Here is a 127,914-nt window from a genome sequence, read left to right on the forward strand (position 1 = left end):
GAATGAACCCGGACTGGTCCGGATGTACCAGGTCCTCGATCACGCCCACCAGCCGGTTGGCTAACAGTTTTGCTAAGATCTTGGGTTCAGCGTTTAACAGTGAAATGGGTCTATAAGACCGGGGGAGGTCCCGCGGCTTCCCTTCTTTGTGGATCACCACTATGGTGGCGAGTCTCTGGTCTGGGGGGAGTTCCCCCCGCTCGCGGGCCTCGAGGAACATTTTGCGCAACGGTGCAGCTAGCGCGTCGGCCCGTAGCTTGTACAATTCCACCGGGATTCCATTCGGTCCCGGCGCTTTACCAGATCGTAACGAGCGAATCGCCAAGGCAACCTCGTCATCAGACAGGTCCCGGTCCATGTCCTCCCGGTCAAGATCAGATAGGCAGGGGAGGTCAATATCTTCCAGATAAGAGGCCGAAGCGGATTCCGGGAGAGAGGTAGCGGAGGTGTACACCCCTTCGAAATATTCCGCGAAGGACCCGGCTATAGCCGCCGGGTCCGTCAAGGTTAAGCCGTCCTCTCCCACCAATTCCGGGACCACCCGGGACGCCAATTCCCGCTTATCCAACCAGGCCAAGAGCTTCCCAGCTTTATCACCGGAATCGTAGATCCTTCCCTGCTGTTCCCTGCTTAAGGCCTTCGCTGCATCAGTAGCGGTGGCCCGGAGTTCGGACTGCTTAAGCGAGAGGGCATGGACCAATTCGGGTGACGGGCCCAGCTCCAGCTGAGCGTTTAGGTCTGCAAGGTCAGACTCCAACCGCACCACGTTTTCATCGCGGCGGCGGCGTGCCTCCGCAATCAGGGAGAAGGCCTCGCCACGAAGAACGGCTTTAAAGGCCTCCCATAAGGAGATGGCCGAGTCCACGGAGCCAGTATTCTCAACAAAGTACCTGTCTATAGCCTTGACCAGGAGAGATCGGGTTTTCGGATCGCGAAAATACCATGGGTTAATGGGGGCTACCCGCGAGGATGCCGGGACCTGGAAGTCAAACAAGATCCAGACCGGAGAGTGATCCGAGATACCTCGGGCCAGGAGGCGCGCGGTGGAAACGGACTGCGCCTGGGCCGCTGGGGCCAGGACGTAGTCCAGCCTGGAGAAGCTACCGTGAGCACCCGAGAGAAAGGAATACTGTCGCTGCGTAGGGTGGAGCAAACGCCAACAATCAACCATCCCCATAGAACATACAAAGTCAGGCATCCAAGATTGGGAAGAGCGAAGGTCCCTGGGAGGAAAACGGTCCAGTTCCCCTGAGACAACTGAATTGAAGTCCCCACCCACCAGTAACAATCCCTCGGGAAGACCTAAAATGGCGCCCCCCAAGTCCCTAAATGTGGTCTCCTGCAGCCCCGGGGGTACATAAACCGAAACCAAAACTAGCGTACGGCCCTCCCATCTACCCACCAAAGCCACATATCTGCCCCTATCATCAGCCAGCACAGACTCCACCTCCAACGGAAGGGACGCGCGCACCATTATGCCCACCCCCCTAGAGCCCGAGGAGAAACCTGCGTGAGCCACCATTTTGTAACCCCGTCTATTCAAGGCCTTACATGCATGACCCACCAAGTGGGTCTCCTGTAGAAATACGATGTCTGGAGAGCACCGTTTAATCATTTGTAACACTACACCTCTCTTGATACGATCACCCAACCCGTTGACATTCCAGCTCAGCAAATGAAGTAGCTTACCCCCCATCGTCAAGGACTCTCCGCGTACCCCCCCCACCCCCCACATCAGCGCCCAGTGCAGCGACACAACGTAACAAGAGTTCCTCAGCCAGGAGAAAAGACTAGAGAAAGAGAAAGTACAAAACCACACGCCCCAACTACCCCCCTCCCTGCACCCCTGCATCAGACTAAAATCCACCCCAACTAGCAGTGTGCCTGTCGCCCCTAAACTAACCTACAAAAAGTCCACGAAGGAGAAAGGAGGCATCCCATCCCCTCCCGTCATCCCCCATATCAATAACAAAATGAGTCAATATATACATCAATTTCCAAAGTCGGAGCACCTCACGGCTTCCCAGTTCTCGGAAGATAGATAGTCAAGAAATCACTCCTGTGCAGCCGCTCCTCCGGTGGCTTCCTCCGTCCGGTCGGTTGATTCAGGTCGTTCCTGGGGTAGGGTGTCGAGCCAGTGTCCCGCGTCGTCAGGAAAGTCGAAGAAGAAAGTCCGGTGGTCGCGCTCGATGCGAAGCTTAGCAGGATACAGCATCGAGTACCGCAGGCCCATTTCCCTGAGTCTCCGCTTCACCCCGGCGAAGCTCTGCCGCTGTTTCTGAACGGCCTGGGTGAAGTCCGGGAAAAAGTTTACTTCCGAGTTCTGAAAGTGGAGAGGGCCCGCGGTCCTCGAAGCCTGTAGGATAGCATCTCTGTCCCTATAGTTGAACAGCCTCGCAATGATGGGGCGCGGGGTTGCGCCCGACTTGGGTGGCCCACCAGGAATCCTGTGGGCCCTCTCTACCGAGAAGAACTTGCTCAGGCCCCCCGGTTGTAAGTTCTTGACCACCAGTTCTTCCACAAAGAGTTCTGCAGAGTCCTCCTCGGCCTTTTCCGGTACCCCGGTGATGCGGACATTCTGGCGACGCGCGCGGCCTTCGAACTCGTCCAGCCGACGCGCCAGTACGCCATTAGCCTGTTTCAAAGTGCGCACCTCCGCCTGGATGTCCGAAACATCTGTGACCAGGCTGGATGTCTTAAGGTCCAAAGATTTCACCCGGTCGTTAGTTTTCCCAAGGTCCGTCCTGATGAGATTGAGTTCGATTTTCAAGGAGTCGACCTTGCTGGATAGCTCCTCGCGAAGTGTGTGCACCTCCGTCCTCACCCCCGATATCGCACCCATGACGTCCCTGAGTGTTATTTCGGAATCGTCCGGCGACTCATCTCTCCTCGGGTCTTTTGTTCGAACTACCTGCACCGGCGATCCCTTAGACTGGGAAAAGCGCTCGGGAATAGTAGACTGGGATTGGGACGGCTTCCGATTGATCCGTTGAGTCTTACCCACATCCGAGCCACCCTTGCCCGCCATGTTGGCATCCACGGGACAGGGGGGGGGGGGACACCGGGGGCGAGAGAGTCCAGCGGGGTAGTACAGTGCACACAATACGGACTGCAGGGTCCAAAATCAGGATCGGCCAGCAAGGCGATCGGAGCTCAGGTGCACCCCTCGGGCAGGAGAAGCACTGGCAGGGAGGAACTCCGTCTGGACACCGCTACGATCCACCCTGGCACAAGCGGTGCGGGAGGAGCCTCCGGAATCGTCGACACAACTGGGGCTAGGAATGTCCGATTTTCATTCCGAGAGCGGGAGCCGCATCAGGCCCGGCTTAGCAACCGATTTCCACCATCGTGGGACAGGATAGACAGCAGGATTAATACGGGAGATCGGGAGGTCTTCGGAGCTCCGAGCTCACGCGGCTATCTTGGTTGGCAGCGAAGCTCCTCCCCCCCAGATTGTTATTTTTAATTGCAGCTCCTAGTTTCGATCTTGCTCTCCTGCAATCTTGGTTATACCACTTTACTGTTTTAAATGGACAAGCCTTGATGTTTCGTGCGGGCTTTAAAAAGATTTTTTTAACTTCGTCAAAAAGAGACGTATGAACATTTTTAACCTCATCTTGTCCATTTGCTAAATCAGTGATATTTTCCAGTGCCCGAATGGCCTTGTCTGCAGCTGCACCTATCTTTTCCAGGGCCTGCTGGTCCGTCTTAACACCAGACCATCTTAGCCTACGCATGTTATTGGATTGCGTGATCGTTGGCGGCACAAGTAAATGACAATTAGTTGAGGGGTTTACATTAGATGTCCACCAGTTATGTGAGACGCATAGCGGGTCATGGTCACTTTCTATTCTGGCAGTGACTACCATATCAATAAGGGATGGCCATAGCGATGTACTACAAATAACGTAGTCAATACGACTTTTGCTTCGACCATTATTAAATGTCATGGCGGGTACACGGTCTGATTGGGTTCGGCCGTTCAGGGCACGTAACCCATGCTCCAAGCACATGGCATTTAGACCTAAGATGTCAGCTGTCCATCTGGTTATCGGGGGGGACTCAAGTGTGGGAATGTCCCAAAGTTTGTCTTCCTCTGATCCCAGGGGAGAATCACCAGTGATCAGAGGTTCAAATGTCCGATTCAAATCACCTGCAATTAAGATGTTTTTTCCTGCAGATTCAATCTCAAGAATATTAGAAAGGCTCATAAGAACCTCGGATCTACCTTTACTACCACCTCTGGCATAGATATTATATACATCCATGGAGAGGGGTAGATCACTGGACAGTCGTATAAGCTGAATATCTTTTTGGTCAAGTTCCACACTTTTTACAGCAATCTTTAAGGACTGCCTAATCCATATGGTAAGGCCCCCCATAGGCCGCCCTTTGGGACCCTTGGTGGCCGGAACATGAAAGTTTAGATACCCCAAAGCAAAAGTAGGCTCACACGCCCAAGTCTCTTGGAAAATACAGAGGTCGTACCTATTTATGAATTCAAACCATTCTGCGCTTTCCATTTTAGAAGATATACCTGCTACATTCCATGACAGGATATTCCCTGAAGTTGGTGTCGTAGGAATACCATTGGTTGTAGAATGCATGTTTAACACCTTACCCCCTGTACCCTGGTCTACAATCGTAACATTCGGTGCCCCAGCTAAATCAGCAATCAAAGGCCCCAACGGGCTAGTTGTTATAGGGTAATAAGCTAAACCTGATAAACTTATGGCATGAGCAGGTGCAGACACAGCATTACAAATAGGTGGTTGTCAGTCACAGTCACTTAAATTGGATAATGAAGAAAATCGATTTTCTAGCCCCAGACCCCAGTCAACTGAGGCAACATCCTTCCTCCCCCTCTTAGTCACAATGTTCCATTTAGTTCTTAAAATACTTGAATTTGGTCCGCTTCCCTTTCTTGGGTAAAAGAAGTCCAAAGTCAAAGGAACAATTGAAGTTGTTCGCCTTTGCGGTGGTAGGATATTTGGTAGGATGTTGGGCAAGACCCCAGGGTCAGAGAAGTGGAGAACGACACACTCCCCTTTAAACTTTTTTACCCTATCCCCTATCCACTGAACCCTTCGTGCTTTGACAAGCTCTTCAGAAAGTTGCTGCTTTCCCCAAGGAGTAATTACCATGTTGGTGGTTAACCATGATAAAGATTTGTTTCGTAGAGAGGATGCTGTTTCCCTCTCACCTTGAGCCAGAGCTGGAACATTGGCAAGGACAAGTACCAGTGGGGAAGCTTCAACCACAAGTTCAAAAGTCCCGTTTTCAATAAACGGGTCTTCAACAGCAGGAGCAGGGATCGAGGCAGTATGAGAATCACCTGGGAGAGTGTTATTCCTTGCCGTTAGGGTGTTCGTTACCGGGGCAGTGACAGGGTTGAGACCACCAACGGCTGCAATTACAGATTTGTTGACAGATTCCTCTATCTTTGCAAGGACACTTTCTGGAGGTTTCCCAGTCTCGTCTATTGATTTTTGTAGTAGACCTTCCAAACGGTTGACCTCAGAAGTTAGCTTGTCTATTTTGCTAACCAAGGGCTTCATCGCACCTTTGATTTTTGAGTCCATTAAGGTTATCAATTTATTAAATTGAGCGTTCGAAAGTGTAATATACGCTTCACTAGTCAAATCATGCTCCTCTTCCTCAGAGTATTTCCTCGGGGGGTTTGCTACTCTATTCTTGGCTGACCTAAGGCATTCCCGTTTACCCAGAACCGGTGCTGGAGGAGAAATAGATTGATCCTGGCTAATAGTAATATCAGCCAGTACCTCGTTGGCACTCAGATCTTCAACTCCAGCAACAGTACCACTTGGCTGTATAGTAATAGTATCTGGGAACAAATCAGGAGTGGCACTATTAGTGCTGTTAAAAAGGCCAAAAGGGTCATCAGCCTCGATATCGATAAATGGAGATTGAGCAGATGAGTCTATTCCCAGAGAGGCTCTTCTATCAAGGTTGATTTTTTCTACTACCTGCACCAGATAATTTTCCATAGTGTTAGTAGACGTGGTTAACTTTTTAGGGGGCATGATGAACTATATGAGCAACCAGAGTCAATGTAACTTACGTAACAGGCTGATCGACAGTATTCGCAGCTCAGCAACGGCAGCTCCAGGGCAGCGAGCCAAGAGACCAGGCCCAACCCAACCTTGGACAACCTCGGACGGCCTCAGACGGCCCGCCCTTTGCCCGGGCTTCGCCCAGCGTCCCGCTCGCGTCCCGCGAGACGGGGGTGATGCGCAATTTGAGCGCATCCTGGCGCGCTGGTGACGCTGGTGACGCGGCGTGCGCCGCTTGGCCTCCTGGGAAGAGTAGTTCCCTCGACCGCGCTCCTCTCGGCCACCTCGTACTCCCGGATGGCAATGGAGTCGGGCAACGCGAGGCGGGAGGCGGGAGGGCTAAGCAGCAGGAGATAAGGTATTTCTGACAAGTATCCGACTTCTCTGTGCACAACAGCGTTTCTCCTGGAAAGGTTCCCCCCCTCGACCGGGGTGATGCGCAATTTGAGCGCCTCCTGGCGCGCTGGTGACGCTGGTGACGCGGCGTGCGCCGCTTGGCCTCCTGGGAAGAGTAGTTCCCTCGACCGCGCTCCTCTCGGCCACCTCGTACTCCCGGATGGCAATGGAGTCGGGCAACGCGAGGCGGGAGGCGGGAGGGCTAAGCAGCAGGAGATAAGGTATTTCTGACAAGTATCCGACTTCTCTGTGCACAACAGCGTTTCTCCTGGAAAGGTTCCCCCCCTCGACCGGGGTGATGCGCAATTTGAGCGCCTCCTGGCGCGCTGGTGACGCGGCGTGCGCCGCTTGGCCTCCTGGGAAGAGTAGTTCCCTCGACCGCGCTCCTCTCGGCCACCTCGTACTCCCGGATGGCAATGGAGTCGGGCAACGCGAGGCGGGAGGCGGGAGGGCTAAGCAGCAGGAGATAAGGTATTTCTGACAAGTATCCGACTTCTCTGTGCACAACAGCGTTTCTCCTGGAAAGGTTCCCCTAGGGAATCGCTGGGAGCAGTCGGGACAAGCAATGCTGAAGTAGGGAAAAGCCCGCGGGATTCGGGTGCAGCGCTGAAAGCTTGCACCAATGCAATGTCAATGGTGCGTAAAAGTTACACAAATTGAGTTTAAGGATACTTCCGCTGAACCTAGAAGGACAAAACTTTAGACAGACCCTAGAGGTGTGTACCAGTGTGGGAACACCGGCGTTGCAATGTTACCTCACTCACAGGAAGCGGGTGCATAGAGTCGAAGTGGTGTCGGGTTTAGTCACGCAGGTTGTTGGTGCTTGAAGCTGAAGATGCTGCAGGCGATGTGAAGGAGAAGTGTCCGTTGTGATCCAAGGGTGGATCAGAGTCGTAAAGTACCTGAAAGCAGAGGGGACAGAGTCTGGGTCACTCAGCAGTGACCAGGGTGTAACCAGGATGGAACCAGGCAATGTCGGGCGCAATCAGGTGGTTGTCGAGGAGCTTCTCTCCGCTGCCACGTAGGCTCTGGGGCATCTGCGACGTCCAGGAGCGGGTCACGAGCTGTCCCACGCAGGCTCTCACCGTCGGCGCTGTCGGCTTCAAGATCGGAGCAAACAACACTTGGCAAGAGCAATCCACGCAGGACTGGAAGATTGCTTCTCACTCGGACCAGGGGGGTCAAAGCGGGTGCTCCTTTTCAGAGGAGCTGGTGCAAGTCTGGAGCAACCAGAGTCTCAAGTCGGTTTTAGGTTTTCGCCGGCACAGGGGCCACAAGCCAGCTGGCAAGTGACCGGGCCAACTCGTCGAGCCAAAGAAAGCAGAAGGGCCCCACACAGCACTCGTCGAGTGTAGAGGGGTGAGCTTCTGTGCAAGAGTGGCTCAGGGTTGGGGCTTCTCAGACCCCGGTGTACAGCTTCGAGGGTCACTGGTGGGCTGCACGGCTAGCTTCTCGTGGCCTTTTCAAGATGGCGTGCCCCACGCTTCCGGTCGCCTCCACGGGTCTCAGCTCTGCAGGGACTGTGGATCGGGCAGTAAGTAGGCAGGCAAGCTTGATCTCGTCGATCTCTGTCGCTCGAGTTCCGGCAGGAACTGCAACAAAGCAAGGGTCGAGGTGCTGGATGGTGCCTGTTTGCAAAGGGTGGTCACTCCATGACCACAAGGGAGATTCTTCAGTCTTCTACGTTGAGTAGGATGTCGAAGGGTCCAGAGTTTCGTTTCTAATGTTTCGTCAGGATAATCTGAGTGCTTTGGCACTGCTCCCGTTCTTATACCAATCTAGGGGGCTGGATTACCTGCTAGGTCCCCTCCTATGGGTGGGACCCAGGAAGGGGGTGGATACACCCCTTTCCTTTGATCCAGGCCGCGCTGGGACAGGGGCTGGTGTGCTCCAGAACCGGTTTGGCCGGATTATGCATGGGGAAGCCTTGTGCTCCCCAGGCAGTGTCTGGATTCTTTCAAACCTCCCTGCTACAATCCACTATCTCCTGTCTGGGGTGGTGTAACACCGCCCTGCGCCATGAAACCCTTTGTCCAGGCCTCCTCTGCTGAGTTTCAGTCAGCAGCAGGAGGTCAGACCCGTGTCTGTGGCAGAGGCATCCATTTTGTGGATCTGAGGCTCTTTTAAAAATCAACCTCGTTTCAGTAAAGTAACATGTCTTCTCCCTCTAGAGGGGTGGAATGCTATCCCCGTCGACAGGACTGTAGAGGGGATAGTATTCCAAATCGTATGACACCTTACACGACATGTTTTGATAAAGCCAAAACAAAGTTACAATATAACCGCGAGGATTATAATGCACTTAATAGTATATGGTATGGCATTATCGCGGAACAGCTTAGGGAGTTGTTCCCGACAGCTGTAGACAGGCTCAGCTCATGCTAGAGCTCCATCTCACATTAACCCACGCACTCTGCCTTCAGGATTGATAAGGCCTTCCATAGGAGTGGCTCACAGGTTTATATGTGCCAAGATATAGGTTTAGATATTGGTATACTATATCTAAGCAAGGGGTGATTACACCAACTTGCCCCAGCTGAGTGATCAGCCAGTTGTGTCAATTTAATAACCAGCCAGGGGTGGCAAAAGCTATGCTTCAGCCCCTGGTAGGCCTTAGCACCTATGCCCTGAGCACCTATAGTGCATGGTACAGGGGCTGACAAGGAGTCCATTTCCAATTGGGTTATGTACCTATAGTACATGTGTATGAATTTAGAGAGAGAACAGCAGGCTGGGTGCCTGATTAGCAGGCCCACAGCCTCATTAAGTCGAAAACCAGTGAAGCAAAAAGCAAAAGTTGGGGTGACCATAGGATAGCAGACCCTACTCTCCTACAATGATTCAGCAGGGGACAGGTCAGGGTGGCCCATATTTTCTATTTGTTCTCCATTTATCTAAGCCCTTTGGCAGACATTGTCAAGTAATTTGGAGTGTCAATCGTATCTCACACGGACAACACAGTAAACATCCTTTACCACGAAGTTTTTACCACGCGGTACCTTTACCACGCGGCCGTTACAACGCAAGTCGTTACCACGACTTGCGCTGGAGGGCGCTAAAGGATTAAAAATAGTAAATTTACTATCCCAACACCTTCCCTAGGGTCCACGGGGACTGGTGTTAGAATAGTAAATTATACTATTCGAAATCCGCGCCCCCAACGCAAGTCGTGGTAACGACTTGCGTTGTAAGGGATGCGGTATAAAGGGATGCGTTGTGACGGTACGCGTTGTACCGTCATACATCCGGACAACACTCAACTTGTCTCACTCTTCCCGGAGACGGACCTAGTCCAACAACATCTAGCCCCTTTCCTAGAGAAACTTGCATGGTGGACAGGGTCGGACTGGGAACCAAAACCGGCCCTGGCAAATTGCTCAGGCGGCCGCCCCCCCCCCCCCGGCGGAGGCGGCCCGTGGACTGTCAGCGGAGAGCGCCTGTCACGAGGGACTGGGCCGCTGCTGCGGGGGACGCTGCTGCCTGGGGACGCCTGGGGAGGTATCAGCTGCCAAGGTAGGCCCACCAGATCTAACTGCACCATTTTCTCGGCCATGGGGGTCGGTCGGACCTAGGGGCCCCCACCTGGATACGGCACAGTAATAGCCGCATGGCCACTGGGGGTGAGCTCCTGGGCAGCTGCAGCAATATATACTCCTACGGTGGGCGGCCACGGAGGTCAGTCGGGCTAGGGTCCCAAATGGAGCGCAGCGCGTGGGGTGGCAGACCAGACGGGCAGAGTCATCTCTCCTGTGGTGGGGGGCCACGGGGTTGGTTGGGCCTATGGCCCCCACTGGAGTGCACTATGTGAGCTAGTGGTCCAGACATGCCGGTGGGATTGGTCGTCTCTCCCGGAGGACGGGGGTGGGGGGGGGGGGGGAAATCGGGGTCGTCGGGGCCAGGGCCCTACATAAACTCTGCCTGCTGATATGCCTGGGAGGGTGACGGCGGCTGCCATGAGGAGGATGGCCACGGGGGTCGATCGGGCCTAGGGTCCTTCACCTGCAGCAGCTGCAGAGGTCGCGGGGTGATCCAGCTCTCTACCCACCGGTACTGAAGAACTGCTAAGGCTATACACCTGGCAGGAATCTAGGAGGCAGTTGGGCCGAACACGCGCCATTCCCATCGGACCCTCACATTCTCCTGCTCCCACTCCTGACGGAGTGATTGCTGTGGCCGAGGGTTGTGTGGTGCTGGCTGCGAGGCCCGCCCTGTAGGTGGGGGTCACAGGGGTTGGCCGGGCCTAGGCCCCCTTACTTAATCACACTTTGCGGGCTATCGACCGGGACATCGCCTGGCAGATTATGTGCCCTGCGCATAACAGCCTTAGGAGTTTCTCAGCCGAGGCAGCGGTGGACGGCCCTCTGTGATCCCTTCTGAAGCCAGAGCCTGAGCTGAGGTGCCACATACCTGCGGGGCGGGGTGCTTTCTTCACTTTCCCCGTCTGTTGAATCTTCTGTGGCCACTGTGGGGGGAGTCTTGTCGCCCAGAGGGACCCTGTGGTCACTGTTGTGAGAAGTTGGCCCGATATGCAACGTTCGCTATTCTAGCGACCGCTATGTATCGTTCCAACGACCCTTATGGTGTTTGGTTGTAAGTCAACCTATAGACCAGCTATCCTAGTAGCGTGGATACGAGCAGTCTAAGGCTAAAGACTCTAGAGGGCGCGTTAAGCCAGCTGTTTACCACACATGTACCCCTTGAACACCCAGTGAAAGGACACCACACAAGTGTTATGAAAATAAACAGGATATTTATTAAGATTCACAACAGCCCTGGACTCTTTATGAGGACAGGGTACTAAGCACAAACCAAATCTCTTAGGAAAATACTTCAAGTGCACAATTAAAACAAGTGTCCGAGGACACGGAAAGTTTAAGGTCTCGGGCGGACCCGATAAGGCAAGTCGGAAGCGAGGGACTCGGGACCCTAGAGTAAAGAGGCTATGCAGGCACCGAAATGCCGAGTTACCTAGCCACGAGGGCTGCGGCTGCACAAGTCTTACAGGCGTCGGGGTCTTCGCTGACGAGCCAGGAGCCGGAAGAAAAGGAGTTGCTGGCCGGCGACCAGTGATGAATAGTTCGTAGAGATCCAAGCCTGGATCAGAGATTGTTGATACCTGAAAGCAGAGGGGACCAAGTTCGTACTACTAGCCAGTAGTCAGAGGGTACCAGGAGGGCACCGGTTGGCCGTCACCTCGACCAGGTGAGTGGGCGACGCTAGGCTCTGCAGTCTCACGGACCAGGAGGCGTTGTCGGCGACCACGGTGGAGGTGCGAGCTGTCCCACGAAGGATGATGCTGTCGGCGTCGCTGGGCCCAGGATGGGGCAACAAGCCTTGGCAGATCTCAGGGCCACGTGGTGGGCCTAAGATGGCGTCTTGAGTGGACCAGGAGGGTCCGGGGTGCTTCTCGCAAAGATGGAAGCAAGGGCCAGTCTGGAGCAACCAGACCAGCAGAGTTGTTTGTCGGTCGTCGTCAAGGAAGGGCACAAGCCAGCGGCTAGTGACCAGCCAACGTGCTGAGCAGCGAGCAGAAGGGCCCCACGCAGATCGTGGAGATGCTGGGGGACTGCACTTCGGTGCTGGAGCGGCTCAGGGTCGGGGCTTCTCGGACCCCAGAGCACTCACCAGGGAATTGCTTCGAAGGTCGTGCTGGTTAAGAGCGTGCAGGTTCTGATGATGGCCGGTCCCTCGAGGTCTCGTCGCACCCACAGATCACAGCTGAGCTGATGACGTGGGTAGAGGTCAGAGGTGCCAGGGAAGCCGGTTCTCGTCGAGCTGGGCCGTCGGATTCCTTGAGGAAGGACTTACAGCAAACCGCAGAGTTCTTAGATGGTGCCCGCTGATGCAGGGTGACTACTCCTTAGTCACAAGGGAGAAATCTTGAGAAGAGTCTTGAGTGTCCTTTCGTAGAAAGTAGTTCTTGATTCAAAGATGATCTAATTTGGAAGGGTCCCCGCTCCGGCCTTTATTCTAAAGAAAGGGGTGGGTACATGACTAGGTCCTGCCCTAAGGGTGGGACCAGGAAGGGGGGTAGTTACACCACTCTCCCCTGCCGGACTTTCCCCAGGCCAGGGCTGGCGCCCCTGGAACTGGTTCTGACCGGCAGATGCGTAGTGAGCACCGGGGTGCCACTCCGCAGTCACCTTCTCGCAAAAGCCCTACCTACCCAGAATACACAAACCCTGTCTGGGACGGTGCGAACACCGCCCTCGACAGGAAACCCTTTGTCCAAGCGCTCCTCGCTGGAAGGACTCCCAGCAGCAGGAGGTCAGACTCGTGTCTGTGGTGGCAGCATCCATTTTGTGGAGCTGAGGCTTTAGTTAACTTTAACCGGGGTTCACAGTTACGTACATGTCGTGTCCCTCTAGAAGGGCGGAATGCTAACCTCGTCGCCAGAGTTGGTGAGAGGGCAGCATCCCGATTCGTATGACACCTTACTCGACATGTCTTGATAACGCGACACCGAAGTTACCGATGTGGTACGCGTTATCATGGAACAGCCATTGGGTCTTGATTCCGCAAGCTGCAACCGGGCTCGGCTCGGGCCAGAACCTAGTTCACACGAGCCCATGCACTCTGCCTTCAGGATTGTCAAGGCCTGCCATAGGAGTGACTGATAGGAACTCGAGTGTCCATTGTATGGTTAGATATAGGGCTACTATATCTAAAGCAAAGTGTGATTACACGACTTCGCCCCAGCTGTCATGCAGCCAGTTGTGTCAAATTTAGGAGGCCAGCCAGGGGTGGCATAATACATGCTGCAGCCCCTGACGGCCCTGGGTACACCTATGCCCTGAGTTACAGGGTCTGATAAGGTGGCCCAGTACCAATTGGTAAATGCACCTAGGGTACATATTGTAATTTAGAAAGAGAACAGCCAGGCTGTGGGTCTGATTAGCAGGCCCACAGCCAGAGAAAGTCGTAAACCAGTGAAACAAAAGCAAAAAATCTGGGTGATCATGGGATTGCAGACCCTACTCTCCTACATGACCCCCCCCCCAAACGTCGGAACAATAAGCTAACCTTGACCAGGTGAGTCTTCTTGTTCTAAGTGGAAATATCTGGAGAGCCCATCGGCATTGCCATGATCAGTACCAGGTCTATGTTCCACTGTAAAGTCCATCCCCTGTAGGGAAATGGACCACCTTAGCAGTTTGGGGTTTTCACCCTTCATCTGATTTAGCCACAAGAGGGGCTTATGGTCGGTCTGAATCTTGAAGTGAGTGCCAAACAAGTATGGCCTCAGCTTCTTCAGGGCCCAAACCACAGCAAAGGCCTCCCTCTCAATAGCTGACCAATTCTTCTCTCTAGGGGTCAGCGTTCTGCTTATAAAAGCAATGGGCTGGTCTTGACCATCAAAATTCAGTTGAGAAAGAACAGCTCCCACACCCAACTCAGAAGCATCTGTTTGGACAATGAATGGTTTGGAGTAGTCCGGACTCTTGAGGATAGGCGCCGTGCACATGGCCTGCTTTAGGTCATCGAATGCTTTTTGACAGCTCGCTGTCCACTGAACCTTTTTTGGCATTTTCTTGCTTGTCAGTTCATTTAATGGTGTCACGATGGAACCATAGTTCCTGACAAACTTCCGGTAGTATCCAGTCAGGCCCAAGAAAGCTCGAACCTGAGTCTGGGTGGTTGGAGGAGCCCAGTCCCTGATTGACTGTATCTTGCTCTCCAGTGGCTGAACCTGGCCTCCACCTACAAGGTGGCCCAGGTATACAACCTGTGTCTGCCCTATCTGGCACTTGGTGGCCTTGATAGTGAGGCCTGCTGCTTGCAGAGCCTCTAACGCTTTCCGCAGGTGGACCAGGTGATCCTCCCAGGTGGAGCTAAAGACAGCAATATCGTCAAGATACGCCGCACAGAAGTCATCCAGCCCAGTAAGGACTTGATTCACCAACCTTTGGAAGGTGGCAGGTGCATTTTTCAGACCAAAGGGCATCACCACGAACTGATAATGCCCACCAGGGGTTGAAAATGCGGTTTTAGGCTTGGCGTCCTCAGCTAACCTGATTTGCCAATACCCAGCTGTCAGGTCAAACGTACTTAAGTAGTTGGCCGAAGCCAATCTATCGATAAGCTCGTCTGCCCTTGGTATTGGGTGGGCGTCAGTCTTAGTGACTGCATTGAGACCCCTGTAGTCTACGCAAAACCTCATCTCTCTCTTACCACCCTGGGTGTGAGGTTTCGGCACTAGAACTACGGGACTAGCCCAAGGGCTATCCGAGGGTTCAATGACTCCCAGCTCCAACATTTTCTGCACTTCACTCTTGATGCAGTCTCTAACGTGATCAGGCTGCCGGTAGATTTTACTCTTAACGGGCAAGCTGTCACCAGTGTCAACCTCATGGGTGCACCAATCGGTCTGACTGGGTGTTAGAGAAAACATATGTCTGAACGACTGAAGAACCTGTTTACAGTCGCTCTGTTGATGTTCGGAGAGGCTGCCACAAAAGACAACACCATCTACCGATCCATCGTCAGGATTCTGAGTGAGCAGGTCGGGGAGAGGGTCACTCTCTTCTTCCTGTCCCTCATCTAGGGCCATGAGCAAACTCATGTCCTTCCTGTCGACATATGCCTTGAGCCTGTTGACATGAAGCACCCTGTGGGGGCTCCGGGGAGTTCCCAGGTCGACCAGGTAGGTGACCTCTCCCTTTTTCTCCAGGATGGTGTAGGGCCCGGACCATTTGTCCTTGAGTGCTGCTGGGGCCACCGGCTCCAACACCCACACCTTCTGTCCGGGCTGGTAAACAGTCAAGACAGCCTTTTGGTCATGCCAAGCTTTTTGGAGTTCTTGGCTGGCCTTAAGGTTTTCAGATGCCTTCTCCATGTACTCAGCCATCCGCGAGCGGAGGCCAAGCACATAGTCCACTATGTTGGCTGCAGGCTTTTTGAGAGGTCTCTCCCATCCTTCCTTCACCAAACACAGGGGTCCTCTTACAGGATGCCCGTACAAAAGTTCAAAAGGGCTGTAGCCAACCCCCTTCTGTGGGACTTCTCTGTAGGCGAACAAGAGGCAGGGGATCAGGACGTCCCATCTACGCCGAAGCTTTTCAGGTAGTCCGTGAATCATCCCTTTAAGGGTCCTGTTGAATCTCTCAACAAGCCCATTGCATTGTGGATGATAGGGTGTAGTGAACTTGTAGTTGACACCACATTCCTTCCACATAGCAGTTAAGTAGCTCGACATAAAGTTTGCACCTCTGTCGGAGACGACCTCCTTAGGGAAGCCCACTCTGGAGAATACTCCAACTAGGGCTCTTGCCACAACAGGTGCTGTAGTGGTCCTAAGGGGAATAGCTTCAGGATACCTGGTGGCATGATCCACTACCACCAGTATAAACTTGTGCCCTGATGCTGTTGGTGGTTCCATGGGACCGACGATGTCGATCCCCACCCGTTCAAAGGGCACCCCCACCACAGGCATTGGTATAAGGGGGGCCTTTGTCGTGCCACCTGACTTACCACTGGCTTGGCAAGTGACACAGGAGCGGCAAAACTCCTTGGTATCTTCGTTCATATGAGGCCAGTGAAAGTGTGAGACAAGCCTGTCCCACGTTTTCGTCTGGCCCAAGTGACCTGCTAAGGGAATCTCGTGGGCCAAGGTAAGTAGGAAACCACGCTGAGACAAGGGTACAACCAGCCTCCTGGTCATGCCAGGCTTGGGGTCTCTTGACTCAGTGTACAGGAGTCCATCTTCCCAGTATACCTTGTGGGTACCTGTGGCGTTCCCAGCAGCCTCAGCAGCAGCCTGCTGTCTGAGGGGTTCAAGAGAAGGGCAGTCTAACTGGTCCTTCCCCAGGTCCTCCCTTGAGGGTCCCCCTGAACCCAAGAATTCCACTTGATCAAGTTCGAACTCCCTAGGCTCAGTTTCCCTCAATTCCTGTAGGTCAGCCTCCTCTGAGACTTGATCCACGACCTGGGGCAAGGGGGAAGGCGCAGCCTTAACCCTACCGCTCTTTTTCTTGGGAGGTGTCTGGTCCGTTGTTCCAGGATCCAGCACCTGTTCAGTGGGGCATTTCCTGACCTGTGACCTGGTCACAGCGAACACATGTGCTGGCAAACCTAACATTTCCATGTGAGTCCGGTGCTCCACTTCTGACCATTGTGATGACTCCAAATCATTGCCCAACAAACAATCAACTGGGAGGTCTGGACTAACTACAACCTTCTTTTGGCCAGTTACCCCTCCCCAGGAGAAAGCTACAATTGCCATACTGTGATTGGTAGTGACATTGCTTGCATTGGTCACCAGGAATTCTGTACCTGGCATGATCTGTCCAGGGTCCACAAAGTTAGGCGTCACCATGGTGACGCTGGCACAAGTGTCCCTATAGGCCTGAGCCATCTTTCCATTTATGAAAGGCGTCTGTCTGTATTTGCCCAAGGTATTGGGACTTATGTCAGGGGACACGTCCGCGTCCCCTGTACTGACAAGGACAGCCTGAGTGAGTGTGCCAACTAAGTTGTCACGCCCCTCAGAACCCAGGGTTAACCCTACTAAACCCTTGGGAGGCGCACTACCACTGCTGACTGTACTAGGGGGCACAGGTGCCTTAGGGGCTGCAGTGGCAGGAGTCTGCCCTCCTCCTTTCTTGGTGCACTCACTAAACCAGTGAGATTTACTTTTACAGTACTGGCACCATCTTTTGGATTGGCCTTCTTTCTTCTTTTGGGGAGCCTGACCCCCACCCTCTTTGGGTTGTTGGGGACTTGTCGAAGACTTCTGGTCATTTTGTTCCCCCTTAGAATCTTTACCCTTCTGGTCTGCTTTCTTCTGACCACCTTGATTCTGGCCCTGGTTCTGTTTAACTCTCGTACGAACCCATCTGTCTGCCTTCTTTCCCAATTCTTGGGGAGAGGTCAGATCCGAGTCGACAAGATGCTGATGCAACAACTGGTTCTGACAATTGTTTAAAATTTGTTCTCTCATCATCAAATTATACAATCCTTTGTAATCAGTAACCTTACTGCCCAGCAACCAGCCCTCAAAAGCCTTAGTGGCACAATCGACAAAGTCAGACCAATCTTGAGACTGCGTTTTCTGGGTATCCCTGAACAGCACCCTGTACTGCTCAGTGGTTAGGCCGAACCCTTCAACGAGTGTATTTTTCAAGACTTGGTAATCGTTCGCATCCTCCACCCTTGTGGTGAGGAGCTTGTCTCTTCCTTTACCTTCAAAGGAGAGCCACAAGATAGCTGCCCACTGACTCTGGGGAACACCTTGCACCGTGCAGGCCCTCTCCAAAGCAGTAATCCATTTGTGGATGTCGTCCCCTTGTTTAAAGGGGGGCACTATCTTACCAAGGTGTTTCGTATCGAAACTCTTTTCCCTATTGCTAGGTACATTGCTGCCACCAGTGGGGACTACCCCACTTAACTGTTGCTCTCTCGCAAAGGCAAGCCTTTCTTTGGCCAGGGCAAGTTCTTCCCTTCCGATCCTCAGATTAGCTGCCCTTTCCTTAGCTTCGTACACTCTCCGCTGAGGGGACGTCATCCCTCTTTGCGAAGAGTTGCGAGAGCCATTGGTTTGAAGGGATCTGCCAGAGTCTCTTGACAGAGATCGGGCTCGTCCATTCCCAATGTTAAGCGGACCTGACAGTAGCGCCGGGGGTCCCCCAGTACCACTATCATATGTCCCTTATCTGCCTCATCCCCAGAGGGATCCTCATCCTCATCATCCTCCACATCTTCGTTCTCAGTTGCGAGGTGGATGAGGTCAGGATCGTCTCTGGTTCCCTCGAGGGGAGGCATGTCTCCTTCTGGATTAGAAGAGCTAAGACGGGTCTCAGCTTTTCTGGCATCATAAGTCTCCAAGAGACCAATCAGAAAGGACGTGGTGGGGTTAGACCCCTGCTTGATCTTCCGGGAGTGACACACCTGTCTTAACTCCTTGAAGCTCAGCACAGTATATCTTGAAGGGATGACCTGTGGAGGGTCAACTGACACAAGGGGAGACTCAGAGTTTCCTCCTTTGTCCGACATACTGTTTCTAGTGTGGTGTAAGTGATGCACCTACCTACACTACGTGTTTACCTACTGTTCCCTTGCTAAGAGTTGCAGCCAAGGTGTGCTAAGCCTTGAGGAGCTACAACAGCTGGTTCAGTAGAACTCAGAGTATTCTAAGCTTTAGTTATATGTACTAACAGTACTTGTGTGATCTTTCAACAAGATATTCTTAGGATACGTGTGGTAAAACAACAGCAAGCTCAAATCCCAACCGCTGCTCACCAATGTGAGAAGTTGGCCCGATATGCAACGTTCGCTATTCTAGCGACCGCTATGTATCGTTCCAACGACCCTTATGGTGTTTGGTTGTAAGTCAACCTATAGACCAGCTATCCTAGTAGCGTGGATACGAGCAGTCTAAGGCTAAAGACTCTAGAGGGCGCGTTAAGCCAGCTGTTTACCACACATGTACCCCTTGAACACCCAGTGAAAGGACACCACACAAGTGTTATGAAAATAAACAGGATATTTATTAAGATTCACAACAGCCCTGGACTCTTTATGAGGACAGGGTACTAAGCACAAACCAAATCTCTTAGGAAAATACTTCAAGTGCACAATTAAAACAAGTGTCCGAGGACACGGAAAGTTTAAGGTCTCGGGCGGACCTGATAAGGCAAGTCGGAAGCGAGGGGCTCGGGACCCTAGAGTAAAGAGGCTATGCAGGCACCGAAATGCCGAGTTACCTAGCCACGAGGGCTGCGGCTGCACAAGTCTTACAGGCGTCGGGGTCTTCGCTGACGAGCCAGGAGCCGGAAGAAAAGGAGTTGCTGGCCGGCGACCAGTGATGAATAGTTCGTAGAGATCCAAGCCTGGATCAGAGATTGTTGATACCTGAAAGCAGAGGGGACCAAGTTCGTACTACTAGCCAGTAGTCAGAGGGTACCAGGAGGGCACCGGTTGGCCGTCACCTCGACCAGGTGAGTGGGCAGCGCTAGGCTCTGCAGTCTCACGGACCAGGAGGCGTTGTCGACGACCACGGTGGAGGTGCGAGCTGTCCCACGAAGGATGATGCTGTCGGCGTCGCTGGGCCCAGGATGGGGCAACAAGCCTTGGCAGATCTCAGGGCCACGTGGTGGGCCTAAGATGGCGTCTTGAGTGGACCAGGAGGGTCCGGGGTGCTTCTCGCAAAGATGGAAGCAAGGGCCAGTCTGGAGCAACCAGACCAGCAGAGTTGTTTGTCGGTCGTCGTCAAGGAAGGGCACAAGCCAGCGGCTAGTGACCAGACAACGTGCTGAGCAGCGAGCAGAAGGGCCCCACGCAGATCGTGGAGATGCTGGGGGACTGCACTTCGGTGCTGGAGCGGCTCAGGGTCGGGGCTTCTCGGACCCCAGAGCACTCACCAGGGAATTGCTTCGAAGGTCGTGCTGGTTAAGAGCGTGCAGGTTCTGATGATGGCCGGTCCCTCGAGGTCTCGTCGCACCCACAGATCACAGCTGAGCTGATGACGTGGGTAGAGGTCAGAGGTGCCAGGGAAGCCGGTTCTCGTCGAGCTGGGCCGTCGGATTCCTTGAGGAAGGACTTACAGCAAACCGCAGAGTTCTTAGATGGTGCCCGCTGATGCAGGGTGACTACTCCTTAGTCACAAGGGAGAAATCTTGAGAAGAGTCTTGAGTGTCCTTTTGTAGAAAGTAGTTCTTGATTCAAAGATGATCTAATTTGGAAGGGTCCCCGCTCCGGCCTTTATTCTAAAGAAAGGGGTGGGTACATGACTAGGTCCTGCCCTAAGGGTGGGACCAGGAAGGGGGGTAGTTACACCACTCTCCCCTGCCGGACTTTCCCCAGGCCAGGGCTGGCGCCCCTGGAACTGGTTCTGACCGGCAGATGCGTAGTGAGCACCGGGGTGCCACTCCGCAGTCACCTTCTCGCAAAAGCCCTACCTACCCAGAATACACAAACCCTGTCTGGGACGGTGCGAACACCGCCCTCGACAGGAAACCCTTTGTCCAAGCGCTCCTCGCTGGAAGGACTCCCAGCAGCAGGAGGTCAGACTCGTGTCTGTGGTGGCAGCATCCATTTTGTGGAGCTGAGGCTTTAGTTAACTTTAACCGGGGTTCACAGTTACGTACATGTCGTGTCCCTCTAGAAGGGCGGAATGCTAACCTCGTCGCCAGAGTTGGTGAGAGGGCAGCATCCCGATTCGTATGACACCTTACTCGACATGTCTTGATAACGCGACACCGAAGTTACCGATGTGGTACGCGTTATCATGGAACAGCCATTGGGTCTTGATTCCGCAAGCTGCAACCGGGCTCGGCTCGGGCCAGAACCTAGTTCACACGAGCCCATGCACTCTGCCTTCAGGATTGTCAAGGCCTGCCATAGGAGTGACTGATAGGAACTCGAGTGTCCATTGTATGGTTAGATATAGGGCTACTATATCTAAAGCAAAGTGTGATTACACGACTTCGCCCCAGCTGTCATGCAGCCAGTTGTGTCAAATTTAGGAGGCCAGCCAGGGGTGGCATAATACATGCTGCAGCCCCTGACGGCCCTGGGTACACCTATGCCCTGAGTTACAGGGTCTGATAAGGTGGCCCAGTACCAATTGGTAAATGCACCTAGGGTACATATTGTAATTTAGAAAGAGAACAGCCAGGCTGTGGGTCTGATTAGCAGGCCCACAGCCAGAGAAAGTCGTAAACCAGTGAAACAAAAGCAAAAAATCTGGGTGATCATGGGATTGCAGACCCTACTCTCCTACAACTGTAATCACAGAGAGTGACATCATTGGTTGGAGCGGGAACACCTTGCAGAGACTGAGCCGGACTACAGACGAAACCACTAAACTGGGGAGGCCGCAAAGGTTTGACATCCTAGCCTCCCTCCCTATGAGAAGCGCTCAGCAAATTGTCATGGGCCGCCTATGTACCAACACCCCTCGTTATGTGCCCCCTGGGGGCCAGGCTGGTACACCACTCATGATTCACGGATCTGCGGCTGAGATGAGTCTGCCTGACATTGCAACCAAACTGGACTCTGTACTGGCAGGGGTTGAATGGATTGGCAACGCCTTCGACCTGACCCGCAGCTCCCTGGAAGGCTGGATGGATACTATCACCTCGGATTTCACGCTCCTCCGGGCTGACCAACAGAAACTCTCAGACCGGATTCGCGACGCAGAGGCCACACTAGCAGATCTTGAATCCCGATCTCAGAATTGCTCCTTCGCGCTTCAAGATCTACTGGAAGGGCTTGCACCCTGCAGGAGAAGGTGGATGACGCCGGGGGCGTTCACGCCAGAATAATGTACGCGTGGTGCCAGATCAGTGTACCCTACCCGTAAACTATGGCACCTCCTGTGTGATAAACCCACTCTGAGGGGAAAGGCGTAGAGGCAGTAGGTCTGTAGGTATGGCGACTCGTGTCTGGGGAAAAAAATTATAATGTATGACTATGTACGCGTGGTAGGTCTCCCTGAAGGGGTGCAGGGACGGGCTCCGTAGACCATCACGGAAGCCTGGATGAAAGAGCTCATGCCCCCCGGATCGCTCTCCCCACAATTCGTAGTGGAACGGGCCCACCAAATACCTGCTTGCAGGCCCCCTCCTGGGGCTCGTCCCCTCCTATTTAAAGTTATGAACTTCAGGGACAGAGATGCTATTCTGCGAGAGCTGGGCAAACACCCCGGCCCTAAGGTACAAAACGTCACCGTCTCCCTCTTTCCCGATTACATGGCTCAGGTACAAAGGAGTCGAGCCACCTTCACCTTAGTAAAGAAACAACTATGTGATCTGGACCTCCACTACTCCTTACTCTTTCCGACCCGCCTACGAGTTATTAGAGATGTAACAAAGTATTTTTACTCCCCCCCCCACAGAGACCTGGGACTGGCTCGAGGAACTGGGGCTGGTGGCAGCATCCAAATCATCTGATGAGTCCCAGTTTCCTGGGCGCCCTCACAGAGGCAGACACAGGGTGAAAAAGAACAAGGACATGGGACCTAAGGTACCCATCCCGACCAAATCAGACTGGAGCGCCAGGGGACCTGCAGACGATGGTGGCCCTTCAGTCTACCAGATCTCCATCCCCGGCTGACTCCACTGCCTCTATGCCAAAATCAGGAGCCCCCGAATCCACTCTTGAATGGTCCTTAGACGCAGATTTCCCCCCACCCCAGGGCGCCAACCTGCAAACTGCAGATGGCATTATCTGACTTTAGTTTATGCCAGAACGCGGTGACACTCCAGGCCATGCCATTCTTAGTAATTCCTTGATGCTCGATCTCCTGTCTCTTGGGGTATCTGTAGGGGACATTCTTTCCATCGGCTTTTCCCTTTCACTGGTCTACCTCCCCCCGAAATCGTACAACGACACTAGTTCTGTAGCCATGACTTGGCATGATTGTTTCGGCAGTTCCTCATGTTGGAGTCTGTGCTCTTTTCCTGTTTCAAGGTTTTTTACAGTCATACATTATTATTTTTTTCCCCAGACACGAGTCGCCATACCTACAGACCTACTGCCTCTACGCCTTTCCCCTCAGAGTGGGTTTATCACACAGGAGGTGCCATAGTTTACGGGTAGGGTACACTGATCTCCGTTGTATAGATGACAGATCTTAATATAATAACCTGGAATGTCAGGGGCATTCATACACCCTCCAAGCGATACGCCGTCTATGCCTATTTGTAATGCCTTAAGACGAGTGTAGCACTTTTGCAGGAGACACACCTGATGACTATTGAAGCTACCTGCTTGCGCCGTCGCTGGCTGGGCCAAGTATACAGTACCAACTATTCGTCCATGGCTAGAGGGGTGGTGATATGGGTGAAGGAGGGGGTTCAATGGGAGGAGAGGGAGGTCCTGTCAGACCCAATGGGGCACTACATCTTAGTGAGTGGCAAGCTGAACGGCCAACCAATCCTGTTGGGCGCATTATATGCCCAGAATGTCACGCAGGGTCCCTTTCTTAGCTATCTATTGGAGATACTGATCCCGTGGAGGGATATCTCGTGGCTCCTAGGGGGAGACTTCACTGCAGTGCTTGATGTCTCTCTTGACCACTCCCTTTCTCCTCTCACTAGTACTACGGCCTCTTCCTATGTACAGCTTTTAAAATCCTGGATGGACAATTGGGCTCTTTCGGACATCTGGCCGGAACGCCATCTACACTCCAGAATATACTCCTTTTATTCCCCAGTCCATAAGTTGCATGTGAGTCTTGATCGTATACTCGTGTCCTCGGCCCTCCTTCCTTTGACACAGACGATTGATTATCTCGGTCAGACACATTCCAATCACAACCCCATGGTGATGCTCCTGGCCTGAGAGGCGCAACCTCCTCCGGTTCCGACCTGGCGCCTGCAGACCATGGCTCTGGAGGACCCCCTTTTCCGGAGTTCACTGGAATCAGCGATAGCTAGTTATTTCGCACTCAATACAGGTTCCACGGACTCGGGTCTCACCGAATGGGAGGCCTTGAAAGGAGTAATTAGGGGACATTGTCCGAGACAAACTTGGAACATCCGCAGACAGCTCGACACCTCCCATCCCACATTGAGGGGCAGCTGCTCCTACTCGAGACACAGGCCGTAAACAGCCCGGATCAACAGCAGTGCCTGGACGCTGCCCATGCCAAATCGGATATTTACAACAAGGGGTGGTGAGGGACAGAGTCTCTGAATTAAGCAGAAAGCTCTCACCCAGTCAAGAGATCAGGGCTAGATCCAACACCGTTTTTTTAGCTCACTGCACCATCCCAGTTTCAGAACCTGGCTGTATGCAAATTAGTCTGTTCCTGTCCCAGTGCATGATGGGAACAGGGCAAACCAAACTACAAAAGCCAATTCTTACACTGGGAAAGGGGTGGTGAGGGACAGAGTCTCTGAATTAAGCAGAAAGCTCTCACCCAGTCAAGAGATCAGGGCTAGATCCAACACCGTTTCATCACCACCCCCTTTTCTGAATCGTTTTTGGCCACTATAGGTGTGGCAGGGTATACTCAGACATGAGTCCCTTTCTCACTGCTCCATCAGGATTCAAGCAAGCCGGGCCGAAGACGGCTGAAATGCCAGAAACCGGTCCCCGGTAGCTTGTCTCCTTTCTGGTGAAGAATTGGCTTGGTAGTTTAGTCTGCCCTGTTCCCATGATGCACTGGGCCAGGGACAGACTGATTTGCATATAGCCAGGTTCTGAGCTGGGATGGGGCAGTGAGATAAATAACGGTGATGGATCAAGCCCTGATCTTTGGACTGGGTAAGAGTGGTCTGCTTAATTCAGACACTCTGTTCATCACCACCCCCTTTTCTGAATCGTTTTTGGCCACTATAGGTGTGGCAGGGTATACTTAGACATGAGTCCCTTTCTCACTGCTCCATCGGGATTCAAGCAAGCCGGGCCGAAGACGGCTGAAATGCCAGAAACCGGTCCCCGGTAGCTTGTCTCCTTTCTGGTGAAGAATTGGCTTGGTAGTTTAGTCTGCCCTGTTCCCATGATGCACTGGGCCAGGGACAGACTGATTTGCATATAGCCAGGTTCTGAGCTGGGATGGGGCAGTGAGATAAATAACGGTGATGGATCAAGCCCTGATCTTAGGACTGGGTAAGAGTGGTCTGCTTAATTCAGACACTCTGTTCATCACCACCCCCTTTTCTGAATCATGCCAAATCGGAGGCACTCCTGGACCGACTGCAGTGTCATAATTATTTGGCGCATTCGGCTTGTTCTCACTCTGCAGTGGACAAAGGCTGGGAGATTGTTGGCTTATTTGATCAGGCAGGAGCACCCCCAGCGCCCCATACAGTTGCTACTTGATGATCTAGGCCGGGAACGAAGAACCCAGAGGGACATTCACAAACTGAAGACTGAACACTACACTCAAGTATATGAGACCCGTCTGACGGGCAACGCCCAGGACGTGCTGTCCTTCCTGGATATTGTGGAATTGCCCACTCTTACAGTGGACCAGCCTCTGGAGCTGGAATCCCCCCTAACAGAAGACAAAATACGAGACTTATTACGATCCTTGTCCACCTGTAAAACATCGGTTACAGATGGTCTCCCATTTGAGTTCTTCAAAACCAATGCAGAACATTTGGTGCCACACCTCCATTCAATGTACACAGAGGCAATTTCGGATGGGACTCTACCCCCCACAAATGCATACCTCTAATGTGGTATCCCTATTGAAACCTGGTGGGGACTCCATGTCTCCCAGTTCCGATCGGCTGATTGCAATATTGAATACGGATTATAAGATCCTGGCAAAAGCCCTGGCCAATCGACTGGCCCGCTAATCCCTGCCCTAGTCCATTCTGACCAGAATGGCTATGTTCCACAGGATAATACAGCCCTGAACCTACGTCGCTAATTTCGGGTGGCGGAATATGGGGAATTTCCTTTTTGCCGTTCTGGCTCGTTTTTGAATTAGTCCCTATTTCCTTAGTTTGGTACAACTGCTGTATCGTAATCCATCGGTCCGGATTCTGATGGGGCCCTATGTTTCAGACCCAATTCGGGTGCGGCGTGGAACCAGGCAGGGATGCCCGTTGTCCCAGCTTTTGTTCCGGTTGTAATGGTATCCAGGCAGGTTCCGCAGGAGCGTCAGGAATCCGATGATAATTCCACAGCCTTCCCCTACGGCCTTCCGACTCTATCAAACACTAGAGTATCGAGAGGCTCGCCAGGGGGAAACAGGGAGACAAAACAAGGAAAGGCAGGGAAGAAACAAAAGAAGACTTGACTGTAATCTTCTGCGATGATTGGACACCCTTCCGTGCGGAATTCAGGACGACGTCTGGCTGAAAGAAATATACATATATAACAACAGTTTCCACTATACATAAACCTCTATGTTATTTATATCAATATAACATACCACCAATGTTTTGTCTGATGTTCAGAATTGATGTACAGGATGGGGAGGATTTCGTCTTGTGCTATAACTAGAATAATGGAACAGGAGTGAGTAACAACTCTCTTTCCACCATGGACATACACTGTAAAGTCCTAAAGAACAAACTCTCTCACTTGTCTTGATGCACAAGGCTGCCCAACGGAAGTGGTATTCAATAGTACACTTGACAAGCATTCAATGCCAACACCAGTACAGGGCAATGGATCTCTAAAGAACAAAACACATGAATGAAAACCAATAAACAACAAAAACCTTGAATAAACAATTAGGCAGCGCACAGCGCTGTTACCGTGCTTCTTAGACGAGTCTGTTATGTCTTGCACCTCCAATTGAATCCACGCAAGTGTCCCCAAGCACAGAAGATAGCTGACCCAGATAATGGATGAGGAGGGGCCAGCAGTAATGCAGTCAAGTAAGGAAAGGGACAAATAAAGTGGACTCGCCAAATGGCAAAGGAAACCCCGGCCAGCAGGCGTGCGTGGTGCACAAATGACCTAAATACCTAAATAAGGAGAAACACTCATGCCACCCGGCTGGACGACGGAGACCAAGCTCAGCAGTCAGGCGGAGTAGCCAACAAATAGATAATTAAGGGTAGGGAAGTGTAGCCCGGCCGTACGGCGGAGTCCAAGCCCGGCCGTCGGGCGGAGCAACAAACGGGAGTGGGAGTAGAGCACAAAGTGCCCGGCCGGACGGCGGAGACCAAGCCCGGCCGTCGGACAGAGCAGCAAACGGGAGTGGGAGTAGAGCACAGAGTGCCCGGCCGGATGGCGGAGAACAAGCCAGGCCGTCGGGCGGAGCAAAGGGAAAAGGGGGAAGAGTAAACGAGCTCCAGCAGAGAATGGAAGCGGGAGCCTCGAAAACTATCAAAATGCGAAGGACAGAGACTTCCTTCGGGTAGCACTTGAAGCGAAGAAACCGGATGTCAGGCACAGGAAACAGGACGGAACAGGAACACGGAGCTAGACGCAAGAACGTAAAGCGCCGCTCCCAGGGCTCATGTCTGATTTATAGGGGCTTGTTCTTAAAGGGACAGTACGTGTCCTCTTCGGGGCGATTCTCGGGGCATGACACCGGTTGGCAGTGGAGCCGTTGGTGGTCCATATCTGCTCTCACATTGACATGGGGACTGAGCTAGGAGACGGCACTAACATTTCACTATACGCAGATAACCTGCCGTTATATGCTCGGGACCTCCATAATATCCCCCCTCACTTCATCGAGACCTGTGGCCTGGTGTGTTGACCCTTTTCGCTACTTAGGTGTCCGAGTTTATTGTACCAAGGTCGATCTTTTCGATGGAAACGTGCTCCGGGCTACTACGGCGATCCGGTTGCAGATACATTTCTGGAGGACTCTCCCATTGGCAATCTCTGGGAGAATTGCCCTTGTCAAAATGGTTGTTCTTCCCCGGCTTCTCTACTACTTCGCCACTTTACCTCGTATCTCTCCCCCTTTCTTTAGACAGTGGGAAAAGGTTGTACGAGACTTCATATGGGGGACATCACGCCACAGAGTGTCCATGGAAAAGCTTTATCTGCCTACTGAGCTGGGTGGCCTAGCGGTACCCATTTTCGAGAATTACTACCTGGCCTCCCAACTACAATGGATCGTCAGGTGGATCTCCTCCCGTTATTTGCCAGACTCGGCTACTTTGCAACCTTCGCTAATACAGAGCAGCCTTTCACAAATTTTCCATCCTTGCTCCAAGTCCAAACCCCCAATACTCTCCTACTCAATGTAGCGTACAAGTGCTTCCATAGGTGTCTCTTTCTCACTAGAACCACCATTCCGTATGCACCCGCTATCCCACTGCTGGGAACTCCAAGAGGGGACACCTACACAATGGCGACTGAGTTGTATCACTGGGCCTTGGAAGGGATATAGGACGCGGGAGACCTTTTTCAAGACTGCACTCTTATCCCATACCAGGAACTCATGGCAGAGAAGAACCTGCGCCCTGGGCAGTTTCTACAACATAGAACAATCATAGCCTTGTTAACGTCTAAATGGGGTACACTCACTCAGGAACCTCCCACACATCACACTTTGCAATACCTTCATGTGATGGGGACAGGACACCTCACACGCTGATTCGCATCTTCTCTTCGACAACACACCGAGGTGGACCTCACTCGAATTCAACTTCACTGGGAGGGGGCACTGGTTAGGGAGTTTACAGATAGAGAATGGGTGATTGTCCGAGGCAGCCCGACCTACGTCCCCCGTAACCATCAATTCAAACAAATTCAATCCTTTGTACTACACCGGGCCTACCTTACTCCAGCTCAAATCAACAGGTACTTCCTTAGCACTGATGCGGCTTGTCCCCGCTGCCAGCAGTTAGATGCAGACATTCTCCATATGCTTTGGTGTTGCCCGGTCCTGACTGACTATTGGAATAATTGTGTCAGTCAACCTCACAACTTGCACCTCCTGCACCATTCCGCCTAACTGGGAGGCCCATGTGTTGCACCTCTTCAGCAGAAACAAAAAATATAGAGCTGCCATACGAATTCTAGACCTGGGTTTAATAACAGACAAACATTTGATCACCAGGCGATGGAAATCTTCTCTGTCGCCCCACCCACTTGCCTGGCGCCGATCCCTGCTTAATTGGGCTACGGCAGAGAGTGTGGTGCTGCTTAGAGAGGACCTGCTTGCCGTTCGTACATTCCCCCTAGCGCCTCAGTGGGAGACAATGGTTTCCAAGGTCCAGGAGATGGACACTGGCACAGGGGACCCCAATATGTTACATGGGGTCGTTACTCCGGATACATCCCCGCCGGCGGGAGTGTAGGGTAGTGCTAACACCCGAGCTGCCTTGGCCTTTCTGTTTCAGAGCCTCATTGTCACCAGGTCCTGGCAGTTTTTTGGCCCCCCAGCTATGCTAGATGCGGCAGCAGGTCTTAAGCGACTCCCCCCCCCCCCCCCCCCTTTCCCCTCCTTGACTTATGTTGCCCTAAAGGATATGAAAGGCTTTTGGAAGGCCGTAAATGCCCCATTCTTGGCCTCCAAAAATGTACCAGGCCTTGAAAACGCGATCGGGGAGGATAAATGGGTGTCCAACTTTTCAAATGTATATTGTAACGCTACCCCCAATATTTGTGAGGATTCTAGTCCAGGTTCCGGTGGTTATCTACCAATTTGCATTGATTTAAACACAGATAAGGCGATCCTGGCCATTAATGCTAGTGTGGGAGGGAAAGCCCCGGGACCAGACAGTATACCAGTGGACCTCTATAAATCCTGTCCCTTGCTTTGGGGTCCATTTCTAAGCCTGGTACTAAGGTTCTGCTGCACTCCAGGCTTCACTCCGACCTGGACAGAGTCCACACTCATCCCTATTTTTGAGAAAGGCGACCGCAACGACCTGGCCGATTATAGACCAATTTCACTGCTGGATTCCTTAGTGAAAGTAGCCAGGTGTGTAGTTTTAAGTAGACTCCAGTCATGGGTCGAGGCTGTAGGCATTATTGCAGAGGTCCAGTATGGATTACGCAAAGGCCTTGGTACAGTGGAACAGAGCTTGAATCGGAGTCTTATAATGGGGAAATATACTCGGGCAAAAAAAGGGAGCTTTTTCTTGTGCTTTGTCGACCTAAGCCCAGCTTTTGATTGCGTCAACCACAAGAAACTTTGGCGTATCTTAGAGGACATGGGGGTGGAAATTGATTAAAAAAAAAAAAAATTAAACAGTCCTACTTAGAGGCCGGGCCAGGGTTCGCTATGTAGAACCGGTGAGCTTACTGGTAGCTTACCTGTTAGTAAGGGCGTAAGATAGGGATGTGTTTTGGCCCCCCTTCTCTTTACCCTCTATATTAATAGTATGGGAGACACCTTATCCAGGGAAAGTTCAGACCTACCAAGGATGGGCAAATTGTCAATTGGAACATTGCTATATGCTGATGATGCAGTTTTGTTAACCCGTACCCTAGTATCTTTCATGTCAGATCTTGATCTCAAAGTTAATATTTCTAAAACTTTCATCATGCAATGCAGTAAGCCCATTGTTAAGTGTTGTGACATTCACATTAAAAACGAAAAACGTAATTTTACTGATCACTTTTCATATTTGGGAATTATTTTTGATAACAAGGGTTCCTGGGCAATAGCTGCTAACTGCAGAAAATTGATGTTTGCCAAAGCCATTGGCGCTCTGATTAATTTCACCAGGAAACTGGGAAAGCGCCCTATTCAGGCTATTCCAAAGGATACTGGAGTCAAAAAGTAATCTTTTCATCTTTGCTCTTCATTTGTGCCCACATTTTACTTTACCCTCCTGATGCTTGGATGGACTGGGGTCAAGGATTTCTGTTTTTCTATGACTTGCAGAAATCAAAGACCCTTTTTAAGGGGCCGCTCAGGGGCTTAAGTGGAAATAAGTTGCTAGATGTGTATCCAACACCAATTTATTTATATTTTACACGCAATCACTGAAAGAAATGCATGCACTCTTTTTTTAAATATGGGAAAATACTAGTTTACCATGACATTTCAGTTAATTCATGTTTTTGTTGTCCTGTCACTTTTTTTGAGAGATTGATTCAGCTACAGTGTCAAATAATTATTTGGCTAGACATATTATCAGGGTTTAAGCACAGTTGTTCTTGCTTGGATATAGATGTATTACAACAGCCTGTCCACAGATATTGAAGTCTGCAAGTTAGTGCATCCAATTCAGCTGCTCATAGTAAGAACTGCTTGTATTCCACTTTACCTGAGGTTGTCCATGGCTTCACAATCTCCACAAAAACTTTCCTCTAGTTTTAAGTCTGTCATGACACTCTCAACCTATAATAATGAAGGAGCTCTCTTTAGATACCTAGTACTCATTCCACATGTAACCACTGTCACAGGTCCCAGAACGTGGGCCACCAACTTGAGTCTTCTCTAACAGTTCAAGCAGCTGGATAATCGGCCCAGGTAAAGGTGGTATTCCATGGAGCAACCCCTCCCGGTCATCGGTCAAAAAATATTGTCACTCCCACCTTATGTTATAACAATTTATATAGCGCACTAATACCATTAGGTGTCTAGGTGCTTACGGTCCGATGCTGTAAGAGGGAAGCTCATTTTTAAAAAGCCAGCTTTAAGTTGTTTACTAAATTCAAACAGGGATGAAATCTTCCTGAGCGAAAGTGGAAGAGAGTTCCATATCCTGATAGTACTGTGTCAACCCCCACCCCCCTCCAGTTCGTTTTTTTGACTCTGGAGGGGGTATTAGGAAAGCATTGGACGACCGTAGTGATCTGCTAGGAGGGTACCAGCTAAAAGCGTGCCAAAGAAATTGTGGGCCTTCTCTGTAAAGTGCCTTGTGTGCGATACAAAGTGCCTTGAATTTCACGCGCTGGCGACTGGAAGCCAGTGTAACTCTTGAATCCCAGCCCTAATGGACTGGTGTTTGAGAATGTCCAGCACCAATCTGGAGGCTGCATTTGTACCGATTGTAGTCTTCGGAGCCGATTGGACTGCACGTTAATATACAAGGCATTACAAAAGTCAAATTTTAATAAAACCAGGGAAGTTAAAACTGCTTTCTGGTCTTTTCAGGGATAAATGGAAGAATTTTAAGCACGGTTTGATGATAAAAAAATGCAGAAGACACCACCTTTGAAATCTGAGATTTAAAATTAAGCTTTTCATCTATTATGACCCCCAAATATTTAGCCTTTGTTACCAGTGTAGTCAGGGGGCCCAGAGTACTTGGCCACCAAACTGGTGACCATAGAGGAAAAAGCTTTCCAAATAGCACCACCTCAGTTTTACTTGAATTTAACTTCAAGCAATGCCTACTCATCCAATTGCTTAAGGAGACCATACAATCATGAAGTTCGATAGTAGTTAAAATCCTTGTCTATTGTTGAAATAACCAATTAGGTGTCGTCGGCATATGAGGTTGGGATTAGAACAAAACTTCTGATCAAAGGTGCTAGTTCAGACACAAATATTAAAAAGCGTAGGGCTCAAAGAAGAGCCCTGTGGTACCCCACAAGGCAGAATAAAAGGTGCAGATTTAGAATCACCTAGTTGCACTGTCCGAGTTCTATCTGCCTAAAACGAAGTTAAAAGCGAGAGGGCTTTTCCTCCCAACCCTATGGTCTTTAGACGTTCTATCAACAAGGCAGGGTCCACGGTATCAAATGCCACAGACAGGTCAAGGAGGAGAGCCGCCGACCCTCCGCCATCTAATGCGGTGCAAATTTCCTCCGTGGTCTTTATCAGAGATGTCTCAGTGCTATAACATGCCCTATAACCGAACTGACAGTGGTCTAAAATGTAGTTTTCTAGGATGTAAGTAGAAAGTTCTACATTTACAACTTTCTTCAACATTTTCGCAGGAAGTGGAAGCCTCGAAATGGGTCGATAGTTGACCGGATCCGATGTATCTAGATTCGTTTTTTTAATAATGGTAAAATGCAGGCCTGTTTCCACATTGTTAGAAATATTCCTTGCAAGAGCATCTGATTGTAGATGCCAGATAGCGGAGGACTAATAATATGGCTAATATTATGTAGAATCCTCTGAGGATGGGGATCATCCGGAGAGCCAGATTTTGTCCTTAACAGAAGGGCGGCAATTTGCACTGGGGAGGTAGGGGTAAAATTTAAGAGTGGTGTTATGGTCTTAGCTTCCTGTTCTGTAACATTAGTGCTAAGTGTATACAAGGCAAATTGATCATAAATTAGATCAACCTTTGATTTAAACGCCTGCGCCAGTGTGTTACAGAAATCTTGAGTGCAGTTGGCAGAATCATCCTTTTTAACAGTTGTCAGGCTGTTTACTCCTTACTTGAGTTATCCGCCATTTCTATCTTCAACGTAAAATATTGGCTTTTCTCAGTGATTATTATTTTTTTTTATTATTATCAGCTAACATTAGTTTATGCTCTTTCACAACTGCATCGTAATTTTTACGCCAGGCTCTTTCTTGCCTCCTACAGGCTTGTTTACCTGATCTAAGAGCTTCAGAAAACCATGGTGCAGATGGAGTCTTTCTAATTTTGTTAGCCACTATGACAGGTGCTAATTGAGCAAAATTGGATTCCAGCCAAGAAGTATAACTTCTAGCTGAAACCTCTACTTCCAAATCCGGGAGACTATGCACTAGCTGGCTTTCTAGTACGCCTAAATCCATATTGTGCCAAGCTCTCCTGCTAAGCTTGGTACTTGTCGCATTAGTTGCTTTGAATCCAGGCAAGTCATATCGAAATAGAACAGCGTGGTGATCAGACTACGTGAGAGGAAGGACAGATGTGATAGATAGCTGGATTATTAGTAAACACTCCATCCAGGGAATGTCGTGTTTGATGTGTAGGGCCTTGGACTAGCAGTTGTAGTCCTAAATCAGATGTAATGTCGAGAAGCTCCTGAGTCTCTTTATCAGCTAGTATTTCCAAGTGAAAATTTATATCGCCCAACAAGGTGAAATATCTAGATTGGATACACAGTTCAAGCAAAGGAGATAAGTTGTTCAAAAATCCACTTCTTGCACCTGGTGGGCAATAAATGAATAATCCTTTAAATGTTTCTTTATCAGATACACCAATATTGAAAAGCAGAGCTTTGCAATCCGAAGCAGGTAGAATTGAATAGTGGAATTTAATTTCTCCGCCTTTTTTATAGGTCTATCATGCCAGAAGACTTTATACCCACAGGGTACAGCAATATTAAAATCTGGGTCGGATGATTCTTCGCCCCAGGTTTCCGTAACAAACATAATATCCAACTTGTTGTCAGTAATAAAATCTGCTATCTCATATCTATGTTTAATCAATGACCTGGCATTGATAAGCGATAGCTGAAGTTCTGTGTTCCGTGTGCTAACACTATTCAGGTTTCTATCAAATTTCATCTTCTCCCTACAACTCTTGTGAATTTTGAGAAGGCACTCTGGACATTGGTGGCTTTCTAGTCCCAACAGCTCTTCACATGTAAATTGATGGCATCTCGTGCCCCTAGGAAAACCAAGCGAAAAGACGCTCTCCCTAGAATAGGTTGTACTAGGTTTGCATTTAGTATTTGGGCCAGGGATCCTGTCCCTAGGCCCAGGCCAGGCGCAGACGGGCTTGCCGCTAGCTACGCGCCAGTGGCGCACCCGCACCCTCCAACTTGCACCTAAATAGGTGCTCCTGGAGCCTAGAGCGCTGACCGGGCGGAAATAATGCCCCGGCAGTGTAGCAACTGTGGTCTTCCCTCCGCATCAATCGTCTGACGCAGTGGCGGACCAGGGAAGACCAGAACTACTGTGCAAGAAGCAGGTAAGGGAAAGTGCAAAAGCGTAATTCAATTCAGACACACAAAATTAAAATTAAGCGAAAAACATCCCATTTAAAATGTACAGACTCCCAAAAGTGGCAATAATGCGGGCGGAAACGCAGCAGTACACCTACTGGCTAAAACAAACACTTAGAGTCCCAACAGCATGGACCGCTGCGCATATGCTCCAGCTCGCACCTAAATAGGTGTTCCTGGAGCCTAGAGCGCTGACCGGGCAGAAATGACACCCCGAAAGTGTAGCAACCTCAAATACTATTTCAAAACCAACTGAATATAGACTCAAAAACAAAGAATAAATACATTAAGCCAGTCCTACTATAGGTGGCAAGTGGGTTTGGCTGGATTTAGGAATTTAAAGCAGTTTTTGTAGACTGATACTTATTGGTATTTATGTAAGGTAAATATTTTAGCAGTAGTTGTTCAAGCCTTTTTTTGTATAATTACTCACAAGGAGCCTTTAAGAAACGGACACGGGCTCTACATTCGAGCATGCATTAAATACAAAACTTACAGTTTCGGGTATAAGAAGACCAACAGAGAGTAGCCAAACTGTAGCCAAGAAGTGAATGATCTCTGGACACACCCACATCTTTTGGAGCCAACACTCTACGAGACTCTGACCTCACAGATCCCACTAATAATCAGAAATCAAAATCTCCAGATGTAAAGACTAGTACAATCTCTACTCAAAACTAACCTCTATCCAACAGTTTAGAAAGGAGCACGGAAAACCCTTTAACCCACTATTCTTTCCACAAGATAACTGATTACCTCTAAAACCCCCTAAGGTTCACCTTAAGTATATCAACGTACATGTGGGAGAGATAGATAAATATCCAATGCATTCTTTAGCTAGGTCGGTCCATAAAGCACCCCCAGAAAGGATTGTAGTGCTGCTCAAAACCTTAGGGTATTCTCAGGTCATGCCTTACATTGCACATGGCTGGAGCAGATCGTTTCCCATGGATCGTTCTACATTTGCACAAAGCTGAAGCTGGGTTGAACACCGGGGGTCTGCCTACAGCTAGGTAGTGTTAGCTGAATGGCCTGTCAACATTTGCTTAGAGATGTCTAAGACTAAAATTGGGCCTTATCCTGGGATCTGTCTGCAGTTCTTGAGGTTTTAGAGCCGTACATTACCATGGTTAGCTGCAAGCTTCCCATCCCATGGTCAGAGTAGGGTTTATTTTTCCAGGGTTTACTCACAGTTGGCCACGGTTGGTTACATTTCCAGGATGGTGCTGCAGTTCCTAGTTGCTTTAGCTCCATGGTTTCCAGGAGTTTGATCTAAGAGTCCATCGTTGTAGATGGGGTAAATTCCCATTGTTAGCTTGCAGCCGATTGTGGCAGGAAGTAGGTTAATGGGTTTTCTCGCAGTATGCATAGTTGTGTAGTCTCCCCTAACATTGTGCCAATAAGGCATTCAAGCATTTTCGGCCCATTATTAATATAAGGTTTACCAATAGACTGGCTACGTCTATTCCTACTTTCTGGAAGTTTGTCATATCACATTAACATTGAAATAGCAAAAATATACTTTTATTTGGATATGTTGAGTCATTATCAAGAGCAGGAGAGCGGCTGGAGCATGGAGACCTTTTGCCATCAGGACATACACCTAAAAACCGATTTAAATAACAGTGTCACAGTATGTAGCATGCTCTCAATTGATAGCCAGATCAAGCCGCTTTACTTCAAGAAATACCCAGAGCAGGCAGAGTGCCCTCGTCCAGTGTGTAGAGAAGCCACTGTACTCCAGCATCCGCAGCAGGCAGTGTCCGCCCCAAAGTCTTCAGTAGACAATGTGTAATCACAGCTTCCACTCCATTATAGGTCGGGGAAAGAATCAGCCTGATTAAATGTGCTCTTATCCAAAGACATCTCAGAGATGACAGGTGGAAAGCTGTTTTGGGTACACATGCAAGGCCCCTTCAATTCGGCACAAGGAGAGATTCTCACAGCAGACAGTTTATTTCAGGGTTGGTAGAAGAAGGGCCTCTTAGGGTAGACTGACACTTGTTTGAGACCATAGGCTTTCAGATGAGCTGCACAGCCCCGGAGGCCACCAGAGGAGCAATGGTTCTGTAGCGGATCAGGTGCTGGGATCCCTCTTCCAGGTCGATAACATATTCTCTGGAAAGACAAAAAAAAAATCAGCTTTTCCAAAATGTTCCAGGAGCCACTGACTTGGGGTTAGCCCTGATAATGAAGAGGGAGACAGAGGTTTAAAGACCCTACCACTAAGACCTCCACGATTCATTAAAATATGGCTAATTGCCACCATTAAGACCAATCCAGACAAGTCCGGACCAGTGGCGGCCAGCACGGATCAGGGTTCAGGAGTATAGGGGGGTTTAAAAATCATTTACCTGATGCCATGTTTCTCCTCCGTCTGTCACCGTACCTCCCCTGGGGCCGGAACAGGAAGCACCCCTGAGTCAATCAGAAAGCTGCAATGCAGGGTTGTGATTGGTCGGAGCGCCGTGGTTAGTAGTCAGCCAGGGAATGGGAGCCTGGGCATGTTGTCCACGCAGGCTGCAATGCAGCCAGAGTGGAGAACATGCAAAGTGCGCATGAATGTTTGGTTGGCCCGAGATGCTCTGCCAAACATTCATGCACACTTTGAGTGGGAAAACCACTCCTCTCCCTGCTCCTCTGTCATTGCAGCAGCCCGCCCGCGAACCTACCGCAGCAAGAAAACATAAAATAACCACCTTGAGTTATCTCCTCCGCCTTAGCGGAGGAGCCACCACTGGTCCGGACTCCACTGAGTATTTGCTTATACAGCGCCAGGCAGCTTCAGGCATGCGAGGCTGTGTCAAGGAGTAATGTACTCGTAGTCAGCCCTCCGCATGGATGAGCAGCTATGCCCGGAACACTTCAGATGGGCTCAAAAGTCATGCAGAAGTCCCACCCTCATTTCACTTTTTTTTCAACCTCCTGCTGATGAATTGACATTCTCCTAAGCCCCACTTCCGTCTCAGTTTTAAAAAAAAGTTGCCTGCCCGCCCTCCCATCAAGCCTCTCACCTCCCACTTGGTGCTTCTGCAAAAGAGCTAGATGAGAAAATTCAGGTAAGGCGAAGCAAGCATGGGGAGAGGTTTGCACACAGCAGGCTGGTCACTGTTCTGAGGTAATCAACCAAGGGCTGACCTGTGCACAGTAAAGAGCCCTCCAGGAAGATCAAAGTCAGTAGGGAGGCTAACAGGAATGATCATCACAATGCAAGGGAGGAGAAGGCCATAGTAAGGAGAGAACGCTCCACCCCAACGCAGCAGCTTTGCTAATTTTTGTCCTCCATACCAGCCACAGACCAGGTCAGTGAGGTTGATGTGGTCTTGTCCCAGTACGAAAGTAACTGTATGTTCAGTGTATGTATTTATTATGTAATGTGCTTTCTCTTTGCATTCTGGAACTGACAATTTTGTCAGATAAATGCAGAGCAAAACATACCAGAAAACATACTGCATTCTAAACAAGGAAGTCATATGCTACTACATATAATTTTAGTTGAACAGTATGGACGTCTCATAGTAGGTGTACTTAAAACTAGAAAGAAACAATAGATGATGGGAGGATGCTTGCAATAAATCTAACCCATGACAAACGCTATGGGTAGCACTCCAACCCATCATTCTTTTGCCCACCATGTCACCTAAGATTAGACCCAGCCATATGCAAATCAGTCTTGATCCTTCTCCAATAAGAACAGTCCACACCGAACTTCCCAGCCAGGTCCTCTCTGAACCGGAACACAAACAACCCATAACTGATGGGGCTCTTCAGTCGGGTGTAGCTTGGTTCCAGTGGCAGAGAACAAAGGACCCACGTCTGGGCACAGCCAATTAGGGTGTTACATCAAACACACAAACAATGATGGGAGGAATGCTTGCAATAATATGATCTGGTTTTCAGGTTGGATTGCTCCTACTGGAGTAGGGTCAAGACCGATTTCCATATGGCTGGGTCTAATCTGAGATGACATGATGGTCATAAGAACGATGGGTTATAACACTAACTCAAAGATTGTCAGCGGTTAGACTTATTGCAAGCACCCTGCCATCACCTGATGCTTCAGAATACCATCCTGCTGGTCTCCTTCCAAACTCCCCACGGCTCACCAGAAAGGACCTCTGCATTTAAACAGAGGGCAGGGTATGTGGTGACAGAGGTGCCTATGCTTTTTAAATTTAAATAGAGGGCCCTATGCTTAGAAATAACTTATTAGTTTAAAAGCACCTGCTGCAGAGTTCCTTGTGGGGCAGCAGTTTTCAGGCAGCAATAACAATGTAAAGATAACTTGGTGACTAATGTTCTTGCTAGAGAGAGATTGGAGTTTCTTGTCATGGCGGTTTTGACTAATCAAAGTAATCAGAGAGTTAATGAGGCTTCTGCAAAGAAAGTGTACCAAGCAGATCACTAAATTATATTTTATGTGGAAAGCTAAGTGATTTACTGCTTTTGTCACAGAGATCCTTTAGTTACTTGCAGTTCATATGTTATAGTGCTTATATACCTAATAGTGACCTATGAATTGTCAAAAAGCTGCATACAAACTGTGTGATATATCCTAATGTCCCTAAATGGCTCTTTGGGTCAGAAATACATTCTCACCAGTAAAGCAACCCCAACTTCTGTGGTATGTCATAAATCCTGAGTTTGTGTTTTTCCAGACCAAACACTCTTATAATATACTACCTACTAGTAAGGATGACAAGTTATTTCTACCCTTTGTAATCCTAATTGTTGTATGTAACATTTCCTATAGATTGATTTAATATGATTAATTGCCTCTGTAAAGTGCTCTGACACCCTACACTGGTATGAGTAGCGATATCAAAAAATGCATTACAGAGAAAGGATATGGAGATGTGAGGGCATTGTTTGAGCTTGGTAGTGATGGAATCCTGGCGCTGCATACAGCGCCAGGATTGGCTGGTCAATACATAGCTGACTTTGGTGCTGGGAAACCAGGTTTGAGCCTCTTATCGAGCCATAAAAATGTATACATTACTTACTTTTGTGTTAAATAGATATTTTAAAAAACAAATAAAAATGATGTTCCAACTAAGGTGTGAAATTGGTGTCGAATAAATACAGGTTTTAAAAACATTTTTTTTTTTTTTCTTCAATTTGTAAAGCTTTATTCGACATTTGTCATAAAAGCATCCTTCCTATCCCTAATACAATAAATACTATATTTAAAAATAATTTTAAAACACATATTAAACATTTTGACAGCCGAATATTACATGATAAATACAATACGGTTAAAATTCAGATCATTTCTATAAAAAGAGACAATTCATACAATGCAATAGGAAAATTTAAGACAACACTATTTCATAATACATTAACATTTGTCTTTAAAGTGCGTGTGCGTATTGACCATGCCCAGGCAAGAAATTTAGCTACGGCAACTACAAAAAGTGTGGAGCAATCCGATTCAAGTATTCTCAAGGCTGTTGATTGACTACGTGTGCCAATAATTTGGCACACTGGCTTCAGCCATTTACGTCTGGGGGTAGCATATTGTGGACAACAAAACAGCAGGTGGGAAATATGTTCAATTTGGTCCTTACAAGAATAGCAATGATCATCCCACATGGGGGACCAATGCTTTTTAAAAGCATTTACCGGTAAGGTTCCAATGCGGAATTGGAAATACAATTTCCTATCGTAAGGGCGTTCTATTATATCCCAATATATTTCACACGACGGATACATTTTAATATCCCAGAAGCGAGTTGCCAGTGCTGATTGGGAACCTTTACGGAACATTACTGTGTACACCATTTCCCAGTACAGTTCTTTCAATTTTGCTTTCGATGGAAAGTTAGCCACATCATAATTTCCCCATAGATGATCCAGTTTTAACAATACAAGAAGCCCCTTGAGTTCTTTTAACCATTTGATACAGTGGAATCGGTCAAACTCAATGACATCCTTCAAAGCTTCAGCATAATGGCCCAGCTCTGGGGTCACCATCAAGCGCCTCCAATATAGGAGTGGCCGTAGTCTGGCTATATCCTCAATATTTTTCTTGCCAAGGTCCAATTTCAGAGTGAGCATGGGTGTGCTTTGTGGGACCATAACTAGCCCTCGCAAAAACCTGTTCTCTGCACAACTCAATTCTCTCAGATTTGAGAACCCCCACAGTTCAGACCCATACAAGCAGGCACCTAATACTTTCATATTGTATATCTCTAGTGCAGATTTAACCGGCTTTGTTAATGATTTACGATGTTTCAGTGCTACTGCACCAGCGAGCTGGTTAAACTTTAATAGAGTATTATCAATATGCGATTGCCAGTTCATGTTTCCTTGCATGGTGATGCCTAAATAGGTAAAAGCGTCCACTTTCTCTAGAGGGATGCCTTTGTATTTAATTACTCCTTTGAAAGAGGACTGATAGTTTAGGCACATGAATTTAGTTTTAGTAGTATTCAATTCAAGTCCTCTACTATCACAGAATTCCCCAAAGGCGTCAACCACTTTCTGGAGACCGCTCGGAGTGCGTGAGAGTAGGAGCGTGTCGTCCGCGAACATTAGAACTGGGACATGGCGACCTGCTATAATTGGGGCGTCACTTGGGGATTTCATTAGGTGGTCAACAATTCCGTTAATATAAATTGAAAATAGTGTTGGCGCTAGCACACAGCCTTGCCTAACTCCTCGTTCTACTGGGAAGGAATCTGTGGTTTCACCTTGCTTGCCCCATCTAATTTTGGCAAAGTTATTGTCATGGAGGCGGACAAGGAGGGTAATGAGTTCCTGGCTTAGACCTACATCAGCCAGGGTCTGCCACAATTTTTCCCTGGGGACTAGGTCGAAGGCTGCTTTTAGGTCTACAAAGACTGCGTACAGCGATCCCTTTTTGAGTGTGACATTTCTCCAATAAATTGTTAAGAAATAGAGAACTTGGTCAACACTGCTAGTCAGTGGGCGAAACCCTGCCTGATAAGGGGATAGTATATTTTTGTCGTCAATCCATTGTTGTAACTTATTCTGAACTAGGCGACCCATCACTTTTTGCGCTGTGTCTATGAGACTTATTGGTCTGTAGTTTTGAGCTAGTGTTTTGTCTCCTTTTTTAAATATGGGGATTATTTCTGCTCCCTTCCATGAGTGGGGCACTTCCCCTCCCATTGCCACAGCATTAGCCAGCATTTTAAAATATGAGCACCACGTATTCCGGTCCGACAAAAATACGTCGGCCGGGATGCCATCCATGCCTGGCGCTTTTCCTCCTGCTATGCAATCCAATGCTTTAGTTACATCATTCTCATCAAATATTTGATTTTTGAAGAAAATAGATGGCGGATGTTGGGCACAAGCATGGACCGGATTGCGGGCATACTGTGGCCTAAAAAACTCCGTCCATTTGTTAATAGGGACATTATTTTGTGGCTGGGCAGCTATTCCTCCCCTCTCCCATTTTACAATAGCCCAAAAGCGCTTGGAGTCCTTGGCAGCGCAAGCTTCCTTCAATTCCTGCCACCCTTCTTCATCCCAGCGTTTCTTGGCCTTTTTTTGGGCTTGTCTGTATGCATCTCTCGCTCTCCTAATTCCTATTGCATTGCCGATTTTTAGTTCTGAACTCAAATTAAGTCGTGCCAATCTGCAACTTTTGTCGTACCAGCCTTGTCTCTGTAGGGTTTTACCCTCTTTACCGGAATCTACTCTTTTGATAAAAAAACTTTGCAATTCAGTAAAAAGTTTTTCGTGGGCCTCCATCATATAATCTTGGAAGCTTGACATCCCTTGTTTAGACTTGATATTGTTTACTTCATTTACCACTAACATTTTAAGTGCCTCTAATTTTATATTATCTTTTATCATCATTCCCCATTTAAGGTGGCGCTGGTTGTTGGAACATACTACATCCTGCGTCACCATTCCATTATCCTTAGGGTGCGATGAAGGCTTGCGGTGGAAAATGAAGGTTAATTTTAAGGGATTATGGTCACTTTCTAGTCTAGGTTCTACAACCATGTCTAGCATTTTGCTCCAAAATTTTACATCTATTAATATATAATCGATTCTGCTAGATGAGCGCCCATTGTCGAACGTGTTATTACCTACTAGATCGGAAGGCGAGCGCCCGTTTGCCGCTCTCAACCCTCTGGCTAAACAGAGGCTTTTTAACTGGATTGCCACATTAGTCCATTTTTTAATGGCAGGCAAGTCCAACTGTGGGATTCCCCACTTGGCATCCTCTTCCTCGGACAGAATCCTGTCCTCTTCCCCCAGGGGCTCATAGGTTACATTGAAGTCACCACCTACTATTAATTGATTTTGTGGTGGTAATAATTCTATGTTTTGTTCTAAGACTGATAAAGTGTTAGAAGCTTGTCCCCTAGACACTCCCCTAGCATAAACGTTAAAGATGCTGAGCTCTTGGCCATTTTCCCATCTGACAGTAAGGGCCATAATGTCATTTGATGGTATTGATAGTTGTGTTATGATGACATTTAGAGATTGTCGTACCCAAATTAACAAGCCTCCGGAGGGGCGTCCGAGGCGGTTTCTAATTGCCGGGATATAATAATTTAAATATCCCACTTTAAATGTTGGGGTAAGTGACCAGGTTTCTTGCAGCATAATGATATCGTGCTGATTAATATATTCAGCCCATTCCAGTGTGTTTATCTTACTTGCTATGCCTGCAATGTTCCATGATACAAGGGATAGTATATTAGTTTTAGATTGATCTAGTAGCTGATCTTCCTTCTGATCGCTTGCATTAATTGACACTTCTAATAAAGATTTTTTTCCATCCCTTGAACTAATCTCAGACTCTCCAACCCCAGTAGCACATGTATGAACTTCAGTTGCTATCTTTAACGCTTTTAGAACGGGGTTGTTACATGTCAAGTGCGATGATTTATTTTTCTCTATATTCAAGTTACCCAGATTAGAGCTATTTATGTTTCCTTCTCCTGTGTGTTTTTGCTGCAACGGCCCAATGTGAGAGGCTAGATCGTGGCTTTCGAGTCAATCGCATTCGTTTAAATCAGATAGAGCCGAAAAGCAGTTATCCAAATTTAACCCCCAGTCACCGCTAGTACCACCCCTATCCCTTCTAGATCCAACCACTGACCACTTGGTTCTAAGGATAGTTGGTTTTGCTAGTAGACCTCTTCTACTATAGAAGAAGTCTAACGTTAGCGGGACTATTTCTGCCGTTCTTCGTTGGGGTGGGAGAATATTTTGTAGGATGTCTGGCAATACATCTGGACCCTTCAAATTTAATACCACACAATCCCCGGCAAATTTCTTGGGTTTAGACCCTATCCACTTAACTCTTCTTGCTGATAGCAAGTCCTCGGACAACTTTTCTTTACCCCAAGGAGTTGCTTGGATATTATTACCTAGCCACTGCAATGATTTGTTTAGGAGGGAGTCTGGGGTCTCAATCTGATCTTTTTTCAATATTGGGACATTAGCAAGTACTAACACTAGAGGTGACGCTTCCACTATCAGCTCGACAGGATTTAGATCAAGGTGGGAGTCAGATATAAAACCATTCTCTTTTGTTGGGGGGGGAACTACAACAGTGGGGTTGGTAAGGTCACTTGTGGCACTAAGAGCACCAGACTGCACTGGTGCAGGTGTAGCTTTTACGTTCTCAATCATATTTTCCTGAAGCTCATCTATTTTATTTATGATTGAGTTAGGGATGTCCCCCATGTTGTCGTTTGTTGTTTTTAGTAAGGACTCTAGTTTGTGTACTTTATCGGACAAGTGATCTATTTTCGATATGAGTGGTTTAATTATTCGTACAATCCTAGATTCTAACATGCCCATAAATTTGTTCGACAACAAGTCATCCCAATCTATAGTGCAACTCTCTTCCTCTACTATGTCGTCAATTACATTTTTGTGTTTAGAGTTAGGCGGAGTTGATGGTTTTTTACTATTTGATCGTAGTCCTGGCCTTTTAGTGGGAACTTTAGTGGACCTCTTAACTGCTCTTGGGGCAGGGACTGGTGTTGGCGGAGTGATACTGCCATCAACTAACACTAAGTCATTACAGTGCAGGTTGGGTTCATCAACCACTAGTGATTCAGTATTCATAACAGATTGTGGAACATTTATGGAAGTGTTTAGTGCAGATGAAACAACAATTTCCACGTTTTCAGCGTCACTTAGATTCATGGCTTCTATGTCCAGATCGATTAAGCAAGACACTTCTGTTTGAGCACAGGGAGGGGAATCATTAAGCCCTAGGGAGGACCGCCGATCATTGATTATTTTAGTCACTCTGTGTACTAAATAGTTCTCCATAGTATTGGCAGGGGTAACAGGTGTTTTCCGCTTTGACATGGTTAATCAAAGGGGCAGGGTAGGATAGCAAAACAGCCCCGTACGTATACACAGTCAAAAGCAAGTAAACACTACGACAAGTAACTCACGGTGCGACTGAGGTTAGTGTCCCGGTCCAGTCCAGTCGTGGCCAGTCTTGGACTGTCTTAGACTGTCCGCCCTTTGTCCGGGCTTAGTCCGGGCGTCCCGCTCGCGTCCCGCGACGCGGAGGACGGCGGGAATTTCAAGCGCCTCCGGGCGCGGTGACCCCAGGGAAGGTGTTCCGGGTCAGATAGCAGGCAGGCTGGGAGTTGTGGTTCCCTTCAACCAGCGGCCGCGAGGGAGACTCGAGCGGCGGCAGGGAGGAAACCAGAATGCGGCGAAACAGGTAGGCGTAGAAGGCACTCGCACCCCCAGGCAGGTTGCAGCAGTTTGTTGGTAAGACACCCGCTCCACCGAGGACGGCGGGAATTTCAAGCGCCTCCGGGCGCGGTGACCCCAGGGAAGGTGTTCCGGGTCAGATAGCAGGCAGGCTGGGAGTTGTGGTTCCCTTCAACCAGCGGCCGCGAGGGAGACTCGAGCGGCGGCAGGGAGGAAACCAGAATGCGGCGAAACAGGTAGGCGTAGAAGGCACTCGCACCCCCAGGCAGGTTGCAGCAGTTTGTTGGTAAGACACCCGCTCCACCGAGGACGGCGGGAATTTCAAGCGCCTCCGGGCGCGGTGACCCCAGGGAAGGTGTTCCGGGTCAGATAGCAGGCAGGCTGGGAGTTGTGGTTCCCTTCAACCAGCGGCCGCGAGGGAGACTCGAGCGGCGGCAGGGAGGAAACCAGAATGCGGCGAAACAGGTAGGCGTAGAAGGCACTCGCACCCCCAGGCAGGTTGCAGCAGTTTGTTGGTAAGACACCCGCTCCACCGAGGACGGCGGGAATTTCAAGCGCCTCCGGGCGCGGTGACCCCAGGGAAGGTGTTCCGGGTCAGATAGCAGGCAGGCTGGGAGTTGTGGTTCCCTTCAACCAGCGGCCGCGAGGGAGACTCGAGCGGCGGCAGGGAGGAAACCAGAATGCGGCGAAACAGGTAGGCGTAGAAGGCACTCGCACCCCCAGGCAGGTTGCAGCAGTTTGTTGGTAAGACACCCGCTCCACCGAGGACGGCGGGAATTTCAAGCGCCTCCGGGCGCGGTGACCCCAGGGAAGGTGTTCCGGGTCAGATAGCAGGCAGGCTGGGAGTTGTGGTTCCCTTCAACCAGCGGCCGCGAGGGAGACTCGAGCGGCGGCAGGGAGGAAACCAGAATGCGGCGAAACAGGTAGGCGTAGAAGGCACTCGCACCCCCAGGCAGGTTGCAGCAGTTTGTTGGTAAGACACCCGCTCCACCGAGGACGGCGGGAATTTCAAGCGCCTCCGGGCGCGGTGACCCCAGGGAAGGTGTTCCGGGTCAGATAGCAGGCAGGCTGGGAGTTGTGGTTCCCTTCAACCAGCGGCCGCGAGGGAGACTCGAGTGGCGGCAGGGAGGAAACCAGAATGCGGCGAAACAGGTAGGCGTAGAAGGCACTCGCACCCCCAGGCAGGTTGCAGCAGTTTGTTGGTAAGACACCCGCTCCACCGAGGACGGCGGGAATTTCAAGCGCCTCCGGGCGCGGTGACCCCAGGGAAGGTGTTCCGGGTCAGATAGCAGGCAGGCTGGGAGTTGTGGTTCCCTTCAACCAGCGGCCGCGAGGGAGACTCGAGCGGCGGCAGGGAGGAAACCAGAATGCGGTGAAACAGGTAGGCGTAGAAGGCACTCGCACCCCCAGGCAGGTTGCAGCAGTTTGTTGGTAAGACACTTAATATTAATCATGTATCATTGGCGCTGGAGTACAAGGTTCGATACTGGTATTGAACACTGACAAGCTGTGTGCAAGTTATATGGTCATAAAAATACATGAATGATGGATGGATGCCGGATGGATGATGGGTGGGAGGGTGGGTGGGTGGATGGGTGGATGGATGGATGCATGAATGGATGCAGGATGGGTGGATGGGTGGATGCATGAATGAATGATGGATGCAGGATGGATGGCTGGGTGGATGGGTGGATGCATGAATGATGGATGCAGGATGGGTGGGTGGATGCATGTATGAATGATGGATGCAGGATGGATGGATGGACGAATGGATGCAGGATGGATGACGGATGAATGGATGGATGATGGATGAATGGATGGATGCGTGGATGGATGGGTGGGTGGATGGATGCATGAATGCATGATGGGTGCAGGATGGATGCAGGATGGGTGAATGCATGAATGCATGATGGGTGCAGGATGAATGCATGATGGGTGCAGGATGGATGCAGGATGGGTGAATGCATGAATGCATGATGGGTGCAGGATGAATGCATGATGGGTGCAGATTAATGCAGGATGGATGGTGGATGGATGGCTGGATGGATGGGTGCATGAATGAATGATGGATGCAGGATGGATGGGTGGGTGGATGCATGAATGGATGCAGGATGGATGGATGAATGGATGCAGGATGGATGAATGGATGCGTGGATGGATGGGTGGATGGATGCGTGAATGCATGATGGGTGCAGGATGGATGCAGGATGGGTGGATGGATGGATGCATGAATGCATGATGGGTGCAGGATGGATGCAGGATGGATGGGTGGATGGATGGGTGCATGAATGAATGATGGATGCAGGATGGATGGGTGGGTGGATGCATGAATGAATGAATGATGGATGCAGGATGGATGGATGGGTGGATGAATGATGGATGGATGCAGGATGGATGGGTGGGTGGATGCATGAATGAATGATGGATGGATGCAGGATGGATGCAGAATTGGTGGGTGGATGGGTGGATGCATGAATGAATGAATGAATGATGGATGCAGGGTGGATGGATGGGTGGATGCATGAATGAATGATGTATGGATGCAGGATGGTGGGTGGATGGATGGGTGGGTGGGTGGGTGGGTGGATGCATGAATGATGTATGGATAGATGCAAGGTGGTTCGGGCTCGCTCGCTCGCTGCGGTGCAATATGCAAATTAGTTTACGCCTCACCACTTTCTAATGTCACCAGCCGCCCCTGGCTTCATGATGACATATGTATTCTTTGTGAGAGATAATGTAAGAGTGTTGAGTTCTGGAAAACGTTTCATTAATAGGACTTTTAAATAGGTTTTCAATAGGTACAGTCAAATTATTTATTACTGATATGTGTTCTGTGAAGGCACTTGGTTTATCTTAAACTAATAAAATAATTTTGTGGTAGCCTGTCTTATGCTGTGTGTAGTACAATTTTTAAACAATGACTTACATATTCACAGTACTTTTGTTACAGGCTAGGACTTCATAGCACTATACATTCCCATATTTATTATGGGTTTTTTGTACAAAGTAAAGCTGAAACTGGTGTATTTCCACATTTATTAAACCAATAAATATGCAATCATGCTTGAATGCCTGCCAGGTTTCAGTGATATGAACACCTCCAGAAGATAAATCAACACACTTATATGAAAAGATGCACATTTCAGTATCAGCCTCATGCCTAGCTACTGCTGTTTAAGCCCCTTTACTAAAATGCCTTTCTTTTTTTAAACACCTTGTGAGAAGGTGGCCTGATATGCAGTGCTCACTATTCTAGTGAACACTATGTATCAGTCCAGCAACCCTTATTGATGATTGGTTGTAAGTCAACCTTATAGACCAGCTATCCTAGTAACGTGGATACGAGCAGTCTAAGGCTAAAGACTCGAGAGGGCGTGTTAAGCCAGCTGTTATACCACATATACCCCTTGAACACCAAGTGAAAGGACACCACACAAGTGTTATGAAAATAAACAGTTATTTATTAAGAATCACAACAGCCCTGTACTCTTTATGAGGACAGGGTACTAAGCACAAACCAAAACTCTTACAAAAATACTTAAGTTAGCACAGTATATACAAATGCCCGAGGGGCACGGAAAACCATATACTTCAAAAGTGGAATGCGAAATTACTAGGAGGTAAGTACAGTACTAATAGCCTTTGGAATCGCTAGGGCTTGACTATAGAATTGTTAGATTACTTCTAGGAGACCCAGGGGACTCGGGTGCAGTGTGTGTACTCTCACGCGAGATGCGGGACAAAGTCTATGGTAGCTAGATTTCACAAAGTTAGTGTTCTCGGGCGAACCCGACCTGGTAGGGAGAAAACGAAAGTAGATTCTGACCCTTGGATACTGAGGCTATGCTGGGGCACCGAAATGCCGAAGTTACCTAGCCCAGGGGCTGCAGCTGCATAGGACTCAAAGGACGTCGGGAATCCTCGTTGACGGACCAGGAGCCTGGAAGAAAGAAGTTGCTGGCAGGCGACCAGTGAAGAAAGTTCGGTGGATCCAAGCCTGGATCGATGGAAGATGACACCTGAAAGCAGAGGGGACCAAGTTCGAGACTACTAGCCAGTAGTCAGTGGGCACCAGGAGGGCACCGGATGGTAGCCACCTCGACAAGGCGTGTGGGTGACGCTGTGCTCAGAGATCACACGGACCAGGAGGCGTTGTCGGCGACCAGGAAGGAGGATCGAGCTGTCCCACGAAGATAGAAGCTGTCGGCGTCGCTGGACCCAGGATTGGGCAACAAAGCCTTGGCAAATTCAAGCCCACGCGGTGGACCTAAAATGGCGTCTGGAGTGGACCAGGAGGGTCCGGGGTGCCTCTCTTCAAGAAGGAAGCAAGGGCCAGTCTGGAGCAACCCGACCAGCAGCAGTGATGTCGTCGGGCGTCGTTCGGAAGGCCACAAGCCAGCCGGCTAGTAGCCAAACAACGCGGTGCACAGCAAACAGCAGAAGGGCCCCACGCAGATCGTGGAGATGCTGGGAGGCTGATCTTGGGTGCTGGAGCTGCGCAGGGTCGGGGCTTCTCGGACCCCAAAGCACTCACCCGTGGAGGACACGGTGGGCTTGCAGTAAAGATGTCGTGCAGTCTTGGCGATCGTCGGTCCCTCGAGGTCTCGTAGCACTCACGGTTCTCAGCTTGGCTGTAGAGGTGAGTAGAGGTCAGAGGTGCCAGGGAAGCCGGGTCTCGTCGAGCTGGGTCGTCGGATTCGTGATGAAGGACTTGCAGCAGACCGCAGTGTTCTTTAGGATGGTGCCCGCTTGATGCAGGGTGACTACTCCTTAGCCACAAGGGAGAATCTTGAAGAAGAAATCGTGAAGTCCTTTCGAAGAAAGTCGTGTCTTGATTCCAAAGATGATCTAATTTGAACAGGGGGCCCGCTCCCATCTTTATACTAAAAAAGGGGCTGACCCGGTGACTAGGTCCTGCCTATGGGTGGGACTAGGTGGGGGGTGGTTACACCCCTCAGCCAGGCCGGACTTCCCCAGGCCAGGGGCTGGTGTGCCCCTGGAACTGGTTCAGACCGGCCTATGCGTAGTGAGCACCGGGGTGCCACTTCAGCAGTCACCTTCCTGTAAAGCCCTGCCTACCCAGGATACACAAAACCATGTCTGGGACGGTGCTAGCACCGCCCCTGACAGGAAACCCTTTGTCCAGGCTCCCCTCGCTGGAAGGACTCCCAGCTGCAGGGGGTCAGACTCGTGTCTGTGGTGGCAGCATCCATTTTGTGGAGCTGAGGCTTCAGTTAACTTTAACCGGGGTTCACAGTTACATACATGTCGTGTCCCTCTAGAAGGGTGGAATGCTAACCCCGTCGCCAGAATTGGCGAGGGGTTAGTATTCCAATTCGTATGACACCTTACTCGACATGTTTTGATAAAGCAATACCAAAGTTAGCATTTAACCGCGAGGATTATAATGCACTTAAGAGTATATGGTATGCGATATCATGGAACAGCTATTAGGACTTGGTTCCGCAAGCTGCAAACAGGCTCAGCTCATGCCAGAGCACCATCTCACACGATTCCAAGCACTCTGCCTTCAGGATTGTCAAGGCCTGCTATAGGAGTGACTGATAGGAATCGGTGTGTCCATTTTAGGGTTAGGTATAGGTATACTACACCTACAGCAAAGCGTGATTACACGACTTTGCCCCAGCTGTCATGCAGCCAGTTGTGTCAAATTTAAGAGGCCAGCCAGGGGTGGCATAATACATGCTGCAGCCCCTGGCAGCCCTGGGTACACCTATGCCCTGAGTTACAGGGTCTGATAAGGTGGCCCAGTACCAATTGGTAAATGCACCTAGGGTACATGTCGTAATTTAGAAAGAGAACAGCCAGGCTGTGGGTCTGATTGGCAGGCCCACAGCCAGAGAAAGTCGTAAACCAGTGAAACAAAAGCAAAAAATCTGGGTGATCATAGGATTGCAGACCCTACTCTCCTACATGACCCCCCCCCAAACTTTGGGACAATAAGCTAACCTTGACCAGGTGAGTCTTCTTGTTCTAAGTGGAAATATCTGGAGAGCCCATCGGCATTGCCATGATCAGTACCAGGCCTATGTTCCACTGCAAAGTCCATCCCCTGTAGGGAAATGGACCACCTAAGCAGTTTGGGGTTTTCACCCTTCATCTGATTTAGCCACAAGAGGGGCTTATGGTCGGTCTGAATCTTGAAGTGAGTGCCAAACAAGTATGGCCTCAGCTTCTTCAGGGCCCAAACCACAGCAAAGGCCTCCCTCTCAATAGCTGACCAATTCTTCTCTCTGGGGGTCAGCCTTCTGCTTATAAAAGCAATGGGCTGGTCTTGACCATCAAAATTCAGTTGAGAAAGAACAGCTCCCACACCCAACTCAGAAGCATCTGTTTGGACAATGAATGGTTTGGAGTAGTCTGGACTCTTAAGGATAGGTGCTGTGCACATGGCCTGCTTTAGGTCATCGAATGCTTTTTGACAGCCTGCTGTCCACTGAACCTTTTTTGGCATTTTCTTACTTGTCAGTTCATTTAATGGTGTCACAATTGAACCATAGTTCCTGACAAACTTCCTATAGTAACCAGTCAGGCCCAAGAAAGCTCGAACCTGAGTCTGGGTGGTTGGAGGAGCCCAGTCCCTGATTGACTGTATTTTGCTCTCCAGTGGCTGAACCTGGCCTCCACCTACAAGGTGGCCCAGGTATACAACCTGTGTCTGCCCTATCTGGCACTTGGTGGCCTTGATAGTGAGGCCTGCTGCTTGCAGAGCCCCTAACACTTTCCTCAGGTGGACCAGGTGATCCTCCCAGGTGGAGCTAAAGACAGCAATATCATCTAGATATGCTGCACAGAAGTCATCCAGCCCAGTAAGGACTTGATTCACCAACCTTTGGAAGGTGGCAGGTGCATTTTTCAGACCAAAGGGCATTACCACAAATTGATAATGCCCACCAGGGGTTGAAAATGCTGTCTTGGGCTTGGCATCCTCAGCTAACCTGATTTGCCAATCTGTTAAGTCAAATGTGCTTAAGTAGTTGGCAGAAGCCAATCTATCTATCAGCTCATCTGCCCTTGGTATTGGATGGGCATCAGTCTTAGTGACTGCATTGAGACCCCTGTAGTCTACGCAAAACCTCATCTCTCTCTTACCACCCTGGGTGTGAGGCTTTGGCACTAGAACTACTGGGCTAGCCCAAGGGCTATCTGAGGGTTCAATGACTCCCAACTCCAACATTTTCTGCACTTCAGTTTTTATGCAGTCTCTAACATGATCAGGCTGCCTGTAGATTTTACTCTTAACTGGCAGACTGTCACCAGTGTCAACCTCATGGGTACACCAATTGGTCTGGCTGGGTGTCAGAGAAAACATATGTCTGAAAGACTGAAGAACCTGTTTACAGTCTTTCTGTTGATGCTCAGAGAGGCTGCCACAAAAGACAACACCATCTACTGACCCATCATCAGGATTCTGAGTGAGCAGGTCTGGGAGAGGGTCACTCTCTTCCTCCTGTCCCTCATCTATGGCCATGAGCAAACTCATGTCCTTCCTGTCGACATATGCTTTGAGCCTGTTGACATGGAGTACCCTGTGGGGACTCCTGGGAGTTCCAAGGTCCACCAGGTAGGTGACCTCTCCCTTTTGCTCAAGAATTGTGTGGGGCCCAGACCATTTGTCTTTGAGTGCTGCTGGGGCCACTGGCTCCAACACCCACACCTTCTGTCCAGGCTGATAAACAGTCAGGACAGCCTTTTGGTCATGCCAAGCTTTTTGAAGTTCTTGACTGGCCCTAAGGTTTTCTGATGCCTTCTCCATATACTCAGCCATCCTGGAGCGGAGACCAAGTACATAGTCCACTATGCTGGTTGCAGGCTTTTTGAGAGGTCTCTCCCATCCTTCCTTCACCAAACACAGGGGGCCTCTCACAGGATGCCCATACAAAAGTTCAAAAGGGCTGTAGCCAACCCCCTTTTGTGGGACCTCTCTGTAAGCAAACAGAAGGCAGGGAATCAGGACATCCCATCTACGCCTGAGCTTTTCAGGTAGTCCCTGAATCATCCCTTTTAGGGTCCTGTTGAACCTTTCAACAAGCCCATTGCATTGTGGATGATAGGGTGTAGTGAATTTGTAATTGACACCACATTCCTTCCACATAGCAGTTAAGTAGCTTGACATGAAGTTTGCACCTCTGTCAGAGACAACCTCCTTAGGGAAGCCCACTCTGGAGAACACTCCAACTAGGGCCCTTGCCACCACAGGTGCTGTGGTGGTCCTAAGTGGAATAGCTTCAGGATACCTGGTGGCATGATCCACTACCACCAGTATAAACTTGTGCCCTGATGCTGTCTGGGGTTCCATTGGACCAACAATGTCAATCCCCACTCTTTCAAAGGGCACCCCCACCACAGGCATTGGTATAAGGGGGGCCTTTGTTGTGCCACCTGACTTACCACTGGCTTGGCAAGTGACACAGGAGCGACAAAACTCCTTGGTATCCTCATTCATGTGAGGCCAGTGAAAGTGTGAGACAAGTCTGTCCCAAGTCTTTGTCTGGCCTAAGTGACCTGCTAAGGGAATCTCATGGGCCAAGGTAAGTAGGAAACCTCTCTGAGACAAGGGTACAACCAGCCTCCTGGTCATGCCAGGCTTGGGGTCTCTTGACTCAGTGTACAGGAGTCCATCTTCCCAGTATACCTTGTGGGTACCTGTGGCGTTCCCAGCAGCCTCAGCAGCAGCCTGCTGTCTGAGGGGTTCAAGAGAAGGGCAGCTTAACTGGTCCTTCCCCAGGTCTTCCCTTGAGGGTCCCCCTGAACCCAAGAATTCAACTTGATCAAGTTCAAACTCTCTGGGCTCAGTTTCCCTCAATTCCTGTAGGTCAGCCTCCTCTGAGACTTGATCCTCAACCTGGGGCAAGGGGGAAGGCACAGCCTTACCCCTGCTGCTCTTTTTCTTGGAAGGTGTCTGGTCCATTGTTCCAGGATCCAGCACCTGTTCAGTGGGGCATTTCCTGACCTGTGACCTAGTCACAGCAAACACATGTGCTGGCAAACCTAACATTTCCATGTGAGTCCTCTGCTCCACTTCTGACCATTGTGATGACTCCAAATCATTGCCCAACAAACAATCCACTGGGAGGTCTGAACTAACTACAACCTTCTTTTGGCCAGTTACCCCTCCCCAGGAGAAAGCTACAATTGCCATACTGTGATTGGTAGTGACATTGCTTGCATTGGTCACCAGGAATTCTGTACCTGGCATGATCTGTCCAGGGTCCACAAAGTTAGGTGTCACCATTGTGACACTGGCACAAGTGTCCCTATAGGCCTGAGCCATTTTTCCATTAATGAAAGGTGTCTGTCTGTATTTGCCCAAAGTATTGGGACTTATGTCATGGGACATATCCATATCCCCTGTACTGACAAGGACAGCTTGAGTGAATGTACCAACTAAGTTGTCACACCCCTCAGAACCCAGGGTTAACCCTACTAAACCCTTGGGAGGTGCACTACCACTGCTGGCTGTACTAGGGGGCACAGGTGCCTTAGGGGCTGCAGTGGCAGGAGTCTGCCCTCCTCCTTTCTTGGTGCACTCACTAAACCAGTGAGTTTTACTTTTGCAGTATTGGCACCACCTTTTAGATTGGCCTTCTTTCTTCTTTTGGGGAGCCTGACCCCCACCCTCTTTGGGTTGTTGGGGACCTGTCGAAGACTTCTGGTCATTTTGTTCCCCCTTAGAATCTTTACCCTTCTGGTCTGCTTTCTTCTGACCACCTTGATTCTGGCCCTGGTTCTGTTTAACTCTTGTTCTAACCCATCTGTCTGCCTTCTTTCCCAATTCTTGGGGAGAGGTCAGATCTGAGTCAACAAGATGCTGATGCAACAACTGGTTCTGACAATTGTTTAAAATTTGTTCTCTCATCATCAAATTATACAATCCTTTATAATCAGTAACCTTACTGCCCAGCAACCAGCCCTCAAAAGCCTTAGTGGCACAATCTACAAAGTCAGACCAATCTTGAGACTGAGTTTTCTGGGTATCCCTGAACAGCACCCTGTACTGCTCAGTGGTTAGGCCAAACCCTTCAACCAGTGTATTCTTCAAGACTTGGTAATTATTAGCATCCTCTACCCTTGTGGTGAGGAGCTTGTCTCTTCCTTTGCCTTCAAAGGAGAGCCACAAGATAGCTGCCCACTGACTCTGGGGAACACTTTGCACAGTGCAGGCCCTCTCCAAAGCAGTAATCCATTTGTGGATGTCATCCCCTTGTTTAAAGGGGGGCACTATCTTCCCAAGGTGTTTTGTATCAAAACTCCTTTCCCTATTGCTAGGTACTATGCTGCCACCAGTGGGGACTACCCCACTTAACTGTTGCTCTCTAGCAAAGGCAAGCCTCTCTTTGGCCAGGGCAAGTTCTTCCCTTTCAATCCTCAGATTGGCTGCCCTTTCTTTAGCTTCATACACTCTCCTCTGAGGGGATGTCATCCCTCTTTGAGAAGAGTTGTGAGAGCCATTGGTTTGAAGGGATCTGCCAGAGTCTCTTGATAGAGATCTGGCTCGTCCATTCCCAATGTTAAGCTGACCTGATAGTGGCCCCAGGGGTCCCCCAGTACCACTGTCATGTTTGCTTAAGTTGGACCTGCTTAGTCTAACGACTTCTACCTGTCCCTTATCTGCCTCATCCCCAGAGGGCTCCTCAACCTCATCATCCTCTACATCTTCGTTTTCAGTTGAGAGGTGGATGAGGTCAGGGTCACCTCTGGTTCCCTCAAGGGGAGGCATGCCTCCTTCTGGATTAGAAGAGCTAAGAAGGGTCTCAGCTTTTCTGGCATCATAAGTCTCCAAGAGACCAATCAGAAAGGAAGTTGTGGGGTTAGACCCCTGCTTGATCTTCCTGGAGTGACACACCTGTCTTAACTCCTTGAAGCTAAGCACAGTATATCTTGAAGGGATGACCTGTGGAGGGTCAGCTGACACAAGGGGAGACTCAGAGTTTCCTCCTTTGTCCGACATACTGTTTCTAGTGTGGTGTAAGTGATGCACCTACCTACACTATGTGTTTACCTACTGATCCCTTGCTAAGAGTTGCAGCCAAGGTGTGCTAGGCCTTGAGGAGCTGCAACAGCTGGTTCAGTAGAACTCAGAGTATTCTAAGCTTTAGTTATATGTACCTAACAGTACTTATGTGATCTTTCAACAAGATATTCTTAGGATACGTGTGGTAAAACAACAGCAAGCTCAAATCCCACCGCTGCCACCAATGTGAGAAGGTGGCCTGATATGCAGTGCTCACTATTCTAGTGAACACTATGTATCAGTCCAGCAACCCTTATTGATGATTGGTTGTAAGTCAACCTTATAGACCAGCTATCCTAGTAGCGTGGATACGAGCAGTCTAAGGCTAAAGACTCGAGAGGGCGTGTTAAGCCAGCTGTTATACCACATATACCCCTTGAACACCAAGTGAAAGGACACCACACAAGTGTTATGAAAATAAACAGTTATTTATTAAGAATCACAACAGCCCTGTACTCTTTATGAGGACAGGGTACTAAGCACAAACCAAAACTCTTACAAAAATACTTAAGTTAGCACTGCATATCAGGCCACCTTCTCACACACCTTATCTATCATTCCACACAGTTATTGCCCATGGCAAAGTGTATTTAGGATCACTCAAACAGCACCCATTTTCCGTTTTTATCCTCAATTAAAAATAAATACAGAAAAGAAAAGAAATGTTTTTCCTTTATGTATTTATCTGTAAGAATCAGTAAAAAAACGGAAACAGGGAGCCTTAATTATTATGTAGCCTATATGAACTACAATTGTCTGCTTGACCGCCGAGTGCCATGGTATTAGTATTAGTGTGGGCCAGGAGGGTTTTATATGAATTCACATTACTATATAATGCCAAGTCTAGACGTAGGTCACCCCTTCATAACTTACCTGAACATAGATCGTTGTATGAAGTTTGTGCAGAACAACCTCTTTGGACTCGACCATACACTGTACATTGTACTTGAAGCAGTGATTATTTACCGCATTTTAAACAAGAGTCATGGATGATAAGTTATCTTGGAATTAACCATGATTTCAACACTCTTCTGAAATGTATATGCTCCTGTTTGATTAAAATCTTGGCTAGTAGCGAATTCCAGAGCTTGGCAGTTTGTGCTGAGAAAGCAATGCCTCCCCTGGATTTCTTGCATTAGGGTGGTATGATGATCTGTAGTGAATACCTGGAGCACAGTGCCCCATTTTGTTTGAATTTTACTTGCAGCTATAGTGGTCATTCTCCTTAGAAGACTATGTACAATTCGCAGTGCCTTGAACATTGTGCTTTTAGCTATAGGTAGCCAGTGGAGTGACTGTAGGACTGAAGTCATGCATTGTCTTGGGTGAAGACTGAGGATCTGCCTTGTGGCAGCTTTTTGGATTAGTTGCATTTTGTGTATGATGAAACTGGGTGTGATAAGGTAAAGGCTGGTGGCATAGTCAAGGTTGGAGAAAAGGAGTGTGATGATAGCCTGTAGCTTTTTGTTGGTATCCAAGGTGTGAGGAAATGCAACATCGTTTTCATTAGGAAGAAGGCGGTCCCTGTTACCCTGTTGACATGTGGTATTAGGCTGGGTCTGACTCCATGATTAGCTGAGGTTCCTTTATTTATCATCAGAGGGCCTCCAGATCATTGGGCCATAAAGCAGTAGGCTGACATTTTTGCCATTGTCCAAAGGTCATGATGTCTCATCATCCATACATTTTTTGTGCAAAAGCTGGCATCACGTTTCAAGTTATAGAAGTCTTCTGGGCCATCCATTTTTAGGATGATTTGCATGTCATCTACATAGTTTTAACAGGTGAGGTTGAATGATCTAATCAGGCCTGGCAAGGGCATCAGGTAAAGGTTGAATAAAAACAAGATATGATGGACCCCTGAGAAATCCCACAGTGTTGGTCTGGGGAGCGGATGTGAAAGATGCTAGGTATTCTATACTTTGTCCACCTCTCAGATAGGTGGCAAACCATTTTAGAGTGTTTAAGTAATTTGGGATGGAGTATTTGTAGTAGCATGTGGTGGAGGACTGTGTAAAATGCTGCTGAGAGGTCCAAAAGCAATGGGGAGGCCACTAGGGTTCTTGTCCATTGAGAGTTTTTGGTTATCCCAAGTAGACATGATGACTTCCTCCGTGTCTTTGCCTGGTCTGAAACTGGATTGGTAGTCTGACATCAAGTTATTTTCCTCTGTAAACAAGGAAGGTTGAGAAACAAAATTGCCCTTCAAAATATTTTTCCTAAGAATGTGCAGTTAGATATTTATCTCTAGTTTAATGGGACAAATGGGCTAAAGTTCTATTTTATAAAGAATGGTTAAATTTAGGTTTTCAGCTCGGCTGACAATTGAACTAGTTCTAAGGACTTGCTATGTAATCCTATAGCTACCTCCCCTGCACAGGTTCGGCAAGATATTTTTAAAGAATTTGAAGGTGCTCAGTCTGAAGGTGATTCGGATGGTCTGCTTGCAGTGATAATATTGAGGAAATCTATTTCTGAAGTTTACATTTTGCATGCGCTGTGTCTTTATACTGGAATGAGAATATCCACATTTTTACCTAAATCAATTTTTAAATGTGAGCTACATTAAACCGATTGTAGTATCTTTTTGCAAAATATTACTCACTGATTTTTGGCCTGTTTAATTTCTTACAAAACACTTGATTCTTCATAAATGTAACCATACTATTTCTTCTGTATAAAAGAGCAAGACACAAAGTGTTTAAGCGGTTTCTGGGAAGGATGATGTGGTTTGACCATGTATAAAAGGAATAAAATATCAGCTGCCATACATTGAGAGGATATAGTAAGTCACATTAGAGTTCCGTCACCTCATAAAGGAACTACGTTGGTCGCCTTTTTCTCTGTGGATACAGAACTTCTAGGTAACTTACTATATCCTTATAATGTTCGGCAGGAGGTACTTTATCCCTTATAGTAGACTCCCTGTAACCAATTAACATCACCATAACCAACATAGTGTGCTTACAATCAATGCCTAATTCATCATATTTGTCAATGCAAGCAGCGTTCTTCATTTTTGAAGGCCAACTAAATGTAACTGTGGTCAGTCTCCTCGCATCATGTAATCTAGATACCCTGCCCGTCCAAAGAAGGGATTAAGTATTGCAATTCATGCTCTACAAATAAACCTGTTCAAGTTTTTCAACAGTGTGATCGTCTCCAACAGGACCAACGATCTGGTTAAGGAAATCTTTGTTAACATTACATCACCTAGCTCCATTTTTTCCTTAGTATCTGAAGGGTAATCTATTGAATGCTCTTGGTTGTGAGATGGGTAAAACTCTCTTCACAATTTCATTGATTTTGAGCAATCTCTCCACATTTTAAGGTTTATAAGACCCTTTCCCCTTGGGGTGGCCTCCCTTTGTCCTTATATCTGGGGTTGTAAGTGCTCACCCACTCTGTTTTGTGAGAGTACGTCACCATTCCCATCGCTGCTCTCCTAGTGGATATTTGGGCCTTGATTATCTGGATTTCCACTCACCTTTGTTCATCAGTTTCTGGTTCCACTAATATGTTCTTCTGCTCTTGCTTCACCCTCAGGAAAACAAAAGAATCCAGGTTGGGTTTGGGGACTGTAAAGAAAATTTGATGGTTAGTGAAGCATCATGCATAGGCCTCAAAATATACAAGGCTAGAAGTACCCCAGAGACAACTTGCCTCAAACACTACCAGAACATGTTCAGTGGTGGAGCCCAAGAACTTCTTGGTAGTTCTGTGAAAGTGAGGTTCCCTTTCAGTGACCCAGGGCCAACAGAGTGCAAAAAGTGATTTTCCCTCTTCATAATATAAGGAGAAAGCAATTAAAAAAGTTCTAGTTCTTGAGAACTGGCAAGTTCGGAACCTCAGCAAACCTCCATTCGAGAGACAAAGTCCCAATACGAGATTCTTAATGGAGGAAACTTCTTACAAGGCAACTGCCACTGTCTTGAGATGTTTTGCTTTTTTTAATTTTAATTTTTGCTTTTTCACTTTTATCATGTCAAAAGCCACAGCGTCCTTACCACCCAACCTACAATTTTATGTGGTTTAGCTGGCATGTTGGTATTCCTCTATAGGCATTTCAGCATTTTTATTTAAACCCACATTTTACAATGCATGGTAGTAACTCTCTGAGCACATCATCGACCCTGAGAAGCCTTGTAATTGGTCCACAGCCTATTCCCGAGTCTTGGTGATGGAGTAAATCATGGCGTTCTTCTAACAGATATACCAGTCTCTTTTGTGGAACTAGCTGGTTTGCTGGCTACCTATACCTCCATCCTCGAACCTCATCTGAGACAGATGACAAGTAACTGTAGACCCCCATAACCCTCTAGGAATCCTGGCCCCTATGTAAAGATCCATGCTCACCTTTCCACCTGTTCAAACCCAGAAAACATTACCTTTATCTGTTCTACCACAATGCACTTAGACTGTGCTACTGCAAACACCCAGCTCCCTTCACACCAATCGAGAAGAACGCACAGCCACCATAATTCCAGCCCAGAAACCTGTACCATCTGAACTAAATTTTGGAATCATCCTCATTTGTTCCACCAACAGGGATCCTAGCACTATCAGAGAGATCTTAGCTGCTTGGTTTATTTAGCTGGAGCCACAGCCTTAACTCACTTAGTTCCACCTTCCACTGGTGCTTCATGCTCCATATGTGGCTTCTAGTGCCCTCTGTACAATTCAAGACCCCCCTCAGTGCTAGCAAGTGTCCTACTTTGAACATACCAGGACATAGGGTGCTTAGCCGCATTGATAAAGGATAGGATTATTAATCCAGATCCTGTTACTCTTTAGAACCTCTACTTGCACTGGACATTCTCTGAACCCCGCTGAAACATCTACCTTCCACCATGTCATCAAGTCCTGAATTCCACAAACCTTAGTATATTTAGTTTCTGCTAGTAGCACCTCCTTATTTGCCAGTTATCATGTGGGCCTCCCACTACTGCAATACTCAGCTTTGACTGACAATGAATCTATTCCCACCTGATTTCAGCAGCTCCACTGTCTGCAAGTTGGGAGGCATGTGCTTCAGTGCCACATTCTTCAGGTGGTTTTCTGTGTTTGCCATGTACCTGCAAGGATGAGAATGTAGGGTTACCCCAAGAAGGCATTCACACAAACACTGTGTACAGTGGCAAATCAAGAGGTGCAGCTGAACCAACAAATGTGAGGACTGACCATGAAATCAACTTCAACTTTCTCATGGTGTGAATAGATTTTTAATTACGCTTCGGGACCGCCTGAAAACCTTTTTCACACAAAAGAATATTGCTATGGATGTTGTGTCAGCAGTTACAGGAAAAGACCACAAAGCTCCATGTGTGAGAACAGGATGGGATAAGACTGGGCTAGAACAACGCAGTCTTTGCTTTGGACGGTAAAAGGTTATGCAAGTGACAGAAACGCCATGCTTATTCTATAAACAGACACTGCAGGAAACGTTACCATAAAAAGCCAACCTTGTTACAGAGGAAATTGCACTATATATCATAATTGGGATTCATTGTACATCTAGCACACTATACCCAACATTGCATGCCATTGTTCGAGTCTCACCAACAAATAGTCATACCCATAACTCATTTGCTAGACAGAACCCTCTGACCTTCATGTGTATAACAAAGTTCTTAAGCCATAGGTTGGCAAATATTGGCCAAACTATTGGCACGGTCATGCCAAACACGGTCCTAGAAACACCCCCAGCAAAACTAGCATAAAATTCCACCCCACCAAATTATACCCTCACACTTCACAATCAAGCCAAATCATGGACAATCCCCCCCAAATTAAGACACATGACAACACGGGAAAGCCTTTTGGCATATCTATTTATTTACTACATCTTCCAAAATTGACCTAAATGTACTTTTCACTAACTCACACATGTTGTAACTAAGCAAACTCTCTAGGCACAAATAACCAATCAACAAAAAAGCTAACAAACAATATCAATGGGTTCTCAAGTTTGATGGTCTACCAGACGAGCATGAAAGGATGCCCCGGGCAAAGCTACAACAATGGTGTATGACTCTATAGAAATTGAAAATTACATAATATATACATATCTTCATATTCAACACTTCCATCAAAACTAGGCCTCAGTGTTAGAAAAGAACCCTTCCGGTAAGATGAACACCAAATGTCACATACATTCCAGAACTGTGTAAAACATTAAACTGAATTTCCAGTGGTCACATCCAGTAAAAATGGAGAGAAAAAACTGATCAACATTGGATGGCAATCAACAGGCAATAATTAGCACAGTATAGTATTTGCATCAGTTTGAAAGGTCGACTAGGCACAGAGCTTCAAGTCATTTCTCTCCCAGAAGAGCAATCCAATACTGGGGAAGGGAGTGGACTATTAAGGAAGTTCACAGTCCTTCCACAATCCCTTGGTTTTCAATTCTGTAAGGGTTATTATGTCAAAAGTATGTAACTCTATTCGTATGAAGTGTAAAGGCAATGTTAGGTAATTGAATTTAAAAGCACTCCAATACCTATAAAGGTGACCTGGGCACTGAGGAGCTAAGACCTGTTGAAGAAGCCAGACTATAAAGAGGCAATTGAGGATAAAGCAAAGTTTTAACACCTTCCGGAAAAGCAAAGGACATTGTATTTTGTGAACGAAAACGGACTGCGAAAGCATTCTACAGCCTAGCTGCTGTAACAGAAAATTATTTGCCTCCAAATAACTCACGCTTGACCCTAGGTACCACCAACAGAGAAACATCAGTGGCCCTTAGATTTCAAGAGGACAGGCAGAATACTGCTGAAAACAGAACAACATTACCTTTTGCAGAATCTAGGATTTAAGGATTTTATAAGGAACAATATGGCAATGTAACCAACTCTTCGTTAATTGTTAAGAGTTTTTACATGGCATGTGTGAACACAGCAAACATTTGTGATTTGCCTAGTTCTGCTCTGCTTTTGAGTTTAATAGGAGAACAGGAAAAATAAGAAGAGGCAAATACACTTTACTTAGTACTAGTGTCAAAGTTTACCAGCTTGGATAATCAAAAGCAACTAGGGGGCACTGGATCGTCTGCTCAGTCACTGTCTGCAAACCACCATTTATATAGATCTGATGTAACCAGACTTTTGAGGGTGAATACTATTCTAGCAGTCAGACCCGTATAGCTGTTGGAGAAAACAAAACCTTTAACCCAGGTGACACCGCCAACTTTGGTCTTTTTTCAACCTTGATCATTGCTACTATATCTTCATTGTCCACCAGTAGATTTACTCCAAACGTTATCCCATTAGCTTTTCCTGTCACTCTGTCTTTTAACCAAGATAAAGCAGTGGGTGCACCTTGTAGGCAGTCGAAGAACAATTTTCTGCAAACATCTAACACTTGATGGCAAGTGACACAAGTCCCACTAAGGCTGCCTATGGCACTTTAAGTTACAGCAGTCTATGCTTCCGGATGGTCAGCTGATAGGCAAACATCTCTGCTCCCTATGCTGTAGGTGTATCTACCTGAACCTCTAGTGCAACCATAGCTACGTAGCCAAAAAGGCTCACGGAACACAAGATGCCTCTTCCTGAGCCTGATAGATCACACTTATTTATTATGCCATTATGAGTTAGATGTCCAAGAACCCTGCTCTGTCAATCACAATGATCCTCCATGAGTTATCGCTCTGTGCCAAGAATCCCCTTGCGTTACATTTACCTTCCTTCTTAACATTCGCACAGGCACATTGTGACTATTAATTGAGATTCCTAGAAACATATTTTGACAAATATCTGGATATTTCAGATTTTTGGTCAGTCAATAAAAAAGAATGCATCTTTTTCAGCTTGATAATGAGCAAAGCACCAGCAATTTATTTAATTTTCCAAACATTCAGACAAACTTTAGGAAAAAAATATGTCACCCTTTATCTAGAATTGTAAACCTGTTGCCAAAACTAGAACTGAACTATAAAGGACCTGTTGTATTAGCTCTGCCCGTAAAATTACTCCAAACTTCAACCCCAAACTTAAAAATTTGCCTGGCCCAAATTCCTATCCGAACGGTATTTCAACATCAACCAGGTACCGTTAACGCAGCACTCACCTTAATGCTAACCTTAAAAAAATAACTTTTCCTAGCACTTCACTAAATTGGGACCCTCCATTTAAACCTACCTTAACACTTTTCCCCTACCCAATTCCAGCCTAACATATACATTAAACCTTACTGTAGATATGCGCCTAACATTATGCTCATTCCTAGCCTTTCACTATTTGTAATCCCGACTCTGCTCCAACACCAACCCTACCTCTACCTCTATTCCCAACTCCTATAATGATCCTAACTCTGTAACTGTTCTTAAATCTATACATTTGGTTTGCAAACTTTTGTGGTAATAATGAATAATCAATTGGTTCAAGTGGGTCCCAATAAACAATTATTTCTCCACGAAGACACAGAGAGAGACACGTCTGATTCCCTCCCTATAAGGTTACCAGATGGCAGACATGCTATTGGCACACCATGTTTTTGGTCAAAGCGGTTCAGTTAAAGTGGTACTTTCTGGGAGTTGTAGTCTCGATTCATTTCAATGAACCAATTGTACTAACACATTGGAAAACAATGATCTATAAAAGAAAGTTTAAAAAAACTTTAGCCATAATCCTCTTCCATGTCACCTTGATTCCGTGACCACAATAGCAGAGCCACTCCAAGCGCCAGTACCAGAACACCAACAGCAGCTCTGCCATTGCGGTGTTCAGGAAAGCTTGGTGAAAGAAGCTCGACCAGATGTTTCTCAGCTGCCCCTACTAATACTCACTCTTTGGCAAATGCAAACTCTTCAGGGGACAGATCTGAGGCCGCACCTTCTGGCCGGGACTTCTCTTTTTCAAGGACGTGTGGGAAGAACTTCTCAATCTGGAAAGAAAGAGGCAGAAAGGAGGGGTTTGTAGTTTAGGGTGAGTTTCAGATGCACGAGCTGCTGCTCTCTGGTTAGGGTAGGTTTAACAGGTCTGACGCATACAGCTCCTTCATTCTACACAAGCATGGACCACAATAGCAGACCTGGCTGCATTTACAGACTACATCCCCTCTTACAGCCAACGAGAACACTCTGCATTACAGCTAACAGCGGTGGGCAGACATATGTTGCAGGGCCAGCCTAGGCAGCTGTTACTATTCCTAAGGCAGAGGAAATGTCTTGAACCCGGTCGTCTTGATAGAGTTCTATTTGTTGATGAGGAGAAGGGGAGGAGCAAAAGCGTAACCTACAGAAAGTAAGCCAAGCTATAAAAGCCATTCTTATTTGGAGTAAAAACGTTTGAGCATTTGTGGGTAAGTACCCAATCATGCAAAGCACCAAAACGACAAATTCAATAAAAATACATCTGCATAATAATACACTTAAAAACATAAAAATACATAGGACAGTGCTTCAAAATACTTTTGAAATCTTCATGCACAAAAGGTATCAAATTTTAAGAGCATCCCAGAAGACCTTATATAATAATCTCCAATATCGTTAGTCACTTTTACAGGACCACTTCTGTGAGATACTATAAAATAACCTTCACACCAAATACAAAAGAAATCAAAGAGGCCATCAATTACCAAAATATAAGGGATTGTGGACTGTAAGAGGTTAGAGCTATATGAAAGGAGGACACCTGTTAATTATTGGTCACCTCAGCTGCAGATTGCACCATGCTGTCAATACGTTTATCAGTACGACACCTCAAGCACAGTGTCTGCCTCATCACAAACCATGATTGAAAATTCTTTAATAGGGAAAAATCTTGTTGTGCAAATGTTTTATGCTTGGATAATTTGTAATGATATGGTTCAGAGTCTCTGTGAAGCACACAGGTGACAACTATTGTGTTTGGTATTCTTATTACAATGTCTGTAGTACTCCAATAAATTCACCTGATGCGGTCTTATTCTTAGCTATGCTCGACTAGTATCTGCCTTTAAAGCACACATTAACTTTATTTGTCGCAAAGAGAAAACGTAACTATTTATGTCTATCAAAAAGTTCACTTTCCTTACTCTATTACCACAGCTCTCAAGAAAGCGTTAGGTAAATCTGTATCATGCCAGTGAGGCACTAAAAAATTGAAACCTCCTGTCAAATTTGCTGATTCTTTCCAGATTGATGTCGCCAAAAAAATCACATACACCAGTGGCTCTGAACTATGCTACGGGGAGCCTTGGTGGTCTGCGACGCCTACTCAATGGGTTTGCAACTGCTTACAAAATTAAATAATATTAACAGATTAATAAAGTAAATATAAATAAAGACGCAAAACTGAAAATATTAAAAAGTTCTGTAAATGTGAATGAATTTGAAATTGGCGACAACAAATTAATTTGGTATCCTCAGATTAATTTGTGGGAGTAGTCCAAGTGCATCAAAAAGAATATAGTATTGGCGGCAGGTTGCCTAAACTGAATTTAGGCAAGCTTCCACCTTCCAATTAAAATTAAAATGTTGATTTTTAAATTGATTTGCTTGAGAATTAAATTAAATATTTCATCAATTGTGTATTTGTTCAAAGGATGCTTGTTTCTGTATTTTTGGGTAACGTTTTGGGGTTTAAATCTTCTAAGTCGCTTAGGTCGGGCCAGTACTGTCTCATTGGGGGTCCCTAGATTCCAATGATGATTCAGTGGAGGGGGGGCGTGGTTTGACGTTCGGCAAGATGGCCGCACAGTAGTGTTGCTCTGCCAGCCGCCGACTAAAATCCTGTGAAAATCCTGCCTCTACCGAGCCATCTATTGCAATAACCTGTGGAGGATCGCTGCGGACATTGAGGGTGATCTAAAAGTGCTTTTTCCCCCGGAGTCGGGACTCCAGAGGATGCTCTACTGGTAACGACGCACTCCGGACCAGAGATCATGGCGGGTGCATGAACGTGGCAGAATCAATTTCAGAGTTCCCCAACGGCGCCCGGGGTGTGAGCTGAAGCATCTGGTGACGATCGGAGGGCAGCGGGAAAGGTGCTGTCAGCGGCGGCTCTGGGTGCGACTGATGCCCGTGCCGGCTGGTGAAGTAAGTGCGCGAGGAGCCTACACAGAGCGGCCGGGAACCCACAGTACGAGAGTGGCTGGCGCCGGCCCTGCGGATGGCCCGCAAATAGGCAGCGAAGGCGGCTAACGTACCACCTGCGGAGCCCACCCGTGAGGGAGGACAGTGTGGTCTGGAGCCCCCTGGAACATCCCTGGACTCCGAAACGCTGACTTCAGGGTGTAAGTGTACCCCATTTTAAGTGCGATATACTAGGAAGACGCCGCCTGGAGCCCCTGTGACCCCATGCTAAAATACAAGAAGGAAAAGCAAAGTTAACAGGCTAAACGTGAGCGTGGGGCCTACGGAGCGCGCCCGGTAGCCCACAGTGCCTGAGCGGCCGGCTCTGGCCCTGAAGATAGGCCGCAAATAGGCCATGAGGGCGGCGGACGCACCTCCTGCGGAGCCCACCCGTGCAGTAGGACAGTGCTGTCTGGGCCCCCCCTTGGAACATCCTCTAGACTCCGAAACGCTGATCTCAGGGCGCACTTATGCCCCAGTTTAAGTGCTCTGTGCCAAGGAGACGCTGCCGGGAGCCCCTGTGATGCCATCATAACATACAACAAGGTAAAGCAAAGATAACGGGCTAAACGTCGGAAAGAAGCACAACAGACGCTCTGTACTGCCAAACGGAAGAGGGGACTGATCTGAGTTTAAAACTACACCGCATCAGGGCCTGGGGGCATAAACCACAAGTGCTGGACAGGTTGGTTGTTTTCCACCCCGCATGGCTTCCTGAACGCGAGCCCCCTGCTACTTTAACCCCTTCGATGCTCATGACGAGCTCAGCTCATCAAGAGGCACGGTTGAGCTGTGCTAAACAATGGGAATGCAGAATAAGCAGCACAGGAGGGGAATTGCTGCAGCAGCGATGGTGTTAAAAGCTGGACCATTGAGCAAGAGACTTTAGGCCTCATAACTACTGTGGATATTATTGGGGCGACGGCCTGCCGTTCTGTGCTACTGAAGGAGTGTTGCTCATCAAGGGAGTTCCCTCTCAAAGAACTACTACTTCTGAGCCAAACACATATCCAACCTACTTTCAGGCGCAGAGAATACTGGTCCCCTGGGGAGCAAGGTACAGCAGCACATATTATGCCATCATCGCGCTCTGATCTTTGAAAACAAAGAGAATAGTCTTCTGGACTGTGATTTAAGTGCGTACTCGCCACCACGACGCACATGGCATTGTTTTTTACCCGCCCAGTGCATCCCAGCTGAGGTGCACAAAATGGGAAAGCCGGAGAAAAACCAGCCACGACTCACGTTTGAATTGCGAAAGGGTGGTAAGTCAGCACAAAACGCATCACTCTAAACTAGATTTGTCGTCCCATGCCCCCACAGCACTCGAAAAGTCGCTGTCTGCCACTCAGGCCAGTCTACAGACCATAGATGGCAAAATCTAAGCCCATAACGGGAGGATGGACCATTTCTCAGCAAAATTGGACAAGCAGGCATTGCCGATTGGAGAAGCCAAGACGAAACTGCTTGCTGTTATCCAGGCGAAAAACAAGGACATTGAAGCGCGATCTCGGCGCAACAACGTGCACGTTTTTGGGCCTTCCGGAGTCCACCAATGTGGGGCGCCTAGAGAACTACATGGAGACATTGCTGCGGGACGTATGTGGCACCGAGAACTTATCAACCATGTTTGCTGTGGAGCGGACTCATCGATCCTTGGCGGCGCACTCTCCTCCTGGCGCTCCTCCAAGACCAGTCATTGCCAGTTTGTTAAATATTAGGGATCGTGATAATTTATCGTGCCTTTTTGACGTGTGATGCACAATACAGTATCAGGGTAATGTTCCATCATTCTACCCGGACTTTACAGCAACAGTGCAGGCGGCCCGGAAGGAGTTCCAAAATGTGAAGAAACTGCTGATGAAAGAACAGATCCCGTATGCGATGCTATATCCGGCGCGGCTGCGGATAGGAGGAACGGATGATGGCAAAATCTTCACCAACCCTAAGCAGGCCATGGAGCATGCCAGATCCCAGCGCCAGCAGCGTAGTTCTCCGGCCCACACAGCGGACGTTGACGACTGAGTAGTAAGGGGTCTTGTGCCCTGCGAATGCACTAAGTATGTCTGTATTTGTGTGTGCAGCATTAATGCCCAGAGTCGCTCTGCATGTTTCAATGGTTATATGTACAGTTTATTTTGCTCACACACAGCATATACGAGGTGAGGCACCCCCTGGATATCTGGTTCATTAATATAACCAGGAGTGCTCGTGTACCAATGTTAAAAGATTAAAAATGATAGGCCTGTAGAGTCATGCAGTTGCTAGATTGGGTTATGCCTCACAGCATGTTGTTGAAGCTATCGGTCTCTATATGGCTACGGGTAGTAGGGTAAATGGTTTAATCGGCGGCCCCCTCCCACCTAGATCTGGGAGTGGACTCCACCGCTACGACCCCCTATGGGCATTCCCCACTTGACACGTTACATGATGTCGTTTTCGCTGGGTTGGTTTTTCCATGAGGGTCTTGTCTTTGGCAAATTGGGGTTGCTGAAGTGGGTGGGGGATGGTTGGGTGGGTTTGGTTTAGTATGTTGGAGGTACTTTTATTGGAACTGCAATGATACCTGCGTTGTATGTAGATATATGTGCATGCTCTGTCTAATATCACAATATGTCAATTGCTTTGCTTATCACTATAGATGACAGGGGAAATGTATAAATGTATAACGTGGAATGTCCGGGGTTTAAATACGCCAAAGAAGACTAGGCAAGTGCTAGCACAGTTGGATAGACAGGCTGTGAAGATCGCTCTCTGGCAGTAGACCCACCTGAGCAAATATACCGAGGGCAAGGTGGAGTGCAGATGGGCAACTTACCGGTTGGCCTCATCGTACTCTACCTACTCAAGGGGTGTCCTTATCATCATTAAAAGGGGAGTAATGTTCCAGCCTAAACATGACTGTGTAGATACTGAGGGCCGCTGGGCCATGATGCAGGGCAAACTGGGGATGGCGTTGGTGACAATGGTGAATATGTATGGCCCTGTCGTCGATGACGCAACGCCTTTTCTGCAAATATTCAATATATTGCGCACCTGGCCTGAGTCTGTGATCCTTTGGGGAGGTGACTTGAATACTCATCATAATCCACTAGTGCAGCGATTCCCAAACTGTGCGCCGCGGCGCCCTGGTGCGCCGTTATGAGGAGCCAGGAGCGCCACGGCACGATGTGGGAAATTGTAGCGCAGCGCTCCATACTGGGGAGAAATGCCGTCAGCACTCGCTGTTGGAGGCCAGCTCACATTTCTTTGGAGTGATGGAGAGTCTTCAACAGCTCCTCCCAGATCTGCAGTCTGTCAATTAGCCCCATTGTCATTCTGTCTGCGGCGATTCTCTCACACAGAATGACAATGGGCCATACTGCAGTTACAGAAGCCTGGCGCACGCACGGCAGGATTGCATTACCTTGGGGAGACCACACGCCGTCTCTGTCCCTCTCCATCACACCCTGTCCTCTGCCCTCTCCATCACACACCGTCCTCCGCCCTCTCCACCACATGCCGTCTCTGTCCCTCCCTGCCCTGCTCTTGCTTGTTAGCAAATGTGTGGTTCTCTGTTGTACTGCACCGCACCGCTGCTCTTCTTTATTATTGCGTCGATCGCCTCTCCCGACTCGAGTGAAAAGGAAAGATTGATGAGGGAAAAGTAGGGCACAAGGGGAGAGAGAAAAAAGTTTGACATAAATGAATAAGGAAAGGTGAAAGACCTGAAAGGTGCAGTGCAGGGTAGACGGATATTAGGGTTAAGTGCTATGTAGATGGTAGGACATTGTTTTCCATCCGGCTTCTGTGCAAAGGCCACCATATGAGTAGATGGGAGTGAGAGTAACAGAGTGACAGAGAAAGAGTGAGAGTGACCTAGGGGTTGGAGAGAGAATCGTAAGTTCTTTAAAAAACCAAAACCTAGATAGATGCCAAGTAAGAGAAACATATGCCTTTAGAAAATAACTTAGAATCTAAGTGGAATCGGACTTTCTGTTTTTTCTTTGTTGATTTAGGCTGTCCTATAAGTTATGTTGCTTATTTGCATCACTCTGGGGAGGACCCCACAAAGTCCTATTATACCCAATAGAGTCTGACAGAGTCGGTCACTATGGTTACTTAGGGTGCATGGTAGAGAGGAGAAGGGTGCATGGTAGAGAGGAGAAGGGTGCATGGTAGAGAGGAGAAGGGTGCATGGTAGAGAGGAGAAGGGTGCAAGGCAGAGGGGAGAAGGGTGCAAGGCAGAGAGGAGAAGGGTGCATGGTAGAGAGGAGAAGGGTGCATGGTAGAGAGAAGAAGGGTGCATGGTAGAGAGGAGAAGGGTGCATGGTAGAGAGGAGAAGGGTGCAAGGTAGAGAGGAGAAGGGTGCAAGGTAGAGAAGGGTGCATGGTAGAGAGGAGAAGGGTGCAGGGCAAAGAGGAGAAGGGGGCAAGGCGGAGGGGAGAAGAGTGCACGGTAGAGAAGGGTGCATGGTAGAGAGGAGAAGGGTGCAGGGCACAGAGGAGAAGGGGGCAAGGCGGAGGGGAGAAGGGTGCAAGGTAGAGAAGGGTGCATGGTAGAGAGGAGAAGGGTGCAGGGCAAAGAGGAGAAGGGGGCAAGGCGGAGGGGAGAAGGGTGCAAGGTAGAGAAGGGTGCATGGTAGAGAGGAGAAGGGTGCAGGGCAGAGAGGAGAAGGGGGCAAGGCAGAGGGGAGAAGGGGGCAAGGTAGAGGGGAGAAGGGTGCAAGGAGGAGGGGAGAAGGGTGCACGGCAGAGAGGAGAAGGGGGCAAGGCGGAGGGGAGAAGGGTGCATGGTAGAGAGCAGAAGGGTGCAAGGCAGAGAGGAGAAAGGTGCAAGGCAGAGGGGAGAAGGGTGCAAGGTAGAGAAGGGTGCATGGTAGAGAGGAGAAGGGTGCAAGGCAGAGGGGAGAAGGGTGCAAGGTAGAGAAGGGTGCATAGTAGAGAGGAGAAGGGTGCATAGTAGAGAGGAGAAGGGTGCAAGGCAGAGGGGAGAAGGGTGCAAGGCAGAGGGGAGAAGGGTGCAAGGTAGAGATGGGTGCATAGTAGAGAGGAGAAGGGTGCATGGTAGAGAGGAGAAGGGTGCAAGGCAGAGGGGAGAAGGGTGCAAGGCAGAGGGGAGAAGGGTGCAAGGCAGAGGGGAGAAGGGTGCAAGGCAGAGGGCAGAAGGGTGCAAGACAGAGGGCAGAAGGGTGCAAGGCAGAGGGCAGAAGGGTGCAAGGCAGAGGGCAGAAGGGTGCAAGGCAGAGGGCAGAAGGGTGCAAGGCAGAGGGCAGAAGGGTGCAAGGCAGAGGGCAGAAGGGTGCAAGGCAGAGGGCAGAAGGGTGCAAGGCAGAGGGGAGAAGGCTGCAAGGCAGAGAGGAGAAGGGTGCAAGGCAGAGGGGAGAAGGGTGCAAGGCAAAGGGGAGAAGGGTGCAAGGCAAAGGGGAGAAGGGTGCAAGGCAAAGGGGAGAAGGGTGCAAGGCAAAGGGGAGAATGGTGCAAGGTAGAAAAGGGTGCCAGGCAGAGGTGCAGTAGGGTACAAGGGGGAGAGGGAGAAGGGTGCAAGGTGGAGGGGGAGAAGGGTGTAAGGCGGAGGGGGAAAGGCTGCAAGGGGGATGGTGATGAAGTTAAAACCAGTGGTTCCCAAAGGGTGCGCCGCAGCACCCCGGTGCGCGGGTAAAAAAATGGTGGGGAGCCACAGCCAACTGCCAATTAGGTCAAGGGAGCCACGGGTCAAAAAAGTTTGGGAACCACTGCACTAGTGGATAAATCCAACCCATCAGGTGCGCGCACACTAAAGGTTGCACAGAGTATAAGGGACGCCATGACAGAAATTGGACTACTGGACGTCTGGCGACTGCGTAATGAAGGAGTACTGGAGGGCACACACAACTCCTGCGTTTAACAGCTGGTTACGCCTGGACTACTGGCTACTTAATAAGGAGGCTAATGGGTGGGTGGAAAAAGTCCAGACGCTCCCAGGTACATTATCTGACCACAACCCTGATGTCCTTGATATATCAATTCCCACTAACCCGCACCACCCCTTTATGTGGAGATTTAGGGCAGAGGCTCTGCTAGATCTGATCTATAACGAAACTATTAGAACGGCTATTGTACAATATTTCAAATTCAACGTGGACTCAGTGGACAGTCAGGCGACCTTATGGGAAGCCTTCAAGGTGACAATTAGAGGGGTGTGTAGGAGTACATCAGCGGGGATTCTTAAGGACATCAGAGGACAGTTGTCCAAGATAAAGAGAGGACAAGAGATGCTTGAGAAACCATACCAGCGAGCTCAGACCACGGCTATATTGGCGCAAATTCACGAGCAGCTGGAGGAATATAGGGCGTTAGTAGATACAGAGGTGAAGTATCTATCTAAAAGCCATGTGGAACGGGCTCATGGAGAGGGGGGAGGCCGGGTAGGAATCTAGCTGGGAAATTGCGTTCTAGAACTGACAATCCCACCAATGACCACATAATTGATTCTAACAGAACGGCACATTACACCCCACATGCAATGGCGGAGCAAATCCAGAGGTTTTATTCAGATATATATGCCACACGCGGAGGCATGGATGACGCAGAGATGAAAGAATACCTCGAAGACGCGGCCTGTGCATGACTCTTCGACGCCCACAGAGATTATCCAAGTCAGCCCATTGACCAGGCCGAGGTCAGAGAAGCTATTCTTTCTCTTTCTAATATTAAAGCTCCAGGGCCGGATGGCCTGACGGCGGATATTTACAAACGCTTATGCGGTCCTTCTCATACCACACTTGCTGGAGATGTATGCGGAAGCTCATGAGTCAGGTATTCACCCTCCTTCCCTACGTCAGGCCACCATTATCACTCTTCTTAAGAAAGATAAATCTCCCACACATTGTGAATTATCGCCCACTCTCACTGATTAATTTGGCTGCAGAAACTTTAGCAAAAATTCTGGCCACTAAAATACAACCTTTAATGACACTTTTGGTGCTCCCTGACCAATTTGGATTTATTGCGAACGCTCTACTTCCCACAACTTACGCACTATCTTTGCCATGTTCCATCTGCTTAACCTGGACCTATCAGCTGTTGCAGTTCTGTTGGACGCTGCAAAAGCGTTCAACTCTATAAAATGAAAATATATGATGCATACTTTACACCGAATGGGATTCCCCTTCATTTTGCTGGATATAGGTTCTCTATACTGATGCCTCAGCAATAGTTCGAGTGGGCGTCCTCACATCAGAACCTTTTATGATAGAACATGGTACCAGACAGGGCTGTCCCCCATTCTTTTTGCTCTCGTTTTGGAGCCTCTAGCGTGTAAAATCAGGCAAAGTCACAGGGCTGCTGCCCTAAATTTTAATCACCGGACGGTCGGAATTTCACTATATGCCGGCGATATGGTCCTTTTTATTCGCGAGCCCCGGAGTTACTTATCTCAGATTATACAAGAATATATTAAATTTGGCCTATTTTCAGGCCTACAGATAAATTGGGCAAAATCGGTCATCATCCCTCTAACGCTTGCCAAGTCCCCGCCCGAAGTGAACTACCCATTGGTATGGTCAGAAGAACTGGTCAAATACCTCGGAGCATGGGTACACCGAGACCCTGAGGTTGTGGGCAAGGATAATTATTGTCAAGCTTATACCACCTTGGTGCAGCAAGTTGACCGCTGGGCCAGACTGCTGCTGTCCCTGGAGGATCGCATAGCTGTAATAAATATTGTCATACTTCCTAAGTTCTTATATCTTTTTTGCAATATTCCAATCCCGCTGACAAAACACTTTTTTAAAACTGTACAAACTCAACTTTTGAGGTTAGTATGGGGGAATAAGCAACCTAGAATTAGCTGGATTACATTAACGTTGACTTATGAAAAGGGAGGGTTCACTGCTGCAGACTTGTATGCATACTACTGGTTTAAATCTCATGACTATATCCCGCATGTGGCTGTAGAAGACGGGGATGATCACCCTGTGCCTTTCAGGAGCATTATCACACATACTCATAGTCAGACGCCCAGGACGGAGATCAACACAATAGACACCACTGTTGCGGCCTGGAAGGCGACTGGCAGGCGGGCACACAAACTCCCTTTGTACGCACCAGCACTGCGCCTGGATGGGCACACGGCATTATCCGAGGCACAAGAAACTGGGCCTATAACTGCTCTAAGGGAGGCTGAAATCACACACATGAGCGATCTCTACCCGGGGGAAAGAACATCACAGACGACGATTTAACTTACATTCAAAATCCCACCCCGCTATTTCAGTACACCTGCTACAGATAGAAGCGTGCAGTGAGAGACCATTACACTACTTTTCCTGATGAGTCAGTATCACTTAAGTCCCTACAATCATTGATAGTAGCCCCAACTAGGAAGAAGCTGATCAAGTTATATAAAGCGGTTCAGGGGGAGACAGCCCATAGACCAGATAGGAGCCTGGAGCGATGGAACACTATAATGACCCCCCGATCACTGACAGGGACTGGGAACAGATTTGTGCACTGACTGGCCGCTTGACTTCAAACAGTAATCTGAGAAATATTCATTTTAAGTTTTTGCATCAAGTCTTTTGCGCACCTGTTAAATTACACAAAATAGGCCTCAGAGACTCCGACACTTGTAGGAGATGTGGCCAAGGTGGGGCGGACTTCTTTCATCTTGCATGGCAATGTGTTCCGGTGTTCAATTATTGGGAAACTGTTGTTACTATTATTCACACCATGACGAGACAGGTTTTACAATGCACACCACTTGAGTGCCTCCTGGGATATGTCTCCCAAATCAAAGCCTCTATGGGAAGGTTTGCGAGAGGCCCTCTTAATTACAAAGAGGAGAGTTTTATTTACATGGGAAAGTCATTGGTTCCAAAAACTGATATGTGGATAAAAGATATAATATACTGCTGTGAACAGCTGGAACTATATGCTGAGGAACTGCCGTTCACTTCCAGACCCACAGATATCTAGACAACCCTGAGAGAATATTTATTGACTCAAAATTATGTAGATTCTGCATAATTTATAACTGTGAAGGGAGCTTCATAGGGAAACGCAACAACCGGACTAGATATCTATGTAAAGAGTGCAAAGAGAGTCATATGCACGTATGCGATATACCAATCAATAGAAGGTATCTGTTATTGGTTTATTTTCTCTCTCTTTAATTGTTATATTGTTCTTCATAACAAAGAATATTACTGCACTGTACGCTTGGAATGATTATACTGTTTTCTGCTGCAAAACTCTATAAAAACAATTATTCAGTGGGGTTGTTTGGGTCCAGTAAGTAGTGGGTGTCCACTGAAGTCCAATGCTTAAGAACTACTGGCATACACTGTAGGAGAGATGATTATATATTACAAACTCACATCTGCTCTTGTTGAGAAAACAGGTACACCTAACAAGTCTCAAAAACTGTGGAGTTGTGGACTAGTATGAAAGAGTTTACACAACTCATTACACTCTATCATTTTTAAAGTGTCTTTACAATGATCATGGAACACGACTGAGCAGTCAAGAAGTACAACCTTGGCCTCAAAAACTTAGCAACGGACGAAGTGTTAGAGGAAAGAATTGGCTTTTAGAATGTGCAAAACCTGAGCAGCCTCTACTAACCCAGCAAGCGATATCCCTAAAGTGTGGCTTTCAACTTAATAATTCACTCAGATATTTATATTATGTTACCAACTGAACTCTATAACCATCGGTCACACAATTAGAGTTAGCCTACCTATCCCAAAAGAAATAACTTGTCTTTTTGAGATACATTTGTATCTTTTTCAGTATATTATGATCACATATCGAAGTCACAATCCTTTCAAGGCCTATGGGAGTCTGGTCCAGTATGATAACATCAGCTGTATAAGTTAATGGTATTTGGTGTGTGACACTAAGCCACGGGGAGAAGCTATTTATTATTGCAAATGGTGTAACTAGGTCTACCATACATAGTGGTAATAGAGGGGAGGCAGAGACTACTCAACCAGGTTTTAATCTATGTATACTGTAACTTTATCCATAGTTGATTCTCCCTTAAAAGACCAGCCTAGAAAATGGGGATTACGTTTTTCTTGCAAATACAGCGTTCCAGATAAAAAGGGGTTTGTCAAAACTCTGCTTTCAACATTAAGTAGATCTACCATTCTCTAATTACTAATTTGTGATCTATCACTCTTGTTGCAATCCTTACACTACCAGGCCAGAAGTTGGGGACCGTCAGTGTTTTCAAGATACACTTACAAACTGCAAGTATTAATTTTGGTGACAATGCTCGATTTAATTTAAGAAGAGTAAAAGGAATCGTGTTATGACGTGGAGCTATTAGCGGAGTCCAATTTACTTTTTCTTCTTGACAATTAATTCATGACCCCAGAGTCTCTGGGTATCAATGACATTGCAAAATGACTAGTCTTCGGTAGAAGCTGCTACCCTGACTATAACCTATTGAACCATCTGCTCTGCATTCCATACACCCGAGTTATAACTCCGGAATCCTCTTCAGACATCCAATTTGATTTCCATCACAGATGTTGCATTCACAGTTCAGCAGCATGTGTTTCAGTCACGTAATAGCCTAAATCAGATCGGCCCAAAAAGAGATACTGGTGGTAGGACAGACACCGGCTCAAAGTAAGTACTATTTTTCAAGAGGGAATACTTATCAAAACAAAAGCGCACACCTGGAGTGATAATGAATTCAGGCCTCAGCTTAAGTGTGCACATGGGAGCTGTTGTCATAATACAATTTCACAAAATCTGGCTCCTGCAAAGACTCTCCAATTCATCCCCATCCATGATGGAGGAGGCCGAAGTGAACGTTACATTTAACCTGCATAACACCTTATTACTACAGACTACTAAATTAGAGAAATTAGAACATGTTATCAAATTATAAGGCTTCAAAATTACCAAAGCACAGCCGGGAGACAAGCCTCACCCAACAAAAACTACAATCTCTAAAGCGTATACAGACTAGAATTTAAGACAAAATTACATACAAGATTCTTTGCCTTACTTACAGCTGCAGTGTAGATGTCATACCATACCATACAAGTCAGTCTTAAGGACATGGTGAATTTACTTAAGAGGTACCTCAGTTCTTGCCTTCCAAAATTCATGGCCTGTCCGGGGGACAAACTCCATGAAACCATTGTCTTACCTTCATAAGTCTGCTACGGAGGTAGCTGCTGAGAATATAGCGCACTCTCTCAATCTCCATCCGGTGGATGCTAACCTTCAGATCACCGCTCTTCGCCCTCTTGAGATTCTCCTCCTGCGGAAAAATAAACAAGATTCGGCAGTTGTCAGGTGACCCTCTGTATAGACCGGCTTTTTGGCCCTATTTTGGGAGTGATATAGACTTTAATCTTGCTCACATCTAGGATATGTATTCCTAGCTTGTGTTGGCCTTTTTAAGCCCTTTCTTCCAGACCTAGAAGAGGCCATCTATTGTCTATTGGCTTTGGCCTGTCATTATTGCTTATAGTAGAGGTTGGATCCTGTGGTCCTGACTTTATATTACACATTGGTATGGTTTATGTAGGTACTCTGACAGAGCTAAGGGTTATTTCATCCTTCTTAGGCCTACAAGGTCCAGAACTAGAGAGACTCCATTTTGATGGAGCTGAGAGGCTTCAAGGGAAAAGGTAATATTTTGGGTTTGAGCTGTTGTTCGCCCTAAGCGAACCGGAGAGAACCGGCCAGAGCTGAATCTAATCAGGAAGTGTCTCTGGGCTCAGGTCTCTAGACGAAACAAGCAGCTGGTCACTCTGGGAGCGTCTAGCGCAAGGAGCCTGGTGCCTGGGATCGGTGGGAGGAAGCTGCTGGCTGGAACTTTCCATGAGGAGACAGCATTCTATATTAGTGAAGTGCAGAGGCGGAGTCAGTTAGTTGTTGGAGTTGCAAAAAGAGTTCGAGCTAGAGAGAGCTGAGCTGAAGTTGCAGTTAGTTGAGTTGGAGGAGCAGAGAGAGAGAGTTGAATTGGAGGAGCAGAGAGTGTTAGTTGAGTTGGAGGAGAAGAGACAGAAAATGCTTGGAACAGAGAGAAGACAAACAGACAGTCAGTGAGCTGGAACTGAAGGAAGCAGTCAGAAGCAGTTACTTATCGGGAGGAGTTGTGAATAGCTGGAGTCTGAAGTAATGCCTTTTAGAAGAGACTGAAGTTATATCGTGGATTAACCTGTTGGAGCAGCTGGAGTTAATTGGACATTGGCACAGAGACTTTACCCAGAGTGAACAAGCTAGTGGAATGAACAGTTATCAGAGCGGCAGAAACCATTAGATTGAAGTTGGAAGGTGGAGAGAGTCCGTGGGGGAGAGAAATCCAGTGCAAAGTGATCAGCGCAGATGTGTATCCAAGAGTGCAGGAGAGAGAGTCTGAGATGAGCCAAGGCACAGACGAGAGAGGAGCCCAGATGACAGCTAGAGCAAGACTTCATACTCCCAAGGTGACCTCGTTCTTTATACTTACACCTTAATCTTGTCCTTATTCCCTAGGCTATTGTATATCTAATCCTTTTCTTCCAGCGGTGTGTTAAAAGTTCCTGTTACCCCGCAGATAACATTGTCCCTGTATATCTAATCCTTTTCTTTCAGCGGTGTGTTAAAGTTTCTGTTAGTCATAGAGACCCCGCAGATCTGTGTATGTGTATTTCATCATTGTTAAAATAAAGATACTCCAGTTCTTAGTGAACTAGTGTGGTGTATATCTTTTGTCCCCATACAGTGGAGGTAACCTTGTCTCCTAGTCAGGTATTACTGTTTGAACAGATGTTACCCCTGATCAGGTAAGTGATAGTTGAATAATTAGGGAGATAGGAGACCTGCAACTAAGGGTTAAAGTTTATACCAGGTAATTTGGCCATCCCATAATATTATTGTAGTAGCGAACCCTTAGTGAATAGTGAGAGAGACTTCCCAACATAGAGACAGAGAGCTGAAGGTATTCATAGGAAAGTGGTCGTCATTGGTAAGTGGCGTTAGTGAGAGCACTGATTGTGGTCAGTGCGTAGATCTGCCGGATTGTAGATCGTGTGTGAATGAGAGCACTGGGAAGGAGACCAGTGTTTAGATCTGCCGGATTGTAGATCGTGTGTGAATGAGAGCACTGGGGCTGCAGCCCAGTGTATGTGGCACGCTGGATTGTGTGTCGAGTGAGCACTGAGGGTGAGCAGTGTGTATACCCGCAAGATTGCGGCTTGAGTGAGCACTGAGGGTGATCAGTGTGTAATGGTAGATAATCAGAACTGCCCCAGGGTAGATTAGTCTGGACCCATGTGGTCGCGAGACTATGAGGTATGAGTGTGGTGTAGGGCAAGGATGTCCTTAGTAATCAGTGAGTATTCTTAGTATCCCTATAGATTTAGTGGTGTTTCTGATGATATGAGCTTGTATATTGCGAGTTCCCCATCCTCAGGTAGGTGCCTGGATAGATGGTCCTGAGGAGGAAGGTGGTTACGTTTCGGCTGGGTTAGAGGGGCTCTCAGGAGCTGATCCCATCTGGTCCAAAAATCCAGTCGTTACACCCTCTGTCCAGACAGATGATACTCCTGAGATCACATGCATCATCACATTGGTAAATACTCCCAGCGTACCCACTCCTATCAGCCCTCTGTGCTCTGGCTGCATTTGGATCTCAGTCAACAGAGCTCAGACGAAATTGAGAATGTTTACAGAAATAAATTTACAGCACTGATCATTTCACCACAGTTTTGATGGCAATTTAATTTCATGTTCACTTCAGACACTGGCAGACACCTTCGCTCGCCTTCTGTCAATTCTCTCACTGGACAGTAATAGCCACAAAGCATGGATGACTCCACTACCAGGGACACGTACTGGTGGCAAGTCTCAGGATTTCAAATATGAAATTCGACGTGAGGGCTTATCTGCTCGTTGCCACTCTGTAATAAAGAAGCTGGAGCACTCTCAGGTTCGTTACTTCAAGTTTAATGTAACAGCCCCATACACCTCTGGTCAGTCCTGCAGCTGGGGTATAACTGTCAGGATCAACGTATAACGGTAAGCTGGAATGTGAACTGTAAAGGAGAACCAAGGAGAACTTGGAAAGGGCAATACATCACAAAACCTGCTCTCAAGTAGGCGAGTTGTGTGCCAGTTATTGTCATGCGCCATCTAAGTGGTATGGCGTGTGCCAACAACTGTTATTTCAACACGCATAGAGCGTGAAAACAACTGTCATTACAACTTAGACCTCCATCTCTCCCAGCACAGATTAACAAATCCACACCCACACTCCCCACTGCTCCACCATTCTTCTTGCCTGCTGAAGAAAACAGAAACATGGAAGAGTTGGAATCGCAAAAAGGAACACCCCATTCTTGGGCACACCTTATTTATCATCTACCCATAGGAGCCCAGAGGCTCTCCATCTGGCCATGCCACATATAGGGTGACATTAACAAGTTGTACCGATGGCAAGGGTCTATGGTTTCTTTTTTTCCAGTTTTATTCAGGGGTACGCATGCACTAAGGAGGTGCAACCAAAATGCAACAGTTTCTCAACAACGTCACATCACATCTGGCAGACTGAAACCAGAAAGAATATTTGAGCCAGCTGGGAATTTGACTGGCTTCTTTTTGCTGAAGGGTGGACAGCAAAACTACCCAACCTATCACTCAAAGATCACATGCGTCTTGTATCAAGATAATAAATATTTATTTAACAAAGTCACATGGTGGGGTTACAAGGTGAGCCTAAACCATCATGGAACAGCAAAGGTACTCCGGAAACAGTTTTTTTCCTTCTATGTGGAAGCCTTGACATGTTTGTGACATTATTCCTTATTATTCTAGAAGGCAAGTGGAATCCTAAGCAACTTGAGGGATGGCATGGAGGGACACTCCTTTTTCATAAGCACTGTATTTCAGGCGAGTTAGATATTGGAATACAAGTATCAAATTAAAACCAGCAGCAGACGTAAAATAATTCCTCGATATTTTGTCTCCGAGAATGTATGAGAACTAAAATGTTGGTAACTTGTCGCAGTCTACCTGAATCAACCGTAAAGTAACCAAGCCTTTGTTTCAATAAACTTATGACAGTTATTTCTTTCACATTACAGCATGGTCATCTGGTTCATTCATGTCTGGTGTTTTTAGGTTGTGCTAAGCATATATGATAAAATAGGTGCTCTGCAACCGGGGCATCCCTACTACTAATGCAGTAGACACAGAAGCACCGGGACCCAGAGGTTGCGGGCCCACTGCACCTGCTGCATTCATTCTGACAGGAGCGCACTGCTTTGGAGTAGCGCCTCTACACATTCCCCAGGCCAAAGGTTCACTCACAAAGTCACACTGAGAAGCACGCTGCTTAGGACGCCATGGCTCTTGGACTCCATGGCCGTAGAGCAGTTTCCTGACATGAATGTTCAACCATGCACATGTGCTGTACAAACAGCTTTCCAATAAGGCATAGCATTGGGTGCTACCAAAGCCTACAAATGTACCTAGAAAAAACTAAAAAGCATTGCCAAAGCCAGGGTAAACCCAGATGTGAGTTGGCTCCACTGAAATTGGGTCAAGAGAGGCTAGATTGTTATGCAAGGATCTTGAACTGCTAACCAACAATTCAGAGGAAACAACATTTCTCCCAATAAGATGGCAAGTCTCTTATTCCTCTGCTGGTAGTTTAAGCTGATAACGCTGGCTGATGTCACACTCCCTTTATCAAGCTTAGATCTTTTATTAGGAATCCCTAATTTACAGGACACTCCTCAATAAAAACGTGCATGTCTGGAGCCTTTGGGTGCTTTGACGCCAAGGGTGACATCACTCACTTTTACAGACAGGAGGTTTCTGTTTAGTGATTAAGTCAAAGGTTTCTTTAGCTCGTACCTTTACAAAGCTGAGATGTACTGCGGAGCAGTTTCCTGTTCAAAACATTCATTTAACAGTTTCCAATGATAAATCCAAACAAGCACCATGAAGCTATTCGCACCACAGAATTCTGGTAAAATCACTATGGACTATGCTTACAAACACTTTCTGTTAACAGGGTGGAATTGCTAGTCCTGCTGAAAGGTACAGTTTTGTCTATGCCGGCAGATCCTTTGGCTGGCATAGGCTCTGCAGCCATCTGTCTTGCCATCATTTTACAGAAAGTCAGGTTTTTACTCTGGTATATGAAGGCAATTCATGACTTATAACCTGGCATACAAATTGCATTCCTGGCTGTAAGAAACGGGCCATTAGTTGTGTGGCCTGTACAAGCAATGGATCCCGATTCACCCCTTCACTGGGAATCAAATCCCCCATTGTAGCCGCTCGAACGTCTCAGGGTTGTGAAGTAGAGCAGTCAAAGGCCTCCTCAGGGGAGGTAGTGTGGGCTAGTTATCACCTCTCGCTGGCACACAACAACAACACTCAATAAATGATTGTCCAGTCTGTGCTTCTTTGTAAATTGGAAAGTACATTTATTACACACTACTTAAAACTATGAAGACATTTACAATAATACATAAGGCTGGAAGAAATACCTCCAACAACATTACATTTGACTTCTAAAAGGTCATGAATCCAAACATCAGAGTATCCCAAACACAGTACAATGCAACACATAACCCCATAGTGGGTGTCACTTTACTTCAGGTCAATGCTACCATACTCAAAGACCAGAATCGCAAGTCATAATACCTCACGGTCGCTCCCCCACGCTCCCTTGCTCGATTTATTTGCAGCACCTATACCGCAGCTGAAGCCCCTTGCACCTGCGACCTCCAGACTGCGCCTGGTATTGTAGCTTCAGACAGAATAATCGCGCTTTGAAGCTCTTGCTCGTGCAGAGCTTTGGAAACTTTATTTCACTCATTTGCATTGCGCTTTGTGCTTCATTCACTGTGAAAATAACAGCGTGTATCGTAGCTTGTCTTACTATAATTGCGCTTTGAAGCTGATCGTGAAGCGCTTTGGAAACCTAATTGTGCTTATTTGCTTAGCGCTCTGTATTTATCGCTTTAACATCATTGCTGTGTTACGCTTTCAAGGCTGGTTGTTATGTGAATAGCGCTTTAGGTGGAAATATTTTGTTGGATTTAGGAGCCTTTGATTGCTTGCTGGCGAGCAGTGTGCTGTGCCCTCGCTGTTTTCACTTTCATTTCTGCCCTCCATTTTGTTGTTGTGCTATCCCCTGGCCCGCCTCCCCGATCCCGCCTCCCAGCTGACCCTCCCACGCTCCGCCCCCTCCACCATCCATTTAAGTCAGATGGTCCCACGCGCAGCATCCACGCGCTACGGCCACGCCGAAGGTGCGCCAAAGGTAAGCCTGTCTACGCCCGACCGCGCCCAGCGCCAGACCCCCTGGTCCACGCAATGCCCAGCCCTCCCGCATTACATACGACGCCACCACCCTCATAGCCCTAAACCCCGGCCGTCACCCCAACTGCGCCCAAGCCGCTCCTGGACTCACCCATGGACCCTTCTCCTGCAACTCCTGCAAGTTCGACGGCACCAAGAACAACTCCTCATCCACGAACACACAACAGATAGCTGATTCCAACCACCTACAATGCATCCTGCTCAATACCCGCTCAATCCACAGACACGCCATCGACCTCTGGAATCTACTTGACACCATCTCTCCCGACGTCGCCTTCCTAACAGAAGCATGGATGAACGCCTCATCAGCCCCAGACATCACCATTGCCATCCCGAAAGGATACAAGATCATCCGTAAGGACCGCACCGACCAAACAGGAGGAGGCATCGCTATCGTCCATAAGAACTCCATCCGCATCTCAACCAGCTCAGACGTCAACCTTACCAGCGCCGAACACCTTCACTTCCAGATCCACACCGATCCCAAGACCACACTCAGAGGCACCCTCCTCTACCGACCTCCAGGATCCCGCGCACAATTCAGTGACGACATCACCGACTTTATCACCCCACACGCCCTCCCCTCCGAGGAATACATTCTACTGGGAGACCTCAACTTTCACCTGTAAAATAGCAATGACAGCAAGGCCTCCACCCTTCTGGACAATCTCGCCAACCTCGGACTCAAGCAACTTGTTAATACCCCCACCCACATCGCAGGTCACACACTCGACCCTATCTTCTCCTCCAGCAAACATGTCTCTTTCAGTCACACCACAACTCTACATTGGACAGACCACAGCTGCGTTCACTTTACCTACAATAAGACCACAACTCACAACCATCCTCAACCTACTCTACGAAGAAACTGGAACAAAATCACCATCGACCAGATCTCCTCATCGCTGCTTCAAAACCCCTTGTCCACTCCTCAAACCCCGACCAAGCAGCCATTAACCTCACCCAACGGCTATCGAACAGCGCCGACATCCTAGCACTGTTGAAAAAACGTCAAACCAAACTAGGCAGCAAAAACGCCTCCTGGTTCAACGATGATCTTAAGAAATCGAAGAAACTCTGTCGCTCCCTCGAGAAGGCCTGGAAAAAAGACCCAAACACCAGCACCAGGGACGCCTTAAAAAACGCCACCCGCATACACCACCAACTGATCCGGACTGCAAAGAAAGCCGCATTCAAAGACCGACTAGATAACGCCCACAACAGCAAGGAATTATTCAACATCGTCAAAGAGTTTACCAACCCCTCAGCCAACTCCAACGACATCACCCCCTCTCAAGCCCTCTGCGACTCCCTAGCTTCGTTCTTCCACAACAAAATCGCAGACATCCACAACAGCTTCGACAACCAATCCGGAGACCAACCCACCCAACCCTCTGCAGGACCTTCACCCCCCTTGAACATCCTTAATGACTGGAACCCAATCTCCACTGAAGACACCATCCGCCTGATGAACTCCATCCACTCAGGATCCCCCACAGACCCATGCCCTCACCACATCTTCAACAAAGCTGATTCCATCATAGCACCACACCTTCGAGACGTCATCAACTGCTCCCTCAACTCCGCCACCTTCCCAGAAAGCTGGAAACACGCCGAACTTAGCGCCCTTCTGAAAAAACCCACAGCTGACCCCACCGAACTCAAAAACTACCGCCCCATCTCGCTCCTTCCATTCCCAGCCAAAGTCATCGAGAAAGCTGTCAACAACCAGCTCGCCGCCTACCTCGAAACCAACAAATCCCTCGTCCCCTCACAGTCCGGCTTCTGAGCCAAACACAGCACGGAGACCGCCCTCATCGCCGCAACAGACGACATTCGAACTCCACTGGACAATGGAGACACAGTCGCCCTCATCCTCCTCGACCTCTCCGCAGCCTTCGACACAGTCTGCCATAGCACCCTACTACAGCGCCTCAGAAACATCGGAATCCAAGGAAAAGCACTGGAATGGATCACCTCGTTCCTCACCGGAAGAACCCAGAGAGTCCGCCTCCCACCATTCAAGTCAGAGGCCACTGAAGTCATCTGCGGCGTACCACAAGGATCCTCACTCAGCCCCACCCTCTTCAACGTATGCATGAGCCCCCTCGCAGCCATCGCACGCCAACACAACCTCAACATCATCTCCTACGCTGATGACACCCAAATAATCCTCTCACTCACCAAAGACCCTAATACCGCCAAAACCAACCTACATGAAGGAATGAAAGAAGTAGCCGAATGGATGAAGCATAGCCGTCTAAAACTTAACTCAGACAAAACAGAAGTCCTTATCTTAGGAACCTCCCCCTCCGCCTGGGATGACTCCTGGTGGCCAGAGGCTCTTGGAAAAGCACCCATCCCGACGGATCACGCACGGAACCTGGGCGTCATCCTAGACTCCTCACTCTTGATGTCCAGACAGGTCAGCGCCGCCTCATCATCTTGCTTCAACATTCTTCGCATGCTCAAAAAAACATTTCGCTGGATCCCCACCGAAACCAGAAAAACGGTCACCCATGCACTGGTTACAAGCCGCCTGGACTACGGAAACACCCTATACGCCGGTACCACCGCAAAACTCCAGAAAAAACTCCAACGCATCCAGAACGCATCAGCCAGACTCATACTAGACATCCCGCGTAAAGACCACATCTCCAGTCACCTGAAAAAACTCCACTGGCCCCCCGTCAATAAGAGGATTACTTTCCGCCTCCTAACCCACGCACACAAAGCACTTTACGAACTTGGACCCGATTGCCTCAACACACGACTTTGCTTCTACACCCCCCCCCCCCCTCCCCCGCCAGCTACGATCCTCCAACCAAGCCCTTGCTACCGTACCTCGCATCAATAAAACCACCATGGGAGGTAGATCCTTCTCCTACCTGGCAGCTAAAACCTGGAACTCACTCCCCACTCACCTTCGTCTCACTCAGAACCACCTAGCATTCAGAAAGCAACTTAAAACTTGGATATTTGACAAGTAATTCCCCACCCTTCCTCAAGCGCCTTGAGACCCTCTGGGTATGTAGCGCGCTATATAAATCCACTTGACTTGACTTGACTTGACTTGACATAATTCATCTGCAATCATAAGTAATACAGCATTGTAATCATGTGCATGCATTATAATTAAAAACCATTACAGCCTTTCAGGAATAAACATTGCTGTCAGCAATAACAACCTTTAAATAAGGCAATGTACATAACCCTTTTAAATAAATCCTTGTATTGTATTTATATAGCACTTACTACCCCTGACGAGAAGTCAAAGCACTTACAAACATGAACCACGTCTGTCCTTTTTAAACAACCATATGTCATATAAACTGCAGCCACAAAACAAGCCCTTAAAGGGCACTGCTCTCCCGGCTGTAGAGCTAAAGCTCCAGCCTGGGGAATGCTTATAAATTAATTAAATCACTCAATCAATCAATGCAGTTCTAAAGCGCGCTACATACCTGTGAGGGTCTCAAGGCGCTGGGGGGTGAGGTTGCCAGAGCGGAGGCTTCGGGTGGGGATGTGGAAGCTGAGTCGGTTGTTGAGGTATGTAGTTCCGGCGTTGTGTAGTGCTTTGTGTGCGTGGATGATATATTTGAAGGTGATCCTCTTGTTGACGGGGAGCCAGTGCAGGCCTCTCAGGTGGGGTGTGATGTGGCAGCGTCGGGGGACGTCGAGGATCAGGCGTGCCAAGGCGTTCTGGATTTGTTGTAGTCGTCTCAGGAGCTTGGTTGTTGTTCCTGAGTAGAGAGAGTTCGCGTAGTCGAGTCTGCTGGTGACGAGGGCCTGGGTGACGGTTTTTCTCGGGTCGGGAGGGATCCACTTGAAGATCCTGCGGAGCATTCGGAGGGTGTTGAAGCAGGATGCAGAGACGGCATTGACTTGACTGGTGGTCATGGAGAGGGTGGAGTTGATGGTCATGGAGAGGGTGGAGTCGAGGAGGACCCCAGGTTGCGTGCGTGGTCAGTGGGTTCCGGGGCTGTGCCTAGCGATGTGGGCCACCAAGAGTCGTCCCAGGCTGATGGGGTGGGTCCAAAAATGAGGACCTTCGTCTTGTCTGAATTCAGCTTCAGTCCTAGGGTGGGCATGGTCATCCTTTCTTAGACCCTGCAAACTTAGGGTCACCTTTTAAAAATCCTTTTGAGTTTCGTTAGGGGCAGCTGCTGCACTCATACAACTCAACTTAAGCGCTCTTTTTCTTGATGATGGGGCCCCTTCCGTCCTGAAGCCATCCAAAACAGCCAGAGACTTAGTTTTAAGTACCGCAGGGCATAATGGGGTGCTCCAGACACCGGGAGCGGAGGCAGGCCCACCACAGCGAAGGTGGCATGGCTACGCTCCCCCCTCACCTTTCCCCCTCCTCCCGATCGTTGTACATTGGGGCATAGCGATTAGGTCCCGGCCTTTCCTCTTTGCAGGGGAATGCTGCAGTGCTCCTCCTCCACCACCACTAATGGCAGGTGCCAAAGGATGTGGTCCTGGACCCCTATGTTTTTCCGGGGGTGGGAGAGATTGGGCCAGTAAATGTGCAACAGCGTTTCCTCAATTTCTTGCTGGCTGGCAGACCAGAAATGGGGTCCTGGGCCCCAATATCCATAAACTGGCCAGGTGTTTGGGTCCCCCGGGTCTCCAGAGCTCTGGCGAGGGGGCCCCACATGCCCCCTCCTAGGATTTAACATTAAAAAAAATGCTTATCATCTAAAACCCAGGGCACCTCCAAGGTTTTCTTGGCTTTGGGCAGCGAAGCTCCTTGTTGGTGTCCTCACTGTAGTGGTCAAAAGTCAAATTCTTCTCCCATGTCTATATCAGACCCTGTTGGGGCATTTTGCATGATCTTGAGGCCACTTTGCTCAGGATGGCGAGACCTAGCACCGGGAGTCTTTTCTTTAGGCCTCCAAGGCGGAACACTTTGCAAGATGCTGGTTACCTGCGCCAGCCTTGTTCCTTTCCATGTCTTATGGGGCTTCTCTCCTCCTGGGTGCAGATGTCCACTTCTTTCCCCATCCCTCCAACTGATGTTTAGGGGCTATAAGGAGATCCGGTTCCGTGGTCCTGGATAGAGACCCTCTAGTCCTGGTTCAACTGTAGGCAGAGTCTTTAGCACAGGTGGGCATCCAGGGTTCCTCTTTCCATGGCTGCCACCGCCCTGTCCAAATGTCCGGCTACAACAAAAAGAACTCTCTCCCTTGTGCAAGACTTTAAATGGGGGCAGAGAGTTCTACATACCAGGCACCAGTGGTCAGTCCTAGGGTGCCACATCACCGCACCACCCTATGCCAATCCTCCTGCACAGCATGATGGGGCAATTCAAGATGGCGCCATCCAGGAGTCTTTGGTTATATGTTCTCTGGGCGCCTCTGCTCTACCCTCACTGACATCAGTGCCAGGGCATTTCGCACCAAAACTTCTAAACAGGAGGTCCCTCCTGTGTTGGCTCCAGAGGTATGGGCTCACTCCTTTGCTCAGTGGGCCTGACTGTCACAGACACATGCACAGTGTAACAGCCAATTAACAGATGAAGATTTTCTTCACCCACCCCTTCCTCCTCAGGAGCAGAGTAAAGCACTGGTAATTTCTCCCGGTGTGTGGAGAAGCTTTTGTTCTGCTGGATCGCAATGTAATTAACTTGGCCCAGCATGGTGACAAAAGGCCTGGGCTCCGATCCAGAGTTGAGCAAGAGAATATGAAAATTCTGGAGGACACATAAGGTGTACAGATAGCCTCTTGGAACTTGCAGATTTGATCTTGGTACATACATTTTGCCCCAGGTTGAGAACTCGCTGGACTTTGTAGGCAAAAGAGGAGAGAAACTACTCTCGAAGGCAGATTTCCACCTATGTATATAATAAAGTGTCTCTGCAGGCAGGAAAGTAACCCACAATGATGTTCCCTACGTGTGTCTAATAATATTATAGGGCTTACCCCAAGAAAAAATCTAACCCTGCAGAGTCCCCGCAGTGCCAGGCTACCTGTGCGCAGTAACTGGGCTGCGCACAAAGGTAGTCTCACATGAGCAGCCCCCACATGTGCACACATGTAACCAACAAAGTGCTCCTTACCCGTGCTACGTTGCAGCAGCCTTAACTTAAAAGGCGAACACTACTGGTAAACACGCCCAGTCAGTTTACCGTGTGTTTACACTGAGCAATTCACCAGTTGGTAGGCTCACTCGCAGAAATGGTCCAAAAACCAGGTGATCAAAAAGAAAAAAATCCGGGATGGTTACATGGGCAGAACCCACACTGGCTACATGGACCACCCCTGATAACATGAGGTTACTCTTGGCATGTATCGACAGACTACCGCCTACATTGCCAACACCTAGCATAAAATGACTACTTCTGGTGTGAAGCATCCATCCATGAAATAAAAGGACCATCCCCTTCACACGAAGATATGCACGAGACTGAACTGAGTGTGTATGGTAGAACTTGTACATATAAAACAGTAGCAACTGAAAATAAAATCACCATCAGTCCACATACTTGGTACTTGATGAAAATGAAAAGCCAAAAAAGGGGACAGAATTTGTGTATTTGCTACAAATTGAAAGCAGTTATTTGCGAAAGTGTGTGCCTTTTCAGAAAATGGTGAGCTGGTGTTCAGGACAAAAAAAAAGTATATTTTATGAAAAACTTTCCCATACCTAGGGGTCATAATTGAGGGCTCTGGCTCCTGGGGGCCCGAGATTAAGAATAGGACCCTATCTTTTAAGCGCACTATTGGAGCACTAAGAAATGTTGCCGCCAAGTTGGGCAAAAGACCCCCTGAAATCATGTTAAAGATTTATAAATCTAAATGCAGAAGTGTTGCATTGTATGGGGCTGGGATCTGGGGGTATCAGGACACATCGGCGATCCAAGTTGAAGAAAATAACTTCCTTAGATACCTTTTAGCTCTCCCGAAAAGGTACCTCAGTCTTTAATTGTCATCAGGAAATGGGGTTGGACTACATATCCGATTTGATTAAATTACAACCGGTTCTACTCTGGCGCAGAGTATGGGTCTCAGAGGCCCTTGTCCTAAACCAGGATATAATAAAGGATGTCATGGCCCTTGAAAACGTAAAGCGCATAGCCTGGCTTGAGTATATCAGGAAAATATTTATAGATATACAACGGCCTGAGTATTTTAGCAATCCAGTCTCAATCATGAACATCTCGAAGTCTGAATTGAAGAGGCTATGTATGGCTCATTTTGAACTCTTAAGGTGTGTAGGAGAGATGACGAAGAAAACAGTTAGTGAGCATCAACTATCGCTGACTACCTACACAATTCAGCCATATTTGACCTTATGTAACTTGGGCTTTGACTGATTCATTTTAACAAGATTTAGGTTTAATTTATTCCACCGGTTAGTTACATTCCCAAGTAAAAACGATTGGTCAAGAACCCTAGCTCCTTGCCCATGTGACTGCATATCGGTGCAATCCACCTTTCATATAGTATTGTTTTGTAAATTGTATGAGAGTGAGCGTAAAAGGTGGATCAAACAGTATCTGAAACAAGGTGCCTGTCGGCAATGCCGCCCTGCGTTTCTTAGCCTGCAGCAACTGGGAAATGCTACTTGTACCATGGTGATGACTGGATTTTTAAAAAATGTTTTAAGAAAACGGAATTTAGTGATTAGCGAAGTACCTTAAACTGATTTAATACTGTTTTAACAAAAGGTTTTATTGTATGAATATATATGAAATGTTGCTTTTATGATTTTATGTAACAAAAATCGAATAAAGCTAATCTGATCTGAAAAAGATCAGTTGAATTTTACCTTTAATTTATTTATGGATTCTGCAAACTGAACAAAAAAAGCATATTTATCAAGAACATCATAACAGAGAACCACCCTCTCAACTCCTCCATTACAGTCACCGGATCCATTTGGGCACTATTTTTTGCACTACCGTCAATACCTAATGTTTTGTTATGTACTTTTTGATTTTCTCATATTATTTTTATATTGCTTGTACTTCTTTTGACTGTTTTCCCTACACTTATCCTCGCTTGTAGCTCTAATTACCTAAGCCCACATCTTGTAAAGCGTTCTGATACCTACGAGTCTAGCTCGCACTATATAAAACTCAAAAAACAAATAAATACTGAAGATTGGTAATTAAACAATCGTTTCATCTAAGGCCACAATCACTGCATTTAGTCACAAGTGGCTCTAGTGCCGGCAGGGCAATATGGAGACACAATACACAGAACTAAGAGCAAATGACACCCAAAACCCAACCCCTTCCATTCATACCCTTCCCAGTAGCTGTGGTGGAGAGGGAGAATCCTTAATAACTCCGACAGAAAACATTTCTCCTCAGGAAAAATAGCAACCCAGGACCACTTTACTCATCACTTTTCACAATGTCACATTGTCTGCAGGAATGCTAACCAAAAAGTTCCTCACATGGACTCTGGTGAGAACAAATATTTATTTCCAGTAGAGGTCACACTCTGTTTCAGTGGAAAGTCGTCTGACACTGTAATACCCATTGCCATCAAGTTGTTTCACCTTCATCAGGGCGTTTTTGAGACTAAAGTATCTGGACTGAGATCATAGCAGAAAAGGAGCCTTGCATCTTTCATCACTTTGCCATTCTTGACTATTAAACGCTGTATGCTTTCCCTCAACTCTGCAGACAATATTGAACCAACACTCTACTGAGGTAATCTAAACACACCCCAACTACAGGATGTACCATCTCCATTTCCATACTTAGGACGTCACCAAACAGTACACAGTTCTGTTCACAGTGTGTTGGCATGGACTGTGGTGGTCCCCAGCACACACAACTGGATTCCTCTGTGGATGTGGTCTAGACTTTCAATATTGTTTTCTAGTAATGTGAAGCTATCAATCACATTGGTCCTGAGCGCTTCAAGCTCCTGTATTTTGCTGTCCATGTCTACAGCCTCTCCTTCTCGCTTAGCATATGCCACTCTGTTGGTCAGTGCCTCCAACTTGTCTTCCACTGCTCTCAATGCACATACTATTTTGGGCTTATATAAGCCATCTCGGAGCAGGGCTTTCTAACCTGGTGTAAGCTTCAGTTCTTTAGTGGACTGTGTGCTAGCTGCTTTTTCTTGCACTCTGGGTACCACTTCTGGGGTTGAAGAAATCCTCTTTTGTCAGTCTCCCAGATATGGTTCCCAAATGATGTTCTACCAAGAGGCCATAGAGTGATTAAGGAGCCCAAGCACAGCCCCTTTCCTCAAGTGGGTCCACTTCAGGATACCCCTTCACTATTCTTAGTGAGTTTCTGCCCCAAACAAGGAAAGGGTGCCATCCAGTATTTTGCAACCATTGTTCAAACCCCCCAGGGTCATGAACACTTTTTCTCTTGCTTCATTCTACCCCAGCAAGAGTCTCTGGGCATCATCTTTGAACTGCCTTGACTCTGGTTACGCTGGGATCCTGAAAATCCTCCCCTCAGCTGTTGAGCACCAGCAATACTACCAGCACTGGTAACCTCGAGGTTGCTCAGGCTTCCACCCCGAGTGGCACCCCACAGGGTCCCTGCTGCCTGCCTCTGCTCACTTCTACATTCACGAGCTGTGCCACCAGTTGATCAGACGCAGCATACTAAAAGACACCTTTGAGATAACGGTTGGAGCTGCTGCGTTAAGAACTTTCAAGGCAGAGGGGTGTCCAGTACTCCCCTCCTTGCTCTGACCTCAGAAATGCTTCAGAGGGAGCAGCCAGCTGGTGCAATACGGGGGGCCTAGATGGGACACCTAAGAGAAACCACCATCTTGGGGCCTGTCAGCCACAATGGCAGCTGAAATTTGAGACAAAAATATATTTCCAAAAGTGCGTGAATCTGAAATTTGAGTGATAAATCATGTGGGTCGGTGGACTATTATTGCATATATTATTGCAAAATTCAATTAGTACTATACTGTCTTCTGCTGTGATGGTTTATTATATGAAGCCACATCAAATGGCACACATAGATTACTTGAACTTCCTGCAACTCCTATTTTATAACCAATTTGAGAAAGTTGTGAGGTTGAAATTGCTTTTGACCCAATTTTCTTTACATTTTATTGTGGCCAAACAATCTAAATGGGTCAGGTTTATTGTTCCCTGTATAATTATGGACAACCCTTAGCTAAACTAGATTAAATCACAAGCAGTGGAGCTTCAAGCAATGCTACAAAAATACAAGTGCACACAAATTAAACAAAAACATACAAAAGCAATGAAACAAGGGAGGGTATGTATTGGTTGGAAAAAAAAAGGTTATGCTGAGGTGTACCCACCTGGTTTAGATGATAAAGTCATTGGACGCCACCATGTAATAATGGTGAACTGCAGGGCAAACCTTTGTTGCTGCCGGTTGGATTTGGGTATATGCTGCCTTTTCACTGTAACACCAGCAAGCCCTTTGGATTTCAGTAGTGGCAGGACCCGTACCTGACCACCATCTTCCTTCTGACTGCCAATACATCAACCATTTAAATTATTTCCAACATGACCTGCATGTCGCAAATCTACACACAAATCCGAGATAAAGAATGTCCTGGCCCTCCTAATCACTCCCGATTGAGATGGGGGACCAACAAATTACTAAAGCAAACATTGCTGCTATTTTAGTTTTCTTATTCTTAAAACCTCCTACACTAAGTTGATGGGGAAATTAATTTCCCCCGACTTTTTTTCTACAATTTTAGTTATTCCTAAATGTTGCAATGTGTAGGATCTAGATACCAAGAATAATGGCAAATGAACCAAGCCTTGCAGTGAACTCTGTGTACACTATGCATTCGCTCAGAGTCGTCTTAATCCAGCTAATTGTGAATTTGAAGACACAAGTCAACGGTTTGCCAACAATCTCACATACATTACAATGACTTCTACAGAAACGATGGCGAATTACCTCCTCCTTCCCCCACTTCTAAGCAACAGAAATAAGTTTGAAGACTGGAGTAGTGTCTATCCATGTGCAGTGCAAGTGGCCTTTATGCAGAGGACACTGAAGATACAAAGACTTAGGCAGCAAAGGATTTAAGGACAGACGCATTACATCGCTGCAGTATCACCTACGTAACAAATCGGATAATAAAGTCCACACAGTGGCAGGATAAAATGAGGGACATAATAACAGAAGCATATCACATGGTCATAGCACTACACTTGTGCTGCCACTTCCGCCAAATCAATGAAACTGCTATACAGACATTCATAATCTTACCTGTGCTGTAAAATATGGATGTACAAAATTGTATATTTTCAATGTAAAATTTAACGAAAACCTGGTAAAGGTATGAAAGGAGGTTTAACAGTTTCAAGCATGAGTTTTTACACAAGGCAAAATAATTAGATTTGGCCTGCAGATTTACATAGGCAACAAGGAAAGAAGCAGGTGCAGAGGGAGCTCTCTCACATCCCTCAGAATGCTCAACCGAACTCTCTCTAGCTCCAGTAGCCCATAGATCCGGTACAGCTTTTGAGCCAACACTCCAACCAGCCCATTGTTCCTCTGAGTGAACATATCTTCTAATGGGCTCAAACATTTGTGATCATTTTCCACTAAAAGGCAAGCGAAACATCCATAATCTCCATTCCTAATGCATACCATGGAAAGAAAGCCTGTGAGCTTAGATTTATAAAGAACTAGTGTCAGGAGGATAGGCAGGAAGTGAAAGAGGTTTGGTTTTCTAAATTTGGTGGAAATTGCTTTTGCTACATACGGAATCCAGAATTTTATTCTTCACGTCTGAATACCAGTATGCACTTTTGTGATGTGTAATGCGTTTTAAGCTACTGAATAACTGTGTTACAATTTGATTCTGTGGCCAGTAAGAAGCACCTCTTAACCACTGCACAGAATCAATTTTAAGCCAAATAAATATTTCCTGACCCTTACAAAGCACTGCTAATTTTGGGAGTTAAGACTGTGGAAGACATGCAACTACTCACTGAGATCTGGACCCAATCAAGTACGATTCAGCAAACTCCTGAAAACAGAGCTATTCAGACTTGCTTTCTAAATGGACATTACAAACTCTAGGACCCCCCGATCGCAAAGCATCAGCGATGGGCATTTACCAAACCTGGATGGATGTATTCTCCCACAGAAAGGCTTTTCTTCAGACCGGACATTCATCCCATCATCTTTGTGCTCTACAGTAACCAAAAAGTTACATTCAGAACTTTATATAACTCCTAAATAAGGCTACTGAGGTGAAGCACTGCAAGACATTGGACCACAATCCCCATTGGAATACCACTCTGGGCCATCCGTTATGAGGACCATTGTGCGTTTGCAATATATAACAAGAACTGACAAAGACAACAAATGTGGCAGGCACTGCACGCAATACACACAATGGGGCAGGTTAATGCCCTTCTTTCATATGAAATTGTTGAGTATAAAAAATAAATTAAAAAAAACAACTTTTGCACATCTTCAAAGACAAAGCCAAAGGCACACTGTAACCATCCATAGTATATACCACAACTGTATACTAGTCTCATTAGCGCTTGCGACAAACAGCTAAAGCTGTCTATATCCAAACACTAAAAATATTGTTAAATATTACTGCTAAAAGTTCAACATTATCACTAGCCATAATAGATAACAAAATCAACAACTCTACAAGAGTGTAGGGAGTCTGACATCAAGAGAAGGCAGAGCCGGGATAGCACTGAAAGTGTAATAAAGCTGTGAAAAATACAAGCACCGTGAGGCCATGTGATCAGATTAACTTGCTTCCTCGTGCAAGCAGCATCTGTGCAACCATCTAATCACACAAATACATTACCATGTGGTTCAACTGCTCCATGACGCATTCCACAATTTCTGATTTACTCTCCAGCAGTTCTGGTGCAAACTTCTCATTCAACCACGCCTGGTTTAAAAAGAGAAGAGTGGAAGGTGAGATACCATGAAAATACGGCTAACTATACAGTGCCAATGCCTCTTTGACCCCTCTCCTACAATCTCATGGTAAGAAGACATGTAGGGGCAATCTAATGTTGTTAAAGCTGAGCAAGCAGAGAAATGTTATGAAATTCAAAGGAGGCACAGGGAGGTATATTAAGGCACTCTCTTCCCCCACACTGCTTTTCAGCCACCTGAAATTATCACTACACTAAACACGGAGCAGACCATCTAAAAAACTGTGAGGTGGCTAATTAACATATGCTAGTACACCTCTGGGACTGACGTCACAGAAGTGATGTTACAGGAAGTAATATCATAACCACACGATATCTCTCAATCTAATGGGAATGGACCTACCTGGGAGTTACATCTAAGATACAAGCTTCGCTGTATAAATGTAAATATGTACACAAAGTATGTATTCTAGTCATAACTAATACACACTGTCTGGGAAGGCACATTGGTGAAAATTCTGTGCAATACACAATGCTACATAAAAATGTCGAATAATAAATATGTAGTTTTTGCATGGTATGGTATGAAGTTAGAAAGAAACACACACCCAACATGAAATTCAACAAATTAAGAATGCAAAATTGTACTTAAAACGCCATGCAAAGAGGAGCAATTATCAATATTTCAAACTCATGACCTTGATACAAGTTGTGACAAATGAAGCAAAGGGAAATTATTTGTAAAATATTTTTTTTAAGGACTAGGTGTGTAAGGCTTGGGTTTTGCTTTGATCGGAATGAGCTGTGAGTGTACTATACGAAAAACTAACATAGTCACAACTGGAAAAGCAGAAAGCTTTTTGGGCATTTTATTTTACTTTTGATCAATCACATGCTTGTTTTTTCATATGTAAAAGTTTAATGGAGCATAGATATGACATTTAGAAATAGTAGGTCTAACAAATAGAATACGCTGGTTGCTTTTTAATGGTTTGCAATTAATAGGCTAAGAGAACATGGTGGGTGGTTCACTCAACAAATGAGTATCAAAATTCTATCCTGTTCCATCCTCAATGATGGAGACAAACAGCAATGTCTTATAGCCATGTGTTATGGAGTGTATGCATGTGGTGTGTAGTGGAATTATGTGGTTTGGATTGGAATTGTTCACCCTGCACACTCACACACTGTTCACCCTGCACACTCACACACTGTTCACCCTGCACACTCACACACTGTTCACCCTGCACACTGACACACTGTTCACCCTGCACACTAACACACTGTTCACCCTGCACACTGACACACTGTTCACCCTGCACACACACACTGTTCACCCTGCACACACACACTGTTCACCCTGCACACACACACTGTTCACCCTGCACACACACACTGTTCACCCTGCACACACACACTGTTCATCCTGCACACACACACTGTTCATCCTGCACACACACTCTCACACTGCTCACCCTACACTCTCACACACTGCTAACCCTACACGCTCACACACTGCTCACCCTACACGCTCACACACTGCTCACCCTACACGCTCACAGACTGCTCACCTTGCACGCTTACACAATGTTCACCCTGCACGCTCACACACTGTTAACCCTGCATACTCACACACTGCTCACCCTGCACGCTCACACACTGCTCACACTATACACTCACACACTGCTCACCCTACGTAATGTGAAAAGACCTAGCACTGCCCTTTGGCCTGTGTTGTACCGTACAGTAGGTTGGGAGTAGTTGCGCTTGATTGGTTGAGGCGTCCCCTCCTTGCTACTCCCCTCACAGAGGGCCGGCTGCCTCAATGAAGCTCCCAAGACACGTGTTCAGCTGTTCTTTGTTTTAGCTCCTGTGTGTCAGTGCACCGTGTAAGCGCACAAGCATAACCTGCTCTCTCTGGAACAGTCACTCTGCACTCTGTCCTCAGCAGCACTCAACAGCCCTCGACAGCCCTCTGCCCTCGACGGCACTCTGCCCTCGACGGCACTCTGCCCTCGACGGCACTCTGCCCTCGACAGCACTCGACGGCACTCTGCCCTCTACGGCACACAGCCCTCTACGGCACACAGCCCTCTACGGCACACAGCCCTCTACGGCACACAGCCCTCTACGCACACAGCCCTCTACGGCACACAGCCCTCTACGGCACACAGCCATCTACGGCACACAGCCCTCTACGGCACACAGCCCTCTACGGCACACAGCCCTCTTGTTGGACTTGGCCCTTTTCCATGAAATATTTCGCTTTTTGCTACCCCTAATTTAGGATGTCCCCCCTTTATAATGAAATTGTATAGGCCCTGCGAGGCCCTGCGAGGCTTTAATGGTCTGTGTATTATTGAAATGTAATGTGTATTATTGAGTTGTAATGGCCTGTGTATTATTGAAATCAATGCTAGGTGTTGGTGCCCTCTACCCTCAACATGGCTGCCACTGACCCCTGCTACTGCAGCGTGGTCTGATTAGGCGCACTCTAGTAGCCAGGAGCTGGCTGGAACCCTTAAACAATGTTGCCATACCAGCCTGCCAGCCGGCCCATAGCTAGAATGAGGGAAGCTCCAGGAACCTTCCAGAATAGGGGAGGCACCAACTGCCACTGCCAACTGACACTATATAAGGAAAAGGAGGGAAACTTTCTAGTCAGTTGGGGCATCACTGACCTGGGGAACCCACACAGGAGTTTAGGCGGGAGGGCCTAGTGAGGAACCTATGCTACTGGGAGTGACAGGATTTAGGTGCTGCCTTTCAAGCTGGGTGAGGTGTCCTAAGCTAGCCCCCCCGATCTGGCCCAGTGGTAGGGAACCCCAGGGACCATCTGCAGTGACTGAAGAGAAATTCCTCAGGCCTTCAGCTCATCACCCCCCCCCCCCCCCCAGTAACTTCAAGTAACCAGTAACCAAGGGCACAGAGCCATCCAAGCGCCAAGAAGACTGCTTTCTGGGATCAGGTACTGGACTGTGCTGCCCTGCGCATCCCCTGCCTACAATTGGGCTGACATTATTCCCCTGACTGAACTGTGGGCGAAGCGCTGTGAAGTAATTGACTCTGCCAAGCGCTGTGTTGACTCTGCCAAGCGCTGTGAAGTAATTGACACTGCCAAGCGCTGTGAAGTAATTGCTCCCATCCTGCTTGCCCTGAGGTAACTGTGGCCTCCAGACTCTAGCGCTGAAGTCCTACTGCGAGGCACTGGCATTTTAAAGCGCTTCTCCCCCTCAGGAAAACATCCGGTCAGCGAGGCGCTGCATCTGCCCTGAGCGCTCACCTGCTGACTCCGAGCGCTGCGTGGGCCTGTTGCTGTCTGCCGCTGTCGCGCAGCGCACCGGATCGCCCCCACAGCTGCGGAGGCGCTGTGACGTCCCTCGGCGGCCCCGGGAGCTTGGAGAGGGCCGCCGCGTAATCTAGTCAGGCCTCGTTAGGCCTGAAGCCAGAGCGCTGCCTTCGTCACGTGACGAGGGGTTCGGCCTTGTCATTGGCCGCGCCCCCGTCTCCTGGTGCCGCGATTGGTCCTGCGGCCGGGCCCACACTGTTCCTACCTTGGCCGTCTTCTCAGGCCCCTCTGACACGGCCTGGCGGCTGAAGAGAGCTGCATTTCCCTACGGAGGGGGCCGCTGAGCCTGAGAGCCCCCCTTCGCTTGCCGCCCCAAACGCAGGCCCAGCTTCGCCCCGGCGCTGAGGCTCCAGGAACTGCCCCCGCGTCACACAGGGCCGGAGCTGCTTCCCCCCAAAGTAGATACTTAGCAAGGGCCCCGGAGGGCCGAAGAACACAAGGTAACCCCCTGGGGAGGAGGGCGATAGGCCGAGGGAGGCCCGAGGTCGCCCCTCCCCCGGGGTTAGCTGAGACTGGGCCCTGTTGGCCCCCCTTCGGTTGTGCCTCAAGAGTATGGAGTTTGAAGACTGCAATGTTATAGTGCACCATATTTACAAGTCTGCAATGTTATAGTGCACCATATTTACAAGTCTGCAATGTTATAGTGCGCCATATTTACAAGCCTGTAATGTTCAGAGAGCACATAATTGTAAGCTGAACTGTTCATAGTGCACCGTATTTACAAGCCTGAAAGGTTATAGTGCACCGTATTTACAAGCCTGAATTGAGAGGGAGATTCACTTCACTGTCCTGAATTTTCTTGCAGAGGTGGGCTTCCATAGAATTCTGATGATCTAATCTAGGTCGCAAGCCAGCCGGAATTCACAAAAAGAAAAGCTTGTCACAATGTTCTTTGGAGTTCCTTGTTGAACTGATAAGTACTTGCCGATATGTTGTAAGGAAAAGAGTCCATGAGAGGCTCTGGTGTGATATTTAAATGCATTACTATAGACGCTTCTTGTAGGATCCTCCAGGTTAATACAGTTACCCCGTTGCCTGTCAGAGAGTTTGATACGACAGGCGGGGTCAGTTAGTGTTTCACTGCTAGATGATCTGGTTATTAATCTAATGAAATGTTCACCTATTTATAGGAACTGTAACTGGAACGTAATTCATGAAAAGTCTCAATGTGATGCTGACGAATTAATAATGCAACGCTCTATTTGAAAGCTTATATAAAAGATCTTGATTCTTTCAAATACAACTTCTGGTGTGGTCTCCATTATTGCGCCACTGGGTCTTACATTGGATGTGTGCGTTAAGTAGCTGCTTTACACACAAGCCCCTGGCTGTCTTGCTGCTCGTGCCATGCTACCCCCTTGAGGGCTGGTAACCCCAGGTCTCACACCTCCACAGCACTCTGCCATCAACAGCACTCTGCCCTCAACAGCACTCTGCCCTCAACAGCACTCTGCCCTCAACAGCACTCTGCACTCTGCCCTCCGATGCCTGCCATCTACTTTCAGGGCCCCGTCTTTTTCTGCGGTGTTTAGTTTGGCATGGCCGGGGAGCAGAGAGCTGGGCGCTGCTCCGGGTGACGTGCTCGGTTTCAGAGGGTGCTGTGACACTTCTTAGAAGAAACACTCGCAGTGTTATGCAATCTGCAGTTCGGGTGGCAGGACTGAGAGGCCCGAGACATGGATAAAAAGAGAGTATTGGCTGTAAAGTCATATCAGTGTAGACTGCAATGCAGAGGGAAATCATAAGTGTCTCATGTAGTTAAGGTTTAACATTCCACCCCTAAAGGCATTAAAACACCAAGAGGGCAACTGAGACATGAAAAACCTCACAAATACATCACGAAAGCCCTAGGAGATGAATATGAGGATACCACTGGGGAAAACGGGGGCGGGGGTTAGGCCACAGAAAGCACTTCATGTGTCTTAAATCTTTAGGTAAATTCCTCTTTCCGTTCAGCACCAAAGTGAGCACCAATGACACTCACCTCTTCCAGTCGACGAATCAGCTCTGCAGGGGTTAGGAGCACCTCATCACTCCCTGCATCAGAGCTCTGATCAAACAGGTCCAGCTCCTCTGCCATACTCCACCAGGATCAGAGCACTGTCTGGTTCCAGGGAGGCCAGAACGTGCCATACAACCAGAGAGGCAACAGGGAGAAGACGTACCACACTGCCTATAGTGAATAATAAAAAAATATTAAAAAATAAAATGCAACAGTCTTAAGGTTCCATTCCCTTCATCTCAAATTACACACTCTCAAAACGAAGAACAGGAAGTCTCAAGTCACATCAAGTTCTCAGATATTCTCAACTGCTTCAAGCACATTTAGAAAAACTGTTGGCTCATTTTCTAGGTTTTGCTGAGGTGCCTGTCTGGTGTCGGTCATAAGCACTGCCACACGCCTGTTCCAATGGGGTGTGCACACCTGCAATGGCTATACCCACTCAGTCGCATCACTCGGAATAAGAGAGATCTTATCGAATCGTGGAACTGACGCCTATTATTGAGCCAGAGACCCGGGGTGACCTCATATAAATTTGCTGACTGTCCCACTGCAAATATTTACTGACACCAGGTCAAAATCAGCAACACCCACGTTTTCCCTGCTCTGTGTTAAGAGCATCAACCTGCAGGGTCTGGTGACTCCTTATTTTCAATTCCATCTGGGTTCAAAAGATGCTTTCACTTAAAGGGCCATCATCACTTCTTTTGTTCTAGTCTCATCCTGGCTGGGAGCTAGTTGTAGCCCAACACCCACACCAATGCCAGCGAGGAAGCAAGCGCACTCTGCTTATGGTCATGTCCACGATTTTAGAAGATGAAACTTGCGAGAGAGAGTGTGTAAAATAACAATTGAATTACCCAACTAGTTACAATTGGCAACACGTGATATGGCTTTATGGCAAAGCAAGTAATACCGGGACGTTACTGGTGATGGATTTGAAGGAGCTGGTGTGGGGAGGTAAATTAAAGAAACGATGTTTGTTATTAGTGTGTATAAGTTGGTGAGAATGGGATGTTTTCGAGCTTAGTGTGGGTTGTATTGATTGCCTAATGTTTTTATTTCAAAAGAAATACATGGCAAATGATTTAGAGTTTTTCTAATTAAATTAAATGTGGTGGTGTACTTTATATTGAAAGATGTCAAAACCAGAAAAAAATGACAAAGTAAATGTATAAAAAAAATATATTGGGTCAGTTAATATTTTGTAATTTTATTATTTATTAGAAGCAATATACGCTAAGCAAGATTTTTGGTTTTAAGTTCACAGGGAATGAATTCACGCAAAGTTTGACACGTGGGGCAACTTGGGAACTGCCTTAAATGATAAACAATCAAAATTAATGTTTCTAAGGAAGACAAATGACTGACATAGGTTGTGGAGCAGCACTATAATGTGTCAAAACAGCTTCTTTATTCAAATGCAGGAATCTGTAGGTAGGCTCCACAAGAGGTGGTGTTGCTGTCTAAAGCTTCTGCACCTCCCAGGAGCCACTCCACAAAGGAGAGTTATGAGCGGAGGTGCATTTAACCCCTCCCCTGCTGATGATGGAACCGCTCTGTCATCAGCCGCGGTGGCGCTGTGCTGATGATGGAGCGGTTCCGTCATGGCCCACCCGACGCTCCTGCGCGGATTCCGCGCCTGCGCTGAGCGTTCAATTGAGCGGGCGGGGCCATGACGGAACCGCTCCGTCATAAGCACAGCGCAACCGACGCTGGTGACGGAGCGGTTCCGTCACCAGCATGCGCCCGCCGCATTTCCGCCCCGCCCCCTTAGCACTGCGGCGGAATAGCCGCTGCAGTGAAGGGGTTAAAGGTCAGAGTCTAGCCTTTAAAGAAAATGTGACATTTTGCCTGCTAAGATTCTAGGCCTGTGTGTCACGCCGACTGGTGTTGCATGCACAAATTGTTTTTAGGTTTCGAAACCTGGCGAGGGGCGAAGCCCCTCCCAGATCGAAATCTATTGTTTTCAATAGTGAGGTTAGGACAGCCTCTGTTTCCAATTGGTTAGCTCCATAAATGGAGACTAGCCATTGGGAGACAGAGGCTGTCAATCGCGCTTTCTCACGAAAACGCGATTCGGGGGCGTTTCTGGTGCTTTTTTTAAGCCCCGCCCCTTTGTCCCGGGCCGCGCTGCGATTGGCTGCCGGCCCGGGACACCCCCGTGACGTCATTCCCGGGCCGCGCTGTGATTGGCTGCCGGCCGGGACACCCCCGTGACGTCAGCCAATCACAGCGCGGCCGGGACCTGACTTGTTTATGATCTCTTAGCCTCAGTCTGCAGAATCGCCAAATGTTGTTGTAAAGTATAAAAATAACAGAGAACGGAGATACCCGTATCTTACAGGCAGATCCGACGGTCTCTCCCGGGAATTCACCGATATGTCCCCTAGCTCTCCTATGGGTCGGTATCTCGTGACCTCTGTGTACAGTGGGGATTTGTTAACATCTCTCCTCTGCGGGAAGTGCAGATACGGAGACATCGCCGCAGGACCTCCAGAGACACACAGCCCCTCCAGATAGACAGCCCCAGTCAGTCTCTGCTGCGGAGCCGAGGAGGTGTTCGCGAATCTGCATGTTTCTCACCGGGGCATTTCGGTAGCAGCGGTTCCAGCCGAGCGCGGCCGGGATCTGCTCTGCCTCATTCATCACTGGCCTCTGCTCTGTGCTCCTGTGGAGGAGAGGGTACAGCTGTGGGGGAGAGTGAGAGGGGAGCCTCAGTCCGGCAGCTTCTGCGTCTGGCACCTCCAGGGGCTCCGCTCTGTAGAAGTCCACCTGCTGCCCCAGTGCCGGGAATGTAGCGCCTTGAACACCAGACGCCGGAGGCGGAAGCACGGCGATCCACAGTCCAGGAGTGCAGAGCACACTGGGCGAAGCTCGGGACACTCAACCTCCGCGTCTTCAGATCAGCAGAGACGACACTTCAGACTCTGGCACTGTATGGAGTACCGACGTCAGTGCACAGCAGTATAGACTGCCCTTTGAGCCTCCTGGTGCTTGAAGTACCGAGGGTGGGTGCCCGCTGGTAGACGAGATGGGCTCAGACTGCAGGAGCCTCCGTGTCCGGGTACTGGTGTCTGAAAAGCTGCAAAACAACGCTTTAGCCTCCCAGCACTTCAAGGGTTTAGAGGGTTAGTGTACTGTTGGAGAAACTGGGAACTTCGGAGCATCCCGGTGCTTAAAGTGCCTAGAGGATGGGTGCTCCCTTGGGAGAGCCTGGGAACACTGTAGCCTCAGGCTCCGCCGCCAGAACCATCTGCATACACAGGCTGAGAGACGCCGGGAGCACCGGAGCCTTCGGCACTTTAAAGGTGCAAGTATGCGGGGTAGACAGGGTGGAACTGAGATATGCAGCCCATGCGCTTCAAAGGAGCAGGGGCGAGGTGCGGACTGACGCGGGACTCTGAGCGCCTTCCAGGGCTCGAGATGCAGGTCACAGATGGGAGTAAGCGGACTGGAGCCCCTGGCACTGCAGCTGCACAGACGCGATCCTAAGCACTTCCGAGTAAGTGCCGGTGATACTGTGCACACTGGATACTCCCGCACTTCCGAGGTGTTGCACCCACTGCACTGTTCATAGTGTGCGCGCGCTTACTTCCCATGGGTTGCACGCACTGCGCTGCGCACACTTGATTCTTCTGAGATGCAGTACACGCTGCACTGTGCACGCTGGACACTTCTTCACTTCGGAGATGTTACACACGCTGTGCTGCTCGCGCCGGGTGCTTCCGCGTGTCAGGGATGTTGCGTGCACTCAGCACTGGATGCTTCTGTGTTGAGCACAGCTTACAACGCGCACTGGTTGTGACCCTGGAAGGGACAGGACCGGACTTGCCCTGCGCTCGGCGTTTCTCACAGGGGGTCTCCGCCTTGTCCCGGGTCCTTTACTCCCTCCTCCTCTGGGGTATCGCAGCTTTCCGCCTGCACCGGAGCTGGACTGTGGTGCGCTGGAGCTGGCGCTGGGATGTACAGACTGCCTGTCCCGCTCTCCCAGATAGGATCAGCCTGACATATCACACGGGGCGGGGGGTCAGAAACCTCAGGCAAGGAGCTGACACTGGCCGCGCTCACAGCCCGCCCCTTTTACGAGAACCTTTCCTCTCACTACCACCACCTCCAGCACCCCTACCCCAGGCACTCTCCTCTCTCCAGCAACCTCCTCTCGCCAGCACTCTTTTGCAGGTCCCCTTCCCCCCCACACCTACTGTCACTTCCGAGGAGCGCCTCTTCTAGCGCCCCATTCTAACACCTTGCTACACCAGCAATTCTAACCAAGCAGCTCTCCTCCTAGCAACACCCCTGTACCTCCGTATACCCACTCTTTTCACCTGCACCCCTTCCTCTACAGCCCCTTCTACTTACCAGTAACCCCCATCCCACAGAGCCCGCCCACTCACCAGCACTCCCCTTCCCCGAGTATTGCTTTCCTCAGCACCCCTTCTGCTCACCACCCCTCCTCCGCCAGCAGCTCCCCCCTCAGTAGTACTATTCCTCCACAAGCACCCCTACTCTCACCAGCACACGTTATCAATTAACACTCCTGGTCTCACCGGCACCCCGCTTCTGACCACCGCCGCACCCCCACACCCCTTGGTCTTTGGCGGGAATACCCCGCTGTCTGCCTCCTGGACTGGTGGCCTGTCCTAGCACCCTCATCGCGGGTCTGCGACGTATTTAAACAATGTTTAACCCCTTCCCCCCGTTCGCATTTCTCTCCCCTCTTAAACTATTTGTTCTATTTCCCCTTTCATAGCCCGCTCACCTCTTCTCTACATCTCGCCCAAGAGCCTGTACAACCCCACTCTTCCATCCTGCCCGCTTTTCATTATGCTTTAAAGTCATCGCATCTCTCCGTTGCCCTCACTCAAGCACCCTCGTTTGTACTCTCTACCCCCATGCCCCCCCCCATATGTCCCCGTCCCTCTCAGTTCCTTTTCCACCCAATCCCTCGTTGTTCCGTTACACTATGCTGAAGGCAGCACCTCGGCCTGTCCACCGGTGAAGCCCCTGCGCAACCTCGCTCCCTGAAGCCTGCCAGTGCTATCTCAAGGGAAAAGGGACTCATTTCCCACACATCTTTCCTACTCTATCCCTTCTGGAATGTTTTGATCTAGCTGAACACAAGCTGTGCCCCCCTCCACGCCTGTCACAGCAGGGGGGGCGCCTGCCACCGACACTGTGCCCCATACACAATGGGGCGCATGCAGACAGCGGGGAGCTCGAACCCCCACTGTTTCCGACCCTCTCATTACAGGAGCATCGAGACCCGACGCAGAGCTCCGTCTACAGAGAGCCCATCTGCCCCAGTCCTCGGCCCCATGGTCTGTGTGCTACAGGAGCACAAATGGCCCTGGGTAATGGCTTGCAGCGAGACCCTCGCTTCCAGAAAGGGGGGGGGGGAAGGTGTACACCAGCAGCTCTCTTTCAGAGTAAACATTTTTATTCCCATGCTGTATTTTCTCTGTGGTTTGCTTACTTACTGCCGGCCTACTATGTAATGTAATGTCCTTCTGCTGTTTACTGTGTGTATGTAAAGCGCTCTGATACCTACGGGTCGAGCTAGCGCTATATAAAACTTTTAAAATAAATAAAATAATGTGGGTCTGGTGCATCCCTTCAAAGCTCTTGCTTGGTACTGGGTGTTTGGTTCTTTCGCTGGAATAAAAAGACGCTTTTACACCGGCGTGACCCCTGCGTTCAGTTCACACAGGGTGTCTTTTGCATTCTGTATTTTCGGTGCATCAGCTACCTGAACCTCCTGTCTGGAAACCACCTTCAGACGAGCGCAATGCTGCCTGCGATGGGAAGGCAGAGACAGAAGCAGTGAAATGACTGCAGTTTGAAAACAGCGCCAGGATATAGTTTGCAAGCTGCTGATCAATGCCTCGTCACTGGGAGGCAGTGTCCTACCTGCTATCACACAGGAGAAGCAGGTACCCCTGGAGTTACTCCGTACAGGCAAGTTCAATACAGGTCAAGCTTAAAAGGAATGTCGCGTTTTAAATAGAGTGAAATGCAGTGAAGATTATTATGATCATTATTATTATAATTATTGTTGGTATTGTTATTATTAGTATGGTTGTTGTGTTTGACAATAATAACAATTATTATAATTGTTAATATTAATAATAATAATGACAATATTAAGGATGATAATAATATTTTTCACTGCATGTCACTAGTTGATTAAAACAAAGGCATTCCTTCTAAGATTGACCTGTGTTTAAATATGTTTATGCGTCCTCGTTTTTTTCGTCTTTCTACATATTTTGCATTCTGCAGCACACATAGAAAGAGGAAAAAGCCTCAGAGGATTGTTTTTGTGCAGGAAGGTGTTCCTTACTGCACAAAAACAATCTTGCCTGCAATGCAGGCACCATGCCTGCGTTGGCGCATGGCAGCTACTAGTGCACTAGCATAGAGGGAGAGCAGGAAAGCCCAGGGCATTTTTTAGGTTTCGCCTGGCCGTAGCACGCTGTGCTTCGCCCAGGCGAAAACTTTTGTTAACAGTATGGATGTTCGTCCCGCCTCTGTTTCCCATTGGCTAGCTCTATAAATGGACGCTAGCCATTGGCAAACAGAGGCGTCCGTCATCCTGCGAGGCGACTTGTGGGCGTTTCTGAGAATTTTTCTCATCCGGCCCCTTTGGACACGTCAGTGCGGCGGTGGGCGTTTATTTTTTATTTTTTTGGCTGCCTTTTATTTGGTCATTTGCCCCGACCTCTGGCGAGTGCTTGCTGCTGTCCTGCCTTCCTCCGTCCCCCCTCCCGCTGTCCGTGTGCCCGCCCGCCCCCCCTCCCACTGTCCGTGAGCCCGTTAACCCTCCCGCTGTCCGCCCCCCCTCCCGCTGTCCGTGAGCCCGTTAATCCTCCAGCTGTCCGCCCCCCCTTCCGCTGTCCGTGAGCCTGTTAACCCTCCCGCTGTCCGCCCCCCCCTCCCGCTGTCCGTGAACCCGGGGCACATTCTTGCGTCCTCCAAAATTCAGCCCTGAGGAGGTTCTTGCTCCTGCCCCAGGGTGTAACCATCTGCGAGTGCGACCCTCCCACCGAAACTCGGGGCTTGTGCTCGGGTTACTTCGGATGCGGAGTTAGAGCAGAGCGTAGCCTGTCCGTACACAGCGCCTTCCTTCTCTGCCATGGGGCTCCTCCAGGCGCCGCTGTGCAGCTTCATTGGTAAGAACTGAGCGGTAACAATGCATGAACCGGGGTCCCAGTGAGAGAGAGCGCACGCTGAGCTAATGCTGCCCGTAAGGGCCGTCCTGCAGTTGGGTTTGTGGCAGTGACTCAAACCATGCCACTTTGTATACAGTTGTTTACACATGTCTCTGCCTTAGAGATAGGTACAAATGAAGCCTACAAAGGCGAAACCGTTGCATTGTAAATGCTTGTTTAAAATTGTCACCTTAGATTCTGTGTTTTAGAACGACTCATGTTTAAAATTGCTTGCACTGTTCGCTGTTCTCCTGCCGCTCCAGCCACCACCCGAGGCCTCAGCCAATCGGCCGTAGGGGAGGAGTTAGAGGTGGAGCTCCGGCTTTTAAGCACGACATAGCGCAACCTCTGGCGATTCTAGGCCTGTGTGTCATGCCGACTGGTGTTGCTTGCGCAAATTGGTTTTTTTTAAATTGTCACCTTAGATCACAGCTTTCCAAACTTTTCATGTTGGGGACACACTTTTTGGAGATGCATCATTTTGGGACACAGCAAGGCAGTGTAGGGAGCGAGCGTAGCATAGTGAGCCCGAAACACCTAAGGGGTGTTCGGGGGGTTCTCACTCTCTCTGTCTCTCGATCTCCGTCTCCCCATCCCTCTGTCCGTCTCCCCATCCCTCTGTCCGTCTCCCCATCCCTCTGTCCGTCTCCCCATCCCTCTGTCCGTCTCCCCATCCCTCTGTCCGTCTCCCCATCCCGATCTCTGTCTCACGATCTCTGTCTCACGATCTCTGTCTCACGATCTCTGTCTCACGATCTCTGTCTCACGATCTCTGTCTCACGATCTCTGTCTCACGATCTCTGTCTCACGATCTCTGTCTCACGATCTCCGTCTCACGATCTCCGTCTCACGATCTCCGTCTCACGATCTCCGTCTCACGATCTCCGTCTCACGATCTCCGTCTCACGATCTCCGTCTCACGATCTCTGTCTCCCTCCCTCTGTCTCCCTTCTCCCTCTGTCTCCCTTCTCCCTCTGTCTCCCTTCTCCCTCTGTCTCCCTCTCCCTCTGTCTCCCTCTCCCTCTGTCTCCCTCTCCCTCTGTCTCCCTCTCCCTCTGTCTCCCTCTGTCTCCCTCTCCCTCTGTCTCCCTCTGTCTCCCTCTCCATGTCTTCCTCTCTGTCTCAGTCGCTGCCTCGATCTGTCTGTCTGTCCCTGTCTGTCTGTCTGTCCCTGTCTCCATGTCCCTGTCTCCCTCTCTCGGTCTCCTTCTCAGTCTCTGCCTCGGTCTGCTGCCCCTGTCTCTGCCTCTATTTGTCTCTGTCTGTCCCTGTCTCTGTCTCGGTCTCCCACCCTCTCTGTCTCCCCCACTCTCTCGCCGTCTCACTCCCTCCCTCCCTCTCTTTATCTCTCTCCCTCCCTCTCTATGCCTGTCTCCCTCTCTCTCTCTCTCTCCGTCTACCTCTCTCTGTCTGTCTTCCTCTCTCTCTGTCTACCTCTCTGTGCCCCTTCCTCTCTCTCTCCCTCTTTCTCCTTCCCTCTCTCTGCCTCGGTCTTCCTCCCTCTTGTCTGTCTCCCTTGTGTCTGTCTCCCTTGTGTCTGTCTCCCTTGTGTCTGTCTCCCTTGTGTCTGTCTCCCTTGTGTCTGTCTCCCTTGTGTCTGTCTCCCTTGTGTCTGTCTCCCTTGTGTCTGTCTCCCTTGTGTCTGTCTCCCTTGTGTCTGTCTCCCTTGTGTCTGTCTCCCTTGTGTCTGTCTCCCTTGTGTCTGTCTCCCTTGTGTCTGTCTCCCTTGTGTCTGTCTCCCTTGTGTCTGTCTCCCTTGTGTCTGTCTCCCTTGTGTCTGTCTCCCTTGTGTCTGTCTCCCTTGTGTCTGTCTCCCTTGTGTCTGTCTCCCTTGTGTCTGTCTCCCTTGTGTCTGTCTCCCTTGTGTCTGTCTCCCTTGTGTCTGTCTCCCTTGTGTCTGTCTCCCTTGTGTCTGTCTCCCTTGTGTCTGTCTCCCTTGTGTCTGTCTCCCTTGTGTCTGTCTCCCTTGTGTCTGTCTCCCTTGTGTCTGTCTCCCTTGTGTCTGTCTCCCTTGTGTCTGTCTCCCTTGTGTCTGTCTCCCTTGTGTCTGTCTCCCTTGTGTCTGTCTCCCTTGTGTCTGTCTCCCTTGTGTCTGTCTCCCTTGTGTCTGTCTCCCTTGTGTCTGTCTCCCTTGTGTCTGTCTCCCTTGTGTCTGTCTCCCTTGTGTCTGTCTCCCTTGTGTCTGTCTCCCTTGTGTCTGTCTCCCTCCTTTTGTCTCCCTCAATCTATTGCCCTCTGTCTCCCTCCCTCTGTCTCCATCCCTCGGTCACCCTTCTCCCTCTGTCTGTCTTCTTCGCTCTGTCTCCCTCCCTCTGTCTCCCCCGCTCTCTGTCTTCCTCCCTCTATCTCTCGCCCTCTGCCTGTCACCCTCTGTCACCTCACCCCAGCTTACAAGGCACATATCGATATCATAGATTACTTCGACTCCAAATTCTCCTCTTCAAAACTCGTTCACTCACCCACCCTCTTCTGAGACCCGACAAGCATCCCTCAAGGGCATTTCTAGGTAAATAAATACCCCAGCCAAATTCATATTTTAGTGCTTCACCACTGACATGGCACCTTCCTCAAGGACCTGGATTCCAACTTTATAACAGCCCCCTCACATCCGCCCCATATTGTGTTTGGTGACTTCATCTTGGATTGTAACAGACCACATTATTCATCTTCTCTTACTGGACAACTCTATATCCAGAACAAACAACCTGCCATCACATTTTCAGGGAAATATTTTCATTATCATACTAATCCTTAATCCACCCCCTCACCCAATATAAAGTCCTTTCATCTGACCGCTCCTTAACTCACATGCTTTATGCTTGTGAACATATGCACCCGAGTACTTCACAGGTCTTTAAAAGACCATTTACATGATAATGGGGCTTTGTTGTGAATCGTCGCCCCCATAGAGCAGAGTGTCTCGGAGTCTGTGCTGCCGTGGCAGACTCCAAGACACTATTTCAAAAAATTGGCTCGTAATCAGTTATGTGCTAAGTGGCCTACCATCCTGCGACACACCCACCACTTGCAGGCGACACAGTACTGTGTCGGGACACACAGTTTGGAAAGCTCTGCCTTAGATTCTGTGTTTTAGAACGACTCAGGTTTAAAATTGCTCGCACTGTTCACTGTTCTCCTGCCGCTCCAGTCACCACCCCGAGGCCTCAGCCAACCGGCCGCAGGGGGAGGAGTTAGAGGCGGAGCTCAGGCTTTAAAGCACGCTGTAGTGCAACCTCAGGCGATTCTAGGCCTGTGCGTCACGCCGACTGGCGTTGCTTGCGCCAATTGTTTTTTTTTTGTAATTGTCACCTTAGATTCTGTGTTTTAGAACGACTCACGTTTAAAATTGCTCGCACTGTTTGCTGTTCTCCTGCCGCTTCAGTGAACCACCCGAGGCCTCAACCAATCGGCCGCAGGGGGAGGAGTTAGAGGCGGAGCTCAGGCTTAAATGCACAGTACACCGCGGGAGTGCAGCGGACGCGCCGGTTGTATTCCTGAAGGCGTGCCAAAGGCAAGCCCGTCCGCGCCCTGACGGGTCCAGGGACCATGCCATTTCTTAAAATATTCTTCTGAGGAACTCAGATCATTTGCTAAACAGTGCTTACCCCTTGATGCAGCTGCCTGCAACCGCATAGGGACTAATGGTATCTCTCAAAAACTTAGCCCTCATCCTGTTCCTACCTGTATTCCTCACCATCCCCCTACTCTCGACCTAACCATCATTAAACACTCCACCCTTCGCATTCTCTACCTTAACACACGCTCCTTAGTCAAAAACCAGCTCAACATCTTATTGCTCTCATCAGACAAACCAGATGTACTTTTGCTCACTGAAACCTGGTTGACCCAGGACTCTATCCCTGATGTACTGGCCGCTCTACCCCAGGACTACTATATACTGCAGACCAACCGATCCTCAGGTAGGCCTGGTGGCGGAGTCGCCGCTATTATACTCAAAAACAAGTTTACTTCTGCATTTCCTCTGGTTCTGCCAGCGGTGGAGAACATAGTCATTAAACTTGACTCCAGTTCTGGAGCTCTTATTTTTGTCTTGCTTTATCGCCCCCCCCCCCCCCGTCCATGCCTAATTTTCCCTTCTCTCTATGTGAACAGCTGGCCAACCTTCCTATGAATTTCACCAACATTCTACTCATAGGCGACTTGAACTATTGGCTCAATGACGCCTTAGGTGGGCCTCATGCTGCAGAACTACTCGACTTAATATCGAATCTGAACTTTGTCCAACATATTCATTCTGCCACTCACATAAAAGGCCACGCATTGGACCAAATTTGGTCCACTAATCTCACATTGACAGAACTGACCATTTCCCCATGGATATGGTCAGATCACCATCTAATACAATTCAATGTCACACTGCCTCCTAAGACCAAGACCACCACAACTGAGGGTGGAGTGACAAGAAAATGGAGGGCCCTAGATAAACAAGCTTTCGGTGAAACACTGGCCAGCTCAGTACCCACCTACAATTCAGATGTTGACTCCATGGAAACAAATATTTCCACATGGTTACTGTCGGCCTGCAATATCCATGCCCCACTGACTAAATGTAACCGTGCTCGCCTCTCTGACTCCCAAAAATGGTTCTCTGCTGAGCTAGCAAAATTAGAAACTTGAGCTCCGTCAAAAAGAAAGGAAATGGATATTACGCTATTTCCCTGAAGACAAACTACAGTTCTCATAAGCCCGCAAAGAATACAAAATTGCCATTTTGGGAGCTAAAGCAGCCAACTTTTCACACAGAATATTAGGCGTCCAGAATAAGTTGAGGGAAATCTTCTCAATAGTCAACGCTCTATGCAACCCCGAGAGGATCCTTCCCGAACAGACACCTACTCAAGACCTATGCGATTCTCTGAATGATTTCTTCCTGGATAAGATCTCTAATATTAAAGCCAGTATTTCCACCACATCGCATAGGGAATCTTTGGACAATTTGATAATTAATGTATCCACTTTGGACCATTTTCCCAGCATTTGCCCTCTGACCTTCTCAGATCTACTGACTCGTGTCAAATCTGATTCTCCTAACCATTGCTGCCCCCCCCCATATTATGAGGGATGCTGTCTCTGTTTTACCACACAGTGTGCTACCTTTTCTCAATGAGTCACTTACGCAGGGCAGGGTCCCTAGTCCCTCTAAGAACGCAATAGTGGTTCCCCTACTCAAAAAAACGGGGGCTGATCCTGCGAACCCCTCTAATTATCGGCCTATTTCTCTCCTTCCTTTTTTGGCCAAGATCCTAGAGTCTCATGTCACTAAGAACCTATTCAACTTTATAGAACGGACAGAATACTAAGAGTCGCGCATGAGGCAGGCTTTCGGCCCGCCCACTCAACGGAGGCTGTAATTCTGGCTATGTTGGACACTATGAGAGCCAATGCTGCTAAGGGTGGCTCTCAGGCTCTGGTGTTACTGGATTTGTCGGCCGCTTTCGACACTGTCGACCATAAAATTCTGTTGGACCGTGTCGAACAGGCCGGCATACAGGGATCTGCCTACAACTGGATTAAATCCTTCCTTGAAGGCAGAACCCAAGCAGTCTGGCTCGCCTCCTTCACTGCTCCTAAGCTTGCGACCCCATGCGGAGTCCCACAGGGCTCGTCCTTTTCCCCACTCCTGTTTAATCTCTATCTCCGGCCCCTGATCCATTCCTTAAAAAACCTGAAGGTAACCACCTTTAATTATGCGGATGACCTCCAGCTCGTTTTCACACTGGACAGTTCCTCTGATTCCATCCATCACTTTCAAACCACTATGCTCCACATTCAGAGCTGGGTGGACCTAAACCACCTGAAACTTAACCCTGGCAAGACCGAATTAATCTTGCCAGGGAAGAGCGAACTTTCTTGGGGTCCTCACTACTGGTCGGCAGAATTGGGTCCCTCCCCTGTCCGCTCTTCATCTGTGAAAAGTCTGGGGGTCATCATCAACGCAGACCTATCTCTCAGAGGCCAAGTGGGGGCAGGGGTCTTGTCCTGCTTATTCCAGCTATGCAGGATTAGGAAATTTGCCCACTTGCTTACCCACTCCGCCCTGATACAGGTTGTGATCGCTTTGGTATTGTCTCGCCTTGATTTTTCCAACTCTATTTATCTCTGCCTTCCATCATGCCTACTCAAGCGCCTTCAACTGGTACAAAACCAGGCCGCCAGGTTAATTCACAAGCAACCCAGATGGTTATCTGCTAGACATCTGTTGGACAAACTTCATTGGCTGCCTATTGCCCAACGCGTTGCCTTCAAGTCAGGGAGTATAATCTTCAAAGCCCTGCACGGCAGGAGCCCCAAATTTATTAAGTGCCTGATAGTAAGGCACACTCCTCTTCACAAATTATGGTTCACCCATCTTCAGCTCTTGTCCACCCCCAACTTCAAGCTTAAACGCCAGGAAGGGCATAGGTTCTCTTACCTCGCCCTCAAAATTCTGGAACTCTTTGTCACTAGAAATCTGGATGTGCGACAATCTCCTGGGATTCAGAAGGTTGCTTAAGACCTGGCTGTATGAGCAAGCACTTGCATAAACTTCTTTTGATGTGACTCCTGCCTAATCAGCGCCATGAAACCTCTGGGTGACCGTGCACTCTATAAATTCCTATTAAGATAAGATAAGAGTGAGAGCCGAATACTACCTCCAAATATGTGAGTCTCACTGGTAATTTGAAAAACTTGAGGTCTCTGCACTTCATGGGAGCTTAACAAAACTGCATGGTTTGGAGGCATGTTTTTTAACTTTTTTTTCCAAACTCTGTTGTGTAAGAGCTTTACAAGCCCTCCGATATCGGTCTATGTTAGTAATTACACAAATACAAGATTATGGACAAGTGCTGAAACTTTTCAGACACTCACCACCAGTCAAAGATGGGGTTGCATCCATCATTGTTCTTTATCTCACTTCGCCACCCCAGTTCAAACCCAGCCATTTGCAAATCGGTCTTGACCCTGTGCCTCATGGGAACTGTCCAGCCTGAGCTGCCAAGCCAGGTCTTCCCTGGACCGGAAATAAGCATCCGGGGACCAGTTTCTGGGTAACACCCCTCATCAGCCAGGTTATCCTCAATCCAGTGGCAAAGTGAGCAAAGGACCCAAGTCTGGGCCTACCCTGCAAACTTAGGGCGAATAAAGTAAACACAAGGAGATGATGGATGAAGCACTAAAACTTTTCAGACACTCGCCCCCAGTCACAAATCCGGGCTGAATCCATCATCGTTCTTTAGCTCATATCGCCACCCCATTTCAGACAAAGTCATATGCAAATAAGTCTTGACCCTGTTCCTAGTACCGCCAAGCCCGGTCTTCCCTGAACCAGAAACAAGCATCCTAGGACCGGTTTCAGGGTAACACCCCTCATCAACCAGGCCAGCTTAAATCCATAGGCAAAGTCAGTAATTACACCATAAGCAATTCATATAAAATTTAGTAATAGGTTTTTACTACCCCAAAGAAATGTTTCAGCAAGTTGAGAATAACAACAGATTGTGGAAAGATCAGTAAGGTAATAAATTTTCACCTTGAAGTTTTTATTGTGCTCCTTCGTGCTGGTTCTCAAGTCATTAAGCTGTGACACATGGTTTATAACTTGCGACCTAAGTATTACACAAGGATCTCTGCAACAAAAGTAATAACCCACAGATCAATCCACACAGCATACACATCTGTCATATCATGTTACATGTAATGTGTTTCAATAGTCACATTAACCCTCTATGCTATGTTGAAATAAACATGGCTGGCGTGCACACCGGGTTCTCCAGCAAGTGCACCAACCTCCTTAGTTAGCTCACTGTTACTGTACCCTGGAAATTGCAGAGGACAGAAAGATCTTTGCAACCAGTTCCATACCCTTAAAATAGAATCGCTTTGTGACCAGTAGGGTAAGCCAGAAAATAATTAGTATCACCTGTCCTTGTTACCCATTTATTTGAGCAATTTTGCAAACAAAACGTGTAAACGGACTGCTACACTCTGACCCTCTTGACTCCATCCCTTTCAGAAGCTACCTTGACCCCAAAATATGGAATATATATACATATATATCAATCAATCACACACACATATATACATATATTAATCCCACCGCTGCTTGCCCGGTGGAATTGGAATGCTCTCTACACACCTACGACCTACCCCTTTAAGAGGGACCCGCGCAGTACGTCTGCTGAGGCCACCATGCGAGCACGGAGCAACCCACTGAAGCACGTCATATGATCGGACACCCTGGACTACACTTAACAAAGAAAAGAAGAAGCCCAGACACGAGCGCGAGGGGCACAAAATTGTCCGAAAATACACCAAGAGAAAAAACAAAACGACAACCTGAACTGGTAAATTAAATAATAAAACGCGCTAGGGCAGAATAATGTGACAGCCCTAACTAAATCTGTCCACTAATCGCAGACTTACCTGGTTACTCCAGTAGTCCCTCTTTCCTGTCAGCGTAGCCTCTCTTGCTGAAACTCCCGCCACAATCCGACGTGCAAACGCAGGCATCGCTTACTCTCCGGAAAACAGAGTTCGCCCATGCGCGAGCAGACTGAAGCAGTAGATCCCAGAGCCTATGAGCCAGGAGCTGCAATTGTTTACCCAGTGGTTTTCTCTACCCAGTGGTTTTCTCTAATGCTGTATCTTGCTCCCAATGCCTTTACAATTACAAATGATTTTGAAGCAGCCGATTTCCGAGCTGCTATTTTTTTAATTCAGTTTCCCCTTGTATCTTTTACAATGCTTAAATCATTGGAAACCTTCTGAACTGCATTTTTTTTATTTGAAGACACGGGTAGGGATCGTTGTAGTTCATCTGAATGTTACCATGTTGATTGTATATTTGCGAAACAAAAAATTGGCATTTCCATTAGTAAGACTGTGGGTGCGACATTTTAAGTGGTTCTAAAAGTGTGTAGTACAAACGATATATCATCAGCAGATTACAGTCTTCGTGATGGGATTCAACAGGTGTTTCTTAGGATCGGCCTCTGGTCCAGGGATCACACGTCACGCTGTGCTCATCTGGCAGATGCAGCCTCTAGGCCGGAATCAGGATTCTGCTTCTGCGGCAATGGCAGCTCCTGTAATGATGTTGGTAAGTCCTACACACAGCACTCTGAGTCAGCTGGAGTATGATAACATATTTATTCAGCTTTAACACAAGTGAAACGCTAATAGAGCGCCGAGCGTATAACTATGCCTCCGCTCCGGTCGCCACTGCCGTTCTCCCTTTCGCGCTCTTAGTTTTCCCTCAACTGCACCTGCGCGAGTCCTACGCTCTCGTTTACCACGTGACGCGTCATCGCGTACACGTTGGTAAACTAGAGCGCAACACCACATATCTCCCCCCTTTGACACCAAAACTTTATGTAGAGCTCTAGTCCTTATCTAATGTCCATTCATCTCAAAGTCTCTATATCTAGAAGGCAAGGTGACAGCTCTGCCTGAACGGGTGCGTCTTACCAGGTTGCTCTCCTCACCCTCACTCCCTCCGGAACAGTTCTCATTGTCTTTTGGATTTCCTTCCCTTCCGTCGGTAGCTGTGGTCGAGTGGTTACCCGCAATTTCAGCTGTCTGTGCCTCTCCTACTTCTCCTTCTTCTCGGTTTCCTGATGATTCTCTCGGATTCTCTCCTTCGGTGAACCTCCCTTCTTCTCCTCCTATGCGTGTCTCTTCTTCCTCGGACTTGGGCCATCGTACGATCCTGTTGACTTTCGCCATGCGGTCTTGGGACCACACCTTGCCATCACTGAGTAGGGCGGCTCTGCCCCGTACTTCCTTGACTTGTAGGGGTTGGCTATACTTGCTCTCTCCCTTCTTCTGCAGGGTGGGAAGTTTGACTCTGACCCATTCTCCCTCCTCCAGCGCTGTTTCTTTGGTGTTACGCCGCCTGTCGTAATGGGCCGCATACACCTTCTGTGCCTTCTCTAGGTTGTGCTGCACCACTGCTGGGGACCATTTGCTGGTCACAGATTTCTCTCTCCACACCACGTTGTCCCGGGTGTACGGGAGACGGCCTCTCAAAATTTGGAAGGGGCTGTACCCCACCCCAGTGGGCGTGATCCTGTATGCCCACACCATACTCTGTACTTCAGTCTCCCAGTCCTTGCCCTGCATGATCGCCGCTTGTATCGAGCCCATGAGCACACGGTTAAACCGTTCTACTTGGCCGTTGCATGCGGGGTGATAAATGGCAGTGTGTTTGGTTTTAATACCATTCCTCTTCATGAACCTTGTCCATTTATCGGAGACAAACTGAGGTCCATTGTCACTGAGTATAGTCTTTGGTATTCCTTCCCTTACGAACAAGGCTGTCAGGAACTTCAACACTGTTTCCGTGTCCATGGACTCTTGTACATCAACTTCCGGCCATTTCGAATATTTGTCGACAACCACACACAAGTATTTATTTATTTCTCGGTTGTCCAACACTGGTCCTAAGAGATCAATGGCCAAGTCTTCCCACGGGTTCTGAGGGTTCTCAAATTTCCCCAGCGCTGGCCTGAGGGGACGAAGTATCTTGTCAGCTCCTTGGCATTGTTCGCATTCTCTCACCTGCCTTTCTATCTGGGCGTCCATGCCTGGCCACCAATACATTTGTTTCACTCGGGCTTTTGTTTTTACAATGCCCAGGTGTCCCTCGTGCAGTTGGTTTAATAACGTCGGTACCAGGGTTTCCGGAGGAATGACTCTCTCGCCTCTGTACAGGAAGACTCCTGTGTCGCTCAACGACAGTTCCTCCCGAATTTCATAGAACTTCCGCATCTCCTCTGTGAGTCTCCGTTTGTCAGGCCATCCTGACGTGAGGTGATGTTTGACTTCTGACTTCACCACGTCCTGCTCGTACGCTGCTGCCCAGTCTTGCCTGCTTATTGTCATCTCGTTGTCGGCCATGCTTGCTACCATCTCCTCCATGTCCGGTGCCACTTCTGGAGCATCCTCCATGGCGGAGGCTCTACTGAGGTAGTCGGCTACCCTGTTCTGGGTACCTGGTAGGTATTCAACATCGTAAGTGTAGTCCAGTAGTTTGAGCGTTATTTTTGCAATGCGCGGGGTAGCGGTGTCATGGCCTGAGGACGTCAGGACCTTGACCAAAGGCTTGTGGTCGGTTTGGAGTTTGAACCTGGTGCCCCAAATGAATTGTCGGAATTTGCACATTGCCCAGGTGACCGCTAGCATCACTTTCTCTATGACACTGTACCTTTGTTCCGTGGGAGAGAGAGCACGTGAGGCGAAGCTGATAGTCTCTATAGAGCCATCCGCCCTCTCCTGTGCGAGCACCGCACCCAGGCCTTTGTCGCTGGCGTCAGTAGTTAGGATCGTGCTGCTCGAGGGGTCGTATCCCTGCAAGGGGATGGCTTCACTGATGTCTGTCTTGACGGCCTCAAATTCACTCTGTGCCTCTGAGTCCCAGTCAAACCTGGACTTGTCTCGGATGAGCTGGCGCATCCTGTGCGTTTTTGTGGCAAAGTGTCTCACGAATTTACTATAATACTCGGCCATGCCGAGGAACGACTGGACCTCCTCTTTGGTTTTCGGAGCTTGGGCTTCCTTGATGGCTTTCACATTCCGTTCCTTGGGGGATATGCCGTGTGTACCGATCTCGTGTCCCAAGTAGGTGACTGATGACATCCCAATCTTGCATTTGTCCCATTCCGCCGTGAGTCCCCTGTCTTGCAGTACGGTGAGGACCTTGGTTAGCTTTTCGTCGTGATCTTCTTGGGAGGACCCCATCACCATGATGTCGTCCTGGAAATACTGGACACCTGGTATTTTCTTGAACAACCTCGTGCATCAACTTTTGGAAGACCGCGGCCGCCGACGCCAGGCCAAATGGCATGCGGCGGAATTGGTAGCACCCGAACGGCGTGATGAAGGAGGTGTACTTCCTACTGTTGGGATGCAGGTCGATTTGGTGGTACGCCGACGTGAGATCGATTGTGGAGAAGTGAGTGACACCTTTTGTTCTCACCAGCATTTCCTCAATTCTAGGAAGGGGGAACTTTTCCACCACGAGGCACTTATTGAGTTCGCGTAAGTCCACACATAGACGGACCTTGCCGTTGGGCTTCTTGGCTACGACCAAGGGAGCCAACCATTTGGAACTGTCTATGGGCTCTATGATGCCCTGTCTTTCCAGCCTTTGGAGTTCTTGTTGTACCGCTTCAATGGTGGATAGTGGGATGTTCCTAACTTTGTGGGACACTGGAGTAGCCCCCTCCTTGAGTATCATCTTGTGGACGAATTTGTCCAGCTTCCCTACTGTTCCATCAAACACCTTGGGGTAGGCTGACTTCCACTCCTCACCGTTGGTGGTGCGTTGTTCATCATTTAGGAGGATTTGTTCTTTGCCGCCAGGATCCAATTTGATTCCTAGGTCTCCTGCGTCTCTCCAACCCAGTACGGAGGGTCCCCTTTCGGCCACATATAGTTTGCAGGTCGCTGTTCTCCCTCTGAACTCGAACTTTAGTGGACGATAGCCTATCATGGGAATCGTGTTTTCCGTGTATGATATGGCTCGGATGTCCGGCGGGCATAGTTCAGGCCCTACTACAGGTACGAAGTCACCATCCCAAATGGATCGCTGCACAATCGTCCAGGGAAACCCCGAGTCGACGGCCACGTGCACCTTCACTCCACCTATGAACATGTCCGTGCGTGGTTTGTCCGTGCGTTTCCCATTGAAGTCCAGTACCTGGCCTTCTATACACAGCACCATGTCGCCGTCCTCCAGATCATCTACTCCTCCATATTCTGACGGTGCCGACTCCACGCATTTTACAGTGGACCCTTTTCCCTTTTTGCGGCATACTTTTTCAAAATGGCCGACCAGGCCGCAGAACGCGCATCTGGCGCGAAAAGCCGGGCAACGTTTGTCTTGGGCCGAGTGAGCGGTGCTCCCGCACCTGTAACATGAGAACTTGCTGTCTGCAACCTGCCGTCCCGTCTGCTTCGCTGCCCCTTTTTGATCATACTTCTGGTCACCCTGTGATCCCTTTGGTTTGTACGTGATCGGGGCCTCATCGATCTTGTTGACCATCTGCTTCTGTGTGCTTTCACGTTTGGCGGCATCCGCACAGCGTTTGGACATCTCTGCTTTCTTAGTGGTTAGTATGAAGCGTGAATTAGCAATATAACAAAAATACACACATATGTTTTGATAATTAAGTAGGAGCAACATAAAATTATGAACGTTAATATAATCCCAGAACATATACGATCCTGCACCTAACACCATAGAAAAATAAAATATAAACAATCTTAAATTGCATTCAAATAATTTAATTAGATATTTGAATGTATGTATTGTCCAATCAAGTAATAAAAAAATAAATTAAAATGAAAGAAACCACAATAGAAATAGAAAATACGGTCTCTTCTCAGCATTTATAGAACTGTACTAATATTCCCTCAAACATGGCCACCGATGCAGTCCATCAACTATTTTTATATCGGGACCTTGCTTCCTTGTCACCTTTAAGCCTCCGTTAATATAATGCGTTAAATTAGAGAAGCGGAGAAACCAATTAACCTAAAACTCGCGCCCTTTTTTCTGTATATAAAAAAGACGGGCGCTAGAGCGAATCAGATACCGCAACAGACCCCCACTTGAAGCCTCGCGATCGAACGCGAACAGGTAAGAGATTAAGCAGTCCGACTTTCAAGGGACGTGTAGACAGAAATAGCCGTCTAAAATAGAAAGTGGTGAGCACCTTAATGAGAAGCTGTATATCCCGTTTGTCCGTGTAGCTGTCAGGAAAGCATAGGCAGCGCATGATTTTTTAACTCGGATACATCAGCTAACTTAATCCGTTTGTCCCTTTAGCTTTCAGTAAGGCATAGGCAGCGAATGATTTTTTAACTTGGATACATCAGCTTACTTACTCCCTACATTAGAACTTCTTTTTAAACGCCGAAAGTGTGTGAAATTATCTAGGAGGCAGAGACATATATAACTGCTTAAAATAGAAGGGCGCGATCATTTAATGAAAAATTGGTATATTCCATCTAGATCTGCAGCCCTCTAGAAAGCTGAGACAGCTAAGGACGTTTAATTTTAGACATATCAGTTAAATAAATCCTTGTGTTAGACCTCTTCACTAAACGCTGAGATTTCAGGAGGTCATGCAATGGTCCTTAAACAACCAATATTTGTTATACAAAAAACGAGGCAGAGATATAGCCATGTCTCCCTATTCTCTACATAGATACATATCAATAAAGTTGTTAATAGCTAGATATATAACTCTAATGACCCCCGGTTCTTTTTTGTCCTATCTAGATATTTTATCAAGGAATAGGAGGTCATCAACACCCCTACCTATCTACATTTGGGAACCTAGAATTACCAATATACAAGGTATTATCAGGGGAATATCTTCCCCCCCACTATATAACGTTTCAAAAAAATGAACCCTTGAATTAGGTGTATCAAGCTGGACTATGTGTATGACTTTAGCCTCATCATTCCCTGTTTGTATAGGTTCATCCTTAACCATATCCAAGTGCGACTCTTTATCACGGCCGACTGCAGAAGCAATATCATCTTTGATAGATTGCGACACATATCACGGTCAGTATCTATTAAGGTATCAACCACAAAATATAAGGTAACATCAAAGATCCTACACCACTAGTCACATAACCTAACACTAGCTTATCATTCTCTGCAGTTCAGTCCACTTGTTAACAACACCATCAGCAGATCTACACTTCGAAAATTATGATTCAAGTAATACAAAGAAACGAATCATAGACTTGGATTGCCATTTTTTAAGGTAATTATAAACATAATCCATTCCCCCATAAAATAGTACATATACTCTTCAGTCTGAATATTGTAACTCTACTTTCTTTTCTTTGTCTATTTTCAATCATAGGACACGACACTACCCCTCATTACCCTTATACAAAGATAGGATTTAGATCCAGCTTTATCCGCAAGTACATTCAATCGGGGTAAGATCCTCATGAAAAGTATTGTGAAATTGTGAATCTGTAGCTTTATCTAATTGTATCTTCCTAGGGTCTTGAACCATATATGCTAGGACTCTACAGAGACCAAGTAAAAACCTTTTGGTTTCTAGATATACCTATCAGTTAGGAAAGTAATAATCAAACTACTATGTCTATAAACTGAACAAAATCTGTACCGTTGAGTCTAGCAGCCAGCTTTTTAAACAATACACTGTATAGCCTCATGATGTTCACAAAACTGTAGCTTGAAGTCTGTAAATGTAGTGCACATAAAGTGTAATCATGTGTTCCATACACAGATGTAAATATATTTTATTCTTTTTTAGAAACATCAAGTGGTTCTCCAGAAGAAGGCGTGAATACGCCGAAACGCGCGTAGAGAAAAATTAATCACTCCACTTGTTTGGTCTTTTTTACCAATTTTTTAAAAAATATATGTATAAATTGATATTGTTGCGATTGATAATATTGCTATGTGTAATACTGTTATTTGTAATATCTAGGAGAAAGCAATTATATGTGTTTTTAACTGTGTCAAGGACTTGATTAAATATTGTTTATATTTTTTAATAAATTACCCATGAATAATATTCTTTCTTATTGTCAATAATTGTATGTGCACTACTTTAGGTGATTTACTATTAGGCTACAACAAACTAATGTTTTCTAGTACCTGTCATCCTCTCAGGACCCTTTAGTTGCCTAGGATAAGTTATTTATATAAAATGTGTGCCCTGACCTAGGAACTATCTAGCAGTATCAGGGGGTCCCTTTTGCTATAAATTACATCTCTGCTTTCTTCACCATGGCTATGACGTCCTTGAGTGATGTTTCGCTCTGTGCCCAAAGTTTGTCCTGGACCGATTTGTTGGTAGTATGTGTTAGACGGACCGGGAGGGTCGGCCGAGGTTACGGGGAGAGGTCTCCAGGGAGAGCCGTCTCCAACGACTGTACAGATAAGTAACTTCCCCCCCACAGACGGACACCACACAAGGTTGAAGGTTAACGAGACTTTATATGCAATTCTTAGGTTACGATGATGGATACAAGGAGGTCTGGACTCAGGGGTCCCCTCGGTTCTAGTCTCTGGTTTAGGAAAGGGGTAGCGGGACAGTCTTAGTTACCAATGAGTACAAAATAGCTCTCAATCCTCGAGCTCGGCGTTCTAGATGATCGGGCCGTGGAGGAGCCAAGCAGGTCCCGAGATGGATGAAGGAAGGACGACGGTCCGCGGCGGAGCCTGCAGGTCCCGGTGGAAGATGACGGTTACAACGGTCCGCGGCTACGCCAGCAGATCCCGACGACGATGAAGGATGAAGGTTACGACGGCTGTGGCAGCGCCAACAGGCAGGACGATGGTGCACAGGACAGAGCTACGGCAGCGCCAGTAGTCCGTCCAGGATGAGTTCCTCTTTACGTCTCTCGACTCCAAGATACAACTGCCTTCCTGCTCTGGAGCTGCCCCAGTTATAGGGCTGGCGTGCTTTGATGTCCGGACCCTCGCACTTGGAGGTCGGGAGGTCCGGGATGGGGGAGTCCAGACACCCAGCAGGGGGGTGGAGCCAGCGCCCGGGGAGGCGATGGGCGAGCGGCACTTGGTGGGGGAGAGCCATCAGCACCTCTTTCTCCCATTGACTTGCCAAGTAGCCCGCTCACCTCCTGGGTGGAGGGTGGTGCCGGAATGTCTGAGGCCGGGCCAGGCCCAGGGTTGAGGTCGATCGGGGGCCAGGCGGCCTCGTGGTGGAGTGTCCAAGATGGCGCCCCAGGCTGGGCGCGTGGGCCGGCAGTGGATCGGACCCACGAGGTCGGCAGGCTCGAGGGCAGGGGTCCCTGAGGGGACGGAGGACGTGCAATGGTGGTGTGTGGTACTTGCGGGACTGGGCTCAGGCCTGGTTGGGCCGGGGGAGAGCGGCCCTTCATGTGGCCTGTCCAACATGCGTCCCCCCCAGCTGAAGGCGGGGAGAGTTACCCATCCTCTTGGGGACTCTCCTCGTCGAGGCGGAAAAACCGGGACAGGCCATCCGCGTTGGCGTGATCTGGCCCAGGCCGGTGTTCGACTGTGAAGTCCATACCTTGCAAGGAGATGGACCAGCGTAGCAACTTTGGGTTCTCCCCCCGCATATGCATCAGCCATTGCAGGGGTCGGTGGTCGGTCTGCACCCGAAAGTGGGTGCCGAAAAGGTAGGGCCGGAGTTTCTTGAGGGCCCATACCACAGCGAAGGCCTCCCTCTCTATGGTGCTCCAGCGTTGCTCCCGTGGTAGGAGTCTCCGGCTGATGAAGGCCACCGGTTGATCAAGGCCTTCGGTGTTCACTTGAGACAGGACTGCCCCAATGCCCTGGTCGGAGGCGTCCGTCTGGACGACGAACTCCCGGCTGTAGTCTGGGGCCTGGAGCACAGGGGCGGAACACATGGCGGCCTTTAATTGTTCAAATGCAGTTTGACACTCTGGGGTCCAGGTGACTTTCTTGGGTTGGTTCTTTGACGTGAGTTCTGTGAGGGGTCCCACTATGGTACCATAGTCTTTTACGAACCTTCGGTAGTAGCCCGTGAGGCCCAGGAAGGCTCGTACCTCGGTTTGGGTGATGGGGGGCTGCCAGGCCTGGATGGCGGCAATTTTCAGCTGTAGCGGGGCCACTAGGCCGCTTCCCACCTGGTGTCCGAGGTAGGTTACAGACCCTTGCCCAATTTGACACTTGCTGGCCTTGATCGTGAGGCCAGCTCGCTGAAGGGCTTGCAGCACTGCTCGGAGGTGGTGGAGGTGCTCGGTCCAATGGTGGCTGTATACAGCGATGTCGTCTAGGTAGGCGGCGCTGAA

At 48.3% G+C, this 127,914-nt stretch overlaps 1 protein-coding gene across 3 annotated transcripts; it reads right to left on the reverse strand.

Moving 5' to 3' along the window:
• Positions 1-35,831: 35,831 nt before the first annotated feature.
• GINS4 (GINS complex subunit 4) lies at positions 35,832-118,660 on the reverse strand. Of its 3 annotated transcripts, none has more exons than XM_086943602.1 (8): positions 118,540-118,660; positions 102,887-103,075; positions 97,478-97,564; positions 78,531-78,644; positions 65,135-65,232; positions 61,333-61,421; positions 59,834-59,924; positions 35,832-36,752 (listed from the first exon to the last, which is right to left on the reverse strand). In XM_086943602.1, exons 2-8 carry the CDS (start codon positions 102,980-102,982, stop codon positions 36,656-36,658), a joined length of 672 nt encoding a protein of 223 aa, XP_086799728.1. In that variant the 5' UTR covers positions 102,983-103,075; positions 118,540-118,660; the 3' UTR covers positions 35,832-36,655. The 3 variants fall into 3 exon arrangements, with proteins under 3 accessions (XP_086799728.1, XP_086799729.1, XP_086799730.1); XM_086943603.1 differs by lacking the exon at positions 118,540-118,660 and adding an exon at positions 117,647-117,746; XM_086943604.1 differs by lacking the exon at positions 97,478-97,564 and having other exon boundaries at positions 36,139-36,752.
• Positions 118,661-127,914: the final 9,254 nt, after the last annotated feature.

This window comes from Lissotriton vulgaris, chromosome 11 (assembly GCF_964263255.1).
Source record: "Lissotriton vulgaris chromosome 11, aLisVul1.2, whole genome shotgun sequence".
In the NCBI taxonomy this organism is placed as follows: Eukaryota; Metazoa; Chordata; class Amphibia; order Caudata; family Salamandridae; genus Lissotriton; species Lissotriton vulgaris.

Coding starts and splice junctions, on each gene's coding strand:
- GINS4 (XM_086943602.1), bottom strand. CDS start 102,982: ATGGCAGAGGAGCTGGACCTGTTTGATCAGAGCTCTGATGCAGGGAGT. Junction 65,233..78,530: donor TCCGTAGCAGACTTATGAAG/GTAAGACAATGG, acceptor CTTTCTTTCCAG/ATTGAGAAGTTCTTCCCACA. Junction 61,422..65,134: donor GAGTTTGCATTTGCCAAAGA/GTGAGTATTAGT, acceptor TCATCCTTGCAG/GTACATGGCAAACACAGAAA.